Source organism: Orbicella faveolata, unplaced genomic scaffold (genome assembly GCF_042242905.1).
Source record: "Orbicella faveolata isolate gen_17 unplaced genomic scaffold, um_ofav_v1 contig_1, whole genome shotgun sequence".
NCBI classification, from domain to species: domain Eukaryota; kingdom Metazoa; phylum Cnidaria; class Anthozoa; order Scleractinia; family Merulinidae; genus Orbicella; species Orbicella faveolata.
Genome location: NW_028301536.1, coordinates 12,759,329 through 12,902,175, shown reverse-complemented (window position 1 = coordinate 12,902,175; position 142,847 = coordinate 12,759,329). Strand labels below are relative to the sequence as shown.

The window sequence follows — 142,847 nt, the reverse complement described above, 5'->3', positions numbered from 1 at the left end:
TAAGAGGAATGGATATGACAGCCGCTTCCATTCCTGCTTCCTCAATTCCACGTTTAATGTGATACCTGTAGGGTTAAATGATCAAAATTAATGTCATGCACATGGCTGCTCGCCCCACGTTCCCTACAGAAAGAGAGAATATGATGAAGGAAGTGACTGTGTGAGTAATAGCAGCATAGCTGCCTCATTGTTGCTCACTGTTTCTGTTACTCCAGATCAAGTGGTCTAAATTAAGACTGACCAAGTTCTTGAGCAAGACACCATCATCTTAGAGAGACCTAACAAAAAGCTATTACCAGGCAACCCAAGAGAAGTTGGACTAGCATCCCATACAGAGAGAGAAGCAAGTTACCCAAGTGGTGAAGCTTTACTTCAGAAAGCAACCAAGGATAAGCTTCAGCAATGTGGGCTCCTGTGAACTATAGCAGCCTTGTTTAATGCTTGGCATGTTGAGGTACATTTTCCATGCCATGAAGAATGTACTCATGACACAGGTGCTCACTCAGGGTCTAATGCAAGCTTGACTGCTCAAATACACAGTATGATCAATTTATCTGAGACACTTGCACATAAACACAAATATTTGCACCGGGGGAAGAGTATAAACTGGACCAATATGTGCAACATTGAGAAAAGGAGTTGTTTTCTCAAAACAGGAAGCAAATGCATTGGCTTCAAATCATTTAGAATTTAAAAACTCATTAATATTATAATTCATAAAGGAAATACAAAAGAAAAACATGTTTAATGAGTGTCTTAAAATTTGATAAAGACGGCTAAATTTTGCAGCCGATTTTCTCCAGAAAAATAATAATAAACCCAAGGATTATTCTACAAATGAAAAGGTCTACCACAAACCTTTTTGAAGCTGTTCAAACACTTGCAGCATGATTGTGTTTTATTGGGTTTAAAACACTCGGCTACGCCTCGTGAAAAAAACACTGCTGCTCGTTTTTTAAACATTACATAATTAAAGTAAAGTACATTTCTTACCCATCAGATCCCAGCATGAACCCAGCAGGAATGTGAACATCTCTTGCTGTACCATCATGAATCATGTCTACTAAAGGTTCCCCATTGATATACTGTAGTTTGTCTGCTATAAATACTGCAATGGCTCCATGACTTTCAACTGTTTTTGTTTTTGACACAAAAGAACAACCTCTGAAGACAAAACGTGATTGTAAGAGTATTTTCAACTTGTGAAGGGCTAATTCCAGTATTCAAAAAGTTAATTTCATTTAAGGCTGTGTAAGGTGTAAGGCTTAAGGCCCTGTGTAAGGCTGATTAAGCTGACTAGGGGTTTTGTAGTTTTAAGAAATATTGAAGAATTTTACCAACACTGCCCTGTCTCAGAATGCTAAACATACCACCTCAATATTTTACAACTGCTTAAGTTGTTCACAGTATACATTGCTGTGATGATCATTCATTTAAATCTATAAATCATGTAAATAGGTAAAGATGCTCCCATGTTTTTTTCAAAAACCATCTCCAATAAATATTATAATTATTTCAGATCTTAGGGCACAACCCTATCTAATTTCACACTAACATGTTAAAATCTGTGACCCATATTTAACCAAACAGCTCAAACTACACGTAAGTTACTGGTTTCTAAGGAATTGCTGTACTGACAAAATGGCTAATGCTTGAAACATTAGCTCTCACACTTCAAGTTGATAATTGGCAGACCTCCAAAGCTAATACCCTTTGGGATAGTATATACCTGTACAGATTAAACAAAGGTGAGTACACAGCCCTTACCATGCCTGTCACCCTGGCCCCACTTGTTTGAAGGCTGGACAACGCTCTCCACTGGATAAAACGCTATCCAGTGGATAGAGTAAGTGTTAACAGAAAAAACCATGCTATCCACTGGATAATAATTTATCTGGTGGATAGCTCTGGTTATCCACCTTTTGAACAACCCTGGCCTGGACGTTAAACTGGCTGGTATTACAGACCTTTGTAAGCATTTCATATAGCTTAGGAAAGATATCACATTTGAGTCTCCCAGCCCCTCTACCTTTTATTGCAACTACTGACACTAACTAACTTTGGCCATAAAATAACCTTTGGGCTTATATTCCTCTGCTTTGGGACTCTGATATAAAAGGGACAGGGGTGCTCCTTGTACCTTTTAGGGGTTAAAAAAGTGGATTTGGTTCCTCTTAGGGTGTTGGCCTCAAAAGCTCCCACAGCAGGAGCTTTCACAGTGTCTTTTAGGGTATTGAGCCAAAAATGATGGTGTCAATTTATGTGTTGCTTTAGAATTGCTACCTCTTAGGAGTGAAAAAAATTTCAAGCCACCCCCACAAAACAGGGACTTGGTACCTCTTAGGAGTTCTTTTCAAAATTTCTGACGAGCTTCCCTGTCCTTTTTGTACGGGAGTCCCCCCCCTCCCCCCCCCCCCCCTCCCAGCTCAGGATCCAATAGTCACTCACCCTCTTTCAACCAAGGCTATTGCCCCGTGCAAGGTTTGGCCATTGTCAACTGAATAACAAGCATCAAGAGGATCTGCAGCCACCAGATTTACAATCCCTGAATCAAATTCCTTGGAAACAAATTACACTGAGTCGTAAGGACACGTCACATTTTCAGTTGGTGTTATGAAACACAAGAACTGTCTTGAACATGCAGTTTTTGCTAGAAGCAACATGAGAAGAGAGCTAATTTAATTAGCCCCTAGAATAATTCAAGAATTATCGTTCCATGCACCAGGATGATTACATGCCAAAAGCTGCAACATTAGAAAGCTTGAAACTTACCGGAAGTTGTAAGTAGCTAGCAATCAAACTCGAAAAAAGATAAGGTTCCATATGTTTAAGTTAGCAACAAAGGATTTTGCAGTATGTCGACATACTCTGCTTAAACAGCTGTAGCAGGTGGAAGAAGAGCATAATTTATTCACAACACAGAAAATATATTCTAAATGATTAGATCGAGTAGATTTAAGTTAAGTTTAAAGTGATAGATTTTTCCCACTCGAATTACAGTTACAATTTTTTGGCATGTTCATTACATGCACTACTTACAAATTTGCCGCCAAAGTCTTTCGCTGGTCTAACTTTGTAGATGAAGCTAATATTTTTAGGTTGCAGAATCTCAAAATAAAGAAGATCGTTGCTATCAAAAAGCATATAATCTGTGGCAGTGAAAACACGGACTCGCGGTTCCTCTGCAAAATAACGGAAGAGAGCTGTTATCGTGCCATTTGGGCGATAAACTCACATTCCGGAACATCGCAAATTGGCTCACCTGATAAACACTTGAAGAACAAAGAAGAGAAAACAAGGATAAACCATGATATTGTTCTGCAGGGAACAAAATCGTCCATGGTACTGTTTACACGTCTGCTTTCCCTGTTCACTGAGTCAGCATAGAAATGCACGACCTCATTGAATGCTGGGATATTTGTGACAAAGACTTGCGTTACAGGATCTGTAAAACGCGTTTCCAAGGTAGCGAAAGAATTAAAATTATAATTGGACGCGGACGCAACGTAATCATGATTTTCCAAGAAAAACGTTTAAAACACAAGTTATCACTTACACGTATATGGAATTTCTAAGGGCAAGGCTTCCCAAAAATAGTAGATAACCTCATTGCTGTCTCCTCCAGGGTTGTCACGCAATCCCAATATCTAAGGGGTTTCAATGTGGTTCGTATCATAGATAGGATCTTAGCTAATTCCAAGAGACGTTGAAGAAATTCCATTCATTCGAAATCAGATTTAGAACGCTTCTAGTCCAAGACCGGCCATGTACCATGTACATATCCCCGTTATGCTTTCGTCACTTGTACAGTCCCGGGTACAGTGCAATCTTTTCGTTCTGACTCACCGCCAAATGACTTTTTTTTACCGTTCTTATGTCTTGGGTTAAAATTCATTTTTCGCTCGAAAATAGAAGCCGCCAGAAAAGTAACGTTTCCAGGAGCTAGCAAAACCCAAAGTAACGGGTCTAACGGGGAACGTCACGGGATAACCCGATGGATCGCACTGGAAGGATCCCGCGGAGTCCCTAAACTGTACTGAATGCCGTGGTCCAGAGAATGTAAGGGCAGTTTATAATCCCGGAATACGCACAGTAAAAAATGGACTGCTTTATTTTTGCACAATACTTTTGAACATGATTTTGTTTGCTATTCTTTTCCTATGTTATTAGGTAGTTTATATTCTTTTCCTATGTTAATCTTTTTTTTTTTCATTGCCCACTCTGTTGGCGCTAAATGACCAAAACAGGGGTATCAATAACATCCGACAGTTGTCAATGTCTTAAATAAATAATGAATTTTAGTTTCTCCTTAAAAACTTTAAATACTTTGAAAGTTAAGGTCTCGTATCAAAGGACTTATGTGCGATGTAATTGAAGGACTGGTAAGCTGACGACGAACAATATTATAATACAAACCAGAAGAAAATGTAACAACTAGTGGCTCATTTTTTTCAACCTTTACGATCAGTCCAAAGTCTGCCTCAAATACGAACTTTAGCAAATGTTTGGGAGAATCCATGTACTGAGGCGACTGAGCTAACCACAGTTGGGTAATCGCACCCATCTGGTCCTGACTCGTCCCCAGTCTCTTGAGTTCATTGAACATTTTAATAAAACAAGGGAAGCGCGAGCGCGAGGGGTGATTGGGAGATCCTCTCCCCCAAGTTTCGTCCAGTCTTACTCGACCGTCGCCGCTGATATAAAAATTCTTCACTCCGCGGTATTTTCTTCAACTTTCCATCCAGATTTCCTGCCGTCGTCGTAAAGCTGTTTCAAAACTTTTCTAAACTCCCCTTTCGCTGAAAACTGTTCGTATTTTCTGTAAAGTTGTAAAGCTGTGTTGGCATCTTCGGTGCTGTCGTGAGTTTCGGACTGGATTGTTAACCCTGCAATGATGATAGAAATTGATTCCTACTGAATGAATATAAACATCAAGCGATCAATCGATCGATCCATCAATCAGTTCCTTGAATTACAATGGAACACCTATTAAACGGCCACCCTCAGGGAAATGGACTGTGGTCGCTTAAAAGGGGCTGGCCGCTTAATAGAGGTAGAAACAATAGAAAAGCCATCAGTGGGACTTTAGTTGCTGGCCGCCTAATAAGGGTGGCCGCTTAATAGGTGGACGCTTGATAGGGGTTCGACTATATCTATCGAGCAATCCGGTGGCCTCATGGTTAGTGCGCTCGACTCCGGATCGAGCGGTCCGCGTTCGAGCCCTGGCCGGGGACATTGTGTTTTAATCTTGGGCAAGATACTTTACTCTCAGAGTGCCAGCGAATTTAATGCTGGGGGTAACCCTGCGATGGACTAGCATTCCATCCAGGGGGGGGGGGGGGGTAGAAATACTCCTAGTCGCTTCATGCCAAAGAAACCCGGATACCCTCCTGCCTAGGCCTACCTTTTTTTTTACCAATACTTCTATCAATCGAACAATCAAATAGCAGGCAGTAAACTGATCGACGAAATAATAAATAATGAAGATAAGGGAAAGCAAAAAACTGAAAATATCACAAGGACTAAAGAAACGTTACCTAAGAAATACCACGCCAGAAATCGAAGTGAGATGTATCTTTGACGAGGAAGATGAAAGAGTTCTACTGTGTCAAATACTTGTTCCTTTGGTACCTAAAATATACAAGGAGACAGACACAAGATGCTACTGGTCAAAGGGGAGGGGGAGGACGAAGAGGATGAAGAGAGAAAAGAAGGAAGGAGGCGAAAGAAGAGAATACGGAGGATGCGGTCAAGGAATAGGGGGATAGGAGGAGGAGGAGAGGATAGGAGGAGGAGAAGGCGGGGGAAGGGTAGGGAGGCGTAGAAAGAGGTTGTGGAAGATGCAGAAAAGGAAGAGCGTGATAGGAAGAGGAAGAAGAGGAGGAGGAGGAGCAAGAGGAGAAGGGGAGGAAGAGGAGAGAGATGGGGAAGACGGAAAATGAACCACGGGTGATAAAGAAAACCGACGACAGCAACTTCACTACAACGATGGGGACCATTACCACAAAGACAGCAACAACAACAACAACACAAACAAACTGAACAGTAATAACAAACAATGGAGAGTTTCTTAACAGTTTTCGTAGGCCGTTTCACAACATACAGCAGGTACGTGGCACATCCACTGTGTACTACCTCACGCGTGTTTACTTGTACTACGCACCAGGATATTAATAACTCTGAAATCTTTCTTCAGGCCATGACCAACGAACTTCACTTTCCTGGCGACTAAAGCTTTTAGTTTGCGATAAGTTGTCTTCAGTGTGGTGAGATGTTTGGAGGACATGGTGGCGTCCAAGTCGCCTGGTTTAATGCCGGAAAACTTTGTAAGATAATCAACAACCTGAAAAGGACAACTTAACGATTATGATATCTGAGAAACAAGTTACTTTTACTTGATTTGGCAGAAAAAAAGGCTTGTTGATGATATGATAAAACTACAGATAGACCCCGCTAATTCGAACGCGGTTATTTCAAATTCCCTGTTATTTCGACTGAGCTCAAAACCATTTCCTTGGATTTGTCCTTCAGTCATTAGCTATTTCGAGAGTTCGTAATAGCAGGATTCAACTGTATTTATTAATCAATTCATTGCTTAAGGTAGAGTCCTTGATCTCCTGGCTTTTGACCGAAATCAACACACTTTGAAATTTAAAGAGTCTTCCGTGTGAGCTTACGGCCCAACACTCCTGATTTTACACTATCGTACCTAAGTACTATGCCTAGTTAAGGTGAGGTACATGTCATCTTATCGAGATTTACGAACAACATTATCAAGCGATGGTTGTTAAGCCTCTCCCGACCACACCCCTCAAAAGACACACTAACCTGTTCTGTCGTTGATATGTAGTCATCTATAAAGGGTACGCCAGCTAGCGGGCCATCACTATAAAGAAAGAAACATTGCTAATATCAAGGAATTTTATCCGACAAACGAATCTTCCTTCTCTGTGTTTCTCTAGAGTGAGAGCTGAGTTTGTATTGAAATTTCGTGAGTCTAAGGAAGCGAAATTCGAGGAAAGAAGTGAGTCCTCTGAAAGAAAAAAGAGTGCGCGGTTGGTTCATTAAATAAGTTTGCGCATAATGTAAGCTCCAAGATAGGCTTCCACGCAGACGCTGTTTGGGCTCGTCACGCAATCTTCCTCCTTCACGAAGGAGGAGGACGATTGCGTGACGAGCTTAAAGAGCGTCTGCTTGAGTCTGCGTACCGTGTAAAATTAACCAGTACGATATATTATTTTGCGCGTTTGCACTGCCGACACTTGTCACGAGAAACGTGAACGGCAGAAAAACTGATTTATAACTAACAATTAGAGAGTAATGTCAAATGAAATGTGGGAAACCTTATTACGGGGCAATCTAAAACTGAGCAGACCTTGTTCAAAATGATGTGACTCATGGCTTCAGTATTGTCTTACCCTCGGACAACAGTAACACGAGCCACACTCATCTGACTCGGTTTTATTGTAGACCGCGTACCATCGCATCTTATTTCAGCCTCCTCCTAAAAAAGGCACACACAAGAAAACAAGGGCAAAGAATTTCCAAGTTAGCCTTCTAGCCAGAAATTGCTTTGACTCGTCACGAGACAAGTCCTGACAAGTTGTGCGTGACTCGTTATGTAATTTAAGTGAAGAGAACCTGGAAAAACGGGAATGAAGAACTACCTCAAATTCCATTTCACCTATATTTCGCAGAATAGAGGCACGATTGAAATAAAAAGATGTGTATTCACTTTTCTTTTTCAAGGAACTAGAAGAAAGTCGAGCGCTGTTAAAACGGTGGTACAGCCACTGTTCCATATTATGAAGTGAAAATATATACCTCTTAGTAGCCGAGTTCGAGGGTCGTACTGTACTGTAAGTTACGGACCGAGTTTTTTCCCCATCGATTTATGACCCGCGCGCTTCGCGCTCGAAGGGAAAAAAAACGAGAATCCGTAACTTACCGTACAGACGGAGAAAACGAGGTTAGTAAGATATTTATTATATCTCTACTATGTGTCTGACTGGTTCGGGAACGATTTCTATTCACACGGAACGGCTTCAAATTTCTGACGCACCTCGAAAACAAAACGAGTTAATTTAAAATCGTTGTTAAGTGACTTTTAAGTCGTTCGCACGGTTTAATACACAGTTTCAGAAGTAAAAGAAAATTTTAAACTTTTACTTGCTATAAAAGTTAAGGACACTTGGCGATAAATCACGGAACATTTTGGCAACTAAAACAGCTTTAAATTTTAGCGGGCCGCACAGCAGAATACGGCCCGCTAAATTGACCAACCACAACGCGCGTACTAACTGAGTGATAAACTAAATGTCGCTACTCTCCGAAGAAAAGGTCTTGGTCCGTTCAAAGTTCCCACCTACCATTTGGTCAAGTTGCCCTACCAATCCGCCAAGTTGATAGGACACACTGTGACATCAGGTTGTTGCCCAAGAAAAGAACTCAAAACTCTAGAACAGGGACCGCTGTCAAAGAATTCCAACACACTACCCAACTGAACGGTACGTCTCTAACAACAACCGAAAAAAAGGTAAAAATGTCGGGCCACAGGTAGACCCTCGGGGTAAATAACTCACAGAACACTGTGTCGAAGACCCGTGGGGACAGCTTCGCACCTGATTCAGTGTAACAAATTCAGCGTCCAACCCCACTAGATCTCCCTCGTTCGGCAGCTCATCCGTTCCTAGGGGGGTAAACTCCCGGGAGACACTTCCTCTTCTCACCAAGGAGACGTCTTGATACAATACACTGTCATCGATTCTTTGACTGACTGTTGTAAAAACAAAACAAGAACATTTCACAAGTATTCGTTTTGCTTGCGAAACAATACATTGAAGTGCATGGCACAGACTAGCGTGCATGGCAGTATAATGTTCGCCTAATTTTCGTTTATGCAATCCTGAATTGCCCTATATTACGAAAATATGACTACCACCGACTACGGCCACGGCTACACGAATTTCTCGAAGAGGCATGAGTCGAGTTGATGTGCGCACGTCGTCTCTGAAATATTAGGGACCTTACGCATATACGACGGCGACGGCGAGGACGACGCCTAGTAAAATGTGTTTCTATTTTACTTTGGAATTTCGCATTTATTTGGAACTGTCCAGTGTGTCTGTCGGTATTAAAACTTGCCCCTGCTGAATATGCTACGAATGCGTTCAATTCCAAATAGAAATATGAAAAATTAGCCGTTGTGGTCACGTTCTGCAAACGCAGAATTGGGTCATTTCACGTTGTTGTTTTGCAGAGGACGGCAAAGAAATGTACCAAGAATTGCACAGCCATTGTTTTGCTCATTAAACCTTTTGTTTAGTGACGTTCTCGTTGCCGTCGCCGTCGTGTTTTGCGTAAGGTCCCTATTGGGTTAGTTTATTAGTTTTCGCCGCGAATCATATTTTGATATATTTCCTCCTTTGATCTTGATTTTCAATGTAGATCAGTATTCTAGACCTTTATCTTATTTTAAGAAGCGTGTGAGTTAATTCCGATGAAGAGAAACTACAGCGCATGCTAAATTGTGCCCTTCGCTTTGCTGTCTCCGGTTGTTACGATAGGAGCTACGTCTAGCAAGCAGCACCGTTCAGCTCTCAAAATTGTATGTACTTGGCAAAGATCCTTTCGAGCGACACAACCATTCATCCAACTATAGCTATTGAACGGTAATCTTCAATCAAAAATGCTGTATTATTTAACTTTTAGATACAGATTGGGTCATGTCTGCTTACTTGTGGTATCGTGACGACTGTTGATGTCTCTTCGTGTGAACACAACGGCACACGGGAGTTTCCAATCCAGCGAAAAATGAACCGCATCGCTCTGCAGGGAAATCATGACGTGAGTTAATATACCGTAAAATTCCGAAAAAAGCCCCGGGGCTTATATTTTTCAAAGGACCTTTCTGAGGGACTTATTTTTGGAAGGGGCTTATATTCGGAGGGGCTTATTATGGGAGGGAAATTTCCGTTCAAAATTGGCTGGGCTTATAACTGGAGGGAAATTTTGTCAAAAGTTTTGAATGTGCAACTAGTAATATTAGGGGTTTTGGCTAGAAATTCGTGACAAATTAATCGCACTGAAAATGCCAAGTTCAAACACAACGGCAATAAACTTTATTACAACGGAAATACAGTAAAAACGGTAACGTAGTTTAGGCTCAAAGTTCATGATAACTATGAAAGCTCATATCGTTCTTCATTAGTTTCCACTGCGTCAGTGGCTTCAAGATCTTCCTGGTTTGTATAATTGACGATAATTTCCAAATACAAGCCCCCGGGGGCTTATATTCGGAGGGGCTTATTAAAGGAGGTATTTTTGCGTTTCCGATTTGAGGGGCTTCTATAGGGAGGGGCTTATACACGGAGAGGCTTGTTTTCGGAATTTTACGGTATTCTATTTCCTGGAACAAAGACACATTAAAGACCGTTCCGGTGGGACTACTCATTCTAATTTACAGTTGACTTAAAATACCTAAAACGAAACAGACAACTCCATAAATGAAATACATAGATGTGCTTATGGTTTTGTTTCAAAATCGAACGTACTTTATGTGGTTTTACGATTGCAGAGTTCAACAACTGATCAAGAAAAACTATGACAACGTACTTCAAACAATCAATATTGTGATTTTGCTACTACAGCCAGTCAGAAGAATTAGAAGAATCGTGATTGGGCACATGCCAAGTTTCCCGCGCTGATGGCACTATTATTATATGATTTACACCCTTCCAACCAAATGTGCCCCATTGAAATCCTCGAATGGTGAAGTAATTCAAGACAAGGCCAAGCAACTCGAAAGATGGGTTGAACACTACTTTCAGCTCTACGACCATGAGAACCTAGTCTCCGCAACTGCACTCGACCAGATCGAGAGACTGCCAAACATGCCTGAACTAGATAATGCCCCTACTCTAGAGGAGCTTCTAGGTGCCATCAAAGACATTTCATCCGGCAAGGCACCAGGATCAGATGGCATACCTGCAGAGGTCTTCAAATGTGGTGGTGACCAGCTTCACAATGTGCTCCATCAGTTGTTGTGCAAATGCTGGGAGGAGGGAGCAGTCCCCCAAGAGATGCGAGATTCTATCATCACAACCCTGTTCAAGAACAAGGGTGACCGCAGTGACTGCAACAATTATCGGGGCATCTCTCTCCTTTGCGTTGCTGGCAAGCTCTTTGCCCGTGTGGCACTCCGTCGCCTTCAGCAGCTTGCAGAAAGAGTGTACCCTGAGTCTCAGTGTGGTTTTCGATCCCAACGCTCAACGGTTGATATGATCTTCTCTGTGCGACAGCTACAAGAAAAGTGCAGGGAACAACAGTCTCTTTTCATTGCCTTCATCGATTTAACTAAGGCTTTTGATCTGGTTAGCAGAGATGGCCTCTTCAAGATCCTGCCTCTCATCGGCTGCCCGCCAAAGCTTCTGAGCTTTCTGGAGTCTTTCCACAACAACATGCACGGTACTGTTCGATTCGATGGCAACATGTCAGAGGCATTCAACATTCGCAGCGGAGTCAAACAAGGCTGTGTACTGGCTCCCACCCTCTTTGGAATCTTTTTCTCAGTGCTCCTGAAACATGCCTTTAGAACAACAAATGCTGGCATTTTTCTCCGTTCCCGCACTGATGGCAAACTTTTCAATCTTGCCCGACTCAGATCGAAAACCAAAGTCAGCCAAGTTCTCCTCAGAGACTTTTTGTTTGCCGACGATGCAGCTCTGGTTGCTCATAGTGACGACGATCTCCAGAACCTCCTCAATGGCTTTTCGAACGCCTGTGATGACTTCGGCCTAACCATCAGCCTCCAAGAAACCAAAATCACGACTCAGGATACAGAGGTTTCCTCCTCTCTCTTCATCAAGGACTATGCACTTGAAACGGTCAACAGCTTCATCTACCTTGGTGCTACTGTTACTAGCACCACCTCCCTTGACACCGAAATAGGAAAGAGGATTGGGCACGCTGCAACCAACATGTCAAAGCTTTCACAACGTGTTTGGGAAAATCAGAAGCTCACTACTCGCACCAAAATGGCTGTCTACAGAGCCTGCATCATCAGCACGCTCCTCTATGGTAGCGAGTCCTGGACAACGTATGCAGCACAAGAAAAACGCCTGAATGTGTTCCACTTGCGCTGCTTGCGGCGCATCCTCTTCATCTCCTGGCAGGACCGCATTACGAACAGTGCTGTCTTAGAGAGAGCAGGCATCCCCTCCGTATACACCCTCCTTCGCCAGAGACGTCTGCAGTGGATTGGCCATGTACATCGAATGGATGAGGGCCGCATTCCCAAGCAACTCTTGTACGGAGAACTAGCACAAGGAAAAAGGCCGGTAGGACGACCGAAGCTCCGTTTCAAGGACGTGGCGAAGAGGGACATGCAGGCCATTGGTCTTCCAATCGATTCGTGGGAGACTCTTGCCAGTGACAGGAGTGCGTGGAAAACAAATTACACCGAAGCCCTACGAGAGGGAGAAAAGCTTCTGCACATCACAGTGGACACCAGGAGAGAACGTCAGAAGGCCAGGGCCCTTGCTCCACCCACTGATTCCACTTATGTCTGTGGTTCTTGTCACCGCATCTGCCGATCACGAATCGGACTCCAAAGCCATCTCAGAAAATGTTTAAGGAAATGTACAATTACTAACACGCTAAAATTATGGACTAGATTGTCCGATAATGCCAATACCAATATACACCCTTCGTATGGTATTCACATCAGAAGCGAACTGAACTGTGTGTTACTGTACTGTTGCTGCTGAAAGCAACAATTCTCTCTCCATACCGGTGATATGGGAGTGATAGCAAAATCGTTGAAAAGGTACCACTGGCTGCATGTGACGCCCTGAAAAGAAGAAAAGATAAGATAAGAACTTTTATTTAAGTGTCAAAGTATTTAGCCCTAGCGGACTAATTGGGGACACTTCTATGCACTTGAAGCCTGACTTTCAGTTTATCACCTAAGTGCGCTGTCGGTCCACACGAAAACGAAAAGCCAGCGTTTTCAAATTCCTGCGGTTTGAAGAGCGTTTTCGAAAAGCTCCGTTTTCGCGACGGATTAGTGTGGACGGTAGGCCTAACCGTAGAAATAAAGCTGCGTTTTTAAAATTTCTCCGGCGTAGTGTAGACGATACCTTAAAGAAGATAAAGATTGAAATAAATCATTAACTAATAATGTTCGTACCTCCTTTCTGCTGTGGTAGGTTGTTCCAACATGTATGTGCGCCACTAAGTTTCCACCAGACTTAAAGTCCTGTACATGGCCCACAGTAGCTAGCAAGTCATACACGATCTCGTTCTCTGAACATTTTACCTTCTGATTCTGCAAAATAAGCATGAAAGAACAGCTCTTAACTATGTTAGCTGTCAATCTAAACTGCACATTGATCCATATTTATGATTGTGAAATTTTAACCAATTGCAATTAAAATCTCGATTAACATTGCGATGCCAGATTGAAACTGCGATACTATGACCCTGGTTAAAAATCAAAGATCCCCAAACGATTTTTTGAGACCTCGCAAAGATTCTGAAAGATTTGGATGGCTTTTAAAAAAGAATTCAGCGACCCTTCCAAAAATGTATAGCAAGGTTCCTTGAAGATAATCGAGGGTTTGAGGAGATTTTCCCCGGAATCTTCAAAGATCCTTGGGAATTGTTGCGAGACGATTCAGGACCCTTGAGGATTATCGCAATGCCAAGAGGTTCTTTTCCGGCAAAAGTTTCTAACAGCTGGAACTTTGTACTGGCATAGCAAACGCAGTGAAATCTGGCAGAAGCCCAAACTTTTCCAAAACTTCCATTACAACTAGATAACTTAGCACATAATCGTGAAGTTCGCTTACTTTTCAACTTTTTCACCCGCATTTCATATGTACATATATGATTCAACGGTCATATTTGCATTTTCACGAGAGTATCTATCAAATATGTTACGTTTAAAACAACCTGACCCACGGTCGTCAAAATGACTGTGAACATGGGCGAAATAAAATTAACCACTCTCGAATTCAAATAGTTGCCAGTGTACGTACCTCATCAATCTTGGTCACTTGTATTTCACCGGAATCAAAAGATATCTTTATTGATAATGGAATCCAACCAGTTACTTCCTCCTCTTCGGTATTGACCTCCGAACGTCTAACCAAAAATAAACTTAAGATAAATAACCAGAAAAATAGCCCACATTATCGTTTTCGAAGGGTCTGATATCGGTTTCCGCTGTCCTTACTTGAATAAAACGTTCTAGAACGAAACAAAACGCTGGGCCTAGAATTGCGCATATGTCAAAGCTAAGATCATTTCGATTTCACATAAGTTTTCGAAAGTTTCCAGCACGATTATTCGAAACTATAACGTTTTGAAGTATTTACTTTTCATAGCGTTTTCTAAAATTTCGTTTTCGATGAAAGCTATCAACGTTTTTCATCGTTTAAGCGAAAACGATAGGCTAAAAGGGATTACAATTTTGCGTTTTCAAACGAGCGGATGATTTAAATATAAAGCGGTACATGCAACGCGTGGGGTATCCGCGAATATACAACGGCTCTCTAGTCTTCTTATTGCAAAATTGAAAACCGGCGGATGATTAAACTGATTCAACAAGGTGTCACTTTTTGCTCGCTCAATATTCCCCTCAATCTAAAGATGCATGAAATGTCAAATATCTGTCGAGAAGGGAAAGAATTAATTGTGCGAACAGAGAAATTTCCATACCCGTCCTCTGAAGCAGCGTCTCTGTCGTGTCTGAATTTGCAGTCAGGTCTGGTACAAGCATTGCCATATCTACAAGCACGACCGGATGATGGAACGACTGTGGGTTTCTCTTCAGGTTTTGGCGGATCTAGCAACTGGGAAAAAAAGGCAAGAGCTTTAACGCCGCGTTTGATTTGTGCGTTCGCGTTTTCTTTTGTGTTTCTCTTCACTATCTGAGAACCTCGGCCTAGCTATCGTTGGGAATTCACAGCATCGGTATTACTTCAAAAGTCGCCGGCAAAGCCTGATTCTCAGACGAGAATCAGGTCATCGTGAGTCCTGAATAGTGGATTAGAGATGTCTAGTCATATTAACCTGCTGTTGCAATCTCCAAAAGTCAACTTCTTTCGTGTGTTCCATGCCACAGTTGAATGCTAAGATATCTGGTAGCTTCTTAACTTTACGAATTTGAACCTGCGACGGAAAAAGAAAGTTGTACCGAGTTGATAAAACTTCTACAAAACATTTTAGTTCCTAACAAACTATTTAAACAAACGAAACTGGCCATGCACTTTCATCCTTTCAATTCCACATGTATCGCTTCTCCCAAGAATTCACCGCAAGAAAGAAGAGCCGAGGTTTCTTTAGTGGTGCTTGCAATTAATACCCGATCAAATATAACTGAAACAAATTTAAAACTACCCAATCTGCGATTACTGCTAGAATTCAAAACGTATCGTGAAGCGAAGAACTGCCAAAAGCGCGAGCCACGAGAATCCTAGTCCCTTCTCGTTTTAACCTTTGATTTGTAAAATAAATAAATTTCGTAAGGTACTTATTGCAGTCAAAGACTAACATGGCTTGCGAAGAACAACTTATTAATTAAAGAGTTTATCGAATGGCAACCGTAATGGCTGTTACACTGCAAAGGGAAAACATTTTCTACGCGCGTTAGTTCAACTGATATTTGCTCAGATCTTCACAACACTTACTGTAGGCTGGTATCTGGAACACTGCTCACACCAAGCTTGCATGCTTTGTTCTCGGCACAAACTCGATAACAACACGGACTCGAAGCTCACAGGACCCAGTTGTTTTTCTATAAAACGACAACAGAAAATAGTTATGTGTCAAATGGCATACTCGGCCTTGTGTGAAAACGGGACGGATAAAATTTTTAGACGAATAATTCGTCTAACCCGACCTTATCCGTCTAAACTGAGCCGCCAGCGAAAAAGTAGTCTGTAATAATAGCAGACGAGTTGTTAACCTGCAGAACAGGCGTAATTTTTTTGCGTATTTTAGGCGAATAGAGGGGAAAGCAAGGCGAGCGCGAAGCGCGAGTCGCGCGTGAGGAAAACTGAGAGCGCGCTCTTCCCCTCGCGCGTGACTCGCACTTCGCGCTCGCCTCGCTTTCGCCTCTGTTCGCCTAAAATACGCAAAAAAATTACGCCTGTTCCGCAGGCTAACGAGTAATCCGTTATCCGTCTAAAATTGCAATTTATTAATATTTCGTTAATATTATTGCGTTCAGTTGTAGAGGGTACTTTATTGTATTTAATTTTTCGTTATATCCAAAGAAGATTTCATTGGAAACTTAATCCGAGTTCGCCGTATTCACAAGAAAAAGTTTGGTTAACATCTTTAGAAAGAGACGAGACCACAACTATAAAGTTGGTCTGTTACGCCCAAGTTCCTTAAAACCGGGTTACACTATAGACAGTTTCTAAGAAAAGCAAGTCAAGAGCGTCCCAATATTTTCTTACCGTCAGACACTTCAGGGTATTCTAGATTGAAGAGCAATGTGGTGGAATCCCTTTTGGACTCTTTACCACAACGACAGCGACTCAGCAGCTGCACATTTGAACCAAACAGGCGATGGATTATGGAAGACTGCTGCGATTTGCTGGACCTACAAAAGAACAGAACACAAGTAAACCTTAATGTCAACACGATGGATAGCAAAATGGCAACTACGTAACGCGTGATCTGATTGGTTGCGGCCTGATTCGGTTGCATGCGCGAAAGGAAATCAATTTTGGCGCCGAAAGTGGATCTGAGGTAAAATATTGTACTCACGGATTTTGTTTCTCTTCCCTTACTCCTTCCGCATTAGCAGGTGGTTCAAGAGTGTCCTGTCGGTGGAGAAGTGGCAAATACCAAAGTAAAGTTGAATTAGGATTGTCTGAGCTGTACATGAACTCAGTCTGAGAAAGACAAAGCGCGCGGCAACTTAGATACTCTAAACGCTTGTCGTAAATCGGCTGTAGTTTACCTGGTGCATTTGTTGAAGAACGAATCTAAACCAACTCTGTATCAAGCGAGGAAAGTTAGCATTTCCGAATGATTCATCAACATCGTTCAAGACTAAACCAAGCGCTGCTGCCTCAGGAATGGTGCGGAAAGCTCGAAGAAAGTTGTTGGCCTGTGAGAAAAGAAAAACACAAGATCAGTTAGCAATGAATACTCGTGAGGCTGTTGTCAACTTTATTGTCTTAAAATGAACATCCACATGGAGCACCAATGAATCAGCCTTGCATAAATTTTGGAGAAGATATGGAGGAAGAAAGTATCCCTGAAGTCATAGAGACTACCAAAAGTCCATAGAAATGATTCCCATTCAGAGGTTATTTGGAAACCTTTTGTTCAGAAGAATGCTTTAAAGGTCACTCCAAAGAGCCTTTTTTTTTGTCTTCGCCTACAGCAAGTAAACATTCGACTTTTTCACTCACCGAAGTTTCAGCCGCTAAAATGACTGCTTTCCTGAAGAAATTCGTCTCGAGAGAAGCGACTTTGGAGGCCGCCATTTTGAACTGTACTTGGCAGCCAGGCCGTGTTTATGTGACGTAATTCCGTCCGACTCGAAATTGGCGGGAAGGAGAAAAACCTGCAACTGACTTTGCATCCTTCACAAGGTCAGTAAAATGTTCTTTTTCCAAGCAATTATCCCCTTCCCTATTTTCACTGCTTTCATTTTCGGAGTTTGGAGCATGTTTGGCCCAAAATAACACGCCTTCAGAGCAGCCATAGCCCCGAGTGGTAGTTAAAAGGCTTGTCGGAAGCCATTTGGACAAAATGTCTTGGACGGAATGACGTCACGAAAACGCGGCCACGCTACTGAGTACTGTTCAAAATGGCGGCAACGTGTCGAATTTTGAGCTTCTTTGGAGACGAATTTCATTAGGAAAACCTGCACTTTAGAAGCTGAAACTTCGGTGAGTGACTAAACTTAGTGCGAGGTTTTTATTATCTCGAGTTTTGATTGGTTCACTGTATTGTCTGTCCTTTGTGATTGGTTTCACAACATTCAATTGAAAACTGCTCTAACGTAAATAACCAATGAGACACCCGAATAATTATGGAACTCTTTATAGTGGAACATTACGAGTGTTGGGTTGCCATTCTTGAATCCGACTCAAACGTTTTTTTTTTCTCGGAGCCACCCAAAAGAAAGGACGTCCATTTTCTCAGTTTAATCCAACTTTGATGAAACTGCATAAAAAGAAAAGACCGGTCATTTTGTAGGACAGTATAACTTATGATTGAAGGACGGATAAAGGGTGTGTGTTACCTGACAAGTTTGTCCAGATGACATGTCCAACATGTGAAACAAGAAGCCAAGCTCACAGGCCAGGCAAAATTCACGATGGCACAAGTGATTTTGCATGCCAACTCTCAGCGGCTCGATAAAATAAAACAGCTGGAGGAAATAAAACAGAGCGAGATGTCAGAGTGACATACACAAGAACAAATACTTTAAACTCCTCAATTTTTATAAGTCAGTTCTGTATATCATTATGATAGCTACGGAAACCGAACGTTCCGTTCCGACCAACTGCGAAGTTCAGCCAATTTAATCGGAGATTAACGCACAGCTAGCGCAACATACAACATCTCTCACGTAATATAACGACATATAACAAGGCCAAAAAAGTTTTGAAATAAAACTCTTGCCAGAGATTGATAACTTGTGAAGAATATTTTATTTTTTGGAACTTTTCCTACCTGTAGCATAGCATTACAGTAAGCGTTAGGAATGTGTGTTTCTAAGCCAGCAAATAATGTTCTGTTGTAGTGCTTGAAATCAAAGTCCTCAACACCTGAAAAGGAAAATAAATTGGCGGCCAGCGAGTTAGTCTGAATTTACCGTCACGACACGACACGAAACGAAAAGAAGCAAAACAAAGAAATCCGAACAGATCAACAAATGAGCCAGCAGGGTTTAAAGTATAAGTTTATCACCATTCTACTAAAAGACGCTTGTCTTGGGTTTTCTGTTAGACAGTACAACTTGGGAAAATAAAGAAAACTTGACTTTGCGTCAATTACTAAGTCAACGCTTCAGGAATTAAACTTTTCATTGTGATATCTTTTGACACCAGCAAAGAGAACAACAAAGATACATGAAGGCTTACAAAACGGTGAAACTTAACTTACCAAGTTTAGAGTATTTGATCTCTACTCTTCTATAATGTTTTGGAATAACACTTCCAGGGTCATCCTCTAAAAACAAATGTCCATAGTGTTATTAGTCTACTGTGATCGTACAAACATTCTGTACATTTACAGAGATGTGCAGTATCAAGTCATGGGTATTATTTGGAATAGCTTACAGTACCTCTGTTCATGGGAGAATCTGGAACGGTATTTTCTTCCTCTGGAGTGATCATCGTGGTATCTTTAAGAGGGTATGCTACCTGAAGAAATTTCACCGTTAAAAATGTTAACGAAATTCAAATGAAGATGTACATAAGTGCGTGAGGAAACGGTCGTATTTTTAGAGTAAAAATGTCTACGCGATTAGAAATAAGTCTGTAGAGCAAAAATAAATAAATAAATAAATAAATAAATAAATAAATAAATATTTTAGTTTAGCCTAAATATTTTCAAGTTCGTCATTTGTAATCCGTGTTAATCCGCTCCATTCTTAGCCATCCTTGTTCCTTTATGGTTTATTAATATCTCTTGGTATTTTCCTATCTTAGTTAACTTCTATTTTTAGGTTTGCTTAATTTAAAGGCAATTTTGTACGTGTCCACAATAATTCAAAATGCCGTGACTGACCTCCTTTAAGGAGAGGCTAGTAAATTGGAAGAAGAAACTTCCTGTTTCTAACGGCGATGTAAAACGCACTGTAACCATTTAAAACATTTAGAGATGAACATGACCAATTTCACCTTACACTATTAATAGATTATCAAGCAGACGGGCGATAAGAATAAAAATAATCCTCAACAACGTGACATTGTTGTGATGTACACCAGATTCTCAGAACTATCATTGATGACAGACGGTAAGGAGACGGTAAGGAGAATTCAGATCTTCATCGGACGTGAGACTAAAGTGCTCAGTAAACAGTGAAAAGCAGAACAAATACGGAAGCTCACAAAATTAATACCTGATTTCGTTTTCTGTTACCGGGGTTTGGTGCATAGCCAATGAAATGCCTAACAACCATAGTGCGGAGGATTTCAGGTTCAATTGCTGGAGTAGGTCTGAAACAGAATGAAAAGCTCAGCAAATGCAACCCAAGTCAATGACATACTAACTGTATCACTTACTTACAAGTAGTCTAACAATAATGCATTGTTGTGGTAAAGCTATTATTCTCTTTTTTTGTTTTTTAGTGTTAGTCAGGAGGGTAAAAAAGATAGAACTTCACGTGCTCCCTGCTTAAATCTATTACAGAATGAAGGATTTCAGAGAATTGACTTAAATCATGCTTTTAGGGCAGTATGTTCTTAAGCTTGTACCTTGTGAACAAAAGTACGAAACTTAAAGTGCACCTACCTGTCTGCAGCCATCATATTTTCTTCTGGCCAGTCAGAAAGAAGCGGCCCACTGTGGGAAAAGCAAGCAGCAATAAACAAAACATTGTTTCTTATAAAATACATAATCAGTATTTCGTGTTAGAATGACGGCTCAAGTAGTTTGTGAAAAACAGTCCAAGATGCAAAATTTCAGTTACAGGTGAAATAATTTGAATCCCTTTTGGGAGTATGTGTTTAAACACATGGTGTATTTCTGAAGTCTAGGCTTTGAACGCATGATAAGATGCTCATTTCCCGTGGTAAAAAAATTGCGAACAATTTTGTGATGATTTCCAAAAAGTTCATAACAGCTGAGAAACTCTCATTAGGCACAAATTTCCTCCTTTAATTCCAACAACTAAGATAATTCTGGATACTACAAATAAATTCCAAATGTCCACTAACCTGTCTACTTTTCTTTATGGAATAACAAATATTATATCGAAGTCACTTACTTGGGCATTGGAAGAGGAAAAGAAGATAATGGGACTGAGTAATCATCAATGGCCAGTGGAGGAAGATGAGGGATCTGCCAGATAACAACAAATTATTGTATTGGCCAGAAATTAAAATGTGAAGGAACTTGCAAAAACCATCTGTTATGAGCATAACGATCCATATAATGAAAACTTTATCTTTACTGTTGCAAATTAAAGGGGCTAGGTCAAGCTATTTTAGGTAATTTTGTTTAATTTTGTTAATTATGAGCTCTAAACATCAAATAGGCAGAGCAAAAGCCTTTCATTTGCAAAATCACGGCCACATAACAACTGAGAATGATTTTCCAGCTGTGTAAATGACATTTTGATATAAACTGATATAAATTTGAAAAAAGGTGGGCTGACGTTTTTGAAATTTACCCAAATGCAAGGCATTTTAATCCTCTCCAGTTTTGTCCATCCATGTCCCTTCTTGGTTTTCCTGGGTTTTATTTGAGATCTTCTATAGTTTTGAGCCGTTTTTGTGATATTTTAGTTAATTCTATGACCATTTGATCAGTGCTGAAATTGCCTAAAATTGCATGACCTAGCCCCTTCAAGGATACATGTAAATTTGCCTGTTCTCCGCCAATCACAATGAAGTCATTTTCTCAGTCATACAGTACAGGCAAGAAATATAGTTTTTGGTCAACTAAAATGTAAATGCAAGAGATAGGTGATATCAAATGCTTTGTCTGCAACTCTGTTCTTACTTGCAAACTTTCTGAGGAAAGGAAACTGAAAACTCTGATCCTAAAGGTAGAAAATTGCAACCCAGTCACTTACTGGATGTGCAAACTCTGTAGGCCTTGAGTATACGTTGTATGTTACTTCTTTTTCCTGGGTGTCTCCCCAGAGATGTGTATTACCTGTAAATGAAAAATCACAAGAGTTTGAGGATTGTACACAATCTTAACAGTAATCCACTGTACAGATACAACTGTAAGAAATACCAGCCGTATACTTGTGCAATGCAGTTTTAGCTGCATATTGTAGTTACAATAAAGTAATAAATTCAATATATGCCACCCATCTCAATACACAAATTACCTCCTGCATCTCCAAATACCATGACCTGGCAGGTAGCAGAAATGTCAAAAGTTGTGCATAAGGTGCCGTGAGTGTTCACATGATACACCATCATTGATGACTGCGTGACCAGACCACCTGGCTCATGAAGCTGGAACTGACCACTCTGAGGGAATATTCAGATATTTATGACTCAATAGACAGGAATCAACATCATAGACAGGAATTAATATGTAATTACTGATAGTAGTCTGAGTAGGGCCAAGTGGTCCATACTGACAAGCTTATTCCAGTCTCTATAACATTAAGTGACTAGGAGTATTTCTACTCCCCCCTGGATGGGATGCTAGTCCATTGCAGGGTTACCCCCAGTATTGTATTTGCTTGTTCCCACTTATACACCTGGGTAGAGAGAGGCACTGTGAGAGTAAAGTGTCTCGCCCAAGAACACAACACAATGACCCCCGCCAGGGCTGGAACCTGGACTGCTCAATCCAGAGCCCAGAACATTAACCATGAGGCCACTGTGCCTCCCATAATAGTACTGTATATAAAATGTCTCATTCAGTTGAAAACCACTCAACATGAAAAAAAAAAAAGAAAAATAGATGATGAAGGCAAAGCCAAATGAGTGTGACTGTACTGACCTGAGAAACTACAGCTACTCTTGATGTAAATGCAGGTACAAATTTTAACATCAGTGGATCAATGGCAACCTACACAGTCAAGCAAACACATGTAAGGCACCAGACAGTGTGTTGTTACAGTTAATGCTTTATGTGTTCGTCACCCTCTGGCTGAGAAACTGAAACAAGAAACATTTTTCTACTTTCTCTAAATCTATTTTCAGTAATGTGGCATCATTCATTGAGCCATTTGTAGCTGAATGTTATCCTTGGCTTAGAAGTAATGACTTGGCATTTATATACAGCACTTCTGACTAGTAAATTAATTCGGTATGTACCTGTAGTAGAAGCTGCTAATGGAGTACACAAGGATGAGCTAAATATTATATGACTTCATACAATTTTACCTGGAGAGGGAGTGCTCTCAGAGTTCTGAGATCATACACCATCAGGAATCTATCTATTGCCAAATGTCCCATCCTACAAGAATAAGGTTAAGGAGGAGTTATGGTCCTAAATTCAACAAGTTAATTAGATTTAAGGTTCAGTGAATAGCTAGGTGAATATCTTCCCCTTTTATGAGTTTTTAATTTACATGTCATGGAATTCATGCAAAATGAAACTTACATTGTCGTGAATAAGAAATTTCAATGTAAGAGGTCATTTTGTAACAGACGCAAAATCCAACCATATATAATGGTTTATTAGTCAAAACAATATGGACATGAATCAGAAACAAGGATACTGCACCTTGAACAAAATCCACAAGTGACCAAAAGATTTCCTGATACATCAAAATCTGACAAGGTGCCTGTGTGTGCCTCTAGGACTTGCTCACACTTGAGGGATGAAGGATCTCTTAGTCGCACCTGTTTAGTGAATGAGATAACATACTGGTCAATTATCCCCAACATAGCTAATCGTGAATTATTGATTTTTCATTTGAAATTATGTTTGTCAGTACACATCAGAGTCTTGGGTTGAATTTATTAATTTCTAGATAGAGTAACCCTTAGCAAAACAGGGCAAATAAACTGGGCAGATTAACAGCATCATATCTACAGAAAGTGAATTTATAATAACAGTGTACTCCTACAGAGCCTCTTTAGAACCTCACAAAAGCTCCATTAGCTACAGAGAACAGACAAGACTATCACAATAACACATGTCAGAGGGGAAGGGAAGGGGTAGAAATCAATCATCAGAAATCAGTGGTTAATTTTTTTTCAAGAAATAAAGCTAATACCAATTTCAGATCTTCTCTCTCAGGAGTACACTATGTCATAGACTGGCATGCAGAAATGCTTTTCCCAATGTACCTTGCCTGCTGTATCTCCACAGCAAAGATACCGATTTGATTGCTTCATAACAACAGTGCCAGGATCCACTTCAGTCTAATGCAAATATAAAGTACAACAAAATAATCAACAACAAATTATCAGACACTGATAATTTATGATCTTAGTCAGCTACTCTGCTTGGTTATTCTAACTTTTAATTTCTTTGGCAAAGATTGCAAAATCATCTGTCTACTCCAACAAATAAAGCTGTCTTCTTGAAAACGTTGCGGCAATTCTGTACATAACTGCTGTTGGTGGAGAGACTTCTGTGTACTTACAGTGTTGAGAAGGTGGGCCTATACTGAAAGTCATGTGTTTAGAAACTGGACCCCTCAATAGTATGTGGGTCCACTTTACTATCTCATAACAGAAGTATTCTTCCAAAAATATTGAGGCACATGTGGAAATATGGATGACATATTTAGACTGATATGGAGCATTGCCTTCCACTGAAGAGACCTTACTGAGAAGAATTTATTGCTGTTATTTATTACCTTATTGCTGACCACTCCTTTTTTCAAGTCAACTTCTAACATCAAGCCCTGATGTCCAGCCACCCACAAGTGAGCCTCGTCCCTCTGTAGCATACACTGTAAGTCTGACAGCTCTGAGCCACTGTATCGGATGAAGCAAAAACATCAGTCCATAAAATGACTAATTGATATCATTTTTTCAATTCCTGAAAAAGGCCAATCAAACTTGCGTAAACATCAATATTAAAATCAATTTCAACCTTGGAAAAAATCCCGAAAAATAGAGAGCAACATTTTGAATATAAATACACATTACTTTTAAAAAAACTAAACATCAAAAAGTGTCTGAATTTAATAATAGTAAACCAAGGGTTTCATTAAGGGCCAGGCACTGGGCAAATTGAACTGCTGTGAGGACAGTTTTGTGTGCCTGGTTTGACCATCTAGAGACTTTTACCAGCCTGTGAAAACTAGTTGCCCTCCTGCCGAAAATATTAATGAAACCCTGTTAAGCTGTCCAGAGAGGACATGCCTGCAAGGTGCAGAATGAATAACACACAAACTTTAGCATTCTCTTGCATTCTTTTAGCCTATTGGAATTTTTAGCAAGTTAGGGTCTGTAATGTACCACCTTAAGCCATTTTAAAATCATGTTTGCTGAGGCATTAACTATTTCTACTGAACTTATGGCTCTGTGTGATGGATGTCAATACATGTGTGGGAGTGAGGGACCCATGGCAGATAAAGTAGGCCAATCAGGTATTCCAGCACATCAGAGTTGGTTGACTTTGTCAGCCCCCAAGCTCCTAGGCACCCAATCTCTACTTGCAAGGTACATGTACACACTATTTCTAAAGAGATGACTCCATTACACATTACTCCTGAAGACCATTTCATTACTACAAATGTAGTCTGAGAGATAAAATTAATTACTGACAATGATTAGATATTAAATAAATAATCAATTACAACAGATATTTACTGACCTGAGGCTAAAGAGTCGAAGTCCTGCACGAGCTGAGTAGCAGAGTTCATTACTTGTGAGAGAAAGTACTCCATGATCATTGGCTGTCACATCACGGATTTCTTCATGATGAACTTTGAATGAGGTGTACTTTTGAAGTTCTGGTCCAAAGTAAGAGGCCAAATAGCCCTGCAAGTAAAATGAAGGGCAACATTTAATTAAGGGACACAAGATGTGTGAGGGGAGCCTGCCTGTGCATTTAGCTGTTAAACAAGATGGCAAAAGTTATAAACTACTTTTTCCAGGGCTGACATTTTTTGCTCTGAATGGGGTTACTGCCTTATCATGATGGAGCAGTTCACAGGTCTCTATACCAGAGAAACAGTGATCCCCTCGTCTGCCAAGTTGTGGGTTGAGTGCATGGCTAGCAACCAAGCCATTAACCTTGTTAAAAGTTTGCTGTTGCAGAAACCAGAAGTGTTGACAGAGATACAACACAAACTGGGGTTGTTGCTGTTGGGAAGTGGGAAGAGCAAAGGTTCCATAGTAGCCCCTACGAAACTGACAACCCTTACTTGATGGAATGTGAGGACTATGATTGATTCAAAACACACAGCACAAGTTCAGGCATTTTACTTTCACTAAATCAGTTTCCTTCTTAACACACTTATATAATGAGGGTTCTGGGACACCCTTATTTTCCCGAATCTTGGCTCCTAGAGTAGGTAAAATAACTGGTGTCCAAGAACTCTCATTATATATGTGTGTGTGTGGGTGCAACAGCAAGGTCATGCAATGACATACGTTTTCGAATCTATCCAGCCATGTAATTTTTCTTTTGAAAACCCACTGGCGCCCAACTCGATTTTACAATGGTCAGTTTTGTCCCAGGATTATTTTCTATTGAAGAAATATGTTGCTTTTGTATGAACAGCATAATGGTTGCCTCAAGATTCTCATCTGACGTCTGATTCTGTGTCTTTCTTGACTGAGATCATTTTGTGATGACTGACATGGCTGTACATGTACATGAACCGTTTGCCATTGATATAGGTGCTTTCTGCTTCTTCGGTCAAACTGACAGAGTGGATCACTTCATATTCGAGCTGAATGTTTGTGAGTTTGTCATGGACCAGGTTTGTTGGGTCAGAACCTTTCACAACCATTTTCAGACACGAGCTGATCAGAGAGCATGTGTGGATAGAAGATGCTGTGGTCATGCAGAATCTTGTGATCTAGTGGGAAGTGGTATTTGTTACCAACAATCTCAGTCAGATTATTTTCCTTGTTTATGCCTCAGGTTTTTTTGTCCCTGGCATTTGAGCATATTTTACACAAGTCTTTGCTCTAGATCCCCCTGAGAAACATATTTTCGCGCCCTTCTTTAGGCAGGAACAGATCCTCGTAAAGTTTGCACTGGTCAAACGCATTGGTGTCTTGCAAGATCTCCTCAGCAAACTTCACTTTCATCCTTGAGACAAGAGCCCACGGGACATTGTTGACAAGGAAGTTGTTTTCGTGGCCACTGAAGCACAGTGCCAACGAACCCAGAATGAGAACGATCCTGTCTTCAAGCTTGGGCACGGCAATTCTAAGGGTTTCCCCAAGTGACCCCTTGTTGGGGTTCAAGGTGACCCTGATGCTTTACCTGGTTGGCCTTTAGACTGTTTGTTGTTTTCTTTTCGTAGGTATAATCTTTGCCAATTCTCTTCTTTTCTTTTCATATCCCACCAACTTCAAATATTCCTCCAAATGTAAGTTTACCACTGATTCATCGACCTCAAAACTAAAGAACTTGGTAAATTATTGACAACATCATCTGGTAAACAGAAAGATGTTTTTTTTCTCCAGATTCGGCACACCAAAAGGCCACCACATAACTGATTCCCTTCTTTCACCTTCGATAATTTTTGGGTTCTTCCTGCTTTGATGAATAATTTGGCCCTTTTTGCCCATGACCCATGGATGTTTGCTGTTTAAACAAAGGCAATGCATTTCTTCACTAGAAAGTAATCCTGGGACAAAATTGACCTTTGTTAAATCATGTTGTGCACCAGCGGGTTTTCAAAAGAAAAATTACATGGCTGGCTAGATTTGAAAACGTACATCATTGCATGACCTTGTGGCTGCACCCACACACATATATAATCAGGGTTCTTGGACACCAGCTATTTTACCTACTCTTGGAGCCGAGATTCAGGAAAATAAGGGGTGGCCCAGAACTCTCATTATATATGCGTGTCCTTATCAGTCCACATAGATCATCTTAGTCAATTGTCTTCAAGTGAGTATCACATTCTTTTTCATCATTGTACGCTAGTTCACGACTTTTGGTTGGTTCCATTCTGTACATTGAAGTTTCAACTATTTTTCGTTGTTTGTGGGGCCATACAGATGATACATATCGGTTCTTTGCCCATGGTATAAGACTTAGTAAAGAACAAAATAATTTAATATCTGACAGCTTGCATTATTAAAACCACCTAAAAGATTACGAGTTCTTCGAGTCTTCTTGTGGAGAAATTAGCTAAGAAAACATACATGTACATGGCTACAGGCTACTTTATACCCACCGATTGATTCCCCGTCCAAACCAATTCTTCAAGAGGATCAAAAAGGACAGCTGAAACGCCAGAATGGTCTCTTCCTGTGCTAAAAACACTACGAATTTCTTGATATTCCTCTCTCACAACAGCGCCGCCATGATTGAGATCCATCTTCGTTTGGGTGATTGTTCAGGACTCTTACATAACGTGAAACTTATTTCCACGCTAGAGCCCGCGGTGCACAATGGTTCATTGAGCGGCAAAAATACGAGAATGAAGCGAGAATGACTGGTTTTAGTCTCCTTAATCGTACACACAGAAACTTTTTGCGGGTGGTTTAGCAATCGTTGTGGTATGTAGATTTTTAATCTTAAATAGAGCGCAAAACGATGACATCGTTTGTTTATGAACAAACTGTAATTCAATTCAATTCTAAAACTAAGCTTGTGAGTAGCACGCGCGCCAATGTCTAGACTGATCACTTGATCGATGTTTGTTTGGTTCGAATTTCGTTGATATCGAAATCGTCTTGTCGCTGTAAATTGCCTTTAATCTCTTTTACCCGTAATCAGCAGGCAAGACACCCAGCAGAAGGCAATACCCATATAAAAGGAAACATTCGACAAATTGTACCAGAAGTATATCAGATATGCTTCTGATTGTACTTAAAACATGGTCAATAACTATAGTTCACAGGGTATTTTGTTAAAGAATTCAGATGCGCCCAAAATCTTTGGAATAAAATGTGTTCTGAAGTAGTCTAAAGCCAGCCCTCCCCCGAAATCAATGATGAACTCGCACTAAAACCAAATTGCACCATCTTTTTTCCATCATTGAAATGGAGGCAGGAGAGGGGAGTGGAGGGGGTGGGGAGGGAAGGTCTTAATTTTTCTTTAAAATGACCGATTTTGCAATCTTGGTCAAATTAAACCACTCCTTCTTCCGCATCAATGATAAACTCATGCGAAAACCAAATGTGGGGACTAAGAGATGGACATACCACGGCCAGATCACCAGATCTAGGGGAGCAAGCTTGGAGTGTTTGGTATGTTTGGTGTGACAGCCAAAACACATTTAGAGGTGGACACTTAAATTCAATCCCAGTACCCACCATTTTTCCCAGGGCCACAACCTTGTATACTAGTCTGAATATGATATAGGGATGTAGACTACATTTTGCTATTGTTTATACTAATACTAATACTAATACTAACAAGAACAACAACAATGATAATAATAATGATAATGATAATGATAATGGTAATGGTAGTGATAGTGATAGTGATAGTGATAGTAGAGTGGTTTTCATTTGAGTCTCGAAAGTAATTAGACAATTACTTTGGTTTTGGTTTTGGTTTAACTACGGTTTGAGATTGGCTGAGTAGTCTAATTGGTAAGTAATTGCTTTGGTTTTGGTTTTACAACACTCACTTGAAAACCACTCTAATAGTAATAGTGATGGTGATGGTGATGGTGATAATAATCATAATCATAATCATAATCATAATAATAATAATAATAATAATAATTTGTGTGGAAACTTCTTCATAAGGGGGAAGGGATCGCATTTCACAGAAATTAACTATTCCATTCGTTTTGCTTTGTGTACATGTAAATTATTCAAGTTAAGGAAAATACTTTTAATAATAAGTATTTCCTTCCACCTCACTTCCAGTTTTTTTCTGGCAATTTCTTCTGCTTGAATGTGCTTCTTCTTCTGTATTGTACTTAAATATTTCAGGGTGTAAATAAACAAGAAAAAAATGGCTGCAGAACTAGCCTTGCCAGGACAAGTCAACTTAGATGTCCCAAGGTGGGATCAGTCCACTTTCTGGGGACGATTCAAACATTTCCTTGCTATAACAGATTGGAGGAAAGCTCTCTATACTAATGCTCAACTTGATGAGGCAAAAGAAGTTGTTGAAACCTACACGTAAGTTAGTAGATATACATACATTACAAGAATGTGCTTTTTAGTAGGTAGAAAAAACATCACTAAAGAGTGACTATAAACTTTCTTTTATGATCATTTCATTTTTGTTCTCAATTCTGAAATATTGTTTTGATGTGTTAATATGACAACTCATGTATAGAGCTATAAATAACATGTTTAAACCTGCAAATCTGCATCAACCTAACTATTCTCATTATTTATCGAACTGTTTTATCTGAAACAGCATTTATTTATTTATTTTTTCTCTATTAAACTTTTCTTAGACAAGGTAAAACAACCAAAGTGTCAGTCAATGAGCTCTGGCATGCGAAGCATTTAGTGGATTCAGCATTTCACCCAGACACTGGAGAAAGAATGAATATCTTTGGTCGCATGTCCTTCCAAGTTCCTGGTGGTATGGCAATAACAGGAGCTATGTTACAGTGGTACAGGTCTGTGAAATGATCAATGTTGAATTTATTGATCACTACATCATTCTTATCTTCACGTGTCACAAGGCATTGAATGCAGGGTTGTCCTTAAGTTTTCATTCACCTGTAGCCTAATGATCTTCCCAACCTTTATAGCAAACTTGTTTCTTTTTGGGTGAATTGTATCAACTGCCAGCAAGTTCACCCAAAACATCAAGGGCCAATCAAACATACATGTACTCTGTTGTGGCAGCTGTTATGGGTTACAGCTCTTATTCAATGACAGCCTTGGCATGGTCACAATAATTGAATATAATTTATGACAGTATAAAATTGACTTTAGTAACATAATTAGTCTTGATTACCAGCCTTTTAGTAGTCAGGTCAGGGAGATATTTTGTGATTCAGTTACCAAATACTTGTAGACTAGTACACAAAGTAGACCTGTCATTCATCAATGTAACATCTCTGTTGTGCTGCAGTGTTATCGTTGATACTGAGAATCCTTTGTTACAAAAAAGAATCAATGAAACATTAATAACAACATTGAAGGACTTCAATCTATAATATTTTTAAGTCTTTACTGTGATACATTGTACTGAAGAATTTCCTTGTAAATTTGTGTACAAGTTTTTCAATGAGCAAGGCTGAATCGTTTGTTGATAGAGGACGTAAACATTTTATATGATCTTGAACAGGACTGTTCCAGCTGTAGTGTTTTGGCAGTGGATCAATCAATCATTCAATGCTTTAGTAAACTACACAAATAGGAATGCTAAATCAACGATAACTGGAAAGTAAGTGCGGTTCCTTAATTAAGTGATGGTGGTGTGTGAATTAAGAACTTACAAGACAGTTTAATTATTATTGTGATTTAATTATAAGCTGTATCTGCCTTCTTAACCAGTGTGCAAAGAAAGTCATGTCCAATAGCCCAGGGCTAGCTGGATTTTTTTGCAGTTGGGCTGGTGTATTCTATTCTTTGCTTGCCTGACAGGCAAGTGAAGTTTTTTAGAAACATTTCTGGGAAATTTGAATTACAGAAGTACTTGTAAGAGATGAAATAATGTACCAGACGAGTATGAATTTAATTTTAGATTTAGTTAATCATGCTAATAATATATTTTGGGGAGCTAGTGTGAATGACTTTCAGGCTATTGTATCATAGACAGTTACAGCTTGGAAGCCCAAGATCTGGCAAGAATCTTTCGAGAACTTGTAAGATTCTTAAAGAGACCTGATAGGATGTTGATAAGAAACTTATTATTTACAATAGTAAGAATCGTAGTAAGATCTTGAAAAGATTGTCACTTGGGATTCCGATTGGATGCTGGTAATAAATTCTTTAAATTTGTTCTGTCTCTTAGACAGATTGGAATAGCTTATGTGTCAGCAACATCAAGTGCTGTGGCAGTCTCAGTAGGGCTTAACACTCTTGTGAAGGTACAGTAGTAAACATGGTGGCCAGTACATGTACTATTTATAGTACCTGATATTGATAGCAAGGTTATCTTTGGTACTGAGTACCATGAACATCAATCTCCAACACTCAGCCATATATATCATTCTCAGGGGTTTCATTGATGTTTTCAGTAGGAGGGTAACTGATTTTAACAGGCAGGCAAAACATTTTGAACTAAATTTCTTTATATATTCGAAAAACTTTCCTCTAGATAGTCAAACCAAAGAGGTAAAATCATTGTCTTAGCCAGTCAATTTGCCTGGTGCCTGGCCCTTAATGGACCCCTGAATTCATTTCTAGCCTAATCTTTAAGTATTCCTCCTCAGTCAGGAAGGCGTTTTCCAATTTTTCTAGGACAGTTGATTGGGCAGACTCTGTTAGATCTGCCTGGAATGTTCTCAAGAAGGGTATTTGAGCCACCAAGGCTTGTGGACTACTGTTATGATTCAATTTAGCTCTCGGAGCGCTTATTTACTTTTGGTACCTCAAAGGAGGGCGCTTATTCGAGACAGGGCGCTTATTTGGGACAGGGCACTTATTTCTTTTTTGAGAAACAACCGAATGTTCTGAACAAAGCCTGAAGATGAGACCATTCGTTTGAAGGAATTAATGGAATTAATGGACATAATAGTTGAGAAAGTCAGATAAAGACCACTGTTTTTGTAATGCAGCATGAAGTATGCGAACAATTAAGGAAGATGAACCTCACGTCGATATACGTACTCTGACGGTGCAGTAACATCATAATATTAGAATAGGGGCGCTTATTAGAACGGGGGCACTTACTGGAATAGGGGCACTTGTTAATAAAAACACATTTGAAGGGTGGCGCTTATTCGAAAGGGGGCGCTTCGTGGAAGGAGGGCACTAAATTGAATCACCATGGTACATGTAGTTCAGTGTTCTATAGTATACAGCTTTGACTTCTTTATAATAAAGATAAGTACCCAAAATTTGTGTTCATTATTCATAACATAAAAATATTAATTATAATTGATAAATACTATGTTTTTTATCCAGTCAGCACCTCCTCTTCTCGCTCGCTGGGTGCCTTTCATTGCAGTTGCAGCAGCCAATTGTGTCAACATTCCTTTAACCAGACAAAGGTAAAAGCATGTCACTGAAAACATTTTCCCTCCATATGTAGTAATTATTGCAATCAGAAAATCCAACCAAGATAACAAAGGCACCTACCTGTAGATGTATGATTGTGTATATCACAGTTGAAAGCCTCAGTTATTTCAAGCCATTTGCCCATTTAGATATATTTAGTTTTAATTTCATTAAATTAACATGTACATCTGATCTATTGGCCAATAAATTATTACCAACTGTTTCAGGGAAATAATAGATGGAATTGTTGTGTTTGATGAGAATAACAACCCTGTAGGAAAGTCAAAAAAGGCAGCCGCTAAAGGAATAACACAAGTGGTCATCTCCAGAATTACAATGGCTGCACCAGGAATGAGTGAGTTTACTTCACCCTTGGGCATTCTTGATTATTTCTTGGAGAAATGTACATGTAGCACTCTGGTGAACCTTATAGCAATCTGATTAGCCTGAACAGTACTCTGGTTAGACTCAACAGGGCTTTCTTGTGAATTGGTTAGCTCTGAAATAATGACCCGTCACATTCATTGTACTTTTTGTTGTTGTTGTTGTTTGTTGTTAGCAACCAACCATGTGTAATATTTGATGCAATCCTGTGTAATAATTAATCAGAGGTCTTCATTAACTAGCTTTGGTAAAGGTATATTTGCATTCAATGTGATACAGATGCTTGACCTAGACTCCCACCTTTCTCAGGCTCAGATTGGATGTGATAAACTTATAAACTCAGACTTAACCCATTGACTCCTGGAGCTTTTTGCCAAAAATGCATTTTTTGGACATTTTGGAGATTTTCAGGCTGGATATGGGCCAAATTAGCTCCAATCTACTCGAAAAGGCATTTGCAACATGACAACACGCCTTTCTTTCCACTAGCATCGCATTTTATGACATTTTTCCTCGGGCATGCGCAGAAATCAAAATGTTGAGATTTTGAGTTTTTGGACGAGAAAGTGACCTACGTCTTTAGGCTTTTGGATTTTTGTAATTTTTTTTTCCCCTTCCCTTTTTCTCCTTTTCTTTTCTTTTTGCTGCAGTGATTGACCTTCTACTGGGCTTGCTTCTAGTTTCAAAAATTCCGAGAGAGCGTCATCACGATGGGCAATCTTTACCATGGAGTAGCCACGTGTAGTGGCAGGAAATTTTGCTCTGAGTTTTTCACTCAACCTTTTGAGCATTTTTGTGCATATCTTGGGTTCCATTGGGCTGATCATTCTGATCTGGGTATCATTGGAAAGATCTTTTCCTCCTGCAGAAGTTGAGCATAGGTGATGCCAATTTTGGTCAAAGGTGATGACGTCAGAAGTGGAAGAAAGGCCAGGGCTTGTCACGGCCGGTTACGGCCGGCACAGGAGTCAATGGGTTAAAGAATGAAGCAGTTGTAATTAGTATTGAAATGCACCTCTACTTGACCTGCGTAGATTATTGATTGAAACTTGTTCAATTTCCATTTTCAGTTGTCATACCAATAATAATGGAAAAAATTGAGAAATATCGTTTTATGCAGGTTTGTGTAATCATAATTTGAGATTTAAATTAAATGACATTACATTGAGATTGTAGTATTATTAATAAAATTAGATTATTCCTGGTTGTGATCATTTGAATTGATTAAAAGAGCCTTGAATTTAGATTGAATGCTTGTTCGATTGAAAAATAACAATTCTGACAGCACAGACTGATAATTAAATTATGACAGATTAACCAAGAATGAAGCCAATTAATTTACCTTATAACTTTTGCTGGAAACTGCAACCAACTCAGGACAAAAGAAAACTGGAAAGAAGCAAAATTAATAGTTGCTATCTTACGAAACAATGCCCAGACAAAATTACCAGTACCCAGTCTAATTTTAGTGGACCATGCATTCTCATATTATTAAGTGAAAAACATTTGGAGTGCATAATCAAATTGAAATGCTCACATTCACATGGTTTTGAAAGGTATGTGAATTGTTATGCTTGGGAGGGTGGACACCCCCCAAAATTTATGTCATTTGGTGCTTGTCCTCCATTTGAAGGCGTGAAATTTGTCGTTTTTCCCAATGCTGATGTCTTTTTCTTTTACTTAGACTGGGTAAGGATTGAATGTAAAACATAACTATAATTATCTGTGCTGTAACCAAGTTTGATTCATATAATTTAAACATATCCCAATCACATTCAGATCTAGATTAAGGCTTTTGTGTATACTAACTATCAGATATTAAATGCTAGTTAACCTCAGCTTACAGCTCACTGTATTTGCCTTCTTTAACAGCGTATTAAACCCCTGCATGGTCCTCTTCAGATGTTCCTTTGTGGTGTGAGGTAAATATGATTTCAGTCTATATTTCAATACATTGATGTTTAACTAAGTTATGTGCTACAGTTTTGTTACATTAACACCTGCTTTGAAGAAAAACTCCTTACTCAAGCGGTGTTCAGTTTTCATTGCACTGTGATTTCATTGTCATCATCCTAGTAATCATCATCGTCAGCTGCTTGAAATAACTTCTTTAGAATTAATGATTTCTACAGTTATTAATGTTGTAAATAATATTTTATTGAGAATGTATTGGGCAGTATAATGGTGGTTCCAAGATACAGTGTACTATAATTTCAACTGTTGTAAAACAAGCTTTTTCTTTAGGCATTTGGATCTTTTACATTGCTGAGTTTCAGTCTAACACGTGTATACACATAAATGTAATACTTTCTTCTTGTTTCAGTTTGTGCTTCATGGTACCTGCTGCTTGTTCAATCTTTCCTCAGAGATGGTAATGAATTAATTTTTAGTTATTTAGTTTTTCGTAGCTTACACGTAGACATTTACAAAGGATAATAGATACATGACCATATAATCACACTGCCAAGTGGCTCCACTCAAGCTATCCACTAGAGAAGCATAATGCAAGCTGACGTATGTATGGCTGGATGGTTTGACTTAGCCAATCCATATAAAGTTATCTGGCTCCACACATATCATGAATGCCAAACAAAAATTTAGCACATGCAATTCACTTCCTGACGTACCATTCACCAAGAACACATTTCAAAAAATTCTAAGCAAATCAAACTCAGCAAAGGTGCTAAGATAAACTACATGTTGAGTGAGTCAACATGTAGTGTCAGGAGATATTTGGCTCTTGCTCAGGATACACAGACCTTGCTACCTGAGTTCAAACCAAATATTTTTTCTATTTGGCCTTTCCACACTTGGAATCAGTATATTTTATGTAATGATACACTGTACAAGAGATGACCAAAGAAATTGAACCTTACGTCTATGGCCTGTCTTATTGTGGGGTGAATTTCCTTTCTACAAAATAATATTTGCTACATGTGCATTCACATCCCAGAAAAATGGATGATATAGATGTTCTTAACACACATTTTCTGTTCTCTTTTCAAAGCTCTATGTCAGTGGACAAGCTTGAACCAGAGGCTCAAGAGGCCATCAGAAAGAAAGCAGGAACAGCCATTAAAACAGTGTACTTCAACAAGGGACTTTGATGACTCAGTATTATCTTAGAATAGAATAGTTCTATAATATAATTGAAGGCTTTTGCGCAAAAAGGGAGTATTTAGCATTTTGGGCCGATTTTTATTTTTTGCAGGATTGAGCTAATTTTTGGCAGACTGACTTGTTTTGACATGAAAAGCATCGTTGTGTAATTGTTTTTGTTGATTTGCGCTTTGTTTTTGAGAAATAATGTATGCAAAAAAACTCAGTTTTCTGAGCGGCATCTTTTGGAGCAAATCCTTCCAAGGTGGATTTTGATGTGGTGCAAACTTAAACAGTTACTGTTAGCAGCTTTGACAGCATGGTTTTTTTTAAATAGAAGTTTTGATTTTTGAAAGACGTAGAGAAATAGACTGGAAAAAAAAATTGACAGACCTCATATTGAACCGGTGTCACGACAAAACAAACTGGCATCCCGCCAGTTCAGCGCCTTATTCACTTGCGCTAATGAAGCAACAGTAAGAGAATTGCGTAATTATGTGAATAATAAAACTAATGGCAAATACCACACTTCGGTGACTTCATCATTTAGCAAAACAAAGGTTTCTTTTGTTTTTCGCTCAACAAAAGATCTCCAAAAGATACCGTTGGAAAACTGAGTTTTTTGCATATGTTATTTCTCGAAAACGAAGTGCAAATCAACAAAAACATTTACGCAATGATGCTTTTCATGTCAAAACAAGTCGGTCTGCCAAAAATTAGCTTGATCCTGCAAGAAATAAAAATCGGCCCAAAATGCTATACACACCCTTTTTGCACGAAAGCCTTCAATTATTACATTTTGAAGATTATTCAATGTAATTCATTTTAATTTTAATGAATTGCTGTACTTACAGTTCTCTTAGTGTCATTATTTCAGTTCATTTCATTGCAAATGAACTCATAACTAGAATGCAACTTTCAAATATACTTTTCCGTCCTTTTTGTTTCATGTGTTAGACACAAACACTGGACAGTATTAAAAAATCTCTTCCACAAAGGAAGGGTTTCCAAAAGTCACTTGATCTTATTAAACGTAGGAAAACAAATTAACTGCCATAATGGAATAATAATGTAATACTAATCATTCTTTTTTCTACTGAAAGCACTTTATGTAGGATAGAGATTTTTCCGATTGGGTACAGATGTGCAAAGGGTAGGGTATTATTTATAAAATTACAATTTTAATCATATCACATACTCTTTGTTGACAAAGTAGTCATTTGCACAAGGCTATATGTAATGCGAACATAGTTACAGCACCTTCGCTACTATTATAAGAAGTGAGAAAAAATCTGGGGAAAATCTCATCCTGCAGTCGCTAGTGGGATCACTACTGGGGACAATATAGCTTCTCATCATTTTTTCTCAGTTGCAGTTGCACAAACCACTGCAATATGACACTTGCCCCAGATTTCTTCTTGTTTCGCAAGTGGCAAATTGCATAAATTTTTGTTTTGTGTTATAAGAGAAATGGAAATGGTTGCTTCTGTTGTGCTAACATATACATTGCAACCTTGTTTCCGGGGCTTTTCCCTCAGAAATTAGGAGGGGCAAAGTTTGAGTTTTGTTACTGGTATCTTGGGACTTTGCACAACTCATAAAAATTAATAGAATAATAGAGAATTCTGCAAAAATTTCTGTCATGTCTTCATTCAAGGCTATGTAAATACACATGCCATTTTCTACTTCTTGATGGAAAAATTAATTCAAATATAGGAACCAATTGCAGTGTGTGAGTGTGCATGTGTGGGATAGATTGATTTGATTGGGGCAAGAATAATAACCAATTGAATTTTAGTGTGACCATTTCAATCAGTAAGCCCCGGCCAAACGATTGCAACATTTCAATGCAACATACCACTACATTGTTGGGTGCAACATGTTGCTTGCGTTTGGCCACACTGTTGCCACATGTTGCAAAATGTTGTGACATGTTGGGTGTTGTTGGCTCAAATTTGAAACTGGTCAAATTTTTTATGCAACATTTGTGGTTGTTGCATGTTGTTGTAGTCGTTTGGCCAGGTTCATGCAACAACGTTGCACCTGGGCATGCACACTAGTTCGATTTTCAATACCCAACATGTTGCAACACGTCACAACAGGGTGGCCAGATGCGTATGACATGTTGCGCCCAACAATGTTGATATGTTGTGCTGAAATGTTGCGATCATTTGGCCGGAGTTTGCAAATGCTTGGCCAACAATGTTGTGATATGTTGTAATCATTTGGCTAGGGCTTTATAAAGGTAATAATGATTAGTCTAAGAACTAAATACAGTGATGCTTCATGTTCTGCATGTCTCTCTTTTGTTGAGGGGGAAGGGGTGGCTTATATTTAATATTTAATATATATATATATATATATATATATATAAAACGGTTATAAAATGCCTCAAGCCAACAAAGAATGCCACTGCGTCAGGAGGATCAATGAAGATTCACAGTCCAAGCCTCACCGCAAAAATGAATTTAAAAACGTTTGATAAAGCAAGGACGGACAACTTCTGACGGTAAAAAAAGTTAAAAAGTTAAAAATTTAATAGAAAAACGTTTCGGTCTTAGACCTTCATCAGTTACAAGAGAAAAAGGACGAAAACTAAGTTTAAATACGGTTACAGTGTGGGAGATTACGTAACGAAATGAAAAATACAATATTGTGCTATTAATACATCGTGATTAATACAATACAGGAAGAAAATGCAAAACGAGAAATACAATGCTGTACTATAAATTGCGTCTTACAGGGTGATAATTAATAGACCAAACGAAAAGAATACAATACTGTGCATAAATTACATTATAGAGCGTGATAATTGCAGAACTAGGTTAAATTCAACCTAAAAACTAAAAGAGTTGAAATAGATAAAACGGACTCTTGCAATGCGGTAAATATAACGGGAAAAAAAAAAAAAAAAGAAGAAACCTACGTTTACGCTGGACAAGGTTAATAACAAAATCCCAAATCGAGGCCTTTGGAGCACTAAAGGGTTAACAAACAACAAAATCCCTGGAGGGGCCCTTAAACAATAAGCTGTAATAAGATCCCAGGCAGGGCCTTTGAGCATACCTAACACCCAAAAAGCTGACAAAATCCAAGGAAGGGCCTTTGAACTGCCTTATGGCGCGAACGCATATTTACACAAGAGAAAGTTAATTATAACAAATTCTGTTTTTGGAGTGAAATTCTTTTCTTTTATTTAAGCCATGGGGAGCCAAAGAGAACAGTTGAGCACTCCAATAAGCCTCTTTCGTAATTAAAAACCTATCGATCTCGTCTGAGTCATTAGGGGCCTGCACCTGATCAATGCATTGGAATTCAAAATCATCCAAGGAGTGTGGAATTTTATTGAAATGTACTGCTACCTCACAAGTGGTTTTGTTTGTGAGCATAGCAGACTTGTGGTTACGAAACCTAACCCGAAAATCGGTGGTAGTTGATCCTATGTACTGTAAACGACATTTCTTGCAGGAAACTAAATAGATCACGTTTTTAGAATCACAAGAAAGCCTTGAATGAATGGTGTATTTTCTGCCCGTTTTAAAACTTAGAAATGATTTAGATTCAACAAAGAAATTTCGACAGAGATCGCATCTATTTCTTTCACATTTAAAGCAGCCATTGTTTGGCTGAATTGTTTGTCCCTCATCGGTGGTTTTAAAACGAGATGGTGCTAATAATTCTTTCAGGTTTTTTGTTCTACGAAAAGATGGTATGATAGAGCCTTGAGGGAAAAGTTCTTTCAATTTAGGGTTGGATTGCAAAATCAACAAATGCTTTCTAATTATGCTACTCACATTAGGCAAATTAGGATTAAATGTGAGAACAAATGGAAATAATTTCTTCGATTGTTTTCCGCGTTGCCGTAGTAAATCATTCCTAGAAATGGTGGAGGCTTTGGAGAATTGATCGTCAACTAATTTGGAGGGATAACCCTGATTAACAAGATAACCCTTGTACTCAACTGTTCTCTCGGCAAGGAAAGTTTCTTCAGAGCAATTTCTCTTCAATCTAGTCGCTACTCCAAAAGGAATAGCCTTGAAGACATGCTTGGGATGGCAGCTAGAAGGTGGAAGGTAGTTTTATTGCGGTGAGGCTTGGACTGTGAATCTTCATTGATCCTCCTGACGCAGTGGCATTCTTTGTTGGCTTGAGGCATTTTATAACCGTTTTATATATATATATATATATATATATATATATATATATATATATATATATATATATATATATAAATAAATAAATAAATAAATAAATAAATATAAATATAAATATAAATATAAATATAATGTGGGAGGAAAAACACAAATAAACTACAAGTTCATCCCTACAAGCCTGTTTCGTGGTTGCCCACTCATCAGGGGATGAGTGGGGAAAATCCCCTGATGAGTGGGCAACCACGAAACAGGCTTGTAGGGATGAACTTGTAGTTTATTTGTGTTTTTCCTCCCACATTATATACTTTGCTCTACTCTGATGTATTGAGCACTGTTTTACGAAAATCAAATTTAACACTTTATATATATATATTTCTTATTAGATGTTTTGGTGTGTAGTATTGCTGTATATTTTTACGAGTTGTGCCGTATTTTGATGAACCCGTAGAGGGTGAGTCAAAATACAAACAGCAGGTAAAAATGTAAAGCGATACTATAAGAGATTTATTATCCATTTGCTGTAGTCAATAAACTTATCAATGAAAGAGGGAGAGTGGGACAGTTTTGTGTGCATGCACCGACCTGTTCGGCAAACAGGTTTTCTACTGTACAAATAACTGTACAATATCACTGTATATTTATTTGTACTGTTATTTGGACAGTGTATGCTGCAGTTGGATAATAATTAGTTTTATCGTCATGTTGTAACTGGGTGTTAAAATGTTAATTTGGGAGAGAAAGTATTATGGTGCAGGGTATCTAACTGAAAAGTCATTTCACCTTTGGGAAGACTGCACAAATATTATTGTAGTTAATGCCATTTATTTCTTTAGCAATATTATCACTTAGAGTTTGAAGTACAAATATAGTGTTGCTGCATAACCTTAGGACTTTTGCAGTATGATGTATATGTATGTCTATGTATTTAACTGTCTCTAAATTAATAGTCTACTAAAATAATGATACATGTTAAGCAAATTGTACAGCAGCACTACACATTAACCCATCACTTCATATGAGCAAAGGGTCATACACTGTACAGGTAATAAAATTAGAATCTGTGTCAATTGTCTGGTATTTTCCTTTGGTCTAAATTGAAGGTAATCATTTGTTTATGTAAAACTGATTGTGCTAACCTGATGAATGTTGCTGTAATTTCAGCTTACAGGTTGTTTCCTGCAGCATACATGTAGAGCAGATGTGCATCTTTGGAGGTATTGGAAAAAACAAGCAAACAAACAAACAAAATCAAAGAGAAACAAACAAACAATTTAACATTTAATCACACTTATCAATAGCCAGGGCAAGTTTTAGGTTGGTGTACCTTCCACTGAAACATTGCAAGTTAGCCTGTGAATAGGCTCCTTTGCATTTTCTGAGGAATAAAATCTACAGTAGCTTGGATTACTTGTCAATGCAGTTTTGTCCACCCCATACTCCAAAGGCAGCCTGTTCTGACCAAGCTGCAAGTGGCAGTTTCAGCCATGAAAAAATGGCAAAATAATCGTCACTCCAAATTGAACAACAACAACAACCCGTAAACACCTCAGTCTTTAATTAATACTATAGATCGCAAATAATATGGTAGTGCTAATTTACATGGTGAAACAAAATGCAAATATAGGACATAGCATTTAAAATGTATACCCTTGTAAATAACTTTAAAAAGATGTAGCACTGAACAGAAAGATTGAATATAAATAGCTTTTCTATAATGGAAATATTTTCATTGTTAGTAACTTTTTTAAGGAATAAAAATTTAAATGCAATAATGGATACTGTTCAGTAGAACTCCACTTAATATCCATGAATTATCTCAAGACAGAGAATGAACACACTTTCCCTTACATGTTGAGATCATGTCGCACATTGTACCACTGTTCTTCACTGTTGAAGATTGTTTTACACTGTACAATCCAATGTGGTTTTTAGGTATCAGATTTTATGTTGCCTACATAAAAATTATGCAGTATATCCACAATAGTGGACACCAATTGGTGTCATTTGTCAAACTTAATTTCTGCTAATTTCTCCTCCTACAATTATATTAAAAACTACTCAATACAGCAATTTCAATAAATACTTGGATAAGATACACTGTCTCAGCCTCATTATTACTGAACACCCTTGTAAACAGCCTGTTAATGTCCAAATTGTGATAAACTAGGACACTGCAATAAATGCTCAAACAAGGGCAAGCAAATTTTATAAACAAGAAAACAATTTTATTTTGCCAGTTCTATCACAATTTGAGAGAGACAACAAAAAATTTCATAAACATGGGATCATCTTTACATAAGGTAATAAGCATCTATGTAAGCTGTAATAATAAAATAATGCACTCTTCTACTCTGATCAGACAAAATAATGTATCATTATCTTCAACAAAAAAATTAAAAATGAACTGTCAAGAGCATTTTCCAAGTAACTTAAAAGTTACCACCAACTGATAAAAAATTGTAAGTTATACCTTCACAATAATTTAACTCTACAAGTTAGTGTGACTTTTAAATGTTCATAATTATTATTAAATAAATTTTATTATTAACGAATAAATTATTAATAAAACTATTTAATAATCAACAGTCAACCTTCCACAAGCAGACGCCTACCCTAACACAGACCCTTTGGTGCGCATTAAGCCAATGTGTACCCCATAAGTAGACTACTGACTATAATGAGACGCCTCCTTCAGCAGAACATATCACCCACTAAAACGCATCTTGCCCCAAAGTTGATACCTACATGTATACCTATACTTGCATGTAACAGATATTTCCATCAATTCACAGACAGTCTTCCACTAGCAGAAACCCCTTCTAAGAGACCCCAACACATATCTACAGCATATATATAGTAGCCGCCTTTCATAGAAATCACACATAACACAGATTCCCCAGCAATGTGGTTTACACTACTCTTGTGCTGAAGATGTCTGCATCAATGGAAGGCCTGACCATGTTAAAGGGAGGGTTATACCATTTAAAAACACTGAATTTGAAGCAAAAAATTAAAAAGAAAATTTTTTAAGACGGTTATTTGAAAATCAAAAATAATAATACTGTTGTGCAATACTGCCAAGCTTGACACCCCAGTGTGTTATCGACAATCCACAATTTTTGTGCTCTTCAGCATACAACTTCATAACCAGTGACAGGTAAAGATTTCATGTTTCCCTTGGTCACCATGATCATAATGCATCAACTTGAACCATGCGTCGACCCACGTAAACTCTGCAAAATTATTAACAATAGTTATAATTCAAGCAATAATTCTGAGTTTCCATTACATAATGTTTCACAAAAGAATATTCATTTGAGAAATATTGGAAGGCATAAAAATATATGAAAATTTCCCGGAACCACACATTGTACTTCAACTTTTGGAGGGCTAGGGGCAATACCACTGTTGCAAAAACATACCGACACCATTAGTAGGTGTCCAAAGTAGACGTCATCTTTATTAGCTCATCAGGCCGGTGCTTATCCCAATTTCAGTAGCATGAGGCAACTAGAAGCATTTCTACTCCTCCCTGCTGGATGAGATGCTTATCCACTGAAGGGATTGAGTTTGCCGGTACCCTGGGTGGAGAAATGCACTGCAAGAGTAAAGTGTCTTGCCCAAGAACACAAACACAATGTCCCTGGCCAGGGAGTTGCAGTGGCCTCATGATTAGTGTGCTTGACTCATTCAACTTCATTACTAATAGAAGCAGTAAACACCAATGAAGTAATATAGACTGTACATATTTAACCACTAGCACTTGGCCTGGTTACTTCTCATAATTTTAAATATTTAAAACCTGCACAATTCTTGATATAATAATGTACTTAATTGAAGGGATTTCATTTGGTATACATTCTACGATATGTTCCTGATGGGTGTGCATTAAATTATTCACTAACCCAATTCCAAATGCAATCAGATGAGATAGTACAACAGCAGGAACAACCACATAGAAATTGATGTTCATCAGTTCAGAACTACTGCAAGAATAAAACAAATTAGTGCTGCAATACTATTAAACAGTAACATTCAAAGTAAACTAGTAATAACCAGTTATTTTACCAAGTCAGTTGTGTATTAATAGCATTATCTAAATAGTTAACAGGTTAAAAGTCACTCTATTCAGATGTAAATTACACTGTCAATTAAACATGCTAACTCATCAAACTGGCATCTAGACTAACATGGCAAAATGACCCAGTTGAAATATTACAGTGAATGGTATGGACAAAGGGATGACAATGGACCTTGCTTTATTCACACCAAGACAGTAAGTAGTTCATGAGGGGGATATTCCCTATAATGGACTACACAGGTAAATGAGAAAGCGCTACCTTTTCCGTAAAAATGACATTTAATAATTTAAAGGGTAACTCAGGGTTTGGCCCTTTGGGACGAGTCTCCCTGTTTAAAATTGTTGTGTATACCCTCTTCTGCTACCCCCACCCCTCCTCCTTGCTGCTCTCTTCCTCACATGGGAATGCTGGAGGTGTGACCTAGAATGTCTATGACTTTTGGGAGTCCTTCTTTTGAAAAACAAATAGACAGATTACTGCTTTCACTCTCTCCTAAGGGTTTGGTCCATTTTTCTATTTATTACCTTCTCATAACTTTAGTTCTTCTGATGCTCAATGTTGAACCACGTGGCTTTGATTTCTTTGTCGGATGTTGCATCTTCCAATCCCTATTTGCAGCAATAAATGAAAAAAAAACCTGCGATGTCTGCTCTTCACATTCAATAGGTACAGTAATTAGAGATGCTTAATAATACTGTTCAACAGGATGCTGGCCTTCAAAAAATCAAAAATCCCAGGGAGATTTGCAATTTGCATGAGGCAACTCATACTGAGCACCTCCCCCCTTGAAAAGCTCTACCATCATAGACCCTCCCCCCCCCAAAAAAAAATTCTGCATATGCATTTTGAGAACGTATTTTCTTTGGCATAGCTGTAATATTTCTTGTTATCATTTGATGCATTTTTCTCTTCCTTCTCATTGGCCACGAGCCCACCACATGACCTGACAATAACTGCTGACAAATAATGGTCTACTCATGCGTGATGTGTTAATCCTCGATGTGTTAAGAGAAAGAAACTTACTTTGGAGGTTGCGATTCAATCCTGCTCGACCACTCCCAAATCCAGTCCGTGTTCCGCTCTTGAGGAAGAATTGGATCACCCTTCAAATAGCAAAAGAATTGTGTCAATAGACCTTTATAGCTTGGACGGTTTGTTTTCCCATTGCAGACCACGTGATGATACTCTTGCGAATTCTTGCTTTCAAAGTTTTAAATAGTTGTATGTATATGAATGAATAATTTTAAGATGGATAAAAGAAAAATTCTCTGGAGGATATCAAGTGGTCTACAATGGGAAAACAAACCCCCCAAGCTGAAGAGGTCTATTAAGGAGTGGGCACAATATGATCCAGTGATATAAATCCTTGATGATTAAATTAAGTTAAAAACAGTCAAAATGCATTTTATCACTGACAATGTTTATGCCTTGCAAATCTCGAAAATAAAGGAACTGACCGAAAGTTCTACCATCTCTAAATATCCATTGACACTTCTATGCAGACCAGAAGAGAGAAATTGTATTTTCAGACCACAGAACAATGAAAGAAGAGATCTAAAGCACCAATATGCGCCAGCTCTCAATAGCCACTAATATTGTGCTAACTATTTTGGCATTGTGTTTCAATGAGGGCTTTAATATTGAATTCCGTTTAATAATGAAGGAAAAAACGAAAATTGCAAATATCTCTAAAATATTCTCACGTCTTAAAGATCATAGTTCAGCAAGGGTTCTTTGTAAACAAGTTCTTATCACCATTGTTATCGGTTGGAGAGTGTCCTGAGAAGGCGGGAAAGCTTCTACTACATTATGACATGAAAGCTACAATGTAGCTATTTTCCTGTTCCAGATTCTCCATGTTCATTAATTTACTCTCACTGAATCGAAAAAAAAAAAGCTAAAATTATTCACATCAACGTGGCGTACGGTAAATAGCTATTAAGAAGGAAACATTTTAAAGTAGGATCATGTTGAAGTATGTTTTGAATTGTAGTACGAGCTTTAACTGCAAGTCTCACAATAGAGCACGCAAGGAAAGCATTTATTAATTTACGCAAGAGTTAATTTTAATCCTTTAAACACAGAACACTTTAGGTATCTTGAACAAAATAATCGACCATTTACAGCACAAAGAGCGTTGATGGAACGATCGCGAGCCACAGACAAAATTCTGCACACGATAAAATGAAGCCAGCGTCACGAACGCAAATTTGCAACAAGTAAGCTTTTAATACATACCGTTCGCAGAAGACCAGGTGGACTTGGTGAGCTAGAAGGGCTTTTCTCGCCACTAAATAACAAAAAAGACAAAGTGAACCTGACCATTCTAACACAAATAGGCTTAATATTAACCCTCCCGTCAAAACTTAATGAATGATAATCGGACCACAGCCTAGTTCGTAACCCCGGCGCCATCACCTAACCCACCTAGAACCTTGTTTCGACTGTTCCTCGACAGCCTCGGCAAGTAAATCTTCCATCGCACCATCTTCTGAAATGACTGGAGAATGCTGAGCCCCATTGCCGTTTCTGAACGAGCCATCCAGCTTTACCCACGAGCCTGTGAGAGGATAAATAGAGCACTGTTACAGATGACAACCAAACGGCCGCCATTTGTGTTGCGGATAATATTTTGACGCAGTGTTAATTGTGTTCGAGAACGCGCAGGGTTCGTTTGCGAAACTCACCATTCAAGGACTCGATGGAACTATGACTACCTCCATTTACGTTATTCGCCATTTATGAATTGACTTATACGAGAAACGCTTACACGCAACTGATGTCAAATACGAAAGTTTTCTATGAAGGAAAAAAATTCCTTTATTTTGATCAATTCTTTGGACCCTTGTTTACAATCACCAGTAAACCAATCAGAACCTCAAACGTTTCTCACGTGCTAAGGCTAGCAACGGAAGTGACATACTCCAAAACATTCTTCACCATCAAGCACAGACCGGACACGCGTAATAAACACCGATTGTCCATATTGGAATGATACCTAAACATGCCAAGGCCAAATGATTCTTTTTTTTTAAATAGTTCCTGTTTTGATAGCACTTCATATGCAGATTGAAGTGATTCGTATGCTCTACTTAGACCAAATGAATAATTCCGATTATATTAATTTAGGAAAGGAAAAAAATTATTGTTGTTAAGAGCATAATTTTTACAGCATTAATGTCATCTTGGAATTCCCTTCAGTTTAATTTGGACCAACACTTGAGCCTCAAAACGATGGCCGGATCGACTGAAATTCAATTTAGACAATATAGGCCTTCGAAACTTGGGGCCTGGAACTGAACACTAAAAGGAAGCTTTTAACGCGGGAAGGGTAGAAATCAAAAAAATTTCTAACGCGATATATTGATCTGAGCTCATTATATTTATAGTTTATTTTACAGCAGATACTGATATTACTGGAATTATGTGGATAGAACGACAAATTAAACTTAAAGACAAATTAAAAAAAAAAAAACGTTTTGGGAAGAAAAGCATTGGTTTCCTTACCCTACCCTGCTAAAATAACGATTTTGATATCCTTGCTTTCTCCCGAGCGTGACCAAATTATTTATGCGTGTAAAGGTAGTGCGAAGGAACTATCAACTCACAATTGCCCAGGAAATATTTCTTTTCTTTCAGACTGAAAAGATTTGTGCCATAAGTGACACTGGCGCTGCATAAGGAATTAAGTTGTCTGATGGAATTTAACGCGCAAATGCTCCAGTGAGCCGCATTGGCGACATGTTTACTCGTTGTCATGAAACGGAGCACGAAGACGTGAACTCAGTCCTCAAGAATGCATGTTAAATTCAAGTATGGATGAGTAAACTTTAACGAACACTACACCAACGCAGATGTAAGAATTCCAAGGGACAGGACAGCTGCAAATTTAACATGAGTAGAAGTCAATCGTGGAAGAATCTAGGGTCTGAAGGCGAGAAAGCGGTTGATCTCAGGCGAGCGAGTTCACAACCACTGTATACACCACAAACTACGGCAAGTGAGTCGAGTTTTGCGGCTTCAAATGCATCTTTTAAGTCAGGTATGGAGGATATGCGAAGAAGGATTGTTCATCTTAACAAGGAATTGGAACAGGAGAGACAACACTCTAAGAATCTCAAGAGAGACAAGGTATTAGAGATCAGGCAAGTTCGGGACGAAGAGCAGAAGAAAGCATCGGCAATGCAAGCGGATTTGAGGTCAAAATTACACAAGGAAAAGATGAATGAACTTACGTCCTTGAGAGAACAGTTGCACAAGGAAAAGGAGAAGGAAATTATGCAGATAATAAGACAAAAGGATGAAATCTTAAGAAGTGCTCAGCAGGCTTGGGCAAAGGAAAAAGACGACCTGAAATCGAAGGTCCGAAACGAACTTCGAGGCGAAGCCCGCGAAGATACGAAACGGGAATTTGAAAAGGAGCGCGGGAGATTAGAACAGGAGATCGCGGATCTTGATCGACAGAAACGGGAGCTAGAAGAAACATTAAAACTTGTTCAAGGTGCTGATAAAAGAAAAATCGACGATATTCGAAGAATACAGCACGAACATGAGGCAGAACTTGAGAAATTTAAAAGAAATTCGTGGCAAGAGAGCAGACAACAGGTGACGTAGATTTCATAGCGCAAATTAGCTAGTTATTGTATCTTATTTTTATCGCGGTCACCCCATTAACAGCGTGTCGATTAAATAAGCTATGGCCCCATTAAACCCTACGAATTGAATTTAAAATCTCTAGTCACTACGTGACGTTTACATCGTGCTGTACAACTTGAGATCTGTAGTTTATAGTCTGTAAACTACAATAACTCAAAATAGAGGTCAAGTTGTGAATAGTGTCGCTCTATATTGATTCTATTGTTGTGTTAAAAATTGTCACCGATATTCAATTTTTTTCCATCATTATCTTCAAAGAGCAGCGTAAGATAATATACTTCCCTAGCAAAACTACGTAAATCGGTTGAATGGCTTTGCGTAATAAACACCCGCTGCAATGTCTATGAAATTTACAATAACTCACTGATTTCGTTTGTTTACTTTTGGCTTGTGGGCTTTCCGTTTTGGACGGCTGGGTTTTATTTTCGGATTTGTGCTTGACCAAGGTATTGCATTTTTTTTTATTTGATCTTAATGTAATCCACATGTTTCAAGTCTTTTTTAATATTGTGTAGTTTCAGAAAGGGGGGTGGGGGTAAAATCAAAATGCCTAGGAAAGTATGAGCCAAAACTGGAATTTGCTGCGGAATAGGGCTGGGGGAGGGGGCGCTCAAACCAAAAATCCCTTCTTAGGAGGGGTTTGGATGTTTTCTAGAGGAACAAAAAAAATATTATTCAGGAATTTTTGAAGATTCGTCTACATTTATGTAAAGCAGAGCTATTAAAATCCACGACCTCTTAAAATTAGCACAGGGTTGAAACAATCATACAGGTTTCCAGAAATTATGTAAACTAAGACGAAAAGGCAGAGTAACACTTTCCTTGTCAAATTATATTTAATGAGTCTTCTTTTTCAGAGTTTTTTTTTTTCAGTCAGTCACAAAATAATGTTATCAAAATTACAATATTGAACCCTACTATGTAGAATTCGCAGGGGAAATGAAAAATTGTTCAGAATAGCAGGAGGTAGAAATAGCCGATATGACCATATATGACTGAAGGGAAAATGCAAAGAAAATGGTTTTGAGTTTGAAATAATGAGTAATTCGAAATAACTGAGTTTGAATTAGCCGGGTCTAACTGTAATAGAAACATGCAGTTGTCACACTCAAAAGGAAAGAGCTGTCATTGTTTAGACAGCCGGAGTGCAAGGTGTAAATGACAGAATGGTTGGAGTAATTGTAGAATACCGGACAGCTACCGAGGAGCTAACCAGAACTCTTTGTGAATGAGGCAATTTGAAACAATATGGGACTATTGTCATTCTGACAATAAGTTACAAAAAGGTACTGAGTGTTTTCAAATTGAACTGAATGGTTTAAAATAATTATATAGTCTAATAACTAGTGGTGAAATTTTTTTAAATCTGTTTTTATTCTTAGTTTTAAGAGTCTACATGTTGTAAATATCTGAATGGACATATTAGAATCCTGATTTCTTGAATCATCTATTGCCAACAAGACAGTCATTTTTCTTTGTGTTCGTTTCACTGTAATATTAATGCAGACATGTTGAACTCCTGATTTTTCGATCCATTTTTCTTTTCCACCACAGGATTCCACAGTAATTATTTTAATAATTTAATGCTTCGTGTATAGACATCAGTGGTCATCTTTGGAAGTAATACATATTGCATAATTTTTGCAGATGGCTGAAATTCGTCAGTTGCTGAACATTATTGAGCAGCTTGAAAAGAAACTTGGTTTAGAAGCTGGGCACTCAATGAGGTTACGCCTGGAGAAAGACAGTTTACATGACATGCTAAAAAAATCATCAACATTTGATGCTTGGGATAGAATGATGTCATCTGGAAAGAGTGACTCAGGCCAGGCAACCCTAGCAGGGATTCCCGTAAGTACATTTTGTCTCTCACTTCTTTTGAATTCCCAATTTGTTGTTGTTGTTGTTCTTTTGGGGGGTGGGGTGGGGATGGGGAGGGGAGAATGCACAAGAAACAAGTTTGCCGTGTGTTTCTGTTGTTAGGGAGGGAGGGGAGGGGGACATTTGCTTTCACATACTCCAGAGTTTTTTGGTGATCAACCTCTCCATTCTCATGAAATATGCAAGAATAAATTTTTCAATCTGTCCCTTTTTTCAAAGGCGCATAATGCCAAGAATCTATCAGATATTGTTTTAGTGCTCATGTGGTTTCAGACCAAAATGTTTTTATTTTGAGGGGGTAACTTGTATGTGAATAATTATATATTATATTAAAATTATTTTGATACAGTGTAAGCTTCCGTGAGAAGTATAGTAATATACAGATGTGTTCTTAAACAAGTTGAAAATTCACTGAGAACTAGAGAAGTTGATATTGACACTTGTAGTCAAGTTAGGAAGTCCAATAAATTTAATTAATAATACATCAAGAGAACTGTTTGTTAACAACAGAAAAACCACAAGATATGAACACAAATTTATTTTAATGTATGCAAACAAAAGCTTTTGCCAAGAACTGTAATCACCTAAAATAAAACACTAACCAATGTCAGACAGTGTGTTTATTGTCAATGGTAGAAATCTTGAAAAATGGTAAGTGTATGACTATGTGGAAAGTTTTCTTCCTGTCAATAGTGATAACAAAATATTTTGTAGTCAATATTTTGACTTGTAGCTTTCAAAATGTGGAATTGAAATATTTGTTCTAAAGTAAATGTTCCTACATTTGTGCCAAACTGACTGGTATTTTTTCCACAGGACTCAAAGGGTGGCAGTCAAGAATTAAGGATGCTGCAGAGAAAGAATGTGGAGCTCAGCTCTTTGGTTCGTAAGCTGGACGAAAAGAATCAACAGCTGGCAACAAGAAATGCAGAACTGGTATGCTTGAAATACCAGTCTAAAATATGTGTGGTCATGTGTGAAGGACCTGCTATCAGTGACAATTTTGCTTATGTTTAAAAATTATAAACCCTGCAATCTATCAATAAAGACACCCTTTATAAGATTTGTAATTAATTTTAGGCACCACAGTCAGCTTCAAAATGATGGAAATATGGATAAATTTAACTCGATATGTCCAATTTTATGTTTTAAAGAAATTTACATAATTTTGTAGTTTAGGGGGAAAAAAGTCTTTCTGAAAAATTAAATTAGGCTCTGCATAATTGCATGATGTGAAGTAACTACACTGTACATATAAACTAGCTATTAAACCTAGGCAGGAATTGGACTAAAGGAGATTTTAGACTCAAGAAATTCCCAGAAAGTTAGTTCAAGCAAAGTGACGAATTGAAGTGATTTTCATGATATTGTGCTTAGGTCATGAATGGAAGTGATATTTGCTTAGTGTTGGAAAATGTGTAGTACACTGTATTGTTTTTATTTTCATGGTAACTGAGGTATGAGGGAAGTTATGTCTTTTTAAAGGAGTCAGAGCTATTGGAAATGAGAACATTAAAAACGTTCATTCCACAATATGTGTCCATGGAAACTCCTTCATTAATTGTGAATCTTTGTTTGCGTGTGTTCCTTTCTTAGCTGACTTCAATTGCTTTTTCATCCTAACTTGCATGCAAAAAAGAAGTAAAGCAATGAAAAAGAGTGCATGGAAAAAAAATTATAGATCCATCCATTTTATGGATGTCAATATGCAGTACATGTAGATAAAGACATAAATAAGTGAATCATTGAAGAAATAAAGATTACACTGTAAGTAAATAAATAAGGACAGAATTTGCCATGTCCTTGAAATATGTATCAGGTTGTAGAATTTTTGAATGCAGTGTGTGATACTGTAATCTGGTCGTGAAACAATTTCAGTACTCAGCCTAGCATTGCCTTAGTTTATGAGACTGAAATTGAGCCCATAACATGAACATATTTTTGTAATATTTAATCTCCAAACCCTTCAATAGCTGGCTGAGTTAGAAAAACTTGAAAAGGACAGCAGAGATAAGAACAGGAAGCTTGAGAGAAAGAATGCTGATTTATCACAAACCAACAGGAGGCTTGAAAGCCGGAATAAACTGTTGCTGGATGAAGTCAACTCTCAGGTGAGATTTTAATAACATTTCAGTCTTACATAATTCATCTTCCATCCCTTTCCCCCCTCCACCCCCCTCCACCCCCCTCCACCTCCCTTTACCCCTCTCCACCCCCCTCCACCTCCCTTTACCCCTCTCCACCCCCCTCCACCTCCCTTTACCCCTCTCCACCCCCCTCCACCTCCCTTTACCCCTCTCCACCCCCCTCCACCTCCCTTTACCCCTCTCCACCCTCTCCAACCCCCTTTACACTCCTCCACCTTCTTCCATCTCCCAACCCTAGGTCATCAATCAGAAATCTGATAAACACAGTTTTGATTTCAAATTATCATTTACACAGAAAAAAAGCTTAACAGGAAGAAAGGAGAACTCTGTGAAACCAAGAGGGAAGGCAAGCAAGGAGGTAAATCTCAATTCATTTCTGTCACTGAATTTAATTTTGCTGCACCGGAATTCAAAATTGACCAATCACAAGCTTTATCTAGTGTCCTGATATCCTCACTCTCATGTCAGTGTCCTAATAAGGCAGCACCTGAGTTTTGGCTTAACTTGGGTATGGTAAATGAGCTTGATATGCTAATGAAGGATATAAAAAAGATAGATTTAACTGTGACCTCTGCGATACTGTTGCATTGCTTTTATTACCGATTGAGCTGTCAAGCCAGCATGGAGCTGGTCATGTTAAGTTCCTATTATTACACCCTCAGTGTTAGATGCCAAAGAATGTTTTTAAGAAAAACTATTATTTAGAAAAGTCCTAATTAATTATGGTGATTATCTCAGTACATGGAAGGAAGATGAAAGGAAAAAAAAACAGGGCAATTTGTTTCCTATAGCAGGATGACCTTGGCAACCTGAAGGCCCAGATGAGAGAACAAACCAGGACCATTGCCGATCTAAAGCAAAGCTTGATGGTTAGTGACCTTCTAGCAGTTAAAGTACTTAATGAATGATGAAACTCAAGATACATTCCTCTATCACTGTCTCCTGCAATCTGTTTGAAGTTCACAAAATCAATTGCCCTAATTATAAGTTTTTTGCAAATACCTTGAAAAAACTGTTGAAATAATGTGTTGTTCCAGAACATGTACATACCCATCACATGTTTCTTTTTGGGGGGTATTCCCTCCCTCCCCCCTCCCCAATCCTCTTGGAAATTCCAGTTTTGGTTCATACTTTCCTTTAAAAATTTTCAATTGGCTTTTGAGAACCCCTCCCCCTAAGCTTGTAATTTCCAATAACCCTCTTTGAGGTGGGTATGCATATTATATTTCCATTACTAATTTTGCTTATAAAATCTTGTGCAGGAAAAAGACAGAAGGATTGAACTTTTGAGGGGGAGAAAGAAAAAGAGCAAACAGCAACCAGTAAGTCATTCATGAAGCTGATCACAGACCTGGGTGGGGGGGGGGGGGTGGGGGTACTCCCTTATATGGGCTATATACTTAGATATGTGCGGCCTCAAAGGGTTACGGTTTTTCTTCCAATTTGGTCGTAAATAGGGTATCACTTTTAGCCATTTTGATCATAAACAGGGTCTGGGTTTTGTACTCCAGAAGAAGAAGCTACAGACTTTTTCATCATTATTGATAAGGCTGATCAACAAAAGCCCTTCACAATGCCTTTAACATCAGTCTGAACCAGGGAATTAAGTATAAGGCAGGTCTGAAACAGGATATTGATTTAGGGTCAGGTCATAAATAGGTTATTGAAAATCAGAGATTTTGGTCATAAATAGGGTACCCAATTTCTCAGAGTACCCCTACCCCCCCCCCCCCCCCTCCAGGGTCACAGCCATTTTGTCTGATTACAGAAGTTGACATTGAGCTTACTGGAAACTTTTTTCTTTTAAGGCCAGCCCAACTTCACTATCTGCAGAATTTCTTCCAGTGACTGATGATGATAGGATGTCTGTTCATTCCGACTTTAGTGAAGCTTCAGAAATGGTTAGTTCAGTTTTATGTTGTTGCCTGCTGGCCATTTTTTCAGTTAATTTATTATTGCAATGAGATATTATGTAGCAAACTTTGGAACAAGTCGCTGTCAGTAACTTTTATTACTTTGATTACGCTTCCTTTCACTCGTGACATTTAGAGCCAGTTTCTGTGATCTCCAATCAAATGAAATTCCACTGGCCACTGTAATGATGAAACACAAACAGTGATAGGCAAATAAGTTTTCTCACCTCACTGCCTAATAACTGCAGCCCACATTTGCAAGTTAACATTGAGCAAATTAATAGCTGTCAATTATCAATAATTTCAGTTAAAACTGTTTCTTTCTTACTTGAACAATGTCATTTGCCCTTTTGTTGAAGTCAAACACATGTATTACTCAAAGCCATCTTTTGGAATTTGCATCCACTTAAGCCATTTTAGTTCCTACGATATTTAGCCCTAGGTGACTTGAAAAATCTGCAAGTAAGACGGTGACCTCCAATGTAGCTATTATGAATGTTGTGCAGGTGTTAATCTTAGTTGTAATTAGATTTGAATGATAGCAACTCATAATAATTATGCAATTGGAGAGTAAATAAATGTAAACATTAGCATTCCAAGTGAGCAATAAACTGTAACAAGTTCACCAAAACAGAAAACTGATCTATTTGCATAAAAAACTTCATGCTTGACTTCAAATGTTGTGATGGCTTCCTGAGGTATCTATACTTTCATTTGTAATATTGTGTTTTGTACAAACTAATTCCTTTAAGTAACTTCCTGTTGCCATAGAATCTAGCTCTTTAAGAAAAGAATTTGTGGCATCAAGCAAACAGGTCATTCCTTTGTCTCTAAAATCTACCTTAAAGCTAATAATTGCTCAAATCAAGCTTAGGCATCTTGTAACCATGCATTTTTCTCATAACAGAACTGGTTTATCAATTGATGTGATTTAGTCCATGTCCCCTTTAATGAGGTCATGGCAGGGGTTTCATTAAGGGCTATGCACAGGGAAAATTAACTGACTGTGAAGAAGATTTTGCCAGCCTGGTTTGACCATCTAGAGGAAAGAAGTTCAGTTCAAAATGTTTGGCCTGTGAAAACCAGTTGCTCTCCTATTGGAAATGTCAGTGAAACCCCTGTCATGGTTGTTTAGTAACAGATCTGTGTTGTCCATGTGCACTCACTGGTCAGTCATCAGACTGTATGTTGTCATTTGAGCTGTACAGCATACCAATACTCTCAGCAGGATTGTTGTCACAGATTATGCTTCCCTTTGTTGACAATCATTGTTCAGATCTTGCAGTAACCTGACTTGAAATCAGCTTATGTTAAGGCTGCTGTGAAGGTTTTCTGTGACATCAAACTTGAAGAAACACCTTGTCTGCTCTGATTAAATAAGAAACTATTAGTTCTGACCTTTAGTGTTATTTCCCAGTGTTATTACAAAGCAACATTTGAGTACTGTTTTAATTTAGCTTCACGAAAAATTGCTACAAATGTAATTAATGCAGAAGTTGAAAAGTCTATTTTTTTTTTCTTATCATTAGTCATCCAGTGATGATGTTGACAGCAAAAGAATAAAGAAGCTAGCCAAAGAGTTGTTAGCTTTGGAACGAGCCTATGCACTCCTGCAAGCTCATGTTGGCAGTGCAGTGGATGCTGAGAGAGATGAAATGGTAATTATAATTATGTCATAATCCTGAATAATGAATAAGCCATTGAATTTTGCGAAATTTGTTTTAACTGATTCAGTATTCTGTAACTATCCTTGTCAAGGTAAATTAACCCTAAGTTAACTGTTAATCAATTATTTATTTTCATGCTCTGAGAAACTCCAGATGGTTCAATAAGGCAACATTAAAGAAACTATGTTTCAATATTTTGAGTCAGTTTTAATTGATAAAAGTTCAAAAAATGAACCTCAAAATTACTCATCTCCCCATGAAGAGGGATGAACAAAAAGTAATAATGAAGCAAAATAAACACTGAGAAAAGTTGCATGCAAAAAACGTGAAGATAATGGTGAGTTTTTGAAAATGTGCCATAGTGTTTTGGCCCTTCTACAGTAAAAAAGTGTTGATACTTAACCTTACCATGACATTTGTACTCTAAGCAGCTAGATAATATAAAAGGTTCTGTTTTGTACAGCTTGGTACCTGTATACTGATGTAGGATTCTGTTTGTTTGCCACAGGAGAAACAACAGCTTCAATCAGACTTACTTGAGAGCCAAGCAAGAATTCATGAGCTTGAGAGAATGATGAATAATAGTGGACAGGTACTGCCATCTCGCTGATGTTTCCCCTTTCAGTTTGAGAATTATTTCTAATTAATCTAATTAGACTTGGCATGGTTGTCATTTGTGATTTCAAGAATGCAAAATCTGAACACATTGGACAATTGACAACAGGTAGATGTCTCAAATTTATTTCATTTTTGCCAACAGTTTTATAGGTTTCAATTCCAGATCGTAAACTTTAGAGGCATTAAGCAAACTGTACCAAACCCCGACCAATTGACAATGTGGTTTGTTGACATTATTGTTTTAGGTAGTACAATCTGTTAGTTAATCTTGATCTCTATCGAGTTTCTTTTATCTTTGCCACTCACATGACAAGACATTCTAAACAAGCTGTGATCAACTGCTATGCTGTTCAGAAAGCAAGACATCCTTTTACATCCAAATGGACTGTGCCTCACAATGTGCAGGTCCAGAAAATATCCTTACCCACACCAAGAATGGTCAATGGAAATTCTAAGGGGGTGGGGGTGGGGGTCTCTACAGCCCAATTTGTAAAGGGAAAATATAAAGCTAAACTTGAAATTCTAGGGGAAAGTGGAGGGGGGGGGGGGGGGGCACAAACCAGGTAACCATCCTTTGTGGAGGTATGTATATTTTCTGGAACCACCCAATTAGCAACAATAGCTGGAGTGTCTGTGTTGTATACCCATAAATCAAAGCAGAGAAAGTTGTTGGTTTTATATAAAGATCAAACTGACAATACATTTTGCAGGTTACTGGCTCAGAGGATATGTCTCAACTCCAAGCAGATAACAAGGATTTATATCAGAAGGTACGTGGTGTCATGTGCATGAATTTGTGGGCGTGGTTGTAAGGCTACTGTAAATTATGAAATAAAACTAACTGGTTCACCAAACCAGCTCTGTGGTATGCTCTCTTTTTGGCATTGACTCTTTTTTGCACTAGTTTTGCATTTTATTACTTTGTTACTGTGATACACTGGCCAACAAAATGGCAAACAAGAAAACTAAGATCACTTTATTATTGGAGTTATTATGAGAATCAACTTGACCAAGGAAGGTTATAACTTGTGCAGAGCTATAAGCAGTGTTATTAGATGACTAGCTCTGTGAGCGGGCAAGATGAACCAATTCCTGTGCTTTGATTGGCTTCTTGAGCAGGCAAGATGGTGCTCTCTTGCCCACTCGGGATTATCTGCTGTTTCCCACAGAAAAATAGTGTTCTTTTTCAATATAATAAATCCTTTATTGACCAAGCTTGTTTGGTCAAGATGGCTAGATATTGGCCATGTTCTTTTTTGTGTGTTTATGGACCGAGACAGAGTCAAGGTCACATCAACAGGCAAAAAAAAAGAACTTTGCCAACATCCAGCCATCTTGACCTCATGCTTGGTCAATAACCCATGTGTTCTCAACAATTAATTTTATTGTTCAAACTTATCTCTGAGTCAGTATACATGGTATGGTTTTCACTATAATTCTAGTTCTTGCTGGTTTAAAGGAGTGTTTAATGCACTTACATGTAACTGTCAGCTTTACTGCAAACACCATAAACATATAAATAATTTGATAACTTTCTATTTGATGGTGCTTTTGGTAATAACTCATCAACTCTTATACAGTTGATAATTATTGCACAATTAAATCTTAATTTTTGTAAGAAAGCTTTCTCTGTTAGTAAGTGTTTTTTGCTTTTCTCTATCCTCAGTTGATCTCAGCAGAGAAAGCTCGAGATGAAGCACAAGGTGAACTGGCCAAGTATAATGAGGTAACTATCATAAGCTGAATCGCTGTAGGAAACCAGCTGGAAAATTTGTGTTTTAAAGCTGTTTTTAACATTATTTTTGTTGTTGTTTAGGACATGCGAGAGCTACAGGATCAAAGAGATTTGCTGGAGTTTGAACTGGAAGAAATGTCACAGTTGTCTGTAAGTTATTTTTATTTTGCTAACAGCTGATATTCGCGTTGTAAGACGTCATTTGAAGTCAAGCGCGTGGTAAAAAGGGTGAACCCAAATTTCAGTTTTTCTCTTTATCAGTTATATGTAGTGTAATTCGTAAGATTTTGGCAATCCTTGCGTTTTCAAAACAGCCTTATGTGGTGTTTAAGGAGCTAGTCGGCACGTTTCTTGCATCAAGTTCGTTGTTTGTAATCCATGCTAATCTTTTCCATCCTTAACCATCCTTGTTCCTTTATGGTTTATTATTATGTCTTTGGCTTTTTTTTTTTAGTAAACTATTATTTTCAGGTTTCCTTCAATTTCAAGGTGATTTTGTACGTGGCCAAAATATTTCAAAGTAACGTAACTGTGCTTCTTTTAGTAGCAAAAGCGTATTATTGAGAAGTGTATTGGAAACTATTTGTGGAAGGGGAGTTCTGGAACGTGAAGGGTATTCGTTACTCATCTTTCCTATAATAGGAACAGTTGATGCCGCAAAAATAATGTTGGACACCTGAGGAGAGAATCTGATACAAATCTCCGAAGGATTGACTATGAAGAAACTAAATCAATGCATAAATTCTATGATTGGTAAGAGACGCTGCAGGCGTTGCGAGAAGTCTGAGAACGCAAGAAATTTGAATCCGAGTAAACGCATGTAATTGTTTGCAATTGCTTCATTGTAACTAATTACTGTCAATGCATTATGTAGACTGCAGGATCAGAAGACTGGGATTCCAGAAGGTCCAGAAGCAATGATTTTGAAATATCTCCGTCTCCAAGAATGATGGTAAAGTGCTTTGATATATTATTTAACTCTCAAACATGTAGCTGGTTTTTCTTGTCATGCAAGATCGGGCGCAAGATGTCTCGTCAACTGCACGGACTCATGTTCACCTTATATATTCAACAAGTAAGACCCATAATCATATTGCTTACGACTGTCATCCGATAAGATTCGTATGCAATATGATTGTATCTATTAGTTGTTGAATATGCAGGTTCAACAATAGCCTGTGTAGTCTAATACTTTGTTTTCGTAGTCTCTGGTAACTGATCTGTCTTTTTTCTTACTCAGGACAACGGTTCTGCTGTTCTATCGCTGGAAGAAATCAAAGCTTGTCTAGAAGAATTAGAAACAGAGAAGGTGGGAAATACAGAATATCAAGTTTTAAAAAAATGGTATTCTGTATACCATAGAGAAGCTAAAATTTTAACAGTAGGGAAGCTACAACTGCCGGTAAAACAGACTTAGGGTTACATTTACAGCGTTAGAGAAAAATCCTGTGACAGGAAAGATGTGGCACCTCATCTCTCGTGCGTACCCCTTCCAGCTTGAGATGAAAATGTTAAGAACATCTTATTAAAAGTCGCGACATACATTTAAAGCATGTTTTAAGAATGTTTTGTCACTCAAATATTTTTTCTGTGAAAGCTTATTTATCTCTGAATAGGGTCGCTGGAGACTGACTAAGAAATTAAAAGAAGATGATACTGTTAGTAAAATAAATTCATATTTTTGCGTAATTTTATATAGGAGATGCTTTGTAATAGGTTCTTTTGTTCACACGTGACTGAAAAAGTTTCTTTATTTGAAGGAAAATGTGTTGTCTCCAGTACAACAAAGTGCTCTGAAGCAAGCCAGGGCGATGTTAGAATCAATGGCTGAGGTTAGATATAATTTCCTTCTAGTCAAACAGGTTACGTTCATAATACCCTTATTAAATAATGCTTTGTTGTTTGTCTCAAACCAGTTTTACCATATAGCTAAACTTTCAGTATTGTGGTGAATAAAATTAATGAAAGCTGAGCTATGTACATTTTTTCTCCTGTTGCCAAATAGAAAATCAATCACATGGAAATCACGGAGTCTGCATTAAGGGACAAAGTCCGGGACTTGGACCTGGGTGTAAGTTGATCAAACCTTCTTCTGTTCTGTGATATGTCCATCACCCTGATCAGCGTAATATAGATCGGCATCTAACTTCTGCAAACAATATCAATACGAAGTAATGAGAATGAACGAACTGATAGTTGACAACTAGTTCTAATTAGGATATATCTGAACTGTGAAGGAGAGATTACACATTGCTACACAAGGGCTCAATTTCAAGGCTTGCATTACTATCGTTTTCGCTGGGTCAATTCACTAAGTGAATATATTAAAGATCATATATTTGAACTGCGGAGAAAGATATGAAGACATGATTAATCGTCGCAGTGATATACACAACCTAAGCAGTTGTGAAATTTAAGCCTGAAAAAAAAATTCAGGCCTGAACGGGATTCGAACCCATGACCTCGGTGGTAGAGCTTCGCATCGACAGTTGTGGTCATCACACCGCACTTCTCCATGGGAGTGATTGAAGTGTTGCGAAAGAGTCTTACATTATTCCTATCATGAGACGGTTAAACCCATGTTTGACATCGTGTTTTATCATCGATATCGAACTAAAGTCGTCTTCATTTACTGAGCATAACATTTTTCCGTTAATGTTTAGTACAACAGCGAGTCCCTGAAGTCTGAGTTCGATGAGTCCAGAAGCTTATCAGTGTTCACTTGCGACCAAGAGACGCTCACAGATCTTCAGTGGAGCGAGCTTGATGAAATAGAAAGCTACAGAGACCAGCGGCTAGAAGCGACGGATCACCTTAAGCATGCGCATCTAAGAGTCCCAACAGAAGACACGTGTTGTATGACGGACCTGATCTGGGAGGACTTGGTTAGTATGGAAAATATGTATAGGAAATACCTGAATGGCTTTCCAGAGGGACCCGGGGGAAATGGCGGCCTGTTCGATCTGGAAAAGGATGATAAAGAATGCATGACTGATCTTGTTTGGCAAGATTTGGTAGAATTGGAGGAAACACACAGAAACATTCTTGCGGAATTGTCACCGGCCGAATTTACGGTTGGAAAAAGTAAAGGTGAGGTAGAAAAAGTAGATAATGAAACAATGACAGAGCTTGATCGCGGAGAGCTTGACGAATTAGAAAGTAACTATCAAACATATCGTGAAGAAACACCAGTAATAAAATCCAGAGATGACAGAGAAACGATTACAGAGATAGTTTGGGAAGAACTTGTTCAAAAGGCAAATAATGACATATATCTGTCTTTAAGCAATGAGTTTAAACAAAAGGCGAAGGAAATGGAAAGTCGTAAGAGCGAAGTAGGTATTATGACCGAGCTTGCTTTGTCAGAACTTGCCGAGATGGAAAGTAAATACTTTGAGTGTATTGAGAACGCTCGTGAACCTGAATCAAAATTTAATTCAGAGAAGGAAGAGGTTATGCTTTCTTCAGTTGATCTTGTGGAGACTTTACCTGAAATTGTGCTGGACACATTCCCAGAAGACTTTACTTGTACAAAAGATCAGTGCGAGATGACGGAACTGAAATGGGATGACATTGTCAACTTGGAAGACAAGTGCTGTAGTTATGAACGTAATATCGAGCAACTGGAAAGTAAACTTGCGCTGATTGCAGTTGACAAGGACGAAAAGTGCAGCTGCACTGAAATTTCTTTCACGGAGCTGGCTTGGAATGATATAATCAACTTACAAGGCAAATGTTCAGGCTACGAACGTCATATCAAAGACTTGGAAGAGAAGATTGCTCTCCTTGAAGTTCAGAAGGACGAAAAGGGTAGTTCTACTGACATTTCTTTGCAAGACCTCGTCAATGCCAAGTTCAACGTTGAGATGAAAGAAGCTGAAACCATGACAGATGCACCAGAGTTCGCAGACAACGAAGGTTTACCACAGATCGTGTTAGAAACCTATCCGGGAATGACAGAGACCAAAGATGAGTGTGACATGACTGAGGGTGTGTGGGAAGAAGTTGAGGACCTTGAGAACACCTACAGAGATTACAGGGAGAACCTGGAGGAGATGAAAAACAAACTAGCTCAATTTGAAGTGGAGAAAGACGACAAGGAGAGCATTACAGATATAGCCATGCAGGATATCGCAGACTTGGAAAGCTTGTACAAGGATCATCTTCATGAAGTGGATTCTGATTCAAATTCTCTTCTGAGTCATGCTGAGAAGGAGTCCAAAGAGTGCATGACAGACCTAACTTTTGTTGAACTTTCAGAGCTTGAAGATTTCTACATCGAGAATGCAGCCCGTGTGATGGAATCAGCACCTGTAGTGGAAAAATGGGAACAAGAAAGCATGACTGATGTTACCTTGGATGACATGCAATACTTGGTGGAAGTTGAAGAGCTTTATCGGCAAAAGGCTGGTAGTGATGGAGAGGATGCGGCAAAAGACGAAAAATGCACGGGAACAGATCTGACAATTCTTGATGTAGGCCATTTGCAAGAAGTGGAAGATGTCTACCTTAGGTCTAGCATGAAAAAGGAAGCAACGACAGAGACCGCTGACAAAGGTACCGCAACAGATTTAACTATTCCCGACCTTGATCTTCTAGAAGAAACAGGAGAACTTCATCAAAGTTGTCCCGTACAAGGATTTGATGCCCTTCACAAAGAAGACAGATGTGTGGCTACAGAGTTGACTGTTGAAGATCTGAAATACTGGGAGGATGTGGAAGCAGCCCACGAGGAGTGTCTGCTTGACAGGGAAGAAGAGAAAATGAAAGGTGGAGTGGAGAGCGAGGAAAAGCAAGATGTAGAAGTCATGACAGAATTCACGATGATGGATTTGCAATATTTGGGGGAGGTTGACGCCGCACATGAAGAATGTCTACAAGACAGAGAAGAAGAACTTGAAAGGGGAAGGAATGATGTGGAAAAGCAAAGTGTGGAGATAATGACAGATTTGACCGTATCTGATCTTAAATACTTGGAAGATGTTGAAGCTGCTCACGAAGAGTGCATTGTTAATAAACAAGACGAGTTAGAAGCCCGGAGTGCGGAGAAGCAAGATGCTGAAGCTATGACGGAATTTACTGCGTCAGACTTGCAATACTTGGAAGACGTTGACGCCGCTCACGAGGAGTGTATTGCTGATAAACAAGAGGAGCTGGAAGCGAAAGGGTTTGGGGTGGAGAAGGAAAGTGTAGAAGCTATGACAGATTTAACCGTGTCACATCTTCAGTACTTGGAAGAAGTTGAAGCAGCTCACGAAGAATGTATTGCTGATAAACAAGAGGAGCTGGAAACGAGAGGGTTTGGACTGGAGAGGGAAAGTGTAGAAGTTATGACAGATTTAACCGTGTCAGATCTTCAGTACTTGCAAGACGTAGAAGCAGCTCACGAGGAATGCATTGCTGATAAACAAGAGGAGCTAGAAGCGAGAGGGTTTGGATTGGGGAGGGAAAGTGTAGAAGTTATGACAGATTTAACTGTGTCAGATCTTCAGTACTTGCAAGACGTGGAAGCCGCGCACGAGGAATGTATTGCCGATAAACAAGAGGAAATGGAAGCGAGAGGGGTTGAAGTGGAGAAGGAAAGTGTAGAGGTTATGACAGATTTAACCGTGTCAGATCTTCAGTACTTGGAAGAAGTTGAAGTAGCTCACGAGGAATGCATCGCTGATAAACAAGAGGAGTTAGAAACCAGCGCAAGAAGTGTTGACAAGCAGAATGCTGAAATGATGACAGATTTAACTGTTTTAGATCTTCAGCACTTAGAGGAAGAGTTACAAGCTGGAGGTAATGGAGTAGATATAGAAATCATGACAGATTTAACGGTGTCGGACCTAAAATACCTGGAAGACGTTGAAGCAGCTCACGAGGAATGCATTGCTGATAAAGAAGAGGAGCTGAAGGCGAGAGGGTTTGGAGTGGAGAGGGAAAGTGTAGAAGTTATGACTGATTTAACCGTGTCAGATCTTCAGTACTTGCAAGACGTGGAAGCCGCTCACGAGGAATGTATTGCTGATAAAAAAGAGGAGTTAGAAACCAGCGCAAGAAGTGTTGACAAGCAAAATGCTGAAATGATGACAGATTTAACTGCTTCAGATCTTCAGAACTTGGAAGACAAACAAGAAGAATTAGAAACATTATGTGTAGAAAAACAAAATGCCGTAGTTATGACTGATTTAACTGTGACAGATCTACAATACTTGGAAGATGTTGAGTCTGCTCATGAAGAGTGCCTTGCTGATAAACAAGAAGAGCTAGATGCGCGAAATGTGGAGAAACAAAGTGTAGAAATTATGACGGATATGACTAGTACTGTATCAGATCTAACCTACTTGGAAGATGTTGAAGCTGCACACGAGGAATGTCTTGTTGACAAACAAGATGAGCTAGATACCAACACCGTAGAGAAACAAAATGCGGAAATAATGACAGATTTAACTGTGTCAGATCTTCAATACCTTGAGGATGTGGAAGCTGCACACGAGGAATGCTTGCAAGACAGAGAAGAACAATCAGAAAGTAAAGCAGGCCTGGAGGACAAATTGAGTGTAGGAACAATGACGGACATGAACGCTTATGACCTGAAGAGTTTGGAATCAGCTGCCACTGAACACGAAAGAAGCAAAACACCAAAGTGGAGACGATGGTCAAGGTCTTCTTCGATAAGTGATCATAGTGACAACACACACAGTAGGAACACTATGACTGAAATGACAGGTAACATCCTCGAGTATTATGAAGATATTGAAGTACTCTACAAGGAAACGATGGTGGAATTTGACGAGTACAGAAGAGCACATTCTGCGGAGAAGGAGGAGAAAGATGTAATGACAGATGTGACCATCGAAGATTTGACATGTCTAGAGGAAGCAGCGAGTTCCTGTCTGGAAAAGGAAATAGAAGATAAGGAAATCATGACTGAACTAGCGCACGACGATGTGGAGTACTTGATGGAATTGGAAAGCTTGTACAAAGATAACGAGTTTGCTCAAGAATCAAAGGACATGACTGAAAAGTGTGATGTGGAGACAATGACAGAACTGACAGTGTCATATATAGAGTATGTCGAGGGAGAGTTTGAAAGATTGAAGCATGAACAATCACAGGAATCAGACTCATCTTGGGTTTTTATTGAACCTGACAAGGAAGACAAGGACGTTATGACTGAACTCACCGAATCTGAACCGCAGCACTTGGAAGAGGTTGAATTTCTCTACAAGAACAGCGTGGCTGGAGCTGAAGAAGCAGTCAGCAAAGAGAATGCAGAGGCTATGACGGATCTGACAACTGCTGACTTGGAGTACTTCGAAGAAGCTGAAAATCTCTTGAAGAAGATCAGTGGAGACGGAGGTGATCTATCAGGAATGCTAGCACCTAAGGATGACAAGGGGGTGATAACAGACTTGACAAGCTCTGATATTGACTACCTTCAGGTGCTGGGAGATGTCTATGGCGATGGCAGTAGAGAACCTCCAAGTGACGGTGATGTTGAGAAAGATGACAAGGGTACAGAAACAGAGCTAACACTTTCAGATATTAGAGATCTTGAAGACCAACTGGAAAGTACCGCAGAAATGAGAGCTACTCCTTTGTTTAAGGAATTTGGTCACGAAGATTTCCAAGCCGAAACGTTGGTTGATTTACGATCAGAACTGGACTATCTTCCAGTCTTGGATGAGCCTGAGTTCATCTTGGACGAGGAAGAAGACGACGGAGGAGAGGACGTCCAAAGACAAGACGTTGGAGTCATGACGGAGTTAACATTGCCCGACTTGGAATACCTTGAAGAAAGGGAAACGCATCCGAGTGATAGCATCATGGAGACTACTTCAGAGCAAGTTGAGACTGGTGTTCAGTGTGAGCTAGAAGGTCTCGGCTCACTGTTGCAAGAACTAAGCAGGGAGGCTGAAGAAAAAGGCGAAGATGTCCCAGCGTGGTTTGTGAGCGCCTTAAAAATGACACAACCAAATGGAGGTTTGTGCTCAGTTTTGTGCCTCGTGCATGTGCATGTGCCAGATCAGTTTCACTCTAAATCGAAGAAGAGCGGGCAATAATTTAAATATTTACCAAGTTATACATGTCAGTATAAACTGTAATAAATTCCTACCAAAAGTAAATGTGAAATAAAGGCGATATAAATTCATTCTGCATGTTGTTAATTTTCAAATTAAACCATAAAACTGTTGTAAAATGCTCTCTTAACCACACAAAGAACACTCAACTGGCTAAGATTTGAAAAAGGGAATTAAAGATAAACTCTTCAGATAAACTTTGGCACGTGTGAAAAAATGGGAAGCCTAATGAAGGTATTCTGAGAATGAAAAATGACGTTTTTGAAATACGAACCGTAATTTTAGTTAATCTATTATTTGAAGCCCAAATTACTTTCTTGATGTCCAAAAAGAATTTTAAAAATAATGATCATATTTTAAAAAAAATAATCGTACAGCTATGTACAGCTAAACACTTCAGTTTAACTATAACCGAAACTCAGAAACTCAGATATGAATTGCGGCTGGCTAAAACGCATAGTGCATTCAGCTTACCCATGGTAAACAATAGGTCAAGAAAAATTTGAATATTCTAACTTTTTCTAGGGTAACTGCTCGTTGTCTTTTCCACGAGCTCTTTAATGAAACAAAACTGTCGCTGTGACGTTTGTTATATAACCATAGTAACATTATTTAAGTGTTGTACTCTGGATGTAATATTAGATTCTACCAATTAAAATCCTAAAAGCGTTTGCACATTCGGTTATATCCCACCAGGTTTGTGAAACGATGTTTTCTTCCGTCGTAAGGTGTGACTCGCTTAACGCCTATTTTGAATCATCGAGTGACTTGCAGATTATGGTACCGACAGTAAAGCATGGATCTAAAATTCTACATAAACTGATTGCCTGGTTACCTTCTAATGCATGGGCTTAGTTCAGGGTTTGCAATAACTGCAAAGTGACATCACCATTTGGGTTAAAATTGTGTTATTAAAGATATGTCTTAAAAGAGTCGTAAGCCATGAAGATAGAGTCTTAAACTTTTGGAGAAGATTATGAAAAGGGCTTACTAAGCTGCTTAACTTAACTTCAAACCTTGGAAAAGTTTTAGTCTACTCAATGTGTACTCTGTTCAGAATGTATTTGTCAAACTTTGTAATTGACTCTTATTTTCGATCTCTATCGTACATTGTATACGTTTGATTCTCGAACAGGTTTTAATCCTATTCATCTTGTTGTGAGACAAACTGATGAAGTGGACGCCACACCGACAGATGAACATTCAGACATAGAGTCATCCCCTGTACATATTCTCAATGAGACACAACTTGCTAACGCTCCTGGTGATCTCATACATCTCCCTGAAGATTTCCTTGAGAGCCCTGGTGCCTTGTCTTTTGGAGAGACAGATGCAGAGTCGTTGCCTTCCGACGAACCTTATGCTCTCTCCAAAGACATTGGGGTTCAGTGCGATCTTGTGGACGTCCTCGCCATGTTGGCAGAGTATCAGAGGAATGCTGACGGTGAAGACATATCATGGTTTGTGTCAGCCATGAAGATGGCTCGAGAAGACACAGGTACGTGTGTGGTATTACCGCTTATCAAAACTTAAACAGTGTTCTCGAACCTGATTGGTTATATGGCAGTCCGTATCTAAGCGTTATTAGTATAAATCTATTAGCGTCCTGTCCCAAATGCCGTTCTCTGATTGGCTACGCTACTTACTATCTATTCTGTGGTATATAGTAAGTAGCCTAGAACTGAGCGGTTGTTAACAAATAACAGCCGCTTAATTGCGTTTTCGAAGTGTCTGTGAAGAGGATTTAGATGAAGTTTGAAGGAGTGGTAGATTTGTGCTAAAACAATTATATTATCTGCTCTCGATTTCTATGCGTGATAGAACTCTCGAACTCATAATGCAATTGTTAAATAGAATACGCGTCAATGCTGCCTGAGTAGTTAGGCAGAACGCGTCATTTATGCGCGTTGTAAGAGAACAACCACACGGTTCTGTAGGTCTCGCTTCCTCGAGTTTCCTAAAGCATTAATTATCCTTTCATGCTATTTTCACATCAAAAGCCACTGAAACTATTCCCTGATCTTAAAATTGTTACTACACTCGTATGATAACGTGGATCCGTTAAAACCTCGTTTCAGGCTTTGATCCAGTTCGAGTACATTTGACGAATCGCATTAACTCCGGTCCTGGGCAAGATGACGTGGTTGACCAACATAGTAACAGTCTCATGGTGGAATTATCACGGCCAGCACCTGGAGACCGCACTTTCACTGTCCATTCCCCACCAGACGGCCAGGTAACAGAAGAAGAGCAGTCTGAGTTCCCTGAAGGTATGCAGCGTGAAAAACGTTCACGGTTTTATCTGTTAATTCCTTCTCTTCGATTTTTGGCGCGAGGCCTTGTATCAAGCGATAAAATGGCGGCTAAATGTAGATAGGTGTTGATGCAACGTTACAAACTGAATATATAGGACGTTTTTGCCATTTAAGAGGTAAAGCAACACGCTGTACAACAAACTTCAAGTCAACGTTGATTTTGTTTGCTTTTAGTAACCAAAAATCTGAAATCCGCTTGAACATGTTAAATACGAGAAACAAAACTGCGGGCAGAATTGAGTATGCGTATGATTATGACGATGTTCGTATTTTATAACATAACTAAAGCAAAGCGCGCGCTCTGATTGGTTAATTTAGCGTCTACTATTTGCCCATGGGTGTACGCTGCTGACGTGTGTGCTAATGTTTACAAAGCAAATCTTTTGACAGACAAATCTTTTGACAGTAATGACCGACGTCCTTCTGCCAGAAATGCGAAACTGTCTTCACAGTTGTCTGAAGATGAAACTTTATCGAGTTACTGGTGTGCAGTCGGTTGTCATGAATGAATTTTCGCGCGCTTGTTTTCTCTTGTCATGTAAGACTACACGAACATTTTTTTGTGATGTAGCTCAATAAAAGGACTTCTGTTGTTCCAATGTCTCAATGTTCTGTCATAAAACAAATGGTAAACGCCATAGCGTGCACTATTGAGTTATGGATGCACTTGGGAGGTTTGCTAAGCACTCAAGAAGCTAGAGTCGCACTCGGCTATCGCCTCGTGCGACTCTTACGCTTCCTTCGTGCTTAGCAACCTCCCGCGTGCATCCATAACTCAATAGTACACGCTATGGCGTTTACCATTTGTTAAATAGAGATGAACATGATATGAATTTTGGCTTCACTGGGAAGGAGTAAACTGTCAATTGACCATTTTCGTATTCCCGTTATTGGACTGGAACTAGCTTGAAACCGAGGCTAATGCGGGGAGTCTTTTCAAATGCGAATGACATTTATCTCTTTTTAATGATATTCCCCGCATGAGCCTCCATTGCAAGCTAGTTCCAGTCCAATACCGAGAATACGACTATGACCTGTTAAAAGCAGGTTTCTGTAAGGAGAGGGTCGTTGTCACATCCTGAGGATAACTGGAACGAAAATTATCATTTACGCCACTAAAAATGTTGAAAGTTTTACCATCACTTCGAAACGACGAAAAAAGAATGTTGAATTATAATATGGCCGTTCGCCAGAAGAGCAAATGTGATGGCCAAATTGTGAATGTCTCAGAACCTGACACTGATAGACATGCAATGTCAATATTCCAAGGTTCTGAGAGCTTTGAGGATATTCTTACTCGTAGTTCTTACTCCCATTAGTTCTATCTGCAGTACTTTTATGATAATTCTGTTGAACTGCCATCACAATTTTTGTTTTAACTCTGTTCGTTTTCTTCCCCAGCTGATACTCCACTGTTCACCTCTCAAGATGAAAGTGACAGTGTGTTCAACAGAACAGATGAATCAGTCAACCTTCCTAACGACAGTGAGGAAAGGGACGTTTTAACAGACATGCCACGTGATAGCAGTGCTGTAAACCGGTTTGACCGGTTCTTAAAGGAGAGAAAGGATTCTGAGCTGCTGAATCTGATGGCCTTGAGAAGAGAAATGGATGATGGCGGTATTGAAGGAGCAGAATATATCAAGGTTGGATATTAGGAAATATATATATCCTATCAGATGTTTTGGTGTGCAGTATCGCTGTATATTTTTACGAGTTGTGCCGTATTTTGACGAGCCCGTAGGGCAAGTCAAAATACAAACAGCAAGTAAAAATATACAGCGACACTACACACCAAAACATCTAATAACAGATTTATTATCCAACTGCTGTAGTAAATAAATTTGTCAATGAAAGAGGGAGAGTTTGACAGTTTTGCGTGCGCGCGCCGACCTGTACGGCAAACAGGTTTTCTACTGTACAAATATGGCAAACACGATTTCTCCTGAACAATATCGCTGTATATTTTTGTACTGTTATTTGGACGGTATTCGCTGCAGTTGGATAATAAGCTTCATTTATAATAATTATTGGTACAGACGTATTGTACTGTTCGACAAGAAATAGATTGCTTGTCCTTTTCAGACATTCGTGACTCCACACTACGACGGACAAATTTGAAAACGGTGTTTTCACTCTGAAAACGCATCAAATGTTCTCCGTCTACATTTCGCAGGAGAAATTTGAAAACGCAACAATCACCGGTCAATTTGGATTTGTGTTTGAGAAAAATTCGGGCAGGGAATATCATGACTATCGTGACGTCATCGTTTTCGAAAAGCTCCGTTTTCAAAATGTTTTCCGTCCACGCTAAAACGCAAAGCCGGCGTTTTCAAATTCCTCTGGTTTAAAGATCGTTTTCGAAAATCTGAGTTTTCATGACGGATTAGTGTGGACGGTAGGCCTAACCGTAGAAATAAATCTGCGTTTTCAAATTTCTCCATCCAAGTGTGGACAGGGCTTCATTCATCCGTTCACGTTGTGTTTTTGTGGAATTAATCGGCGGCGCAATGATTAAAACTTGGGCAACGTTACTCGACTGACAACAAACTGATGATTGTGTTAACGTGCGGGTTTTTTTCTATTAGAGTTGGAAAGAGCTTGAAGAAGAAAATGAACTGCTCAGGAAGCAAGTGCAAACTCTGGAAAGTGCGAAAGTAAGTCCATTGATCAATGTTTAGCGCGTAGTAAACAGTGCCGCACGTTGACTTACCCATAAATGTTCTTAACAGAGTGCTTGGAGTTCTATCTTGCTCGCGATTTGGGAGAGTCACAGCCTAGGTAGCAGACTTAAAATGAGGGAGAGGGAGACAAAAAGCGGGGATGGAAGAAGGTGGGGCTCTTATCGCCTCCCCTACACGACTACGAGAGTCTACGAGAGTTAAAATAGCTTACTAAATGATAATTGCATTCGTTTTCTGCGTTCTTTGTGCTTTGGTAAGAAGAGGTGAACAACATACGTTGACATTACATAGCAAACCATTTGGTAAGATGTATTTACCATGTATGCAGCTGATAGCTTAAGTATATTTAAAATGGCAATATTCTCTGGAAACTCTGTCTCTGCAGGGTGTGGAAGACTTCGAAGAAGAAAACCAGTTTCTCAAGGAGAAACTCAAGGAACTGGAGGGATCAGCTGTAAGCGTTATTTTGAAATGTTCTCTTAGGCTACTTCTGAACCATCTAAATGGGATCTTGTAGGAAGTTGTGACGTAATTTTCAGTTTGCGTATGATCTTCTTACTGCTTTGAGACTCGGTTTAGCAAGCTCAAAACCAAAACAGACCCGTGATTACTTTGGAAAATCAATAAAGGCCTGTTGTGGTGGTCAAGAGTTTGTCAGTTTCAACTTTTTGTTTGAATTTTATTTACGTTGCAGAATACGGAAGAGCTCGAAAAGGAGAATGCTTTACTAAAGGAGAAAGTCGAGGTAGCGAAGTGGTCACTGTTATGTCACAATTCCTCTTTCATTTAATTGCTAGACTCATCAGGGCTCAAAAAGAATACAAATGACAGTGTTTTTTCGTAGCTACTGCTAGTTCTATAATTGAAAAGAGCTCAAGCCGTATGCGGGAATTGGCACTAAGTAGACAAGTAAGAAGTAACAACAAACTGTTTTCTCAATTTGCCCAACACCATGGCCGAGTCAACAGTAAAATAGACTGTGAACAGTCTCTCTTTTGCTCGAAGATCCGCGAGGGAAGAACACAAACGAGCGAACGGAGGGGAGCGGCGAAGCCCCGAGCAGCGAGTTGTGCTCTGCTCGTTCGTTTGCGTTTTTCCCTCGGAGATCTTCGAGAAAAAGAGAGACTGCTGGTAGTCTAACAGTAAAAGGAATAAAGACTAATTCTGACCGCAAAACTACTAAAAAGACTATTGTTCTACGTTGTATATTTGTACTTTACTTTTTCAGTCCGTGAAAGATTTGGAAGAAGAGAACCAGTTGCTTAAAGAGGAAATCGATATTTTGAGACAATCAACGGTAATCCACTTCGTTTTCTTCCACTCTCCCCCTTTGCTCTCCCCGCTCTTCACAGTGACAGCTACTTAATTTTGTGTGTTTTACAATTTTTCATAGCCCGTGGAAGATATAGAGGAGGAAAACATGCTGCTGAAAGACAAATTCAAAATGCTTGAAGAATTGGCGGTAAGTACAAATGGTCCTTGTTCTTTTTGGTGTGTTGTTATTGTAACTTAATGTGTAGTTTCGTTTTGTTTTCAGACCTCTGAGCAGGATATTAAAAAAATAGAAGAAGAGAACGATGAGCTGAGAGAAAAAGTTAAGAATCTTGAAGAACTGGCGGTAAGTAAAAATGATCCTTGCTCTTTTGGTGTGTTGTTATACAACGACAACGACAACAACTTTATCCAGTTTTACAAAAATATATATAAATAGGGGGACAGAAAAGTAATGTTCATTTGAATCTGGAGATTGAGGTAACCCGAAAGTTTTCTAGTCAGTCTCCAGCTATTGTGAGGTTTCTATAGATATTGACAGAATACAGAACTGTTAAGAGAAGAGATGTGTACATGGTATAATAGAATGGAGAAAATCATTACAAGTTGTCATGATGTTGTTCAGACAGTAGATAAAATTTCAGTTGTTTAGAAAAGTTGAAGGCATTGACATCTTTTAGGTGAATGGGGATATTGTCCCAGAGAATAGTCACTGTGTAAGCTATTGTTTGTTTTTCAGAATTGCTACGTTATTGTAACTTGATGTTTAGTATCGTTTTGTTTTTCAGATCTCTGAGCAGGATATTAAGAAAATAGAAGAAGAGAACGATGAGCTAAGGGAAAAAGTTAAAAATCTTGAAGAAGTGGCGGTAAGTGCAAATGGTCCTTGTCCTTTTTCGTGTGTTGTTATTGTTGTTTGGTGAGCAGTTATCGGGGGAGCAGGGATCGCGCAGCAGTGAGAGCACTCGCCTCCCCCAGTGCAGCCCGGATTCGATTTCGGCCCGGTGCCATATGTGGGTTGAGTTTGTTGTTGATTCTCGCCTTGCTTCGAGGGTTTTTCTCCGGCATGAAAACCAGCTAAGGCTGACGCGTCTTGCTCTCTAAATATTGTGATTTATTTATTTATCGTTTTGTCTTTTAGACCTCTGAGCAGGACATTAAGAAAATCAGAGAAGAAGAGAACGATGAGCTAAGAGAAAAAGTTAAAACTCTTGAAGAAATGGCGGAGGTACGTGCGTGTTACTTGGAAAGTTCACTTCTATGCGCGCAAAATTTGAGTAGTTGATGGAATTTACAAAGATTAGTTTTTATCGATATATTACTTTTTAATCAAATGACGTTAGCAAATGATATTTTAAGTGCATTTTAATTTTTGTTGCCCGCTTAGGTTTCTGAGCTGGATATGAAGAAAACCGAACAGGAGAATGAAGAGCTTAGAGAGAAACTAAAGACGCTGGAGGAGTCTTCGGTAAATGAAAACTGATTGAAATTTGGATATAGCTACAAACTCTATTTCCCCTTGAGGTCCTGTCCAAAGTACAGATGGACCCTGCTGATTCGAACTCGGTTATTTGAAATTCCTTGTTATTTCAAACTCAAAACCATTCACCTTGAATTTTCCCTCAGTCATTCTCTCCATTTCGAACTGTTTTTCGTCTCCCCGGTCAGTTACAAATAGCGGGGGGACTATTTTTTGGTTGGAATTAAATTGACTACTTTTAGATCAGTCAATGTTCTATCTCTTGTCAGAATGCTGAAGAGCTGGAAAAGGAGAATGATTATCTAAAACAACAAGTGGCGATGCTGGCAGCTGAACATGAGGTAAACCGCGTAAAGCACTTTCTTGACATTGTAATGAAGTCTCATGTACGTTGTGCTAACAAGAAACAGTATTTGTCAGTTAAACTACCTTTCTCTACCCCGTAACTAAGCTAAAGAGTTTGTACGTTTTCTTTTCCAGCGAGTGAAAGAACTAGAGGAAGAGAACGATACTCTACGAGAAAAAATCCAGGCTTTAGAGGCGTCCGCAGTGAGTAGCGCACAATATTAACTCTGCCAACAGAGTTCTGTGCGATTCTTTTACGTTAGTTATGTCCGGAGTTGATGATTTTCTTTATTCTCCTCACCTTCGGCTTGACTTTCACACTGGTGTTGTAAGGGGAAATCCGATCTTGATCAGTTTTGGGCGTGGAAGGTTTTGCAGCACTAGTGCATTGTCGATTCTTATCCTTCTCGTACCTCACACCTGCCTTACACCTGCGTCACACAGCCCCCAGCTAGTAGACTCACCAAGGTAACTTGGGGAACTAGTTCACACAAGGTAGCAAGTCGATTGTGATTTCCACTCTCCTGTTTCCCTGTTTAATAAATTGAAAATTCATAATTCACGGCTTTTCGTCGTACCCATTTGTTAAGGTTATTCTCTTTTTCTTTTCTTTAAGAATGTGGTTATCGATGAAAACGTACAATTGAAAAAGCAAATTGAAGTTTTGGAGGAAAACGAGGTATGTAATGATTTCTTTTTTGCAGTTGCTTTTGTTGTTTTAAGCAATAATTTCTTAACCTCTTCCCCCCTTTGATGTGTTTATGTGTAGAGAGTAAAGGAACTTGAAGACGAAAACGAACTGCTGAAAGAGAAAGTGCAGGTCCTGGAAGAATCTTCGAGGGTTAGTCTTGATGAATGTCGAACTGTCTTTGTTTCATATATTTGACGAGTAGGTCTAAAATAGTACTTAGTTAACTGTACAGCTGATGTGGAAGTTGATTTAAAGTCCGTTCTTGCATTGTTTGGTTTATCACTGTGAATTTGCATCAGTTGCTCAGTGTTCGTTGCTTTCGTTGCTGAGTTTGTTGTCTCCCTTACAGAATGTAGAAGACCTTGTCAGTGAAAACGCGTTGCTCAAGGAACAAATCGAGATTATGGAAGAAACCGCAGTATGTGAGCCCCTCTTCTTTATTCGGGAGTTCGAGAAACTACGACAGCGACTTGAGGACAACGTCGATTAAAAAATGAATTTATATTTTACCTACCCTAAAGTCATCTAGTTTGTTTCTCTTTGTCAAAGCTATCTCGAAACTGAATATAAAACACAGTATAAAATTCGAAATATAAATTTCAAACATTATCCGTCGTGGTTACGTTCTCCAGACAACGCAGAATTTGGTCATTACACGTCGTTGTTTTGCCGAAGACGGCAAACTGAGAAATGTGCAAAGATTTATAACGCACGTGCACAGCTATTGTATTGCTCATTAAGCCTTTCGTTTAGCGACGTTCCCGTTGCGGTTGCCGTTGTGGTTTCCTTAAACTCCTTAAAATTGTTTAGGCTGAAGGAGCGCCTTGTGCTTATTTCATTCAGATAGCTTTTGTTATTGCTTCTATAAAAGAATAAGAGGATTTCGCCAGGGAAATGACTTTTAACTGACATTCTGTTCTTGAATTTATAGAAGGTTAAAGAACTGGAAGATGAAAACGAATTACTCAAGGAAAAAGTTCAGATCCTGGAGGAATCGACGGTATTTTACATTCTTTCCTCTTCTCGGCTCATTGACTACTTTCTTCGTTGACTTCGTTTCTTCCCGTAATTTAACTTACAAATCACAGTTCTATTCATAAACAGTTTTTGACATAAACTTCCAATTTCAGGAAGCAAGTTATGGCTGAGTAACCAGTAAACTAACTAAAAAACAGGACATGTATTCATATTATGATAAACTACCGTTTCAACCCTGATATTTCTTGATTAATATTTCTGTAGCAAAGGGTAATTTAGCAAGAAACGATAGCATTTTCATATGCCGCTCTTGAAACGTTATCTTTATTTCATTTCAGAATGTGGAAGACCTGGTCAATGAAAATGCATTGCTGAAAGAGCAAATCGAAATTATGGAAGAAACTGGGGTGTGTGATTCTTTCAAATTTAAGGTTTATCGTCATTTAGGTCGCCTTTGTTGTTACACATTAAAAACGAGAGGTATGTGACTAGAGAGGTGACATTCTCAAACTTTTCTTTGTTGTCCATTTTTTAGAGAGTGAAGGAGCTGGAAGATGAAAATGGAATGCTGAAGGAAAAAGTGAACATTCTGCAAGAATCTTCGGTAATTTGTTGGATGATCTTAACTACCAGCCTAAAATTGTTAGAGAATTTTGGGATAGAGGACAGTTTCAGCCCTCAATTTCTTGGATTGACCTGACAACGGGCCAACACTCCATAAGTCAGCTGTTAACATTTGCAAAGAAAGATGATTTAATTTATTGACTTCTCTGCTTTTCTTTCTTTCAATTGAACAAATAGAGAGGAACTGATCTCAATATCTTGTCTCGTTGTTTGTTAGGCGGAAGAACAACTTGAACACGAGCAACTCATAGAGAAGATCCAAGATCTGGAAGGATCCACAGCACGGGTATGTATTGGTTAGACTGTGGTTTTGGTAGCAAACTTTGTACTTTCTAGTGTTACTTATTTGCCCGGTATTGTTTAAGATTTCTGTATATGCTGGAACGTAGAAAAAGGTATATTGCGCAGGTCAGCCAAGGTTGAGGATAGGGAGAATTTGTCAATTTTGATATAGAACATGAAAATTACGTTTAATTATCTTTTCCCTTAACCGGGCAGGCTGTCAAGCAGGAAGCAGTGATGTGATCTTGTAGCGGCAATCGGACTTGGCATTCAAGAAGTTGTAATATTTCTAATTGGATGAAAGTAATCGATAGTTCTTTAGTTAGTTTACGAAAGTTAAATCCTGTCTGTTTTAATCTCGCAGGTTGTTGAAAAACTCGAAGAAGAAAATTCCATGTTGAAAGAAAACATCCAATTGCTGGAAGAGTCAACAACTGTAAGTGACGTAAACTTTGTGGTTTCTCGTTTTCCTCGTTGTTTGTCGACGAGTTGTCAACTTTAAGAAGAAGAAATAATAAAGAAAACAGTATTGTCGCTTGCACAAACTCAGTGTTTTGCTGGTGGTAAAAGTTGTTCAAAATTCACTGTGTTATTGTTTCTTTAGAATATGAAAGAACTGGAAAACGAGAATGCATTGTTGAGAGAGAAGATTGAAAATTTATTCAGCTCAAGTGTGAGTATATATATTTCCTGGTTTATTTGTTTCTATTTTAATTTATATCTTTAGAAACTGCGCCTATTCCGCCAATGAAAATATAATAAATATAATGAAACCTAGACATTCATCAGCTGGGTAAACTAGTCATAGAAAATTTCTTTTCCCTTATTTCTCTTGATTTTCATAGCGGCCTTGTTCATTTATTATTTCTTGTAGAACATTCAGAAACTGAAAGAAGAAAATGCTACACTTAAAGAAAAAATCCGAAGTTTGGAGGAATCAGCAGTAAGTCTATTAACCTTTGCCAACTGAGTTCATTGAATCACTTAAGGCTGTTTTGTGTTGGGGACAAAATAACGTCGCTTGCTGATTATAACTATGTTGTGTGACGTTTCTAAAGCCTGTAGGGGAATGCTGCGGTGAGACTTCTTTTATCTTCTGACTGGGTAATAACTTAAGTATGTTAAATGTGAAGGACTTAGCTCTATGTGACCGTGCTTTTGCTCAATCGGACATATTTCGAAACGGTACTTCAAAACGACCGAGCCCGTGACTTTCGTTAGAGTTGTTGCTAGGCGCTGTGGTGCCATGCTGACGTAGCGACTTCGGAATACTGCTCGTGCTAGATTGTGATTGGCTATTAAGAATCGGGGACTCCTGTTCGAAAATTTGTCGTAAACGAGAGTTTTGTATGAGATTTGTTCTGGAATCTTTGGCTTTATGGCCTAGCCATAGCAGGTGTAATGTTTAGCCACATGTTTCCACGGGCACTTAGTAGAGGTTTTGTTAACTGGGGTTCTTTTGCATACTTTCCACAAAGATGAATTGTGGAAACACAGGTAACCGAAGTTAGTTATGATTTTGCTTCACTTGTTGTTTTTCTTTGCTTGGAAGTTTTCGTCGTACTTCTATGGGATAACAATATTATTCTATTTCTTCGTTGAGCTAAAAGTCTGGAACTTGTTTTTCATTTGTGGATGACTGAACTTACTTTTGTTGTGCCAGAAAACATAGCAGGTGATTGCTACAGAATTTTAGGAATCTTTCCGTTTTCTTGTTAGCCAGTATCTATTAAGATAGAGCACGGAATTGTGGCGAGTTATTTGTGGTTAGGCACACTTGTTAAGATTCGATACTTGTTTGGTGTTGTTATTTATTCATTGTACTCTAACAGAATAAATACGTTAGTTATAGAAATAAATCATTGGCAATTTGTTCAATTTTAGCAGAGTAAAGATTCATCATCTAAGGAGGATTTCGAGCTACTTCAGCAGAAGATAGAACAATTAAAACAGGCAGAGAAGGTGATAGAGCTACACTGATCTTTTTAATTTATTAACATTATTTTTTTTTACCCTTCACAGAAATCTGCTTCGCTTTCTTCTCGCGCTATTGAAAATAGGGAGTGAAAGCGAATGTACAGTCGGCAATTGATAATATTTTTGATCGAGGTTTAGCAAAATATCGTGATTTATCAGTTGCGAGCAGATCGATTATTTGCCGACGCCGAAGGCTGAGGCAAGTAAATGATCTGCGAGACACTGACAAATAACGATATTTTGCAATAACCGAGTTCAATAACTGTTTTATTCGATCACCAAGTTTGTTTTCATATTTTAGATCACTCTCTGACAGCTCAGGGAGGCGATCTGCCACTGTTCACACAAGAGCTTGGTTATTATTACGCATGAGCAGAATATTATTTGCAGCAAAACACATTTAGACGGTACTACGCATGAGCAGACCATTACTTGTAGGCACTTATTTGCGGGTCACGTGGTGGGCTCTCGGCCAATGAAAAGGAAGAAAAATTATCCAATGGTAATTGATCTTATCTCACATTGACGTGTCAATCTTTTCTCAGAAAATTGGTGCGCTGAATGAGTCCAATGCGGCTTTGAAAGAAAGAATAGATCTCCTTCAGAAGGAAAAGGTACGTTGTGTAGTTTGCGTGGAAATACTTGAGAGGGCCCCCTGAAATGTAGGGTGATACATGTACATTAGTCGGTAAAAGAGCATTGCATGAATGTATTGAAAAAGTCTCTGTAGGAAAAAATAAATGCGCGACAAATCATGCAACTTTAGACGCGTGTCGGACGCACAAAGCGTGCCCCTGTCCCCCCCCCCCCCCCCAATCTGGGAAGAAGGATGTCTGACATCTGAGTGCTACCTCAATGCGCCCTCTTGCAGGGGGGGTGGGGGGGGGGGCGAGTACCCTTGTAGTGATGCTGTCGTCAAGATTGTTTTCTGTGTAATGAGTACTCTTAGTGATTGTGAAGATCTGTTTGTTTGTTACTCTTGTCCATCTTTGCATATTAGGAAAACTCGAGAGACAATTCATCAGAGATGGATACCACTGAACAACTTGGAAAGGTGGGTTCGACTCAGTGCTATGTAAACAAAATTTAAAAGATGACCTTTCTGTACAGCTTCCCATATAGAGAGATTCCTGCCCCGTGACGCTATAGAAAGTGGGCATAAACTTAGAATAGTTCTGGATGTGGCTGCTTTTGTAGGATTCGTGAAGAGTATTGACAGCACCCACGCGCATGCAAATAAATCAACCAATAGATCTGTAATTGTTCAAAATAAACTAAGCTTGTCTTACTGACGCCTTCAACATAAACTTGACAATGAGATCTTTTAGTTACATAAGCGTGATGCTGGTTTTCTAGCTGCGATGTAATTGCCATCTGTTTTCTGTCGATGTTTAAACAGAATGGCCATTTTACCACACTAAACCCGATAACATCTTCGATTTTATAACAAAAGATAAACAGATAAGCTATAACAAATAAATAACCTTAGCGTATAGTGTATAAAACAAAAACAATAGACAAAACCTTAAACCAAGGACTAATAACTGTGTGCAGGTTCGGTTGCTGTTAGTGCAGGACTTTGGTCTAACAGCATCAGAAGTCGAAAGTGTGCTGGGGTCATGTGACCTTGAGAGTCTTGTGTCGTCATCAGGCATGGCTACGCCTCGAGCTGAGTTGAGCAATCTGGGTCATTATTTTGAACAGGTAATGTTAAGAAGTCGCGACACAGTGGTATTCAAGAATCACTTAAAAGTAAAAGTTAACAGATGAATTTAACCTGGTCTAAGCATAAATGAAAACAATTTATAGGGCGGTTTTCGGCGGTTTTCAATTGAGTGTCGTAAAACCGAAACCAATGTTATCACTCTAGCCAACCACAAAGGACACAGGCAATACAATGAACCAATCAAAGCTCGAAGTAATTACACGTAACTGATGCAAAGCGCGGGAAAACGAGTGCGAGTGAGTTGCGATTGGTTTTGGTTTTGCTTCTGATTGGATGAAAAAGTGGCGTGAGTTTTTTAAGCCAATCGTGTAGCGTAGTTGATGCAAACCAAGTACTTTTCGAGACTCAAAAGAAAACAGGTCTAAATACTGAAGGAATTATAAAAATCTAATAGTCAACCTTAAGAAATTCAGTTACAGAGATTTCCGGACATTGTTATTTCTCATTTAAGTTGAAATAGCGCTAAATTCAATACCTAACTTGAAGAGCTTTACTTCTCGACTGCTTAGCAATAAATCCTAACAACAAAAATACCTTCTTTAAAAGGCTGACAGGGGAGTACACGCAGAGGCTGGTGATGTCCCCCCGTCTATGGCCGATCCGATACGCCGTCTGCCAAACATTTCTGGCGGAGTCAGTCAGGAGATTCAAACCAATTTGGATTCTGTCACAGCTTTGGAGCTGATTGGGGACGGATCTATACCAGAGCACATTGCCAAAGTAACTCAAGATTTTCTCCTGCCAATATGGCCCTGTGTGGATATCCGAATCTCTTATAAACTCCTTAAACTAAACTTTGTAAAATTAAACTACATCACATAAACTTAAAATGATAATAATTAACATGCAACGTGTCGCAAGCAAGGAAAATAACTTAACTGAGGGAGAGTGATTTTTCCTGTGTCTTACATGTAGTAACGATTGGTTTGCTGAAAACACTGATACATTATTTGTAACAATGTAAATATAGAATGTTTTGATTGGATTAAATTAAATTTTCCCGGTTATTGTTATTTTCAGGAACTCGAAAAGCTTAAGCAAGAAAACAAGGAACTTTACGAAGAACTCATGGAGTTAAGAAGACAAATTCAGGTAAGAATCCCTCACACAACAAGATCGAAAACTGTAAACTATTTCGCAGCATGCATCACGCCATTTAATGTCATTTGCACCACTTTGAGAAATGACTTTCATTTCGAAGACACGAAAGTAATACTTTACTAGTGTAGGTTAACAGATGGAAGAATTGCGATTCAAGAACTTGAAACATTCAGGTTGAATTTTTCAAGTTGCAACCCCCTCTGTGTTTTAGGTCATTTAGCATTTGTGATGGTGCATGTAGCGAAAATGGTTCCTTAGTACTCTTTTAGCTCTTAGAATATTTGCTCTCGCATCTAGTCATACACATCTTGCTTTATTTAGCCTAAGTATTAAGTTACAAAAATAGCTGACACATTGTCGAGTTTTTCTGAAAGGGTTATGTTTTTTTGTCAGTTGGTGCGTTCAAAGGTATTATGTGTGCTGTCTATTGGGCTCTCTAAGTCTAACGGTCTAATGCAAGTAATGTTTGTTCTGGGAAGTGATGTGGTTAACGAATTGTCCCTCCTTTAAAATGTTGTCCAGTTTCAGCTGTTTCCTCATATTTGTCGTATGTAAATCACTATTTCGATAATCAGTGCGTTATTTCTTTTGTATCGTGAAGTAGTTTCATTTAATTCAACATACAGTTTCGTGTTGACTGAAGTCGTCTCATTTATTGTGTTCTGAATATCAAAGAACGTACATCAGCGCGGAAAATTATCTTCTTTTGTTATTTGAAAACGTGTATAATAGCCCTCAGCGTGATTGAAATGTGCTTTGTTGACTGTTTCTCAGAAAACATTGAATAAATTTTGATCACGCATAAATTAGCTCTTGATTGATTATGCTAATGAGTCGACTACCAAGCTAGTGATGCTAGCGACCAAACACTTCCACATTTTTGCTCTCAAAATCTACCTCTGACGGGAAATACAAGGTTCGTAATTCTTTGTACTTTTAGTCTTTGTCCTTTCGTTGCCTCGAAATTGTATTATTTATGGCTTAGAGTTCGTGGCATCGCAAAGTCAAGCCATTAACACTTCTTCAGCTTGCTAAATACTACTCTTGCGACCTATTTACGTTTGAATGTAACGTGAAGCGTCTCTTTAGTTTTCTGACATGTAAAGTTATCTAATGGCTGACAGGTCTTCATTCGTATTTTAAAGCCTTTCTTAAGTACCAGCGATAAGATCCTTTAACGTTCAGTAGCTTCGATGTAGCGAAGTTTAAGTTCCGCTTATCGCTGGTAAACACTGTTCAAAGGTATATCTGAACACGGGAGCGAAACAAAATTTGGTTTGATTTTGCTTGTCTTCTGGAATACGTTGTATTCCATTAGGGAGCCACTTAGATACTTTCTACTTGTTCAGAGCTTTGGTGCTTCGAGTTTAAGGCCTAAAATAGTGGTCTATCTCTTATGTTACATGCGCAAAATATTTCTTACATTAGTCATTTAATGACCATAAAATGTGTTGAAAACTACAGTTAGTCATGTGCCTTGCTGAATCTTCAGAAGAAGAAGAAGTCAAGTTATTTCTGTTATGTTATCTGCAACATCACCAAAACTATTGATGTGTGTTTTAATCCATTAAGTAAGCGATCTTCGACAAACATCTCATTTGCTTTATATTGGTGGTTTCCTGAACGAATATGTTAAAATAAGGAAATTTAAAAAAATAACGCTGGTCGAATATTCCGCAAACACATCGAGATCATGTGCTTGCTTCATATTCCAAGTCAGGAAAAGTCCGCTCGCCGCGGTGCGGTCACTGTGCAAAACATGTATCTCTTTCTCTTTCTTTTCTTATTGAGTTCACTTTGTACTTTTAAAATAAAAGGCCGTATGTTTATTTCACGCTATATAAGTTTTGGTAGTCGTCGGCGCAGTCAAGCATTGTAAAACAAACTGTTTCTTACGTAAAATGTTTGACCTTTTACACCAAAGGGTGTGCAAAATACAATAAAGGTTAACTTAGTTGAATTTTTCTCTGGTTTTAGCAGATCTTGTTAACGTCATGGTATAGATTTCGCAGAGGAAAGGCTACGATTTCAGATGTTTGTAAAGCTTAGAGAGGTTTCGATGGGAATTATATTTCGAAAAAGGAAGCTAAAACTAAAACAGGTTTGCTTCGTTGAAGCTAAATCTTAATCTGACTGTGTTTCTCAATTTTTTTTTTTGTGGATGCTTCCCAGTTTGTCATACCGTGTAACATAAATAAATATTTTCCTTTATAATTGCCATCTGCGAGCGAAATTTTACAGCGTTAAAATGTGCTACTAGGCAAGTTGAAAGATGCGTTTTACACGCTTCAACTCGCCATGACTCCTGTCTGGTTTTCCTGTCTGATTTTTTATGTGGTTTTGAAAACGTGGACTCGTCCGCAATTTTTCAGAGGAAAACAAGTGTCAAAGATGGGTTGTTGCACTTGCAATTTACTCGACACCTTCATGTGCAATATATTTTTCTGTTGTCGTATTAGTATTGTGTTTAATAATTGATGTCATACACTAGCCGATTTTTAATGCCGATTCTTAACGCAACATTGTTTAACTAACTAAGCCCCTGATATTGGCTACGTTAAAAATCGATATCGTGTAACATGGCACACGGGGCAACTTTAAACGCAAAAATTGGTTGCTGCAACATGTTGTTAAAAATCGTCTCTTAAGGTGCCGTTGTCGTAGATCTGTCGGATAACACGAACTCGTGTTAGCAGAGAGAAGTCGTTATACGACACCAATTTCTCCTAATGGGAAAATTTCAAATGTATTTCAAGCTGTAAGTAGTATTTCTCTGCTCATCTAGGAGGTGAAATGATTAAATCTGTTTAATTTGATTCACTCCAATCACAGGGAAGAGAGATCGCTCAGCGGTTAAACGAGGCAACTCAGACCGAGCATGCTCAGTTCCCTCAAGACCTAACATCTTTCTCTCGTGACGTCATCAGCCCAGTCTCATGCTCCGTCGAGGAGACCATTACACCTCAAGTCCGTTCAACAGTTGCTACGGAAATCCGTTACCTTGGAGACAGGCGTTTGGAGTTGGAGCTATCACCTCGAGTTCCTCATATTCCGGTTAGAAGTTCGGATTTCGAGGGGAAGGATGATCTCATGGACTATGCAGGGATAGTTAGTGATTCTGGAGTTAAAAACAGGATGCCTTCTCATCACGATAATACTCGTGATTCAGATGAGCTAATTTCTGAACCAGAACTCATGTCCTCGCGACGGAATTTAGACTCGTACATGGATGATATCGACCAACGTATTCAAGATCTTCGCCATCATGATCACGCAGACAGACCTCGAACGGACACGAGTGATCTTGTAGTTTTTGATTCGGATGACGACGATGGAGATCTTCCTCCCCTCCCTGAATCTTCACCACCACCCCTCCCATCTGAGCCACCACCAGATTTCCCAGACTCCTCGCCAGCCCTCCTAGACCAAAGTCTCGAAGTTTTGTTAAGGGGTGAGTCTTCACCACCCAGAGATGCTGCCACCCTACGGGCGTCATCTCGCCAGCGCTTTCGCTCGGACAGCAAACCCTCTTCTGGACCGTCGCTGCCTACCTCTCGTGTAGAATCGCCTATCACGGTGGAGGAACCCACGTTGGTGATGGAATCGGAACCGAGCGAGCTAGGTGGAATCTATCCGAATGAGGAGCCCACACCTTCGTCCGTCATAAGCCCCACTGGTTTTGGATCCACTAAGCCTACTGATTCAACAGCCAAGGTTCCTCCTCAAGTGCCTCCCAAACCCAAAAAGATACTATTGCAGAAACGTCAGCCAGGACCACTGAGCCAACCAATGGTCTCGTATGTGGATTCAAACGTGCCAGCCCCGATGACGTCACAGTGGTCACGTGATGAAGAGGACGGAGTCATTCCGCCGCGAGGGATTGTTCTCAACCGGGCCACGTCGATTAACCGCGGAGAAATAGATGCACTGAACGAAAAGATTGGTTTCCTTGAAAGGCAACTGAAGGTAAGAGTTCAAGAGAACTTATATTCAGCGAAAAGAAGGTAGTCACATCTCAGGAATGGCCAATAGACTTATTTCGATATATTAAAATCCAGCCTAAAACAATAGACCTCAGTACGAGGCTCTGGGGAATAACTACAGAGTTTGTGGGGTTTATTCCCCAGAGCCTCGTGCTGAGGTCTATTGTGTTAGGCTGAATTTTAATATATCGATTCCCTGCAGGCGTGTCTAGTAGAGGGAATTGGCCATTGCATGGACCCAATGCCACTATGAATTCGCATTCAGTAATGCTTGCAACTGGTGTTGTGTGCGGGAAAACTTGTTCAGGAGTTGAGAACCCAATTCACAGTTGCACAGTTGCACCTGATTGGCTGAGAAAAAAAAATGTGATTGTTCTGATTGGTTAGATTCGAGTACACGAGTATGTTTAAACAATACAGAGTTTAGCAAAGGCGAAAGCAAAGAAGAGTCAGATCAGTGGGTTCGAGATGAAACTTAAATTAAAAGTCTCTTCGTGTACCCTAGGGGATTTTCCAAAGGCGGCAATTTCTTTGTGTGGGCAAAGTGGAAACTGGTCATTATACCGGACAGGTCCTTGAAACACCTCTAAAAAATAGAATTACAAATATGCCAATTTTTTGGAGTTAGTGAGCGTATTCGGCGAATTAGTTTCCCCGTTTTGAGCGGATCTTAATTTACTTGATGGTGATTACAAAGCCGTGGGCCGTAGGTTGCGGTTGTTGGCTCGCCTAGTATATATTGATCTGAATTCTCCCTCAAAGTTTACAATCATTCCAAATTTAGTTGGATACCATTTTAAATTGATTCTTATCAATAATGTATGTGCTTCAACAGTGAATAGTTGATAGGACCTAACAGAATAAAGCGAAAAAACGAGTGAAAGGAAACTAATGAACTGCAGTATCCTTGCCAGCCAAAGTGCTAAGCTGTGTTGAGTTAGATGTCGAAGAAACCGTCAGTTTGCAACAAGATTCGGTTTAAGAACATCGATTTTAAAAAAAGCTTGGCGTTTGCTTTAAAGTTACTGAAAACGAAGGAATTTTCATCTTTGCAATGTTGAAACATGGTTAAGAGAATAGCACCGTTCGATAGCTCCTCTGTGAAAAACGAATTTGAAGTATTAGTGAGGTAAAGAAATTCAAAGAAAGCCTTATGAAACTGTGCGGGCAAAGCTTGCTCGAAAGCAGACTACATTCGCCAGTTGAAATCGATTACAGCCTAAAGCTATTAGTTCTACCAGTGTCAAATCCAGCGATTGCACCCGAGACTTCGAATTCAAATAACAGAACGACAATGATATCCGTTCAAGACAACTTGAAAGAATCGGACGTTTTCAGCAAACTTGCGTTGGAATTTGAAGCTGGCAATGCTTTACACATATGGAATGAATTTGGTCAAGTTAACATTGATCCTTCGCTTGCGATGAACTCTCTGTCAGGTCTAAATACCTATCAGTCTCTAGAAGATAAAGATGAATTCCTTGGCGCTAATGAAGATGCTAGCAATGGTTTTGGTTTGGGTTTTGTGGAATATCGACACGTATCACCCGGTTTTTCGCCAGAAAAACCGCGAAGTAAAATAGTCAGTGTGCAAGAAATATCCTGAATGTCCCATTTGTACAATAGACATCGAGCAACCGGTCACCCAGTGATTGAGCGACAAAGTAATCATACATTTCCCTCAGCATTCTATGACGAATTACTATAATTTAGTTCTTTAGTGAGATGTGATTGCTCGTCAAAACAAATATCCAGTCTAAGATGATGACTACAGCTACCATGATTTCCTGCAGGCGCATCTCATAGAGTGAATTGGCCTTTATACAATTTATATTTTAATGCATTTCTCCGGTTTGCAAGTTTTGTCCAAATAGCTACTGGCAATGCCTTTCTCTGTAATATAACAAAGTATATATGGGGATCAAGTATTTATTTGATAGGCTTCTTTCTAACAGAAAATGCTACTGAACAATATTCAATCTGTGTTTTTGTGCAATGCTTTTCCTATTAATGTAATTAATGGTGTGTAATTATTGTTTTGCAGAGTAAAGAAAATCTCATTCGCACTATGAAGGTAAGGTTTTATCTTTTGAAACTGGACTTCATCATTACCACTTACCAGTGTTGTTGATAGGGGCCTGGGATGATTATTTACATAATACGTTTAATACATTCATGGATGTGAAACACGTACATTTCTTTTACCTTACTTTTTATTGATGCACCATTGTGCAAATGAATTTGAACCGCCGCCTGGTCAGTTCAGTTGGTAGAGCGCCAGTCTGCTGTGCGGGAGGTCGAGGGTTCGAGCTCCAGATTGGACCAACACTAAGGGTCTTAAAATAACTGAGGAGAATGTGCTGCCTTTGTAATTCCATCTGCAAACGGTTGGATATTCAAGTCTTCTCGGATAAGGACCATAAATCGTAGGCCTCATCTCCTACATCTTCAGTGTTACATGGTTAGCAGGAGACGTTAAAGAATGCACGCACTTATCGCAAAGTGTAGGGCACGTAGCTGTCGGTATTGTGGTCTGGACTTGTCTTACGGGTTGGTGCTTCGTATAGAGTTAACCTCGTTGCACCTTTCCCCCTTGGACAGAATTGTCCAAGAAAATATTGCCATACTATGCTATGCTTCATAAAATGTGCTATTTGAAAAATGTACATGTAGTAGTACTTTATCTCCTAAATTCTTTTACTTTTTTTACAGACTGACGCAACTGAGCTTGAGACGCAATCTTTGGTAAGTACAGCTTTGACCCTCTCATTCTAACATAACCTTGTCTGAAAAATTCTGAGTAAAGGATAAACAGTTATCACTTTAGCGTTTTCGCTTTGTTGTGTGTCTGTAAACCCGCCATAATGTCTTTAGACCTTTATTGCTTACAAGTCGTTCATGTCTTCTTTTTTCTGTGCTTTACTTCTTCAGCTTGAACGAAAAGATCGTGAAATGAAAATTCTGGTAAGCGGAAACAGTTTCTCCAGACAATTCTCTTGTTTTCCTTCAAGATATATATTTTTGTATAATTTGCTATCTTTAAGATGCTTACATGGAGTAATTTCATTTATACGAGTATGTTTCATTACAACGTTGTTCACCGTTGTGCCTCTCAACTGAATGCCAATAGTGATAATCCCTGGCTGATTGTTTTCTACGTTCTTGTCACCTGTCCGCTTCATAGGGCATTGATAATGTAGAGAGAAACGAAATCTTCACATTCTTGTAGCTTAACGATAAAATGTGATATTTCCTTTTTTGTCTTTTTTCGATTAAGGACGAAGATGTAGCGTTCTTAAAACAAGAGGTAAACAGTAATTCTGTGCCAGATGGTATTAAACATGAATGTTTCTGTGCTTGCATTTGTCGCATTGTAAATAATTTATCTGGTACTTAAACAGTTTTGGTTGGACAGTATTATTAATCATTTATTATTTTTAACAGAATCAAAAGAAAGAAAGAGAGTTGCTAACGAAGGTAACAGAAAAAAAATACACCAGTTAAACTCACGTTTTGTTTTTCTTCTTTCCGAAATGTTAAGGGGATTGGCTGAGTTTTATATGTTTCTTAGTTAAAGTTCTTTTTCTATTTTCTGTGAAATATGTTAAACGGTCTCGACGCTTTCTATTTTATTTTTTGTTATTGATTTCGTAGATTGGGGAAATGAATAAAAAGAATCACGAGGTATGTGATGTTTCTTGACGTAGTAAGTGATTGTTTGATTTTGCTTTGAGTCTCGTTACAGTGTTTCCTCAAAGAACACTATGAAATCCTGACTAAACTTATTACTTGCCTTGTCTGTCCTTAGAGAATAGGCCACGTTCGATGTATCAATATTCTAACATGGCTCCGAAGCTTTCAGGACAAACTTCTATGTTTGGTGGTGTTTTCTTTGTATCCAAGTCTCTTTTGGGAATTGAAAGACAAAGGAAATTTAAAAAAATTTGCAATTTTGACGCGAAAGCCTCGGATCGATGTTAGAATATTGATGTATCGAACGTGGTCTATTAACTGAGTGGAGTGAGTAAAGTCTTCTTTTGCGATAGTTACTTGATTCGTCTTATATTTTTTTTTTTTTTTTTTTTTTTTTTTTTTTTTGCAAGATTGAAAAGTGGAAATCGGAAGCCAACAACTCGGAAAGACAGAGACAAAGAATGGAAGCGGCCTACATGAATCTACAGGTAAAGAGAACAACGAAAATGGCAAGATTCAATCCCAGTCCCTAATTGGGGAAAGAAAATAATAAACGAATTGTACCTTGGGAACAATCAACTTCAGGCCATCCTAAGATCCCCTTCGGCGAACCAAAATTTTCCATAATTCCAAACTCGTTTCCAGGGTGCTTCTCCTTTGAACGTGTAAAGTTGTCATCTAGATGTGAAACTTGGAACTTGACGTAATTTTTCGGTACAATGCCAGGGTAAGGTGAAAACAATCCATAAATTTATCTATTTTCCCCCTTCTTTATTTTTAGAACCAACTAAAGAACCTGCAAGGCGCCGAGCTTAAACTGGCCGAGTTACAAACCAAATACAGTGGAATGGAAAAACAAAACTTTGAGCTGAGTGAAAAGGTATATTGAAAAGCTACTTAAAGAACGTATCAATTTTCTCTTTGCGTTAAGTTGTTTTGTTGTAATCGTTTTTGGTTGATTAAAGATTTTGTTATTAGTTGCTGACTAAATTCCTTCCATAAGCAGGAAACTAAAACAATAAAATTTAACTTTTGAAAATGATTTTTGTTCTAGGTGAAGAAGTTGGAAAGAACAGAGAGGGAATTTCAGAAGCTAGAACACAACATTCAACTATTACAGGTATTAAAACTTACTTGGGTAGAACAGAAAGGCGTAAACCCACAAGTATTTTTGTCACGTTTTTTGAACCATATTTATCTCACAACGAATGATACTTTGAACCAGAAATTAAAATTTACTTATGACTTCGTTTTGAAGGCTCAAGTGCAAGAAATGGACATTGTAGAGCAAGATCGAAACACCTTGATGGAAAAAATGAAGACCGTAGAAAACCAAAGAGATGATTTGTTGAGGAAAGGCCGGGTGGTGGAATCCGAGAGGAACGACTTCCTACGGAGCAACAAATTGATGGAGATGCAAAGAGATGACTTGGAAAACAGATGCGCTATCTTACAAAAGACAAATACCACCTTGAATTCCAGGGTAAGGCGTCGAACCATTTGTGGTGTACAGTAGTTTGCTGGGACGCGTAAACTACAAATTGAGATCTATAGCTGAAATGATTTGATTTCAATTTGAGTTAAGAAATAGAGAACATTCACGTATTTCTGTCATGCTGTTGAAACGCAAGTGGAAGTGTGGGAGAACGAAAAATGCTTCGCTTAAGATTTCACGAGTATTTCTAGATGATTCGATAGAAAACAGAGCAAATGTTTGCAATTCTTTCAAAGGACTGACTTTTATTTATGGTCCCCAGGGGACTTCTTTTAGAGGACACTGCGAGAAAAAGAATACGAACTAAGGCCCCCTCCACACTACTCCAGATAGATTTGAAAACGGTGGTTTCACCCTGGAAAAGCATCGGATGTTTTAGGCCACACTAGGCCGGAGAAATTTGAAACGGCAACAATAACTAGTCATTTTGGATTTGTGTTTGAGGAAAGTTCGGTCAGGGAAATCACATGATTATCGTGACGTCATCGTTTTCAAAAAGCTCCGTTTTCAATATGTTTTCCGTCCACGCGAAAACGAAATGCCGGCGTTTTCAAATTCCTCCGGCTTGAAGAGCGTTTTCAAAAAGCTCCGTTTTCGTGACGGATTAGTGTGGACGGTAGGCCTAACCGTAGAAATAAAGCTGTGTTTTCAAATTTCTCCTGCGTAGTGTAGACCGGGCGTTACTCGTTTATTTTGATAATCAAAATGTAAATTCTATTGTGCGCGCCATCGGACGGACGGTTACCTTAACAGCCTGTGTAAGTTCTGCGTTTCTATGGAGTCACAGAAGTACAGCTTTTCTAGTGCGTGCTTCCTTGCAGAGTGTTTTCTAAGTGTAATTGTCCTCTTAGTTGGCTGAACTAGAACAGGACTTGAAAGTTGCTCAGACAAAGATGCACGACAGCCAACATGAACGAAACTTCCTTCAAGTGCAACTCGACAAGATGGAAGCAGAGAGGAATGAGATGCAGAAGCGACTTGCTATAACAACACAAGAACGAAACTCACTAGAGAACCAAGTGGCCGAATTACAGGAGCTTAATAGGTAGGGGCTCGCACCGATATTAAAATATAGGTCTACAACCATGGACAAAAGTCTTGGGATTAATTTGAACTTTTGGCGCTTTTGCACACACGCCAGACGCGAATACAACTTCACCTGCCTAACCTCTCCCCCACCCCACATAAAATGTTAAAACCTAGTGTCTGCAATTTCTTCAGTTTTGTATTAGGTGGGGAAGGGAGAACAGCAACGCGTTTTTAAGTGGATAGCAGTGCTTTTCTCGACTCTAGCTGCATTTGTAAGACACAGATAATTCGTTGCATAACATCTGTGTCCCAAGGACGTTTTTCCACGATTGTAGCTTGTTGTAAGGCAAATGAGATGCCTTTCACTTAAGAATATTTGCCCCTTATCAATCATGTTAGGGAGGCGCGGTGGCCTCATGGTTAGTGCGTTCGTCTCCGGGTCGAGCCGTCCGGGTTCGAGTCCTGGCCGGGGACATTGTGTTGTGTTCTTGGGCAAGACACTTTACTCTCACAGTGCCTCTCTCCACCCAGGTGTATAAATGGGTACCGGCGAACTTAATGCTGGGGGTAACCTTGCGATGGACTAGCATCCCATCCAGGGGGGAGTAGAAATACTCCTAGTCGCTTCATGCTACAGAAACCGGGATAAGCTCCGGCCTGATGGGCCACTTGGCTCGCATGCAGACTTGACCCTATCAATCATGCTTCAACTTTCTGACGTACACTCGATAACAAAAGTTCAGAGCCGACTCAGTTCTGGAAAAAATTAACTTTAGTACCAACACGGCAAGTTTGACAAGAATTTGTTACAACTAGTAATATCCAATACCGTCAGATCAATGGGTAATGTTATAAGAAAAACCACCGTAAAAATCACTGCTAAATATAATGTTCATTTTCTACTCAGGGATCACGTTAAACTTGAAGATGGATTCCATTCTTTAAGAATTAAGGTAGGAGTGTCTACAAGTAACATAACGCAGGACACTTGGTTTGTTATTATTTCTGGAGACAGGTAACGCCTTTTTGAGAGTTTCACGCAGCACCAAAGGGCAAATAAGGAGACATGCGCAGGTTAAAAAATATCAGCGGCGTCTGCTAGCGAAGTAAAGTGGATTGTTAGTCGTCCGAGTTGAGGGAAAACGCAAGCTATATCTATTCCTTCATTACATTTATTCTTTACCCACAGCTTGCGGAATCCACGCGACAAAAAGATGATGCAGAGATGCAAATACCAACTCTAAAGGTAACTAGTGTGTCCACCTCTGTCTATCTGTCTGTCTGTCTGTCTGCCTGCCTGCCTGCCTTCCTGACTTCCTGACCGATAGACCGACCGACCGACTGGCAGATGGACGAACGTACGGGCTGACTGACTGACAGACAGTTAGCTTACAGATACAGACACGCAGATAGTGACTAGTCTGTCTGTCTGTCTGTCTGCTTTGTTGGTTTTAACCATGAATTAACCATTTGAAATGCCCTTACCTTCCTTTCCTTGTTTATTTCAGGCCAAGATATCGTTGCTCAAAAGAGCGTGCAAAGAGAAGGGCGAACTAGTGGATAAACTGAGCGAGGAAATCCGAGAATTACGTCATTCCATCGCAACATCGGCTCTCGACGATATGTCTAAGATCCGAAGCTACGGATACTCGCCGGAGAACTTCGTAAAATTGTCGGCTCAGAGAGAGCAAGAGCGAAAGATAGCAAAACGAGAACCCGAGGTTGGTCAAATATGACAATAGACCATTTTTTGTATTATTTGAAGTGAACTGGAACTAGCTTGCAACTGAGGCTTAGGGGGGGAGTCTTTTCAAATGCAAATGACATAAATCTCTTTGTAATGATACTCCTTCACATGAGCCTCCATTGCAAGCTAGTTCCAGTCCACTACCGAAACTACGAATGTGGTCTACTCGATGTGTTGATTTGCCTTGGTAGTAACGTTTCACGCTTAGCATGAATTTGATTGGCCAGGGCAAGTTGCAAGAGTTTTTAACCACTCTTGGAGCTTAACAAATGCAAAACCAAGTAACATTTGTTTACTTTCGACCTTTGTCCTGATCCATAGGTTTAGCTGTCAGTTTTCCTGGATAGAATTAACTTGTTTGCCGCTGATTTTTCTTACTTTAGGACTTGGTGGAAGAAAGATTACAAAGCAGGCTAGAAAAACAATCTCCAAGTCGTTCACCCAAAGTAAGTTGCAATGGAATTCACTTATTTACTGGTAAGCTGCGAATAGTTTTCTTACAGTTTTTCCTCTCGCTTTAAAGACGTTTGAACCTTCACCTCCTGGGACGAAAAAGGCCAAGCGCTTTGTGGCGTTGTTTGATTACGACCCTTACAAGTCGCCTGCCTGTGAGCACCCCGAACTAGAGCTCAAACTCAAGGAAGGTGACTTCCTTACAGTGTTCGGCGACATGGACATCAATGGTTACTTTGAAGCGGACGCGAATGGCGCACGAGGCCTGGTACCTAGTCTGTATGTGGAGGAGGTAGAGGACGATAATGACTCGGAGCTTGCTCTCGAGGAGCATTTATCAAGGTCACGCAGAGACCCATTGAAAGATGTTCTTACTGTTTCGGACCCACTGAAAGATGTTCCTTCGCACATGGACAATGAGCTTCAGGTGAGATAATAACACAGATGGTTTAAACGGACTTGTTTGAAGATAAGAAAGTTTACTTTATTTGTATTGATCTTTGAGGTCACACTGTTTTAAACTTGGGTTGAGCGCTATTTACAGAGTTGTAATTACTTTTTGAGGTAAAAATTTTCTAAGAAGAAAACAAACTTGTAAACAAGTTATTCTAGAAGTCAGTTACATTTAGTTCCCTACTACAAATCTGACATGCGCTGAAATCAATCCGTAAACACACTACGTTGACATTCTGAAAACAGCCTGAGACTGAGGAAGCGGGGCTGCTGACTAGAAAGGAAAAATATAAAACGTCAAACTTATCCTCCCTTCCCTCTGCTTCCTCCTTTACTTCCCACACAGCCATCACTGATCTGCCTTGAAATTTGACTTTTTAATTTAGTTCTTGCTTCCATTTTCCCTTTTTCTACTTCGCTACCTTTTGGTAGAGATTTCATTACATCTTCATTGTACTTTGCTTCATCCCATGTTTGAGTGAGGTTAACTGCTGCAATGTTTTTTTCAGTTGTTTTAAACAGGAGCGTATCTTAGCTCGCTTGCCACGTCCCAACTAAGTTTTCTTTGATCATCTTTCTCTGGTTCCGCACGAAAAATTCCTTTTAATTTTAACTGTTGTTTCTCTCTTAAATACTGAATATATGGTAATTCAAATTTCGTCATTCTTTCACATTTCACTTTGTTTCTCCCGACAAGTTCTGCTTTAAATGTGATACTTTCACATATTTATGTGGGAAATATAATTGATTACTTGTAACATTGGTGAAACACAAATGTGTCATTTCCGTTTTCTTGTGTCGAAAAGTTGCAAGATCACTGTAAAAGTCTTCTCCTTCCATTTGTATTTTGCGCCAAAATGTTTGGGTAAAGTGCTGGTACAGGAATACGTCAGCTTTGTTCCATCTTTTGATATTCTCTCTGATGTCTTCGCTCAAGTGCACGGCTCTTTCTTTGTCAATTCGTTCATTAGCTTTAATGTACAGGATATCGTCAAATTCCCAGCAAAACAAGCGCTTCATAAGCACAACAGACTCGTCAAAGTAATCAGAAATCATCACTAAATCAAATTCTTTCTCCAGAAACGCGATATACTCCTTGATAGCAGTGACATTCTGGTAAAACCTGTAGTCCAAACCCAGGTCAAACGACATATGGAAGTTTAAACATATGTTTGAATTCTATTCCTTTCTTAAGAAATCCCTTCAAAGACTCTGTCGGGTCTTGACCGAAACCATAAACTTTTCCAAATCCTACGTAGTTAAAGAGCGACTCGAACTGCTCAACAGGGTTTCGAATGGTAGTGATGTACTTACTGGTTTCTCTCGGGAAAAGATAATTCATTGGTTCTTTATTGTACCTCGTGTGCGCGCACAGAAAATTCGGTCGGGTGCCATCAAAAGGCAGGGCGTGCGAGAGGTGGAAACGTTCAGGCCAACCTATATTGGGATGTCTGCCAAGAACAAATGATAGGTTACGAAAGTCGCCATAACGGAAAAAAATGTTAGCTAAAGTACTTGAGGCGGTTTTGTGTGTCCTAAGGTAGAGCACATGTTGTATTGGAGTGCACTGACGCTGAAACGTTTCTAGTCTTTCATTCGATCCACTTGTAGTTCTTTCAGCTCCGGCTTTTGTCCTGTAGAAACAAAATTATATTGTTCCAAAACTTTTGATCCCGTAACACTATCAAATCCATATTAAAATAATACGTCACGTGCACGTTTATGTTGTTGTTGTTGTTGTTGTTTTGATAAAAACATTTTAAATGTTCTTTATAACAGACTATAGAGCGGAAGAATACTTGGTTTCTTGCTGTTTGCTTGTGTTGTGGTGTATCAATTGTTCAATACATCTCAAATTGTAATAACGTTTTGACGCAAATTGCAATCAATTTTTTGACACATAATGTTATAACGCAAAATGTAATAACTCTTAAATTAATCTTTTTGTCGAAATGGGTTAGTTGAGTTCACTGACATCTGGTTCTTTGTAAATGTATACTATTGCTTTGTTGTATAAAAGCGTAGAAACGCACAATTTTTAAAAACAAAATAAACTTTCAATGAATCGCCACGGCCAACTCGTATTTTGTTCAGTCAAAACACTCGGCAAATTATCTAATAGAATGTTTTTTTCTTATAAACCAGAGAGGCGTTATCAAAGGAGAATCCAATAGATGAAAAATCGAATGAAAGTGATTCTGCAATCATCAGCCTGAGATTAGTTTTTTTACATGTTACGTGTTTTCCGTAAATTTTACCCTTATTCACGCGGTGTTCTCTCTTTGAGTTTTCATGCAAATTAAAACTACTGTCGAGGGCATCCTGAGGGTCTCTATTACTGTTAAGATTTCTTCGATGACTAAAGATATTTATGAAGGAGGAAAGAGGACTAGGTGATTAATTGAGAGGAAAATGTTTATAGATAAAAGTAGAAGTCTAAGAAGATTTCATCTAACCGAAGGGCCCTTGTGTAGGGATATCCGAGGCAGTGTTTTGTGGTAAGTATTTTTGTGCCAGATTTCAAAAATATTCTCTTCCACTTGATGAAAAGTTTAGATATTGCGGCTACTTTCGGAATCATCTCCCAATTGCAGTCAACAACATTAATATCTTACAGTGAATGAATGAACTTACTCTTTAGTATCACTCGTAATGCGACGCGATGTGCTCCAAGAGTTCAGAACTTCGATGTCAAAGCACACTATAAAAACAACAAATATGACGCACAAGCCTGATATAAATCGCAGTATTGTACTCCGGTGAATGAGCGAAGTCTCGACAACTGCCATCTATGAAGCAGCAGAGACGCCCAGCTAAAAGAACACAAAACCTCTTTCAGAGAAATGTTTGAGTTGGCGCAACCACTTTTTCTCCTGTGTACAATTGATGACACCTTTAACTTTTTCGGTGTCCATTTACGTAGTAACTTCCTTATCTTAAAAAAAACGTATGTTGGAACAATGGCTTTTTCCATAGTTACAGACGGCGCGTGTTAGTTATGTTGCTAGGTCATTAAATTTTCAGACAAAAGTTATTTACCGAAATGGGATACCTATCCACCAATTTCACCGACACTGAAGTGAATACTTCGGCAAAATTTCCCCCGGTATAAGCCCACCATACATAATTATGCATACAGTTCTTTGTTCAACCATACAATAGCTGAACAATAAACTCCTTTGAAGACTTGGCGCTTTGAATGACTATGAAATGATTTTGAAATTTAAGTGTAATTTGTCGTGAGGATTATTCAACTGAGAAACCATACTAATACATGTCTTTTTTTCGTTTGACAGTTGTACAGAGATGACAAGTCTAGTGGCCATTGTACGCCGTCATCAGGCGCCTCTTCTGCAGGGTCTGAAGCACGTCAGTGCATGGTGGCCCTACACGATTACGATCCTTTCCATTCTGGGGCTTTTGGACGACCACCTCAAGATCAGCTGTCACTCAAGAAAGGTGACATTATGACAGCCTATGGAGACATGGATGTGAATGGGTTTTATCGCGTTGATATGAATGGTGAGTACGTCCTGTTTCCATCAGTGATCAAAACCTTATTTCTCCTTATAAAATTGATACAAAGTGAAGCATATACTTCTTAAGAATAACGTCACTAATCACTTAATTTTTGCTTAGCTATGAAATCGAATGTATATCAGCCAACTTTGGATTATTGTCGAGTTTCATGGACATATTCCTGTGGATAGTTGTGTTCAGTACTTCAGTTTGGTAAAGTGCTTTCTCTGTCACTTTTCTGTAACACATTCTGTACTCCTTTTTTGAGAGGTTTACTAATACATTTAACTCGTTCTTTCAGGTCAAACAGGTTTTGTTCCTGGCCACTTGGTGGAGGAAGTTTCGTCATCGTCCTTCCTGCAACCTGTAAGTCCAGTCCACTTCTTTCTTAACCCTTTGAATACCAACTACGCATATATGCGTAATAAATGGTCGTGCTCTTTGTACCACTTGTGACGTCATCAATTTGAATGTCATCAGATATTCTTGATAAGTAGATAGTAGTGCTAGGCTAGCCCTTTCCGCACAATGGTCAGGTTTAGATATCGACGACATTCCGACGTCGCAAATCGAAAAACAACGTTATCAGTTTTGGTGCAAAAACGGTGGTAAAATGGTCCACAACGCCTATGATTGATCAAGGTCCATTTCTAGGCTTCGCCTGTAATTAACATCCAACTCTTCACTACAGCCAGAAAGAACATACAATGCAAAAGGTAGCCAGTGTAAAAGGGCCGAGAAAAACAGAAAGGAAAGGGCCAACAAACGAAATTGAGAACGGTTAATGGCAAAAAAAATTGGCTTACGCGCATGCCCGGAATTGAAGTTTTGCTCAATTTTGTACCTAATCCTCGAAAAATCTCTCCTTTTAGTAAAAAAAAGCTTTTTTAGCAAAACTTAGGCGTATTTAGTGTCATGGCAGCTAAAAAACCTGACTAAACGGTTAAAAACGGTATTTTTTGGCGAAAGTTTGGTATTCAAAGGGAAAGTCCAGGCAATTGAATTCTCCGCCTTACTGATTTTCTATTGTTGTTATCGTTTAATCAGACCAGCAGCCGAGCTCCAGAACAGATTTTAGGAATGCTGGACAACATTCAAGCACGTGGACAACTGAGAGGTGAGATGCTAGTGCCAGGTTTATTTGCAGCAGGTACGACTTTGCGCGCGAGCTGAACGCAAGACACGCTAACCGCGTTCCCAGGGCTTCAAGTTCTAAGGGATAAGCCCTGGGAACTGGACTGAAGACACGCGCCGATGGAGTAGGACACGCTCCTCAACTGTGATCTTTAAAACCAATCTGTCCAATAGATCAACCGAAGGGAAACTCTTGTTTTCACCTTTGTCGTTTGGAGAGACGAAAGAAATCAACTACAAAGCCCTCTCTTGCCCCTTTATAGCGAAGAATGAAAAGTTAGACTGTAGGCATAAAATGCACTAAAATGTCTTAATACCGCATAAACGCTCTTATTTCCTTAGCTTCGTCAACTCATATGTTCACTCCACCTGGTGTTATTACTAATGGCTACCCGACGCCGACTCATGCGCTAGAAAATGTTACCCCACCAAGTCACGTGCGCTTTCCCGGCCACCCCAGCTCGCCAGCAAGTCACATTCATCTTCCTGGCCATCCCGGCGCACCAACAAATCACGTGCGCCTTCCCAGAGACCTTAATACACCATCAAGTCACGTGCGCCTTCCCGGCGATGTTAGAACGCCGTCAGGTCCCGTGCGTCCTACGGGCGGTCTAAACAGCTCTCTGCCTGATGTGGGATTAACAAGATTCAAACCATCACCGGAAGTGGCGATGTTGGGTCCTTTAAATAATACACCGGTGATACCGGTAAACTCGTCCCAGTCTGCGCCCTTGGATTCACACAAACCAGTGAAGGCATCTTTACGGCCCTCGGGTTCGAAACAGATCGTTCCTGTTGTTTCAAACAAATCACGTTCCAGGAAAGGTAACCGTTAAAGTTATTGGTGTTTTCGTATTAGTAAGGAGTTCATTTGAGTACGTGGCGCTTAGCCCGTTGTATTGTGATTAGACAATCTGTGGCTAACATTGAGGACAGCTTGGTCACCGGTATGGCCGTACTACCATTGTTCAAGTCAAAGAAAAATAAAATATCAGATTACCGCGCGCCGTATTGTCGACGCGATCATGAGAGCGGGCTCGTGCATTTTTTTAAATGTCCGTTTTGTCCTTGCCTTTTCATAGCTCGTCCCAGTGCCCCAAGTGGCTTTCGAATTATTCGGCCTGTAAACCACGATGCCATGTTGGTGGGTTGGACACTACCTGAAATGGACGAGTTTGGAAGAAGCAACGGTCTTACTGTGAAAGGATACAAGGCAAGTATAGTGTTTAGCGAAACCTAAAAGTGTGACTTCCCAGTTAGCATAATTTCTGTTTATAACAGTTACCCTTTTGTTTATCTTGCAGATCTATGCAAATAATGATGTGAAACTGGAAGTTCGTAGCCCTTACATGGCCAAGGTAGAACTCACGAGAAAACTTGAAAATATAAGTAATTTCGTAACTTTCCAATTATAAAACCCTGAGTTTACTCATAATCATACAACTCTTTTTATTAGTTAGCGTATTTTCTTGGATACCCCCTAACCCAATTTTTGTGAGGAGGAGCTCATTATTCAAAGTTATCTTGCCTGTAAAAAAGGCTTTGGGGTTGATATCTGGCAGTTATTTTGTGAGAGGAAACGTCTAGGTTCTTAAGTGTTTGATCACACAGTAACAAATACAAGACAAGCGAGAGAAGATGATCGAAGAGAACACATCCCCGTGCCCCATGATGATCTTTTTAAATGTATTTTTAGCCTCGAATCACACTGTGAAAGTGTTTTTTTTTTTCTCTCGAAGACAAGCTATTCGATAGGGTAATCGACGCGCCATTTCGTAGGGGGGAGCCCTTTATGGGATATTTTTTTGTCTGAGATTGGGGCTTCTATCAAGCGGGGTTTTACTGTCAGAAAGTTACGGTACCTTGTTTATAGAACTATAGAAGTAGTTGTTACAAACGGAAATGATTTTTACTTCTAAGGAGTCTTTTCTTTCCGGAGTTACTAAAGAGGTTTCAAATGTCGAGTTTTGCTCGGCGAAATAGATCGTTCGACTTGTAAGAACATCCCAAAGTCGAGCAAGTTTTGAAATTTATGAACATTAATCAATCTACCTGACAAAGTCGATAAAAATAACCAAGATCGAATTTAGACATTTTTCTTAAGGGTTTACTCTTCACATGATATCATTACTCTAGAGTATATTTTAAACGCTAAGGCACGTTGAACTTTTTTGTTGACACTATATATCGCTCGTTAAAACCGCCTTGTTCTCATGTTGTTGTTTTTTTAGGCTTTGGTCGAAGATCTTGAACTCCGTTTCCCTATCAAATTCAGTATAAAGACTGTGGCTGAAGATGGCGCCTCGTCTGAGACCGTGTCAGCTACGTTTAATGACACAATCAAAGGAACTTTAATGGTAAGAAAATAATGAGACGTTAAGTTTAACCCTGTGTACCATGATATAGAAAATACAGCCAATCAGAATACAGGAATACCGTTGTATATTGGACGGTATTTTATCCAACCTTCCCATCATGCGCCGCGCGTATGTCCCATTGGTTGTGTGCGCCACTGTATTTTCTATGGCGTGGTATAAAATAGTTATGTAACGCTCTCTCGTGGGATATTCCATGGTATACCACTCGAAATCGTTGTATAAGTAGTATAGGCAATCAATCAGATCAAAATCCAGAAGATATACTTATTAACGTTTTCTTGTTTTGCAGGATTCATTTGGAGAATCTTTCGAGGTAAGCTTTCTTGATTCTTGTTTCTTCTATTATTTTTTTTTTCTTTTAGGCAAACGTTTGAGATGTAGAATTCGCTTATAAAAATAACTTTTTGTTTCTGAACTTTTTTTCTTCTTTTTTTCTAGGATTCGGGAGATGAGCAACGTTACAGAACGGTAAGATTGGTTTGTTTCTTTGCTATTTCTAATGTTACTCTCTATTGGGACTCCTACTACAGAGAGCTTTTTGTCAGCCTGGCTTGAAGCCTGCTGAATAACAATTCTAACACTTGACGGCAATCACACAATTAATGACGAATGGTCGTTTTGTTGTTGTTTGTTTGTTTGTTTGCTTGTTCATTTATTTGTTTGTTTGTTCTTTTTTTTTGGGGGGGGGGGGGGGGGAACGTTGTCTTTTACCCCCACACAAACAGTTCAGGTCTATCTCGACCGTAGTCTCGAAATGGTCTAAATGGTACTCTTGGCGATCCCTTCAGTTGTAAAATTGAAATGTGAATTCTCCTCAGTGATCACCCTAGATTTCTTTAATATCGCTTTTGAGAATTTAGTGATAGGTCAAGAAGAATTCTTCAGCTTGATAGTTTTCTTTATTCTTCTCACCTGTATACTTGACAGTGACCTGATTTTGTAAGGAGGAATTTTATTTTGATATTATTCTTGTGTTTTCTCTTCTTACCAGTTTGTGGCCCTTTACGACTACGATCCGTTCAAAAGTTCACCAAATCCCAATCCAGCCAGCGAACTCGGCTTCAAAGAAGGAGACATTCTAAGAATTTCCGATACTTCAAGAAAGGACGGGTTCTACGTCGGAAAGGTAGTGTTAATGTAACGCCCTCTATATTACCCAGGTGTCATGCTACGATGCCTTTCTGGCAGTTCTCTCTTATTGTGTGTAAGCGTCAAAACGTGACAAGCGTCGTGGTTATTTCAACAAAGATTGGTCGAAAACACCTCATGTTCTGTTGTTGTCTGTTGTCTCTTTGTTTGTTGTTGTAAAAACCTCTTCTCGCCTCAACAGCTTAAGAACAAGAAAGGACTCATTCCATCCAACTTTGTAGAAGAAGTAGCTGTGGCTTCGCCGCGTAGATTGGCTGCTGCTAAGGTAAATCACTTTCATGACCCTGTTACAGTTTGGTCTCCTTCACAGCCGTTATTTGGTTCGTCTCGTGACAAATGGAGACGATGCTTCAGCCGGGTTTTTCCTTCTTTTAGCTCTGTTGCAAACGTTTGTACTAAGTCGTGTTGTCGTCATCAGACTAGTAATTCAAGGGAAAAAAGAGTATCACCATTCATCTCCTCCTCAATTTACTCCACTTTACATTTCTTAGAACACTAGTTTGAAGATTTTGATAGTGAAATAAGACAGTGTCCACATTTTTTATCAGTTGTATTATTCCCACAAGGTTTTTGCTGGTCTTGAGAACTCAACTTGATCGGAATGTGAGGCACGTCAAAATGGAAAAGATTAGAGTACGGAACGCACGCTCGACAACACTTTTCCAGAACTTATTTTACCTCTAACCTGTCTTTTCAATCATATCTAGAAGAGACAAGCAGCCCTTCCTAGTCCCACGCGGCCCTTCTCAGCGGGCAGTAGTAGTTCCAATGGCGGCGGTGCTTTACCAGCACTCGCAACTACGAATCCAACACAACTGAAAAAAAAGGTAGGAGAACTTAGCTTCCACTGTATTGCGCCAGAGGGACAGAGGCCACAATAGCGTTGGTATTTCGCGTCAAAGTTTCGCTTTCTCCTCCTCCCTCAGTTTGTGTACATTGAAATCGTACAGAACCAGTCGTGATGCGAGCGTGTGTGAAAAGAATCAATAGAATTTGGAATTAACTGCTTCTGTATTTGTTTCTTCTCTGTAAAAACGTAGTTTCTTTTCCCCTTTACTTCAAGCAACATAAACTTACATTTGCTGTGCTCCATACATCACATTTTGTTACTAAACCCTGCAATCTGTCCAACAATCGAGGCCAGTTACTGTCTCGTTTCTTGTCAGCCAGTCAGGTTTTAGTCAAGAACTGGACGTGACTTTCTCTAACTTGTCACCAGTTACTGCTTTCTTCGCCGAGTTCTGTTTTTTTTTTTTGTTTTGTTTTTTGTTTTTCTTCCTTCTGTTATTGGTCATGTTAGGCAGATATTGGTGAGGCACCACAGAAAAGACTTAGGGGAGCAGGGATGGCGCAGTTGTGAGAGCGCTCGCCTTCTGCCAACGTGGCCCGGGTTCGATTCCGGTCCGGTGCCATATGTGGGTTGAGTTTGTTGTTGGTTCTCGCCTTGCTCCGAGGGTTTTTCTCCGGGTTCTCTGGTTTTCCTCCCTCTGCAAAAACCAACATATCCGAATTCCAATTCGACCAGGATAGAAGACCCGCATGAAAACCAGCTAGGGTTGATGTGGCTTCCTCTCTTAATATTGTAATTTATATATTTTAAACCTCTTTTTTCTTCTCTGATCAGATGATGGTTGCGCTGTACGATTACAATCCAGAGGTGCAATCTCCGCAAGATAACCCAGATTCCGAGCTTCCATTCAAGAAAGGACAAATCCTTACTGTTGTTGGGGAAATGGTAAGTCTGGTTACAGTCAAGTGCGCTTCTTTGTAAAACTTGAACGTGTTACCAGTAAAGGATGCTGAGTCGAGAAAATGCTCGTGTGGTTCTCTTTCTTGTTGCGGAAGTGAACTTGAACATAGAGACCTACGAGTACCTCTTGAATTACTTTAGTAAGTGACGGTAATATAGAAAATGACAGATACAACGCGCGCTCATAGGTTGATAGGTGTGTTTAGTCGAGAATATTAAAACACCGTTATGGCGTTTTAGACTGGCGCGTATTCTTGAGGAAAACGTTATAAAACCAACAGCCTGAACACTTGGGTTTTGGAGGAATTCTCGAAAGTTATGTAAACCCGCGACTAACGTCTCAAGTTTGCATAACTTTCTCGAGTTCTCCGAACCGCCCTCGTGTTTAGACGAGGCTATGCAAACACGGAAAAAGTGCTCTCTTGCTTAAGCATCAACTATCTATGTTCTAGCGATATATTCCAAGAGCAAAGCAAGCATTTTTTGCTCTAAACATGGATAAGACTGCATCTTATCGAATAGAAATGTAGTACATACATTGATGACGCAGGAATTTCCTTTTCCTTGTTTTTAGATTATATAGACTGTTTGCCCTATGGCTAGTAATCGATTGGTCGCGTGTTAGTGTAGTCGCGTGTAATTTAGTTGGTTCTTTGCAGGGTTGCAAAAGCTTGTGTCTTCAAAAAGATAACCATATTCTGTAAGAATACTTATGACGTCATTTGACGGTAATCCAGAATTGTTCCCTCTCTTTCAGCGTGCAGATGGTTTCTATCATGCGGACGTGAATGGTCAGTTGGGACTTGTTCCAGGAAGCTTTCTTGACGAATATGCAAACGGGGTACGTTACGAACGTTTAAAAGAAAATTATAGTTTTTTTACTTGTTCTAACAGTAGTTGAAAACTAATTGATGTGCAAGTTTTTGAGGTTAAAGAAGCGGTGTTCCTCGTGATCATTGTGATCATGGAAATTTAGAAGTGTAAGCAGCAGTAGATAAAGAACGTGCAGCTTATTGGAAGACTGTCGATTGTCATTTGGTACCAGTTTTAGAAGCAAAGAATCGTAGATCAACCAACAATAACGATGTGATTTTGTAGAACAGCACTAGAGAAATGACAGAATGGCTAATGAAATACAATAATAAGTCAACAGACCTCTGACAATCTTGAAATTTTCAAATTTGCTTGAGCCTGCTATGAAATTTTATAAAAATAATTTTGCAGTTTATCATCTTTTTCACAAGGTAACCTCAGACTTCACTTTTGTTTAGCTTCATACGTGAATTTTTTTCCCTCTTATTCCCTAGGAAACTGACAGTGGTCTGGACTCTGGAAGACGTGTGTCGTTTGAAAAAGGAAGAACGCAACACCTCCTTGGGGGACTGAGTCGAACATAGGCACTACGCATGTCATTAAAACACGACTCCGCTTCCTCGTGTGCACTTGAACAGATGGCTATTCGCAGCCAATTTCCGCGGCATTGCTTGTGTTTATAGCTTTCCGATCAACAGAAAAAGTGTAATTTTAGAAACAGTGATTTTCGTGTTTAAAAAAACATGAGACGAGACAATTTCGCAAGAATGAATTTCAATTAGTTTATCAATTTTAGTATTTTAATGTTTCAATACTGCTGTAGATACAGCTTCTTGTATGTAGCAATAGTAAATAGTTTGTACATAGGAAAAGATTTTTTAAACTTGTACAGAACGAGGTCTTGTATTTTATCAGACGTGAAGAATGCAAAGATATATTACTTTAAAGAGTTCTGAGATAGGTATAATATATTATGACAATTGCTTCAAATTTATATACAAGACAATATTTATAAAACAGAAGACAAAAACTTCCCTGTAATGAGAAGAATACTTCGTCTGAGAGCATAAACATTTTTTTACCTTTTTTAGTCACACTCTTTTAGTTTGTTTTACGTTAGTAAATAATTCATTTTTCGCTGAGTTGCTTGATTTATTTGTTTGTGTTCTGCTTCTTTTTCCTTTAATTAAGTCTGGTTTGCGTTTACGGGTACAAGTGGTTCTAGACTAGATTATCGCAAGCACATGAAAAGAAATCTTTCCTTTCTCTTGAACGTGGGTTTGTGATTTTGTCGTTGCATCGCGGCCTCTGTAAACAGGAGTAACTCGAACACGCGCGATCCTTTGTCGAGCCACTCGGCGGCTTATACGAAAAGCACACTGCAAGCGCAAGCATAAGTGCAATTTGGATCAAACATTAAGGCACTACATTGGTCTGTGTACGTGACTTCTCCTGACATTTTGTCGTATCTCTTTGGTATGACATGCCGCATAAGCGTACCGAAAAAGGTACGATAAGATATTTTTTTGTACCCAAATTCGGCCAAAAATCTGGCGATATCAGGTCAGTGTCTTGATATCGCAGGAAATCATGACACCTACTCAAGGCCTCTGATTGGCCAATTGTGAATTTGGTTACGTTACGTCATCGTTACGTTATCGTACGTGTGAACAGCCGCGTGCGCATTCGTTCATCATGCACGCAAATAAATAAACTAGTCTTTAAAAGGTTTTGGACACTTGACCCAACTCGAGATAACGCAATTCGGAAATTTAACAAGACTTCCAGCTCCCTTGCCGAACCCGAACATCCGCTTAGCCACGCCCTGTCTTTCGATAGGGGTGTGGACTTCTAAACTGCCGAACTCATTACCCCAGAGCTTCTGAAGTCTTCCAAAATGATGCACCGTCATCGAAGCACTATAGAACGTTTCCATGGCAGCCATATTGGTGTTCCCAAATTAAGCTACTGGAAATTTAAGTACAGTTCTGTAGTTTAGTAGGAAATAAAGTAAATTACTACACAATAGAGAGGCTAGCTCGCCGGGAGTTAGCTAGAAGACTGATCGACGTATCGTCAATAAACTTTTAAATGTGTCGTGTTAGTATGATCAGAATTAGGAAAGTTATACATAAAGATAAACCTATTTCCCAAAGGACACAAATTTTACTGTTCGGGAACACGACTATGGCTGATATGACGACTTGTGAAAACGCTAAAAACGTGTACTTGATTCTCGTTTTTAAACGATTGCGATGGGATACTAGCAATAATGTGTCTCTGAGGCGCATGCTGTAAAGCGTAAATATACTTTGCCACAAATTTGAAGTTGAGACGTCTGTTAAATTTGAACCCGTTTCATAAAACCGCACGTTTTACTCGGTGTAGAGGTCCAAAGTCGTAAAGAGGTATTCAAATTCGCTTGAAGATTTACACCTCGCGTTTGAACTGGCATGGGGGTCCCAATCCGTTAGGACACGGCGCACCGTCGGTGTCCCCTGTTTTAACTTCAGATAAGGTTCTTTTTTTGTGTTCTGGTGTTGAGTAAATAGTGTTACCTAATTCATCTTTCATTCTGTTGTTTATATAATAACCTTAAAACCCCAAAGGTGGCACCGGAGCGCATTTGGTCGAGTACATACTCCCTATTTTTCCTAATCTGCGGTTTTTGAGGTTTACGTGCGTGGCTTTACGACGCATCCTAATATGTAGGATGTTCATTGATGTATCTTTTATCTACTTTAGCACATCCTGGGCTTGGCTGACCAATGCATCCATACCTCATAACCTTTGAGTGTGTTCGGTTGTGTAGTGAAGGCAAAATCAATACTATGGGAGCAGTCTTAGAGCCACCTAAAATTTATGACAAATAAAAGTAACTCTGAATCGGCAAAAAGATTATTTTGACATGCTAACTGCATTCTGACATGAATTAATTCAAAAAGAGACACCGGATTGGTTTTTGAGTTTTTATAAGCACTTCAAGCGATCAACTAAAAAGAGTGGTAACATTGATTCGTTTCGTCCTGTTCAGGCCCTCTCTCTGTCACGCAACGCCTCAAGTAACGTTGCGTGACGAACAGGGCTGAATAACGTCTGCGCATGTGCGAGATCTCATGGCTCGCGCTGCCGCGAACGGCCTGGGTACCATAAAAAAACCTCGAAAAAATAGCGGCATTTTCAAAAAGTTTCGTATAGCGCCCGGTTTATGGTGAAAAAGTAGAGCCAAACTAAAAACGGTAGAAAGAAATCTTTACACTATTTCCCTCGACCATTGGCCGGCACATACCTTTTTGTACACAGGGGTTTAAAGTTTGTACAATAGGTGAAAACAGCGCGTGAACACGATAGATTTATCGAGGACTTCGGAGATGACATCTTTCGCCGTGTTTTGGATTTTATTTACGTCCATTCTATTGTTCTTTGGGGCACATGCAAAACCAAATGAGCGCACTTTCTGGTTTGTTAAGCGAACACGAGCTGGAGAAACATGCCAAGGTCGATTGAGGCGGTTTGACGAGGCCATTGCTCGGTTCGTGGACGGGAATTTAAATTGCTGGGCCTGTACTCGGCATTGGATGAGAGCCACTCGGGAAGCGAATGAATATTGTTCGTCTCCACTCTTGGACCACTCCACTGAGCTGTCGAAAAAAAAAAGTCCTCAGGCGGTTTTACCGTCTCTTTGATCGGGTAGGAGCTAATGTTTCTAATTACCGGCCCGGAACCCGATGGTGTAATAAGTGTTCATGATTGCTGATAGTGTTTTCTCCAGTGAACCAGACTATGTTCCACCAGTACAAGTAAGTCAAGTGCTTGTTTTTGTCTAATGCAACATTGAGATGATTATACAACATATAACTAATATTTGATGCCCCTGAAACTGAAATACCAGTCCCACAAAGTCCACACACACAAACAAACACACACACAAAATAGGCTGGAGCCATATTTTGTTCGTTTGTTTATTTGCCAATTCTGCCCACCAAAACAATACTGCATATTTGCTACTTTCTTATCACAAAAAATCGTTCCAGAACTATACCAAAATATTTTATCATGTATCTGCTCCTTACATTTCAGAGAAACAGTGAACCGTCAACCTCCTCTCCAACCAGTGTGCAGTCGCCTGATGGCAGACAGGTACATGTACATATAATAATCAAATGTGATAATAATCAATTTCTAATTATAAAAATTGTCAGTAATAACAACATGGAGACAATGTTTTGGTATGAATCTTCTTAGGAGAATGCTTCACAAAGCATGGTCAGTCAACTTGGGAAAACACTGGAAAATAAGGAAATAACAACAAATTTACTATTCCTGTAGGATAAAGTATACTGTTTGTATAATTGTATTTACTAATTAAAACTAAATAACTCTGAGGAGGTACTGCAACAAGAGGAAACATGCAGGTACAACAAATGAGTAAATTTGTATATTCTAAAATGAAATGATCTTTCTGATTAAACATTCCCTCCACATCATCCCCCACTGCATTAATTAATGTTTAAAAAATAGTTATAAATAATTAGAAATGGTTCTTCTATTCGAATGAGTGTTTACGCACATGCAGATGCAGTCGTGCTACATTATATTTTGTAGCCAGTGCCAGACCGCTATGTTTAAATGCTATGAAAACAGTGGTCGGCAGCTGTATGGTGTGCAGGAAGCAGCAACTAAAATGGAGCAGACAAAAGCCCTTGATAGCCTTGATGTCTCAGCAGAGTTGCTAGTCAGTATAATCAGAGAGCAGACTCCAGCAGCAAGCCTGCCGTACCCCTTAAACCAAGCCCAGCATGTATCTTCATTATAAATGACAAAACGGTGACATTCATCCCTACACAGAATGGAATAACTGTGTTTGACAGTCATTACCATGGGACAAGTGGAGCATTTTTGGCAATGGCCCCAAACGATGCAGCGTTTGAACTGCTTTCATGGTTTAAAACGATTAACAGCATCCCACATAATTTAGGAACAGTAACATGTGTTTCATTTATCAATATATCGATCGATTAAGATAAGCAAACTCGGTACATAAAAGTACTCTACAGTTGTATAGGTACATGTAGCCAACAATATACGTTCCTGGAGAAAGCATTTTTTGAGCTTTAAGTCTTGCGAGTAAGCTTACGAGTACATGCAGGTGCTGACCATACAAGTTTTACGACAGCAATTCCATACCACAGCGTTTGTGTTAAAATAAATTTTACGACTCGCTAAAGAAAGGTGCCATTCTGATTACAAAACAAACTAAGATCGTAATACTCACGTCTGGCGACACTTTTCCAAACTCTCGTGTTGCCGTCAATGTCCCCCAAACATCATTTGTCTCTCAAACGAAGCAAACGACTGTCAATCGAAACGACGCTGAATCGTGGCGGTTGAATCCAAAGCTCTAAATATTTACCGCGTTAACTACAAGTTTTCTTGTATTTCTCGGCATTTCTTTGGGAAGAAAAACTTCGAATTGTTCAAACTGTCATTTTTCAAAGCATAAAAAGGAGATATTTGCGTTTAGGTGCCAAAATAAGGGAAAAATTTCTGCTCCTTTCTTGTCGTCATTCAACTAAACAGGAAAGAACCACACATCACGTTCGCGCCGAAATTTGAGTTTGTTCTGACCTCTCGCACATGCGCAGACGTTATTCAGCCCTGTTTGCGTGACGGAGTAAGGCAGACTTTGGCCGCTAGCAGTCTGGGACTGCTTCTTCCCGCTCTTGTCGCCGTTAACTGTCGCCGCTCGTTGCCGCCGCTTCTTGCAGTGAGGTCTTAAGGGTAATAAGGTAAGAAATGCTTAATATAAAGTAATGCAAACCGCTCGTATGTTTACCTTTTACGAGCAAAGTAGATCAGAATTCTTATGACGTAGAATTCTTACCCAGAATTACGCCAGGTTTTGACGATTTGCATTCGATAAAATGGCGCAACGATCTCGAGCCGAAATTTTTCCTCCAGCATTTTTTTACCCGTGGCTATTTCCCCCGGCTCAATGCTCAGTGAAGACTGCCTTCAGAATACCCGGCCACTTATGCGTGTTATTAACGTTCTGCTCCCATTCATAATGATTTTTGGCTCGGTAATGAAATAACTGCGCACTCCCACAGTCATCCGTAGTTCAGAACGGGCAGTGAAAGTTGTTCTCCCGCAGTCCCTTCACTCCCATGGTCTAAGAACAACGAAAACGACTGCTTAGAAGCGAGGCATGCGCGTGTGTTTGCACAATGTACCGTTTGGCCATGTTACTCATGTACATGTAAGATTTTGGGATATATGGTTGTTGAATGCATTTTGATTTTTCGGTCAGATTTTTGCTTCGGAATAGCAAATTCCAGCTGAAGAAGTAGAACTTAGTAACTGTTCTTCTTAGAAAGTTTTACTGAAGTCAAACTATAAACATATACCCGCAGATGGCATAGTGTACAAATAAAACAGATGTGAGAGGTGCAAATGGTTGACTTACTAGTGAAGTGACACGAAAAAATGTAACGGCACCAAAAAAGTTTTCAAAAAGATGCAACACATTGCAGTATTTTCCCAGGTGTTTCAAAAACTAAGACCTAGGATCTTAGACCTAAGACACCCTCTGAATCTCAAAAACTAAAACCAAAGACCCCCTCCGAATCTCAGAAACTGAAACCAAAGACCGCCTCCGAATCTCAAAAACTAAAACCAAAGACCCCCTCCAAATCTCGAAAACTAAAACCAAAGGCCCCCTCCGAATCTCAAAAACTAAAACCAAAGACCCCTTCCGAATCTCAAAAACTAAAACCAAAGACCCCCTCCGATTCTCAAAAACTAAGTCAAAGACCCCCTCCGAATCTCAAAAACTAAAACCAAAGACCCCCTCCGAATCTCAAAAACTAAGACACCCTCTAAATATCAAAAGCTAAGACCTTACACCCCCTCCGAATCTCAAAAACTAAGACCTGGGTTTGCTTGAATTCGAAACTTAAATCACAACAGCATGTGTACCTTTTGCAGCCAAAAATTGTTTGCAGCCAAAGATCTGATTCCTGTTGGATCAATCTTTGATATTTCCTTTTTGAACAGGAAACACTATCATGACTGTTATCTTATGCATATCGACCAGCTTAAATTTCAACTCCTGTACCATCGAGTCTGACCAAAATGAACATAGCAGCCTCAGTTATTTTCAGTACGCCCAAGCTCAGACTTCACAACCAAAAGGAAGTGTTGAAAACATGTCAATTTTATAGTCTGCTCAAGAGGGTGAAATTTGTGAACTCGCTTTTCATTTGATCCAAACAAATTCCGTTGAATAAGACTTTCTGGTGGAAAATCAGTGAAAATTTTAGACTGCTTGGAGAATTACTGTTTACAGTTGCCGGACACTAAGACAGAAAAGTGCATTTATTTACGTGGTAAATTAAAACAGATCAAATTTATGAAGTCAGATTCAATTTTTGCAAGCCGTTTACATACCTAGAGCCGTTAAAATTCATGCTGGTTGATGTATGTAAAATAAGGTGACTGCCCACACCGAAACTTGCGCATGTGAAATAGCATTTTTAGTCCATTTTATTTGAGCTTTCCTTATTTATTTTAATTTGTATTTAAATTTTGTTTATTCAATCTTGTACTAGGTGGCTTTGTAAGAATCCAAAATGAAAATATGATACTGTTGTGCTACTTTTATCCAGACTCACCTCAGACTGACCTTCCTTCGTATCACCTCTTTATGCCTCATATTACGTTGCCAATGTAAATAAATGGTCTCGAACTTTTACCATTTTCTTGTCCTTTATCCCTGTTATATTGTCCTAAACAGGAAAAACAGGAAAGAGATCTTGGAGTGCAAACAATTTTGGGCTGCAAAAATTAGGAGAGGGTTTAGTTTTTGAGATTCAGAGGGGGTCTTAGGTCTTACTTTTTGAGACACCCATCTTTTCCGACCAATTTTTAAACTCTGGAAAAAAAATTTAATTATCACATTTTTATACTTGTCCAGCCAATTAATTGTCCTCGCTTTTTCTTACAATAGCTCATTGTTCGTGTGTGCATATGAATGAGTAAATATGCTAAATGACATTTCTTATCAGCTCTTGTCCCTGCCTGCAAGTCTAGAGAGTTTAATTAATTTTATAGATTTCTTTTTTTCAATTTGAGACCATTAGACTTGGTTTTATACTTCTGATTTTAGCCTTTGTGGGTGTTTCAATAGTCAGTTAATTAAAATTATTGAAGAAGTCAAGAAGTGTGATTGCAGTTTTTAAAACGTTTGTTTGGCTAGTACATTGTCCTGCCAAAAATGCCCTTAGTTACCTAGACAGTTCACCTTTTTGACACACCTTAGCATTAAAGATTACTTTCCCAAGTCCCTTGATTATTATTTTAAATTTTTATTTCAGATCAGCAATTTGGATCGACCTAACAAAGTGGCTTTTAAAGAATTTGTGTTATCATTTTTCTCTTTTCCCAAATAAGGAAGTGGATGCATCAGGGACTGAACTAATATGATGTCAAAACTAAGAAAACAGGAACAAGTACATCCAAAGGAGAAGACTTATGAATGCAAACAGTGTGGCAAGTCCTTTAACAGAGCTGGAGCTTTGAAGACACATCAATTAATTCACACAGGTGAGAAGCCTTATAACTGCAAACAGTGTGGAAAAGCTTTCAACCAAGAGGCAAATTTGAAGAAACATTTAAGAATTCATACAGGTGAAAAGCCATATGAATGCAAACATTGTGGAAAGTGTTTCAACCAATCGACCCATTTGAAGAATCATTTAAGAATCCATACTGGTGAGAAACCTTATGAATGCAAACAGTGTGGAAAGTGTTTCAACCAAGTAAGAACTCTGTATAGACATAAATTAGTTCACACAGGTGAGAGGCCTTTTAAATGCAAACAGTGTGGAAAATGTTTCAAGCAAGCAGCAAATTTGAAGAATCATGTAAGAGTTCACACTGGTGAGAAGCCTTATGAGTGCAAACAGTGTGGAAAGTGTTTCAACCATTTGACAAGTTTGCGGAGACATAAATTCCTTCACATTGCCGAGAAGCCTCATGACTGCAAACAGTGTGGAAAGTGTTTCAACCAAATGAGAAGTTTGCAGAGACATAAATTAATTCACACAGGTATGAAGCCTTATGACTGCAAACAATGTGGAAAAAGTTTCAGCCAGCCAGGAACTTTGAAGATTCATTCAAGAGTCCACACTGGAGAAAAGCCTTATGAATGCAAACATTGTGGAAAGTGTTTTAAGCAAGCAACACATTTGAAGAATCATGTACGAGTCCACACAGGTGAAAACCCTTATCATTGCAAACAGTGTGGAAAGGGTTTTAAGCAAGCAGCAAATTTGAAGAATCATGTACGAGTTCACACAGGTGAGAAGCCTTATGAATGCAAACAGTGTGGAAAATGTTTCAACCAAGTAAGAAGTCTGCACAGACATACATTACTTCATACAAGTGAGAAGTGTTTCAAGAAAGCTGAAAGTTCAAGAAATCATGTAAAAGTGCACTCAAGTGAGAAGCATTGTGAATGTAAACAGTTTCTGAACTGTTTTTGCCAAAAGGGACTTTTAATGGCACTTGAAAAAGCCTCAACAGATAAGATACCATTCAGTTTCACTCAAAGTGAGAAGAATTGTAGCCTCGATATAACCAAAACTGGAAACTGCAGCATTCAACCAGTTGTGATGGGTTCTAATTGTGACATTAAGACTAATTCATCTACAGCAAGATCCAACTTTCAAGAACCTGAGCTATGTCATGTGGAATGTTGGATTTGTCAAGAGGAATTATGTAGTCAAGCCCAACTTTTGAAACACTATGATAATCATATGAAATAGAACATTTTAGCTCATTGTTATTTTCTACATGTATTGCCGCTTTTCATGTGGCGTCATCATTTTCCAAAATAAGAAACTACCAATCCCTCTGAAGTTTTAGTTTCATCAGACGTAAGGCCCTCCAATAACTTGACATTTTGCAGCATTTAAGCTCGACAGGGTTCCTCATTTTGAAATAGGGCATGTTTGAATTTCCAAGTTTATGCGTTGTGTGACATTAAAATGGTGGCCGGATAAGGTTCTCAAGTAGGTCAAAAAGATGAGTTCTTGCTCAAGTTTTTGCCAACTAAACAGTTGTTGCTCTATAAGAAGTGTTAATTTCAATGTGTTGGAGCTCTAGAGTAATAACTTTTCGTTTCAATGGCAAAACTCAATGACAGATATTTCTGTTACTTTACGGCCGCCATGTTTGTGTCCCTCCGAGGGGCACAAACATGGCGACTCCATACAAAGCTCTATAAATTTGAGTGAAACACCTCTCCGAATAACAGGAGAATGAAAAACCGCACAGACCTAAATCTAGGCGAGGTTGTTTATATATCAATCATCTTTCATATCCCAGCTTCTTGACTTAATTCATTGAATGGTTATAATTTTTATTTCTGATGGCATGACACTGCAAACCAGCCATAAGCACTGTGAAACCCTGTTGATCAACCGTGTCCAGTTCTGTAAAATGCTAATGGAATTTAAAGGGACTTTTAATTAGGAAATGATCAGCTGAGCTTATGTTTTGACCAAGTAGAGGCAATTGTTGTAAGATTTTAACCTGCATTGTGCAATTTTTAATGCTTTTGAATAGAGAACTTGTAAAAATAATAGTGTACCAGTTGTGTTCAAGTTTTCTTATGTTTTGTTTCATCAATAGTGGATGTTTTGTTGTTTTTAAATTGCAAAGCTGCCCAGAGGTATCCCAGGGTCCTGGGGAGTCATATACAGCATTTCCAGATAAAGTTGTGCACTTAAAAAAAACCGTGGCACCAGAGACTTGGCCTTTCTTATGTAATCATTAAGTTAGAAAAGCACTCATTTCTTCAGCTCTTTCCTCAGTCAGAGGTAAACAACTATTGTGTTGTGTCAAGAGAAAATGAGGGAACATTTCCTCCTGGTTGTGTGTACAGTGTCAAAAAATCATTGGGAAGATGACAAAGACTTTTATCAGGGTTCTTAACCAATTCCCTCCATAAACTATGGGAATGATTACAAAGGGCAGCATCAAATTGAATTCAGTGCTTGAAAATGGATTTAGTGATGTACTTGCTATTGACTACTGACCACCAAACTGCTATTTAAAATTAGTAGAATTCTACTAGTGTACTTATGCAAGTGCTGTAATCTGATTGGCTGAGCCGTTGCACACTATCAGCTATTAGTGTGCAGTGGCTTGGTTTGGTTGACAAAATTTCGATATTTCCTCGTTTCTCCAAAGTTTTGAAAAATCATTTACAAACAAATAATTAAACAAAATTCCGGAGAAGACTAAAAGATACACATTTACGGTTTCTTGAATCAAAAAAGCTCAAAAATTTTGAAAGAAACTAGTAAGTACACAACTGCAAATGTCAATGTCTGTAAACCAAGGCTGCATGTCTGGGAGTATGGCCGCTGTCTTGCACGCATGTGTGGTCATCCCCGTCATGCATACACACCTAAGCAATACCGCTAGCCATGATAACCATGAGAAAATCAACTGATGGGTTTCCTTTCTTTCCCATATGATTATGGGGCTCCGCTATCATCAGTGACCATATCGCAGGCTCTTGTTTAGAGCTCAACGAGGTTACATTTCTTAAAGTCTACCGCTGACCAAGTGCTGGATTTTGATTGGATCGTGGGCTCATGTCAGGTTATCTTGTAATCAGGGCCGGGTTATTCGGAAGCCGATTAACTGTCCCCCAGGATTAAAAGTTAACTGAAGTATAAATTTTCTTTGTATACAAATGTTCTTCACTGCTTTTGTGATTATTGAAACTCAGATCAGAAGGCCAAACAATGTACAGAAAACCTCTCCGCAAAGTTTCAAGACTCAAATCAAAATTCTCGCTTTTCCTGGGTTAGCTTAATCGGGCTTTGAAAAACCCGGCCCAGGAGCTCCGCCTTTAGGCTTGGCTTAGCCTGCAATGCAAGCGTATTTTGGCGAGCGAGCGCATTTTGAACAAGCGAGCGCCATCTTGTATTCAAACTCGGAAGAGGCTTGGAAGAGACGAAAAAACGACCTAGGGAGCAGGAGTGAGGCGGAAAGAGGAGTCAGTGGAGGGGGAGGAAAGGAAAGCTACGCCTACCGGCAGTAATTGTTTGTTTGGGAAACGCCGTTCGTCCACGAACAAAGTCTCATTGGTGCGGTGTGAAACTAATAGATTGATATCTGCCAATAACCTCTAAATCGATATGTTGAAGTCATACAGACCCCCAAACGATTGAAACGAATTTAACGTCACTGTGGAAATTCTGTTATGCACTGCAGACGTTTTGACGTCGTGCTATTGCCGTCCCGAACTAAATCCAAGTATTAAATTCGACTTAAGCACGGCATTAGCTCGACGTTTGAAACCACCCAGTTCGGCACTCTGAATTAAGTTCAGCACGACTACTTCGAACGGCAAGCCTTGCCGTGCCGCACGGCAGCAATCAATCTATCAACCTTTATTTTACTGCGCCTTTCAATAACATGCGGACTCTAAAATTCAAAGCTCAACTGACAAATGCGTTTTTCGCTACCGTCAATCAAATGTTCGGCGGCTCCTCCAAGCTTCCGACTACTGCCGAGTACTGTTTCGTTGTCTGGACTGTGCTCAACGATTTGATTACCGCGCGCTTGGCAGTAGTAGGAAGGAGCCGCCGAACATTTGATCGACGGTAGCGAAAAACGCACTTGTCGATAGAGCTTTGAATTTTAGAGTCCGCATGTTATTGAAAGGCGCAGTAAAACGACAGTTTTCAAAGCTACAAGGCCTATGGGGTCGTTTAACAGAGGATCTAATGCGCTAATGAAGTCAAAAATAGTAGTTGGTTTAGAAAGGAGTACTGCTCATAGCCTGCTACATCAGCTGCCGTTGCTTTCTAGCATTTAAGATGGTCTTCAGCAAAGCAAACTTCTTCCGATCTTCGGCCACTGCCGCGCCAAAATTATTTGAATTCGGCACGACATTAGCACGCGACGTTTGGACTAGGCCTTACGCGAGCAATCGTTGCTGTCGTTAGTGCAAAGGATTCACACCTTCACATAAATCTTTCTGAAAGAGAGCCCCGGGGGAACTTCCAGAAAAATTGGCTGGGGGCTTCCCAAAACCCTTAACCTATTTATGACCACACTCTCCGTTTCTTGCTACCCTATTTATGACCTGACCAAAAGTTCCATAGCCTATTTATGACCGTTACGGCTGAGACAGTTGACCTAAACATAAGTTATGAACGGCTTTTGTAGACGGTCTTATTGATAATGATGAAAAAGTTGCTTCTTCTAAGAAACATACCCAATTCAAGACTTGGAGCGCAAAACCATTCCCTATTCGTAACCAAAATTGCCAAAATCGATACCCTATTTATGACCAAAACGGCTGAACAACCCTATTCTTTGGGGCCGCACGTACCCATATAGCCCATGTAAGAGAGGAATCCCCGGGGAGAGACCACTAGCGCCTAACGTACAGTAAAACCAGACTGAGCGGTAAATTCTCACATCCTTCATTAAAAGTCAGCAGCTCGTCTGGATTTCGCGCTTCCAACATACTGCCCGATTTCAAGTACTCGTTAAATTCCTTAATATGACTTTGTACATCAGGCAAAAATTTCCAGCTGCTTTAGAAATTGTGTCAGAAACCTCGTGTCATTTTTGAGAAGCAATATTTTAAATTAATGTTTTCGTGACTTCTAGCCTGTTCCAGGCTCTCGGTAGTTGGGGAAGAGCGAAAAAAAAGGAGGGCAAGCGAGAGAAAAAACGAGCGGGACTTAGAATAGGCGTTCCTCTCAACCCAAGTTAAACAGTTAAACTTCCAAATTATGATCTCCACGAAATATAAAGTCTTGTACACATCTACAGCACAGTTTCGCAAAAGCTGGAAATTTTCTTTGTATTCATGATGTATCATGTTAAACAGTGGTTGTGTTTTAATCTCTGTATCTTCTTCTCAGTATCTGCCCTGCAAGTGTGACCCTAGGGTAAATTACACAGAAGTTCTAAAAATGAGTCTAGCTTTGACGAAACCCTTTCTGCAGAACTGCGACCTGTCACAGTAAATTTCTTTTTAAAAATTAAGCACCTGACATTCACAAACACATCTATAACCCATTTGTGTCGTAAATCAAGTTTTGTCCAGTGGTCCTTGAATCCAATCCAACTTCCAACACAACATCCAATCCAGGCTTTCCTCTGCGAAAAGACTGGGAGCTACTGAAGGATTGCGCGCCACGAGTTTGATGGACTAAACGATAGAGTTTAAATGAGAAACGATTTTCCTTCAGAAGGTACATGTAAGAGGATGTTTAGAATACCTTTCAGGTAGATTTTATTTTGATGCCAGAGATTCTAACCTAGTAACAGGTGAACTGGTTTTAAAAAGCTGTGGTAATTCAACAATTTCGTCCGATATCGTAGCGCGCTTTCAGTTCGAGTAAGCAAGATAAGCTGCCCGGATAAGCGTAACCGGTCGTTTTGCTTTCGAGTTTCGCTGATTAAGGTTATATCTGTACACATTTGAGCTTGAATTTAACCGTATTTACATTGTTTGAAAGTGAAATGTGTTGTTTCCTTGGTCAGTTACGGTCAGCATATCCACTAAATCTTTGAACAGGTTAACAAGAGAATACATGTATCATAATGAGCTTCTTCCTATTGTATTGTCACTTTCCTTGAAGGGAATCTTGGCTGTTTATGGTCCAAAATATGGGTCTATTTAATGGTACTTGGGTTTTAAGTCAATATCTATTGTGAGCGGTTGGAACGTGCGATTTGCTTCGATAACCTGGTACCTCCTGATGACCGCCATGTTTACAGACTTTACAGCACATCTACTTTCATGGAGTCTTAAGCTGGGAGGAAGAGGGGCGTAATATTATGTATCAGGGGAAAATTGCATGTTGTATTTGACCGGTCTAAAACGAGTTATCACCAAGCTAAAATTTATTTGGCCAGTCATCTTGGCCAGCGAGCATTTATTCCAGTCCTGCTTCCTTTATATTACATGTTACCATGGCAGCAGCAAGACCTGTTGAAAACACCCCTAATTCTAGTTAAAAGTGTTAAACTAGTTTTTTGTGGTGGACATTTCTAGGGCATTTTAGCATTTTGACACACCTCAACATTAAAGATTACTTCCTTAAGTCTCTTGACTGTTGTTTTTATTTTTAATTTTTCTTTCAAATCTCAAATTTGGATTGGAAGTACATATAGATGTAGGTAAAGGTAAAGTCTGCATATGAGCCAAGTGGCCCACCAGGCCGGAGCTTATCCCGGTTTCTGTAGCATGAAGCGACTAGGAGTATCTCTACTCCCCCCTGGATGGGATGCTAGTCCATCACAGGGTAAAGCCCAGCTTTAAGTTCGCCGGTACCCATTTATACACCTGAGTGGAGAGAGGCATTGTGAGAGTAAAGTGTCTTGTCCAAGAACACAACAGAATGTCCCCGGCCAGGGCTCGAACCCGGACCACTCGATCCAGAGATGAGCGCACTAACCATGAGGCCACCGTGCCTCCCACTAGGTGACTGAAAAGCTCAAGACATCTAATGTTGCAACCTTTTCTCACTTTCCATTAGATGTACAGAAATGATGGAATGAACTGCTATGAAGTCAAAAGTAGGGAAACCTGAATCAGTACACCCAAGGGAGAAGCCTTATCACTGCAAACAGTGTGGAAAGTGTTTCAACCAAGCGGGACATTTGAAAAGTCATTTAAGAGTCCACACTGGTGAAAAGCCTTATGAATGCAAACAGTGTGGAAAGTGTTTCAGCCAAGCAGGAAGTTTGCAGAGACACCAATTAGTTCACACAGGTGAGAAACTTACTGAATGCAAACAGTGTGGAAAGTATTTCAAGTATGTAAGAAGTTTGCAGGCACATAAATTAGTTCACACAGGTGAGAGGCCTTATGAATGCAAACAGTGTGGCAAGTCCTTTAAGCGAGCTGGAACTTTGCACAGACATCAATTAGTTCACACAGGTGAGAAGCCATATGAATGCAAACAGTGTGGAAACACATGGTTCAAGCGAGCAGAACATTTGAAGAATCATTTGAGAGTCCACACTGGTGAAAAACCCTACGAATGCAAACAGTGTGGAAAGTGTTTCAGCCAAGCAGGAAGTTTGCGGAGACATCAGTTAGTTCACACAGGTGAAAAGCCTTATGAATGCAAACAGTGTGGAAAGTGTTTCAAGGATGTAAGAAGTTTGCAGGCGCATGAATTAGTTCACACAGGTGAGAAGCCTTATGAATGCAAACAGTGTGGCAATTCCTTTAAGCGAACTGGAACTTTGCGAAGACATCAATTAGTTCACACAGGTGTGAAGCCATATGAATGCAAACAGTGTGGAAAGTGGTTGAAGCGAGCAGAACATTTGAAGAATCATTTAAGAGTCCACACTGGTGAAAAGCCTTATGAATGCAAACAGTGTGGAAAGTGGTTCAAGCAAGCAGAACATTTGAAGAATCATTTGATAGTCCATACTGGTGAAAGACCTTATGGATGCAAACAGTGTGGAAAGTGTTTCAAGCAAACAGGACATTTGAAGGCTCATTTAATAGTTCACACTAGAGAGAAGCCTTATGATTGCAAACAGTGTGGAAAATGTTTCAAGCAAGCTGATAGTTTAAGAAATCATGTAAAAGTGTACTCAAGTGAGAAGCTTTGTGAATGCAAACAGGTTTTGAAGTGTTTTTGCCAAGAGGGATGTTTAATGACACTTGAAAAAACCTGCACATATGAGATACCTTTCAGTTGCACACAAAGTGAGAAGAATTGTAGCCTCGATATAACCAAAACTGAAAACTTCAGCATTCAACCAGTTGCGATGGGTTCTAATTGTGATATTAAGAGTACTACATCTATAGCAACATCCAACCTTCAAGAACGTGAGCAATGTCATGTGGAATGTTGGATTTGTCAAGAGGAATTATGTAGTCAAGCCCAACTTTTGGAACACTATGACAATCATATGAAATAGAACATTTTAGCTCAATGTTATTTTCAGTAATCACTTAAAACCATTTAAATCAAACACATCCAGTTCACTAAAATCTGATAACGGTGATAAAATTGAAAGAGGCTTTTAATTAGGAAATGACCAGCTGAAGTGGAAGTGATAGTTGTGAGATTGTAACCTGCATTGTTCAATTTTCCATGCGTTTCAAATAGGCAACTCTTAAAAATAATAGTGAACCAGTTGTGTTGAGTTGTGGTCAAGTTTTCTGATGTTTTGTTTCATTAAAAGAGGATATTTTGTTGATGCCTCTCATTTGATGTGTAATTACAGTCTAGAGCAAAACTGTCCACAGGTATCCCAGGGTCCCTGGGAGCCATACAGCTCTTAGATTTGTATTTAACGAAAAACCACATCGCCAGAAATCTGGCCTTCCTTACATGTAATCACTGAGTTACAAAAACACTATTCAGTAACATTGCATTGAATTTGGAATCGCAGGAGCATTCCATTGCATTGAAGAATAAATCTACGAGCGCTCTATCATCAATGCTGTTCTCTGATTGGCTAGGCTACTCACTATCTATTCTGTGTTAGATAGTGAGTAGCGTATGGTGAGCGCTTGTTAGGAAACTGGTGGCTTCTTTGCGTTTTTGAAGTGTCTGTGAGGAGGTTCTATTTATGTATTTATTTATTTTTATTTCATCAATTGCTACTTACACTGCTTACAATACAATATTAATATAGTTACTCACACTGCTTATTACTTACGCCACTTACGATACTAACACTTACAATACAATACGCATACTTGCGCTACTAACAATACTAATACTTACACTATTTACGATACAACATAGCTAGATTACTTGCACTACTTACAACTCTAGCACAGCAAAATCGTACCAGTTTACTCCTGTCAGTAATTTAAATTTCGGAATTGCGAATTAAATAAAATATACAAGGTATATATGCACCTTGTTTCTTTTCCCTTCATTTTTATTTTCGTTTTCAGGGACTAGGGTCAAACTGTCAAGAGATTACAAAAGAGATAACAGAGGCTCCCACTTTGATTGCGATTGTAGTTGTATTTTTTCCATTTCATAGATATGTTTCAAATACAGTAAGAAATCGTTAAGTTTTGGAGAACATTTTCTCTGTATACATAGCCAAATATAATATTTAGCATTTAAGCAGCAAAAGTTAATTTGGAGTTTATGTTTAGAGCTATCCAGCCATAGACCCAGTGCTGTATCAGGCCCTAAGGGTGTGTCTTTGGCAATGACTTGGCAAGACTGTAGCCATACTTTAAAATTGGTCCAAAAATATTGAGTTTTTGGGCGAGCCCAAAATAAATGTGCCAGTTTCTCTGTTTCTCTTTCGCAGAAAGTGCATTTCTTGCTATCAACGAGACCATTTTTTTTCAAGAAGTTGTTTGTTGATATTCTTCTATGAAGAAATTTAAAATTGAAAGTTATAAGTTTTGTGCTCTTCGTACATTGAAAAGCCATTTGATAAACCTCTTTCCAGTTGAGCTCTTGTTTTGTTGTGAGAGTGATGTCTTCCTGCCACTTTTGTCGACTTTGGTTGGGTGATTCACTTTTTTCTGATACAAGTTTCTTATACACTAGTCTACTAGGTTTTTTGCTGTTTAAAAACTTTTCACAAGAAACTTTCAAGTTTAATCGAGGTTCTGGTATTATGGGTTATATTTCTTTGCAGAAGTTTTATTGAAGAAATGATTCCAAGAAAGGTTAAATGTCAGGCTGTCAGGTCGTGTATAGTTTGGAAAGCAGTGAGCGAGAAACTTTCCGGAGTCATCCATTAAATGTTCTACTTTTGTTATTCCTTTGAGGAACCATTCTTTAAAAAACACTGGTCTATTCTCAACTCTTATAAGTGAATTATACCATAAGGGTGATGACCGAAAGTGATAAACTGATACAACCTTTTCTTCATAATTGGCTTCTGACCAGATTTCAAGAATTTCTCTGAAAAAAGGATCTGATACTTTGATAATGTTACAACTGTCTTTTATGTCTAGATTTCCAGTTAGTGTTACTTCACCTATATTTTTCAAGTTCTGAGTCAAAAAATCTTTTCCAGCTTCCACAGTTTTCCTTATCTATATACTTCTACATCCATGTGGCTTTGAGAGATCTATTAAAGGAAGCTATATCAATCATTTTAAGTCCCCCTTCTCAGTAATCATCAATTATTACCTTTCCGTTTTTGTTTTGTTGCCTTTGTCATTCCATAAGAAGTTATAAAACAATACATTGATCTCCTTTATTGCTGTGTGATTTGTTTGAAGAGGAGAAAAAAAATGCACCAGTTGTGAAGCTATGAGGCTTTTTAAAACAGTAATTTTACCTAAAAGGCCAAGTCTGCGAAGTTTCCAACATCCCAGAATCGATTTAATTTTTCCTATTTTATCTTTGTAATTCAAAGATATAGTTACATCAGGGTCTGTTGACAACCATATCCCTAACGCTCTGACTTTTTTTTTAGGGGGGGGGCTATTTGAAGTCTTTTCCAATATCAAGAAAAAGGAGCAGTCCCGGTATATTGTTTGTTTTTGTATATTTGATGACGCTGTCTATTAAACGAATGTTCTCTCCGATAAATCTGTCTCTAATGAAGCTGGTTTGATCGTCAGAAACAAGTTTTGGCAGGAAAGTTTTGATGTGGCTTGCAATAGCTTTTTTTTGCAATTTTGTAATCGCAATTCTAAAGCATTAAAGGTCACCAGTTCTTTATTGAATTAAGGTTAGCATCCTTTTTTGGTATGAACTTAATAATGCCCCTCCGTTGTGATACTGAGAGCTTTCCAATTTCGTAGGAATAATTTGAAGAGTTCATCAAAATTTCCACCATGTCATTCCAAAACACTTTGTATAATTCGCAGGGGAGATCTAGACCATCGGTTCCTGGGGATTTATCTGTCACCATGCTTTTCAGCGCTTCTAAACATTCATTCTCCCTTAATTCTCCCTCACAGAGAGATTGCTTATTGTTATTCAAAGCCTTTTTTTTTGAGGAAGAGGAGGATTTAGAGTTTTGAACGACTAGTAGATTTACACTAAAACAATTAGATTATGCACTCTCGATTTCTATCCGTGTTAGTTGACTTAGGCTGCGCCCTGGTCAGCTATTGCACAATAGAAATCTCAAGCTCACAATCTAATTATTAAACCTAAATCATATTTCTTGGCAGTATTAAAGGGTTCCTTAATAAGGAAATGTTTCCTCTGTTCTGCTGGGCATAATTATTAACTGTGCATAGTTATGAAGTAGTGGTCTTAATGAGCTGGTATGGTGGTTGTAACCCCTGGTCTAATGTAATTTCTTCAGTTTTTTCAGCACAATTGTTCAATAGTTCATAAATACACAACAACTTGTTTGGGGGTTTCCAGGTCTTTATTGAAATGACCTATGCGCGAATTCCTGAAAAAAAAAATTACAGTCGCGGAATACGCTTTGCTGTTACTCGCTCAATAGCTATCGCAATATGCCAATTACTTGCAGCTGTGGCGGTACATATACATCTTATGGTCATGGCTAGCATTTCCGCCTATTGTATTTAATCATGATAAACAAGTCTATCATACACTAAATACACAACAACTTGTTGGGGATTTCCGGGTCTTAATTGCAACGACCTACGTGCGAATTCCCCAAAGACCCCCAAGAAGTTGCTGAAGTTATGAGTGAGGGATAGCCTTGCTTATCATGCTCACAGGAACTCATTTATATTGAAGAGAACAGTCCAAATAGCGATCATACGCGTTAGAGCACCAATCGCCTTGGAGTTCAATGTTATGTCCAGGAACACCGCAACTTTGGGCAAAAGTTGCTCCTCCTCTACGAAAGGAGTGTCCAGAGAACTTAGTGCTGTCAATACCGCATTTGTTAAAAAAAAATTACATTTGCTGAATACGCTTTCCTGTCACTCGCTCAATAGCTATCGCAATATGCCGGTTGCTTGCGGTCGTCACGGTACATATACATCTTATGGGCTTGGCTAGCATTTCCGCCTATTTTATTTAATCATGATGAACAAGTCTATCATACACTTTTTTTTCACAGAATTTTTCCAAAAACAAGGGGGACCCAAGTTAAACAGTTAAACTTCCAAAATATGATCTCCACGAAATATAAAGTCTTGTACACATCTACAGCCCAGTTTCACAACAGCTGAAAATTTTCTCTGTATTCATGATGTATTATGTTAAACAGTGGTTGTGTTTTTATTTCTGTTTCTTCTTCTCTTTATCTGCCCTAAAAGTGTGACCCTAGGTTAAATTACACAGAAGGTCTAAAAATGAGTCTAGCTTTAATGAAAACCACGATTTTGCAGAACTGTGAACTGTTACAGTAAGTTTTTGTTACAAAAAAAATTAGCACCTGACATTCACAAACACATATATAACCCATTTGTGTCGTAAATCAAGTTTTGTCCAGTCGTCCTTGAATCCAATCCAACTTCCAATACAACATCCAATCAAAACTTTCCTCTGCGAAAAGACTGGGAGCTACTGAAGGATTGCGCGCCAGCATGCTGCGCGCCATGAGTTTGATCGAGTATAAAACGATCGAGTATAAAATCAGAAACGATTTTCCTTCATAAGGTAAGGAGATGTTTAGAATATCTTTCAGGTAGATTTTATTTTGATGCTAAGAATTCTAACCAAGTAGCAGGTGAACTGATTTTAAAAAACTGTGATAATTCAACAATCTGATCCGATATCGTAACGCGCTTTCAGTTCAAGCAGAAGCATATCACCTATGCTTCTGGTTCAAGTAAGCGAACTTAGATAAGCGGCCCGGATAAGCACCTAACCGGTCGTTTTGCCTTCGAGTTGTTTCGCTGATTGTAGCTGTACACATTTATGCTTGAATTTAACTCTATTTACATTGTTTGAAAGTGAAATGTGTTGTTTCCTTGATCGGTTACGGTCAGCATATCCACTGCATCTTCGAAGGGAATCGAAGGCTTATTGTCCTCTGAACCGATTAACAAGAGAATATCGTAATGAGCTTCTTCTCATTGTATTGTCACTTTCCTTTAAGGGAATCTTGACTGTTTATGTTCCAAAATATATTTCATGGGTCTCTTTAATGGTCTTTGGGTTTTAAGTCAATATCTACTGTGAGCGGTTGGAACATGCGATTTGCTTTGATAACATGGTATCTCCAGGTGGGCACCATGTTCACAGCACATCTACTTTCATGGAGTTTTAAGCTGGGAGGAAGAGGGGCGTAATATTACGTACCAGGGGAAAATTGCATGTTATATTTGACCGGTCTAAAACGAGTTATCACCAAGCTAAAATTTATTTGGCCGGTCATCTTGACCAGCAAGCAAGAGTCATTTATTCCAGTCCTGCTTTCTTTATATTACATGTTACCACGGCAACAGTAAGACCTGTTGAAAACACCCCTAATTCTAGCTAAAAGTGCTGACAACTTTTAAACTAGTTTTGTGATAGGCATTTCTAGGGCATTTTAGCTTTTTGACACACCTTAACATTAACAATTACTTACTTAAGTCTCTTGACTGTAATTTTTATTTTCAATTTTTTTTTTCAAATCTTGAATTTGGATTGGAACTACATGTAGATGTAAGTGACTTAAAAGCTCAAGATATCTAATGCTGCAACCTTTCCTCAGTCACTTTCCATTAGATGTAAAGAAATGATGGAATTAACTGGTATGATGTCAAAAGTAAAGAAACATGAACCAGTACATCCAAGGGAAAAGCCTTGTGGCTGCAAACAACATGGAAAGTGTTTCAACCAAGTAGGACATTTGAAAAGTCATTTAAGAGTCCAAACTCATGAAAAGCGTTATGAATGCAAACAGTGTGGAAAAGCTTTCCACCAAATAGGAAGTCTGAAGAATCATTTAAGAGTCCACACTGGTGAGAAGCCCTATGAATGCAAACAGTGTGGAAAGTGTTTCAGCCAAGGAGGAAATTTGCAGAGACATCAATTAGTTCACACAGGTGAGAAACCTTATGAATGCAAACAGTGTGGAAAGTGCCTCAACCGAGTAGGGAGTTTGAAGGAACATTTAAGAATTCATACTGGCGAAAAGCCTCATGAATGCAAACAGTGTGGCAAGTCCTTTAACCATGCTGCAACTTTGCGGAGACATCAATTAGTTCACACAGGCGAGAAGCGTTATGAATGCAAACAGTGTGGAAAGTGTTTCAAGGGTGTAGGAAATTTGCAGAAACATAAATTAGTTCACACTGGTGAAAAGCCTTATGAATGCAAACAGTGTGGCAAGTCCTTTAACCAAGCTGGATCTTTGCGGAGACATCAATTAGTTCACACAGGTGAGAAGCCTTATGAATGCAAACAGTGTGGAAAGTGTTTCAAGGATGTAAGAAGTTTGCAGGCACATAAATTAGTTCACACAGATGAGAAGCCTTATGAATGTAAACAGTGTGGCAAGTCCTTTAACCGAGCTGGAAATCTGCGGAGACATCAATTAGTTCACACAGGTGAGAAGTCTTATGAATGCAAACAGTGTGGAAAGTGGTTGAAACGAGCAGACAATTTGAAGAATCATTTAATAGTCCATACTGGTGAAAGACCTTATGACTGCAAACAGTGTGGAAAGTGTTTCAAGCAAGCAGGACATTTGAAGACTCATTTAATAGTTCACACTAGAGAGAAGCCTTATGATTGCAAACAATGTGGGAAATGTTTCAAGCAAGCTGAAAGTTTAAGAAATCATGTAAAAGTGCACTCAAGTGAGAAGCTTTGTGAATGCAAACAGTTTCTGACGTGTTTTTGCCAAGAGGGATGTTTAATGACACTTGAAAAAACCTGCACATATGAGATACCTTTCAGTTGCACACAAAGTGAGAAGAATTGTAGCCTCGATATAACCAAAACTGAAAACTTCAGCATTCAACCAGTTGTGAAGGGTTCTAACTGTGATATTAAGAGTACTACATCTACAGCAACATCCAACTTTCAAGAACCTGAAGTATGTCATGTGGAATGTTGGATTTGTCAAGAGGAATTATGTAGTCAAGCTCAACTTTTGAAACACTATGACAATCATATGAAATAGAACATTTTAGCTCAATGTTATTTTCTGTAATCACTGTGAAACCCTGTAAATCAACCACAGTTCACTAAAATCTGATTACGGTAATAAAAATTAAAGAGCCTTTTAATTAGGAAATGACTAGCTGAGCTAATTTTTTGACCAAGTGGAAGTGATTGTTGTAAGATTCCAACCTGCATTGTTCAATTTTTCATGCATTTAAAATAGAGAACTCTTAAAAATAATAGGAACCAGTTGTGGTCAAGTTTTCTGATGTTTTGTCTCATCAATAGAGGATATTTTGTTGATGCCTCTCATTTGATGTGTAATTACAGTTTAGAGCAAAACTGCCCACAGATATCCCTGGGTCCTTGGGAACCATACAGCTCTTAGATTTGAATTTAAGGAAAAACCACATCACCAGAAATCTTGCCTTCGTTATATGTAATCGTTGAGTCACAAAAACACCCTTTTTTAGTAACATTGCATTGCATGGAAGGAGAAATGTAGTAGCGTTCTATCATGAATGCTGTTCTCTGATTGCCGGCTATGCCACTCACTATCTATTCTGTGTTAAATAGTGAGTAGCGTACGGTGAGCGCTTGTTAGGAAACTGGTGGCTTCTTCTTTGCGTTTTTGAATTGTCTCTGAGGAGGATTTATAGTTTTAAACAACTAGTAGATTTACACTAAAGCAATCAGATTATTCACTCTCGATTTCTATCCGTGATAGTTGACTTGGGCTGCACCCTGGTCAGCTATTGTGTAATAGAAATCTCAAGCTCACAATCTAATTGATTAACATAAATCGTATTTCTTGACAGTATTAAAGGAGCTCAGTCACGGTTTGCGCATATTGAAAAGTTTAGCCTCAATTTTTCAAATTCGTCGTTTGCAATTTGTGTTAATCTTCTCCATCCTTAGCCATCCTAGTTCCTTTATGGTTTATTATCATCTCTTTAGTGTTTTTCTATCTTATTAAACTGTCATTTTCAGGTTTTCTACCATTTAATGGTAATTCCGTATGTGGCCAAAATAACTCAAAATACCGTGACTGTGCCACAGGCTAGTGGTTCTGCAGTAAACTTTGACAATGTTATGACGAAATTTATCATCAATAAGGGGACAGACGCATAATAAACTGACGTCAATTTGTTTTTTACAATAACAACCCCAAAATGTTCAAAAGCTGGGAATAAATGAGGGCAAAAGACGCCGTAAACTTGCGGTAAACAAAGATGAGTGAATTCTTTTCAAAATGATGTGAACATTGCCAATACCTTTTCTCGCTTTTTGATTGGCTAAAGGTCCATAAAATCTCATTGGTAAAAAAGACGACAGTTTTGGCAGCTGAAAGTTGAACTTGAAAGCTTGCATAAATTAAAACTTTATCCATCTGTACTCTTATTGTTGATAAAAATGAGCCAATCAGCGCGCAAGAAATTAGACGGTTATTGTAAAAAAAAAAAAAAAACCTTGTTGTCGTAAGTCAAGTTTTGTCCAGTCTCGTCCAGTCGTTCTTGAATCCAATCCGAGTGTTTCTCTGCGAAAAGACTGGGAGCTACTGAAGGATTGCGCGCCATGAGTTTGATCGAGTATACAATGAGACGATTTTCCTTCAGAAGGTAAGAAGATGTTTAGAGTACCTTTCAAGTAGATTTTATTTTGATTCTAACGAAGTAAGAGGTGAACTGGTTTTAAAAAGCTGTGGTAATTCAACAATTTCATCCGATATCGTTGCGCGCTTTCAGTTCGAGTAAGCGAATTTCGAAGATAAGCGGTAACCGGTCGTTTTGCCTTCGAGTTGTTTCGGTGATTAAGCTTATATCTGTACACATTTAAGCTTGAATTTAACCGTATTTACATTGTTTGAAAGTGAAATGTGTTTTCCTTGATCGGTTACGGTCGGCATATCCACTACATCTTTGACGGGAATCGAAGGAGGCTTAATTATTGTCCTCTGAGCCGGTTAACAAGAGAATATCATATTCTCTTTCCATAAAGGGAATCTTGGCTGTTCATGTTCCAAAATATGGGTCTCTTTAATGGTCCTTGGGTTTTAAGTCAACATCTTTTGTGAGCGGTTGGAACATGCGATTTGCTTTGATAACCTGGTATCTCCTACCTGCAGCTAAATACAGGAATTGCACCCTATTAAGGTAATTCCCCTGAAATAAAACTGCGCATAGACTTTTGCTCAAACTTTGTCCACTGAATATTTATCATATGAGAACTTTAATTACAAAACAAAAAAGGGGGGTGCCCGTGCTCGTTAAGGAGCAGCAAGGCATTGAAAATGTCCCATTTTAGCGTTATTTAATGCTTATTACAGGAACGCATTCCAAGTTATTGTAAACTCTTTGTGAGCCCAGACTCGTGAAAACACGCCTCAAACTACTGTCAATACTTGTGTCAGACACAAATTAACTTTTTAAGTTTGATTTTGACAGACAGCTGAATCCTTGTTAAAACATTGGAACCAAATTGCTTGCCACGGCTATCAAACTGCAAAATAGAGAAGACTACAGTGCAGCTGCTATTTTCCTTATTTACTTAATTTTCAATAATAGAAATCAGATTATATTTGACCGGGCAGAAACAAGTTATCATCAAGCTATAATTTATATGGCTGGTCATCTTGACCAGCAAGCAAGAGTCATTTTTTCTAGTCCTGCATTCTTTATATTACATGTTACCATGGCAACAGTAAGACCTGTTGAAAACACCCCTAATACTAGCTAAAAGTGATGACAACTCTTAAAGTAGTTTTGTGATAGGCATTTCTAAGGCATTTTAGCTTCACGCACCTTACTTTCTCACAGCGGTTACCGAGCACATGCGACCTTCAGCACAAAAATGTCTTGAAAAAACGTAAGTTTTGGTGGTCGTCAATCATCTCCACCTCCTTGCCGACTGTATGCAAAATTTACCTGAAAAAGTGAACCCTTGCAGCTAGCTCACTAAAGACATTGGCAGTAAATATTCCTTGAAATCTATAAAATAATGAAGATGTTTGTTGGGTTTTTTAACAGCCATTCGCACGCATGAATGACCCCGAGAGCAAGCAAATCTACACACAGACAAATTATTTCTGCATGTATTTTTCTTGGGGCTACAGACTGAGCAATGCTTAATCCTATAAAACTTGTAACTTATTACCTTACAAAATTATGAGGTTTATAAGATGTTTAAGTCTTGTTCAGTCCATAACCCCAAGACAAATACGCGCAGAAATAATTTGTTTATGTGTAGATTTGCTTGCTCTCGGGGTCATTCATGCATGTGAATGGCGGTTGAAAAACCCGAGCTGCCCGTCTTCTGTTATAAATTTCAAGGAATATTAAATGCCAATGTATTTAGTGAGCTAGCTGTGCATACTGGAAGTAAAATGATAACTTTTACTAATGGACTGCATGCTGCAAGGGTTTTTTTTTTGTAGTACTTTGTATAGTGTGTGTGCAGTCACACAACTATGACGTCAGAGAAATTTTGTGGCCGCCATGTTGGAGGAGTGAAAATACAACACATTTGGTGGGCTGTTGTATTCGGAAAGCATAAATTCATGAGTAATGCCTTCGTTTTGCCTCATTGTTGGCTGTTCCAACAACAAAAAGAAGAATCTAGACCTTTGCTTCTGTCGGGTGCCAAAAATTGTCACAAGTCAAGGAGAAGAAGCTGAGATCTTGTCCACCGAAAGTCGACCTCACTCGGTGGTTACCTGCCATTTAGTCAAGCTGACTTGATGGAGACAATTCCAGAGAACGGCTGTGTTTGCAGTATTCACATTCATTAATTAAGGAGAAGCAGCATACTTATGGGATCGATTCAACCCAGACATAGACCAATCCAGAGGATTACAGTTGATCGTGCAGCACTCAGACAGAGGAGTGGCACCATTTCATTTGTGAGTGAGGCTTGGGTTGGCCGTACATCTGACAAATTTTTGACAGAGAACTGTGGATTTTTGAGCAACTTAACCCCTGGGGATCTTGTCCTTGCAGACCGAGGATTTACTGTCCATGAAGAAGTATGGTTTCGCCAAGTTGAACTCAACAACCCTGCATTCACAAAAGGTAAAAATCAGCTGGATCCTCTAGATGTTGAGAAAACTCGTAAAATTGCCAAAGTCCGCCTTCACATGGAATGTGTCATTGGCATCCTCAGACAGAAGTATACAATTCTTCAAAGCACACTACCTACATACTTTCTCACATGCAATCAGGAGAGACAAATTCCTTTGATTGATAGGATCTTGAGGGTGTGCTCTGCCCTGGTTAACCTTTGCCCACCTATCATACCTTTTGATCAAAGAGTACAGTACTCTTGTGGAGGTTTTCTTCCCATTGGCATTAATTTTGTAATTTTTAATGTGTGATTCCTGAAAATTTCCATACCTCCCCAAGGATGTCTTTTTGGTTTAAACCCTCCCACCCACTCTGGAATTTTCAGTTATGCTTCATACTTTCCCTAAGAATTTTGGCTTTTGAGACCCCCCTCTGCCCTCTGAATTTTTAATGACCATTGTTTGGGTGGGTGTGGATATTTTTGTGGAACCACACATATAGAGATACATTGTACTGGTACCTTGTTTCAGATATTTAACATTTTTAAAGTTAAAACAATTTTTCACAGAGAGAGAATAGTCACAGATATTAATATAGTTTCTTTGTAGTTGCTAAAAATGGTAATTTCAACAATACCATTGTACTGGACTGTGATTTGTAGACTTAAGTTGATTCAAATGCTGTTATACTGTTTTGCACAATTGCATTGGGTGGGGAACCCCCATATGAAACAGACAGGGTTATCACACCTAGGATTGCACATTTTAAATGCTTGGTCTTGCTATTTAGGGGGTCAAAAAAGCTTGAGCAACCCAAATTCATCTCCTTCAGGGGTTTGATTCAGAATTTCCAGTGCCTCAGTCTCAGTCTATTTCATATGGCCGTACCCTTCCCTCACTGCAGGCATAACACTGAAAATTGGGAGAGCACCCCTTGCAATAGATTCAAGGTAATATTTTATATTTTTTTCATCATTGTTTGCCAACATTCATTTTCATGAAAATTTAAAGCATTAAGCAACTGTCATCGGGACAGACAGGGTTTTGGTAAAACATTTGTCTACCAACAATTTGATGTTGAATTGTTCACTTGCCATCTAGCAAGTTTATGGACTGTTGGCTAACAATGTTGGGACATAAAACCATGACTTCAGGTGGTTAAGATGGTGCTCTCTGACATGTGATTTCTCGATAGTAAAATCACAGTGCAGGAAATCCACATGTAATAGATTTGAGCTACCCACATACATATTTTTTTAATAAAAGGTTTATCTATTGCTTTTATTTTTTAATAAATTTATCACAAAGTTCAGTGAAAAGCATTCTAATTAGTCTTAAAGCAGGCTGAAACACAAGATGTTTTAATCCAAGCTATTCAAGTCCCCTTTGTGATCAAAGTCAAATTTCTCCTTGCAATGCAATTACTAAAACAAGAGAAAAGGTTATGAGAGTTAAGAAAATGATCACATAGCAAAACTGCTTGGATGAAGATTAGTTGGGAGAACTTGTATGTGCATTATGGGTTCTAAAGGGTCAAATCTTGCAGTATCAATACTTAAAGAGCCAGTCTTACCCATGAGGCTTTGCATGCCACTGGGTTTATTGTAACACAAGCACCGGGTGCATTCTAGATGACATTGGCTCTTCAAGAAAACAAATGATGACATTATTTACACACACTATTATGAAACTGACCTCTAGTTTCTATGTTTGAATTTCTGACTTTGTATGAGTAATTGAAATAATGTTTCTTTGTTTTCAAGGTAAACTCCATCACACTGTATTTGGTGAAAGTTAACTTATGTAAGGCATGCATGACTATACTGCTTACATCCAGTGTTCCTTCAGTTTCTCGAGTGAACAATTGACTCCTGTGTGTGCACACCTTTTAAGCAGACACTTGCATCATGCTTTCAGTTACATGTAATCAACTCATAAGCTGATGGTCTCTCATAAGCTGATGGTTAGTGATGATGGTCAGTGGTATTCAACAATCCTCATAAGGAATCAGCTTCAATCCAAAGAGAAAATAAATTTGCCAACTTATTTAAGCGAAAAGAAAGTATTTGCAGTCTGGTTTTAATTAACGATAATAATGCCTAGTGATCAAGTATAGAATAACACATGCAAGTGAAAATCCATTTAAGACATATTTTTGCGACAAATTCCTATTTTGTTTCTTTTTTGGTAATTTAAAATTACTATGACACTGAGGCTGAGGGATTGACTGTAATTGGTATTACTTAAGCAATCCTAAGCTTAGTCTCTAAGGAAGGGGAATGGCAGGAAATTGCTCCATTTGACCAGACTTTAAACATTTTATCAGGTGCCCACGCATTTTTGGAATGTCATACTGAATCATTTTGGGGTCATCCATGAACACAAGGTCTGTAGCATAAGTTATTGAAAACACACCACAGTCAGATCCATTCAGTTGTTTCTGAACAGAGACAACTGAAAGTTTCCTAAACTCATTACCAAGAAGGTCTCGTGGTTGCTCTTCAATGTCATTGCAAATAGCATCATGGAAAAGGCTATCATATAAGTTAACATGGCCCTTAGTACATCCTATTGAGCTCAGCCAAACCCAATGATTGCCTCCAGTGTGTAATAACTGAACAAACTCTCCACCAACAACATCAAAATTTCTGCAAAGACCAAGGGTTGGCCTTTAAAATCCCTCAATGTTGGGATTAATTTTTTTTTAAACAAAGCTGTGCTTGATGTATTATTGCTCCGTCTAACCATCCATGATCCTTAGTGTAGAAGGTGGTCTCGAGCACGAGGTACGACAAAAGATCACACGCTTCCACAGGAGGAAGGCATACTGAAGTATATTTCTGCAGCAGAAAAAGTAAAGGATCGATGCCGATCACTGTGATCTTCTCTATATACCGCTTCTTAATACTACTTTCCAGTGAATCGGCATGATATGTGGACAAATATAATTTTGGAATCTGTGATCACTTTGTCCGAAGACGCATATTTTTCCGCCTCACTGGCCGCCATATTGAAAAAGCACTCCTCCAAGATGGCGGCACCTTGTTTTCGAACACTTTTATGACATCACGCGAACAGACACTAAACAGAGATGATTGGTGCCCTGATCACCAAAACTTAGGTTTTGTCTAGACCCTTTTGCACTGAAGGTCGCATGTAATTGATAACTGCTGTAAGTCTCTTGACTGTAATTTTTATTTTTAAATGTTTTTTCAAATCTTGAATTTGGATTAGAAGTACATGTAGATGTAAGTGACTTAAAAGCTCAAGATACGTAATGTTGCAACCTTTTCTCACTTTCCATTAGATGTACAGAAATGATGCAATGATGGAATGAACTGGTATGATGTCAAAAGTAAAGAAACATGAACCAGTACTCCCAAGGGAGAAGCTGTATGGCTGCAAACAGCATGGAAAGTGTGTCAACCAAGTAGGACATTTGAAAAGTCATTTAAGAGTCTAAACTGGTGAAAAGCCTTATGAATGCAAACAGTGTGGAAAAGCTTTCCACCAAATAGGAAGTCTGAAGAATCATTTAAGGGTCCACACTGGTGAGAAGCTCTATGAATGCAAACAGTGTGGAAAGTGTTTCAGTCAAGGAGGAAATTTGCAGAGACATCAATTAGTTCACACAGGTGAGAAACCTTATGAATGCAAACAGTGTGGAAAGTGCCTCAACCGAGTAGGAAGTTTGAAGGAACATTTAGGAATTCATACTGGCGAAAAGCCTCATGAATGCAAACAGTGTGGCAAGTCCTTTAACCATGCTGGAACTTTGCGGAGACATCAATTGGTTCACACAGGTGAGAAGCCTTATGAATGCAAACAGTGTGGCAAGTCCTTTAACCGCGCTGGAAATCTGCAGAGACATCAATTAGTTCACACAGGTGAAAAGCCTTGTGAATGCAAACAGTGTGGAAAGTGTTTCAACCAAGTAAGAAGTTTGAAGAATCATTTAAGAGTCCACACTGGTGAGAAGCCTTATGAATGCAAACAATGTGGAAAGTGTTTTAGACAAGCAGCACATTTGAATAATCATGGGAGAGTTCACACTAGTGAAAAACCTTATGAATGCAAACAGCGTGGAAAAGGTTTTAAACAAGCAGTACAGTTGAAGGATCATGTAAGAGTCCACACAGGTGAAAAGCCTTATGATTGTAAACAATGTGGGAAGTGTTTCAAGCAAGCTGGAAGTTTAAGGAACCATGTAAAAGTGCACTCAAGTGAGAAGCCTTGTGAATGCAAACAGTTTCTGAAGATTTTTTGCCAAACATCCAACTTTCAAGAACCTGAGCTATGTCATGTGGAATGTTGGATTTGTCAAGAGGAATTATGTAGTCAAGCCCAACTTTTGGAACACTATGATAATCATATGGAATAGAACATTTTAGCTCAATGTTATTTTCTTTAAGCAATGTGAAAACCTGTTAATCGACCACGTCCAGTTGAGTAAAATGCTAATGAAATTTACAGGGGCTTTTAATCAGGAACTGATCAGCTGAGGTAATCTTTGAACAAGTGGGGGTGATTGTCGCAAGATTCTAACCTGCATTGTACGATTTGTCCTGCTTTTAGATAGAGAACTCTTAAAAAATAATGTACCAGCTATGTCCAAGTTCGGTTATGTTTTGTTTTATCAATAGTTGATGTTTTGTTGATGCCTCTCCTTTGGCATCTGTGATCACATCACATTTCAAGGCAAGAATGCCCACCGGTTAATCCCAGAGTCCCTTAGAGACATACAGCATTACTGGATAAAATAACCATGTCACCACAGGTTTGGCCTTTCTTATGTACTCGTTAAGTTAGGAAAGCACTCTTTTCAGTAACAAAGCATTGAATTTGTAATCACAAGAGCCTTTTGTAGCTTTACATGAAGAATGTTCTTGACAGCATTAACTTGCCATAAGCAGACACCAATAGGAAATTGTCTACTGAAGAGAAGTGTATGCCAAATTGAAGTTTAAACAACTGTTAGTATTTGGATGAGGCTCGGACGAAATCGAAGGGTCTAACAAAAGGTGTTCAAATACATGTATAAACAAGAAAACAAAAATCTATCACAGGCAAGATTAGCCGTGATATTTGTCTGTAGATACCAGAGGCTTTTGTATTACCTTATTAAGAATACTGCATGAATCGGTTCTGATTTTGTTATGTTGTAGTTTGCTATAACTATAATGAATAACCTACTTGACTGTATAAAACTGACAGAGAAAATGAGGGGAAATTTTCTCTTGGTCATGTGTACAGTTAGAGTCAAAAAATCAAGTGAAAACATAGACAAGACCCTTTTTAAGGGTTCTTAACCATTTTCCTCTATTAACTATATGGGACTGATAAGAAAAGGCAGCATCAAATTGAAGTTTTCAATGCTTGCAAAATGGATTTTTAGCTATTGACTACTGACAACCAATATGCCATTTAAAAAGACAAGGGAATCTTCCTTTCTGATTTAATTAAAAGAATACTGGCAGCCGGAAATCCTCAAAAATTATTATATACGAATGTGTACATCTGTCGATTTTTAAACTTTTTTATATATAGGTGTGAAGTACTGTGTTCATGAAAGGCTAATGACCTTATATAGCAAAATTATGATTTATTAACTATAAATATTAAATATTACAACTGAAGTTATCACAAGCCCAATGAAGAGGTTTATTTCCATTCTTAGAAGGGCCAGGTGAATTGGAAGTCTCAATGATTGCTGCGAAAGTTCTCACAGTCTACCTAGCTTTTTTTAAAGCAGGCTGAGGAAGTACTTTTTTAATGGAATGTAACTGATTTAAAATGTCAAAGAGCGGGTAGTTCCTATGAAAGTTGACAAAGACGTCTTAAATATTTGTCAGATCATCCTTTGGAATAACCGATTTATTAAAATAGAGGGTTTTTCTGCTTATTTCCCAAGTGGGTTGTTGGAAAAAATGAGCAAAAGTTCTGTACAAGTATTATAATAATTAATTTGCTGAGTATGTTATATTGATATAACATATTACTTTTTGATCAGAAGCAAAAGCAGTATGTGATACAAACAACTTGCCCCTCCACTGGAAAAATTTTTTAACATTTCAACATAGTTGCTATACGATCTTTTTGCCATTGTCACAATTACCATAGCTATGTTTTCCCTTTTTTTGAACAAATATTGAAATGTTTGTGCCAACCCATTGAGTTAAGCTTCCAAAATATGATCTTCACGAAATATAAGTCTTGTCCACATCTACAGCCCAGTTTCACAAGAGCTGAAAATTTTGTCTGTATTCATAATGAATTGTGTTAAACAGTGGTTGTGTTTTAATTTCAGTATCTTCTCCTTCCCTGTATCTGCCGTACAAGTGTGACCCTAGGTAAATAACACAGAATTATTCTAAAAATGAGTCTAGCTTTAACGAAAACCATTTTACAGAACTGCGAACTGTTAGGGAAGGTACATTTTTTCTTGGGGGAGGGAAGGGGAGGGGCTGGGGGATTTTGGTATTTTTTTCCAAAAAAAAAGTGTTGGCCCTCCCTTGCATTATAATAAAAAATCTCCTGCCCCCCACCTTTAGATGACTGACAAAAGTGCAACCCTCCCCTCACTACTTACTACATGGTATGTTCCATGCCGTAGAAACTTCAGAACATTTCGCTTGTGAACGCAAAATGTTTGAATGTAAATATATCAAATGTGTGAGCTGAAACAGTGTGGGATGTCTACGTTTTATGGCTGAAGTTTGAATATGGAAGTATAAACTTTGAGTATTATTAAAGTTTTGAACATAAAATATCGAAGGGAAAATGCACAGGCTTCCTTCTCCGATGGTCAGCATTGCTGTTGGTCATTTTAATAAAAAGGTTTGTTTTATAGAACGTGAAATCTGACTCTCAAAAACAAATATTTCCTACATTTCCGAATTCTGTTAAAGGCAGGCATGCCATGTCATAATATACATGTAGAAATGTAACCTAGAACCTATAATAAAACACCAAATTAAATGAAAGTAGGTGAAAAGAAAAACTTAATCTGTAAGAAAAATGGAAAACAACATCACAAAAATCTTCATTGAAAAAATCTGGAAAAGATCTGTGACACTACCCTTGAATAGCTTACAAAGAGGTATGACCCTCCCCTTTTTGTGCTCACTTTCACTAATGACCCTCCCCTCTGAGGCCCCAGCCCTCTCCCCCAAGAAAAAAAAACGTACCTTCCCTAACTGTAAAAAAAAAAATAAAATAACAACACCTGACATTCACGAACACATCTTTTACCCATTTGTGTCGTAAATCGAGTTTTGTCCAGTCGTCCTTGAATCCAATCCAACTTCCAATGGTTACTTCCAGGCTTTCTTCCGCGAGAAGACTGGGAGCTACTGAAAGATTGCGCGCTACAACGCGCGCCAGTAGTTTGATTGCCTAACCGAATTTCAGGATCGAGTTATCCTTGAGAAGGTAAGAAGACGTTAAGAATCAGTACCTTGCAGGTAGATTTTATTTTGATGCTAGGGATTCTAACCAAGTAACGGGTGAACTGGTTTTGATAAGCTGTTGTAATTCAACTGTCTCCTCCGATATCGCAGTAACCGGTCGTTTTGCCTCCGAGTTGTTTCGCTGATTATAGCTGTACACATGTATGCTTGAATTTAACTGTATTTACATTGTTTGAAAGCGAAATGTGTTGTTTCCTTGGTCGGTTACGGTCAGCATATCCACTGCATCCTTGGAGGAGTCGAAGGAGGCTATATATCTCCTCTGAACTGGTTATCATAATGAGCTCCTTTCCATTGTATTGGGGTCTGCCAAATCTGCGAGCCAGCGAGCCATGTCGCGAGCCATGGCCATACGAGCCATGCGAGTCATTTGCGTGCCATGCGAGTTATGCGAGTCATTCTGCGAGTATTTTTTTTCTTCGATTCGTTTGGGAGGTCGTCGATCATTTCATCAACAAACATCTCGGGCCCGACTTTCGCTATAAACCGCTCGCCCGCCATCTTGAAAGCAGAGATGACCCCGGGGGCGAGTACAAACGGTACAACCTCGCTGCCAGGGTACTCCCTCTTTCCCTGGGAAATTCATTTTAAATTTAGCTACAAAAGTGCCAAAAATTGAAATATTCCCAGAAAAAATCCTAATCTCGCTTCGGTTGCCAGAACTATTGCTGGTGCGTCAAACATGAAGTATGCATTAAGCATCTGTACAGCATGCCAAGTTTTCGTCATAGTAATGGCTGAGCTGGACAAATTTTTGTCTGTGTTTCATATTTTTGTTATTTGGAGAAAATTTTGTCCATTCAAATCGCTCAAGATCCACAAAAACTGAAAACAATGTGACAAAAATTTATTAAGGTTCAAGACTTAAGTAAAAAAATTTCCTGAGAGAAATGCACCGCTCCACCTC

The 142,847-nt window shown here is 39.0% G+C and overlaps 7 protein-coding genes, 1 long non-coding RNA gene and 2 pseudogenes across 21 annotated transcripts in view; 5 read left to right on the top strand and 5 right to left on the bottom strand.

Annotated features, from left to right (window-relative positions):
• Window positions 1-3,404, bottom strand: part of LOC110065295 (protease-associated domain-containing protein 1-like) — a 4,791-nt gene extending 1,387 nt beyond the window's left edge. Inside the window, exons 1-5 of the mRNA XM_020772421.2 lie at window positions 3,263-3,404; window positions 3,040-3,182; window positions 2,449-2,558; window positions 994-1,164; window positions 1-65 (exon numbers count right to left, since the gene is read on the bottom strand). The exon at window positions 1-65 is cut by the window's left edge and continues 1,387 nt beyond it. Of these exons, the coding sequence (XP_020628080.2) occupies window positions 1-65; window positions 994-1,164; window positions 2,449-2,558; window positions 3,040-3,182; window positions 3,263-3,341 (568 nt within the window). The 5' untranslated portion in view covers window positions 3,342-3,404. The remainder of the gene's footprint in view (window positions 66-993; window positions 1,165-2,448; window positions 2,559-3,039; window positions 3,183-3,262) is intronic.
• Window positions 3,405-4,088: 684 nt separating this feature from the next.
• Window positions 4,089-28,198, bottom strand: LOC110065292 (PAN2-PAN3 deadenylation complex catalytic subunit PAN2-like). Its single transcript, XM_089289996.1, has 32 exons — window positions 27,995-28,198; window positions 25,444-25,610; window positions 24,479-24,599; window positions 23,964-24,038; window positions 23,395-23,513; window positions 23,052-23,124; window positions 22,666-22,734; window positions 22,040-22,184; window positions 21,776-21,858; window positions 20,966-21,039; window positions 20,491-20,541; window positions 20,099-20,195; window positions 19,319-19,397; window positions 19,138-19,203; window positions 18,706-18,800; window positions 18,272-18,400; window positions 16,976-17,125; window positions 16,780-16,835; window positions 16,467-16,612; window positions 15,693-15,799; window positions 15,076-15,174; window positions 14,722-14,855; window positions 14,040-14,145; window positions 13,190-13,327; window positions 12,791-12,850; window positions 9,738-9,828; window positions 8,622-8,776; window positions 7,419-7,504; window positions 6,829-6,886; window positions 6,164-6,343; window positions 5,538-5,631; window positions 4,089-4,886 (listed from the first exon to the last, which is right to left on the bottom strand). Exons 1-32 carry the CDS (start codon window positions 28,136-28,138, stop codon window positions 4,711-4,713), a joined length of 3,423 nt encoding a protein of 1,140 aa, XP_089146122.1. The 5' UTR covers window positions 28,139-28,198; the 3' UTR covers window positions 4,089-4,710.
• Window positions 28,199-28,201: 3 nt separating this feature from the next.
• LOC110065293 (sideroflexin-2-like) lies at window positions 28,202-36,460 on the top strand. Its single transcript, XM_020772419.2, has 11 exons — window positions 28,202-28,319; window positions 29,709-29,900; window positions 30,185-30,352; window positions 31,030-31,128; window positions 31,699-31,774; window positions 32,814-32,899; window positions 33,134-33,261; window positions 34,361-34,410; window positions 35,163-35,212; window positions 35,614-35,661; window positions 36,298-36,460. Exons 2-11 carry the CDS (start codon window positions 29,731-29,733, stop codon window positions 36,395-36,397), a joined length of 975 nt encoding a protein of 324 aa, XP_020628078.2. The 5' UTR covers window positions 28,202-28,319; window positions 29,709-29,730; the 3' UTR covers window positions 36,398-36,460.
• A 4,885-nt stretch (window positions 36,461-41,345) lies between these two features.
• LOC110065339 (BCL2/adenovirus E1B 19 kDa protein-interacting protein 3-like) lies at window positions 41,346-47,466 on the bottom strand. Of its 3 annotated transcripts, none has more exons than XM_020772471.2 (7): window positions 47,313-47,466; window positions 47,053-47,185; window positions 46,864-46,915; window positions 45,649-45,728; window positions 45,150-45,233; window positions 44,449-44,529; window positions 41,346-43,776 (listed from the first exon to the last, which is right to left on the bottom strand). In XM_020772471.2, exons 1-7 carry the CDS (start codon window positions 47,362-47,364, stop codon window positions 43,734-43,736), a joined length of 525 nt encoding a protein of 174 aa, XP_020628130.1. In that variant the 5' UTR covers window positions 47,365-47,466; the 3' UTR covers window positions 41,346-43,733. The 3 variants fall into 3 exon arrangements, with proteins under 3 accessions (XP_020628130.1, XP_020628131.1, XP_089146136.1); XM_020772472.2 differs by having other exon boundaries at window positions 44,449-44,526; XM_089290010.1 differs by having other exon boundaries at window positions 43,708-44,529.
• Window positions 47,467-48,187: 721 nt separating this feature from the next.
• LOC110065284 (uncharacterized) lies at window positions 48,188-107,524 on the top strand. 8 transcript variants are annotated; one of them, XM_089289953.1, is made up of 80 exons: window positions 48,188-49,230; window positions 50,929-51,132; window positions 51,979-52,098; window positions 53,136-53,273; window positions 53,605-53,667; window positions 54,104-54,178; window positions 54,572-54,631; window positions 55,118-55,210; window positions 56,752-56,880; window positions 57,398-57,481; window positions 58,218-58,277; window positions 59,174-59,233; window positions 59,324-59,392; window positions 60,117-60,194; window positions 60,483-60,551; window positions 61,003-61,074; window positions 61,248-61,313; window positions 61,906-67,213; window positions 68,447-68,809; window positions 69,390-69,581; window positions 71,028-71,272; window positions 72,215-72,283; window positions 72,696-72,764; window positions 73,005-73,055; window positions 73,539-73,607; window positions 73,704-73,772; window positions 73,848-73,928; window positions 74,371-74,451; window positions 74,724-74,810; window positions 74,970-75,050; window positions 75,332-75,403; window positions 75,543-75,611; window positions 76,024-76,086; window positions 76,177-76,248; window positions 76,448-76,516; window positions 77,030-77,098; window positions 77,415-77,483; window positions 77,612-77,680; window positions 77,918-77,986; window positions 78,347-78,418; window positions 78,587-78,655; window positions 78,857-78,925; window positions 79,867-79,944; window positions 80,505-80,573; window positions 80,960-81,013; window positions 81,514-81,663; window positions 82,232-82,405; window positions 82,706-82,777; window positions 85,619-86,752; window positions 88,814-88,843; window positions 89,482-89,514; window positions 89,701-89,733; window positions 90,047-90,076; window positions 90,214-90,246; window positions 90,424-90,453; window positions 90,873-90,950; window positions 91,244-91,342; window positions 91,517-91,582; window positions 91,721-91,945; window positions 92,809-93,002; window positions 93,894-93,939; window positions 94,176-94,232; window positions 94,495-94,707; window positions 95,117-95,179; window positions 95,257-95,613; window positions 98,936-99,161; window positions 99,460-99,524; window positions 100,206-100,308; window positions 100,635-101,117; window positions 101,375-101,505; window positions 101,597-101,650; window positions 102,524-102,649; window positions 102,960-102,983; window positions 103,109-103,138; window positions 103,662-103,796; window positions 104,001-104,084; window positions 104,527-104,646; window positions 105,444-105,554; window positions 106,327-106,410; window positions 106,877-107,524. In XM_089289953.1, the coding sequence occupies exons 1-80, from the start codon at window positions 48,520-48,522 to the stop codon at window positions 106,964-106,966; spliced, it is 14,931 nt and encodes a 4,976-aa protein (XP_089146079.1). In that variant the 5' UTR covers window positions 48,188-48,519; the 3' UTR covers window positions 106,967-107,524. The 8 variants fall into 8 exon arrangements, with proteins under 8 accessions (XP_089146079.1, XP_089146096.1, XP_089146081.1 ...); XM_089289970.1 differs by having other exon boundaries at window positions 54,101-54,178; window positions 79,870-79,944; window positions 100,206-100,275; XM_089289955.1 differs by having other exon boundaries at window positions 54,101-54,178; window positions 79,870-79,944.
• LOC149118138 (galactose-3-O-sulfotransferase 3-like) lies at window positions 95,809-97,071 on the bottom strand (annotated as a pseudogene).
• A 2,806-nt stretch (window positions 107,525-110,330) lies between the features above and the next one.
• LOC149118137 (uncharacterized) lies at window positions 110,331-112,069 on the bottom strand. Its single transcript, XR_016207313.1, has 2 exons — window positions 111,658-112,069; window positions 110,331-110,669 (listed from the first exon to the last, which is right to left on the bottom strand). It is a non-coding gene; the product is annotated as an uncharacterized LOC149118137 (long non-coding RNA).
• Window positions 112,070-112,072: 3 nt separating this feature from the next.
• Window positions 112,073-123,648, top strand: LOC110065336 (uncharacterized). Of its 4 annotated transcripts, XM_089289913.1 has the most exons (3): window positions 113,718-115,883; window positions 116,733-116,737; window positions 122,037-123,648. In XM_089289913.1, the coding sequence occupies exons 1-3, from the start codon at window positions 114,863-114,865 to the stop codon at window positions 123,366-123,368; spliced, it is 2,358 nt and encodes a 785-aa protein (XP_089146039.1). In that variant the 5' UTR covers window positions 113,718-114,862; the 3' UTR covers window positions 123,369-123,648. The 4 variants fall into 4 exon arrangements, with proteins under 4 accessions (XP_020628125.1, XP_020628126.1, XP_089146039.1 ...); XM_020772466.2 differs by lacking the exon at window positions 122,037-123,648 and adding an exon at window positions 112,073-112,171 and having other exon boundaries at window positions 114,758-117,035; XM_020772467.2 differs by lacking the exon at window positions 122,037-123,648 and adding an exon at window positions 112,089-112,171 and having other exon boundaries at window positions 114,834-117,035.
• A 5,167-nt stretch (window positions 123,649-128,815) lies between these two features.
• On the top strand, window positions 128,816-140,117 carry LOC110065403 (uncharacterized; annotated as a pseudogene).
• Window positions 140,118-141,773: 1,656 nt separating this feature from the next.
• Window positions 141,774-142,847, top strand: part of LOC149118136 (uncharacterized) — a 6,161-nt gene continuing 5,087 nt past the window's right edge. The window contains exon 1 of one of the 2 annotated variants that reach the window (XM_089289921.1): window positions 141,774-141,902. The gene's annotated coding sequence lies outside the window, so the exon portion shown is untranslated. Of the gene's footprint in view, window positions 141,935-142,847 lie in introns of both variants that reach the window. The other variant, XM_089289925.1, reaches the window with a different exon arrangement.

Excerpts from the sequence above, each read along its gene's own strand:
- LOC110065339 (XM_089290010.1), bottom strand. The coding sequence starts at position 47,364 with ATGGCGAATAACGTAAATGGAGGTAGTCATAGTTCCATCGAGTCCTTG. Across the intron at positions 45,729-46,863 it reads CACCTGGTCTTCTGCGAACG|GGTGATCCAATTCTTCCTCA; the intron begins GTATGTATTAAA and ends TGCTATTTGAAG. Across the intron at positions 45,234-45,648 it reads ATTGAATCGCAACCTCCAAA|GGATTGGAAGATGCAACATC; the intron begins GTAAGTTTCTTT and ends TGCTGCAAATAG.
- LOC110065336 (XM_089289913.1), top strand. The coding sequence starts at position 114,863 with ATGATGTCAAAACTAAGAAAACAGGAACAAGTACATCCAAAGGAGAAG.
- LOC110065284 (XM_089289944.1), top strand. The coding sequence starts at position 48,520 with ATGAGTAGAAGTCAATCGTGGAAGAATCTAGGGTCTGAAGGCGAGAAA. Across the intron at positions 91,583-91,720 it reads ACAACATTCAACTATTACAG|GCTCAAGTGCAAGAAATGGA; the intron begins GTATTAAAACTT and ends TTCGTTTTGAAG. Across the intron at positions 104,647-105,443 it reads CAACACAACTGAAAAAAAAG|ATGATGGTTGCGCTGTACGA; the intron begins GTAGGAGAACTT and ends TTCTCTGATCAG.
- LOC110065292 (XM_089289996.1), bottom strand. The coding sequence starts at position 28,138 with ATGGATCTCAATCATGGCGGCGCTGTTGTGAGAGAGGAATATCAAGAA. Across the intron at positions 16,836-16,975 it reads TTCTTCAACAAATGCACCAG|GACACTCTTGAACCACCTGC; the intron begins GTAAACTACAGC and ends CTCCACCGACAG. Across the intron at positions 16,613-16,779 it reads AGGGAAGAGAAACAAAATCC|GTCCAGCAAATCGCAGCAGT; the intron begins GTGAGTACAATA and ends GTTCTTTTGTAG.
- LOC110065293 (XM_020772419.2), top strand. The coding sequence starts at position 29,731 with ATGGCTGCAGAACTAGCCTTGCCAGGACAAGTCAACTTAGATGTCCCA. Across the intron at positions 29,901-30,184 it reads GAAGTTGTTGAAACCTACAC|ACAAGGTAAAACAACCAAAG; the intron begins GTAAGTTAGTAG and ends AACTTTTCTTAG. Across the intron at positions 35,662-36,297 it reads TCAATCTTTCCTCAGAGATG|CTCTATGTCAGTGGACAAGC; the intron begins GTAATGAATTAA and ends CTCTTTTCAAAG.